The sequence below is a fragment of the Pollachius pollachius genome (genome assembly GCF_949987615.1).
Source record: "Pollachius pollachius genome assembly, chromosome: 2".
NCBI lineage: Eukaryota > Metazoa > Chordata > Actinopteri > Gadiformes > Gadidae > Pollachius > Pollachius pollachius.
In genome coordinates, this window is record NC_136935.1 from 25,875,469 (window position 1) to 26,019,647 (window position 144,179).

The 144,179-nt window shown below is 43.2% G+C and overlaps 1 protein-coding gene, 2 long non-coding RNA genes and 1 pseudogene across 4 annotated transcripts; 1 reads left to right on the forward strand and 3 right to left on the reverse strand.

Annotated features, from left to right (window-relative positions):
* Positions 1–35,193: 35,193 nt before the first annotated feature.
* On the reverse strand, positions 35,194–38,545 carry LOC307071909. The gene is made up of 3 exons (XR_013811646.1): positions 37,680–38,545; positions 37,252–37,335; positions 35,194–35,791 (listed from the first exon to the last, which is right to left on the reverse strand). It is a non-coding gene; the product is annotated as an uncharacterized lncRNA (long non-coding RNA).
* Positions 38,546–38,866: 321 nt separating this feature from the next.
* On the forward strand, positions 38,867–42,203 carry LOC307071710 (uncharacterized protein; the record flags this gene model as incomplete). Its single annotated transcript, XM_079730769.1, has 7 exons — positions 38,867–39,618; positions 39,932–40,092; positions 40,462–40,545; positions 40,798–40,871; positions 41,254–41,473; positions 41,666–41,849; positions 42,085–42,203. Exons 1-7 carry the CDS (start codon positions 39,447–39,449, stop codon positions 42,201–42,203), a joined length of 1,014 nt encoding a protein of 337 aa, XP_079586895.1. The 5' UTR covers positions 38,867–39,446.
* Positions 42,204–51,005: 8,802 nt separating this feature from the next.
* Positions 51,006–89,606, reverse strand: LOC307071971. Its single transcript, XR_013811649.1, has 6 exons — positions 89,548–89,606; positions 54,955–55,274; positions 54,687–54,836; positions 54,511–54,600; positions 54,377–54,420; positions 51,006–52,415 (listed from the first exon to the last, which is right to left on the reverse strand). It is a non-coding gene; the product is annotated as an uncharacterized lncRNA (long non-coding RNA).
* Positions 89,607–95,547: 5,941 nt separating this feature from the next.
* On the reverse strand, positions 95,548–107,080 carry LOC307071299 (annotated as a pseudogene). The gene is made up of 6 exons: positions 107,024–107,080; positions 104,245–104,373; positions 103,935–104,128; positions 103,488–103,635; positions 103,181–103,385; positions 95,548–95,687 (listed from the first exon to the last, which is right to left on the reverse strand). The product of its transcript is annotated as an uncharacterized misc_RNA (transcript).
* Positions 107,081–144,179: the final 37,099 nt, after the last annotated feature.

A 144,179-nucleotide genomic window follows, 5' to 3' on the forward strand; every position in this document is an offset into this window, starting at 1 on the left:
TAACCTCAAATAAATTGCATTCAAAATTGTGTTTATACACCTAAAAATATGAATAAAGCACCAACTGCAGTAGCGATGAGTAGGAGGAGTCAGAGGAAATTAAGGAGGCAGAACAGAAATGAGGAAGAGAGTTTCTGTGTGGATCCAGGGACAGATACAAGGGGGGCTAAGCCCGGCAGCAGTAAATCATTACAAAGCCCCCTAGCACTCGAGTTGCATGAGAAGCATAGTAGATCGCATGAGGAGAGAAGAGCACCCGACATCTCTTCAGGAAATTATCCTATTCTAGTTAAAGAACAACAGGCATTCTCTCCCCCAGTACAACAATCTCAGAGCCAATGGTCACCTACTCCACCTGTCATACATGTACACATACATAATTATGGGAACCCAAAGAATGGAAATAGGCAGAATCAGTATAAGGGACCCCAAGGACAGTATAGGTACAATCAACAGCAGGGATCCCAAGGACAACACAGAGGTCCTTTAATATGTTTTGGGTGCAAGCAGGAAGGACATATTAGAAAAAACTGTACAACTACGGACAAATCGTTCCTGGAACGTTAGGAAAGAAAAAGAAAAAGAGAAGATTTTTGGAAGTTTTAAGAGAGATAGGAAGGAATTGTTGGCCGGTTACGGTCAGGAAAAAGAGGATCGGATCGGTGACTCTGTTTGTTCTGTGTGTCGCGACAACCTTGGAGACTTTTCATCGCATCATAGCGCCATGTGATATGGATCAATACATCTTGGTACACAGAGCACTGGTGAAACACCGGGTTGGTTCAGAGGGAGAAATTGTTTGGAGAAGGGAGAGGGATTTAAAGAACGTAGAGAGGGCGGGTGCGGACCGACCCAGAGATAATAAATCAGGGGAGAGCCCTGTATTGGAGTATCAGAGTTACATGGTGATCTCGCTGGGTAAATACAGTTTCACCCAGCAAAGAGGTACTGTGAACACCCACCCCATAGAGGACTCTGTGGGAGCGCGATAGAAATGCACAGTAAAACAGACCTGACGAGGTCTAAGTACCAAAATGACAACACAAATAAAATATTTCCTTAGGGATTACGATAACAACAGACATTTTATTAAAAGTGATCGCATGATCTAGAAATAATAATCGGCAATACTTAAAATTACACTACATAAGTAAGATAAAATGTTATCCAAATTTCTAATTCATGTTATCCACAGTGAAAAATGAAAAAGTAAAAAGAAACAAAAAACAAAAATACGGGGTGTGTGTGAGCCTGTTCTCGTGTGTGTGTCAGGGCCACCGAGGTAAGGGAGAATCCTCCCCCACTCAGAGTGATGGGATACACAAGGGTGTACAAGGGTACTAAAAGCATACTTCAGATAAAACAATAAGACGACGACGAAGGGTACTTTTCTCGTCAGCGAACGATGCTAAAGTGCCTTTGCAACAGTCGGTATACGTTCTCGGAGTGAGACTGGCTTGTCAATACACACCCTACACACTCAGGAGGAGGAATGACGTCTCACACATGATAACTTAATGAATTATTTCAAATAACCCTGCCTCGTTAAATGTGTCCGTGCACATCTCTCAGAGTGACGTTATAGCCTAGGCCGACTAGCCACCAAACAGTGATAGAAAAAAAGAAAGGAATCACGTGGAATACAAAAGAAACATATTAATTACAAGTCTAAACTGTGGGAAATAGAACGATATGGTGGGCGAGAGCGTGCACTGCGCAGCCCTTCTGAAGTCGAAAAAAATCTCCAGATTGAAAAGCATTGGTTTAATATTGAATTAATTAAATATTAAAATATATATTATGTAGGCCTATATATATTTTTTTAATATAAAATGATTTAGTTCTAATATTATAAGTAGACATGTAGGCCTAGCTTTTATTAAATTATCTTTATAACAAGATGATGCTAGAGCGTGCACTGCGTAGCCTGCCCCCCCCTTCTGAAGTCGAAAAGAATCTCCCAATTGAAATGCATTGGTTTGATATTGAATTAATTGAATATTAAAATGTATATAATATGTATAAATATACAATTATTTAGTTATAATCTGTAGCTTTCATTCAATTATCGTTATAACAAGATCTGTAGCCTAATTAACCATTGAAAATCCACCTCCACCAATTTGTAAGTGTGGTTCAGGTAGACCAGAAAATATTAAACTTTTCATAATATAAAAAAAATATGTAAAAAATAAGGTTATGGGCCGAATTTGGTTAAAATTCAGCCTCTGCTGGCCCGCAACTAGATCATCTTATTTCCTCGTTACACGCTTTAATTTAATTTTATTTAAATTATTATGACCATGGAGCCTTTATTTTCTTGCCGTTATCATTACATTCTTTCTCGTTATATCGATGTGAATTCTCGAAACACAGTGGAAAAGAGAGAGCCATAGAGATGGACACTGATGCACTATATAGGCCTCTCCTATATAATGAATTTATATATATATATATTTTGAGAAACGCTCCAATCCAAAATGCATGGGTTTACATTTCGTTCTGTGTGGTTTACATATCGTTCTGTGGAGCACGGTTATTTTTATTTATTTATTTCTTTTCAGTTTTTGAGGAGGTCTGCTTCAAAAATGCAAAAATTTAAATATTGACATATATATAACTAGAGGGTGCACTTTACAATCTGTGCTAACCCCTTCCAAAGCCTCACTCTCTCTCTCCCTCTCTCTCTCTCTCTCTCTCTCTCTCTCTCTTTCATTTCGTGGAGTACGTTAATTGTCTGAGAAACGCGTGTTCTGTGGAGCACGTTCGTTTCAGTTTTTGAGGAGGTCTGCTTAAAAAAACTGAAATATTGACATATATGTAACTAGAAGGTGCATTGTACTGTCTGTGCACACTCTCTCTCTCGTCTGAAAAACGCTCCCATTCAAAATGCATTGGTTGACATTTCGCTCTGTGTAGCACGGAAACATCGGAGAAACGCTCTCATTCAGAATGCATTGGTTTACATTTCATTCTGTGTAGCACGAAAAAAGTCGGACAATGGGACACGGTTCAATAGATTAACGTTTGTGCACATGAGCACTAAATCGCGTGATACCAGGTTGTTTATTTAACCTTGGCGGTATATAGGCATGTAATGTTTTCGGTTTAGTGCATGACTTTGGGAACAGCATGGTTTCATAGCAGCTGATGGTAAACCCACCAATATCCACCTTTGGTTTTGGATATGCTGGCTTCGATTTCCCTTCCCAATAGTTGGTTTTATTTTTACAGATGGTTAAGGTTAGGCAACTCAACATTGGTTGCACGGTTGCACCAACGGCGTTGTTAGGTTTGCTCATCACTAATGCGCATGGTTTTGACCATTGCGCAAGGGAAATGAGCTATTGAGGAGAATTAGAAAACAAGGTTTTTCTTCACCATACTTGCAAACAATGATTGATAACCAACTAAATGAGTGTGAAGTATGTGCAAAAAAACAATGTAAGAAAAACAATCACTACTCCATTGGGACACATTCCCACACCTGAAGGACCATTTAGACATTTGGTCATGGACTGTGTTGACATGTTGTACATGTTAGTTATATGTCGTATAGGTTTCGCCTTTTAAGGCTATCGCTATTGGGTTTTCCCTAGGCGCGAGCCGTAGCACTGAAAAATTTGTAATCCCCGCCCACCAACAGTGTGGGCCTCAATCACGTCCGCAGTCCGCAGATATAAGCGGGCGCCGGCGGACATTTTCCTCCCATTTTCTTCCGGACGATCCTGTAGCATAATTACATGGATATCATGGGCTCAAAGACGATCCGCATCTGCAAGACATGTAACATGGGTTACATCTTGCCGTATGACGGCCATGAAGTGTGCGAGGGCTGCCTTGGGCATGAACATGACGTCTTGGCGCTCTCGCCGCTGTGCCTGTGTCGGCATTGTGCAGCGCTGCCGGTGGGCGACAGACAGCGCAGAGCCGACACTGCCGCCGTCATTGCTGAAGGTGCCAACGACTTTACTGTCCCGCTCGACGATGCGCTCTCTCTCCTCGTGAGCTCTGAGTTGGACAACTCCGACCGCGACGAGGAGGGGCCGTCCCCCCCGGCTTCGCCTTTCCGAATGGAGAGGTTGGAGCCCGGGGCAGAGCTACCGGGCATTATCGCCAGGGCAGCCGCAAACCTTGGCCTTGCGGTGCCCATGCCTCAGGCCCCCCAACGCCCGGACCAGCTGATGGCCAAGCTTACAGACAGAGCGCATCAGTGTATGATGCAGCAAGATGCTGTTATGAATAACATCGCCCTGCTGGCACATGACATCTCCACCATGGCGGCTGACCCTCATCGTCTGGCCGAACGGGCAGTCGACGTGGCGACAACCGCACGTGTCATCCTCTGCCTCTGCTCTACCGGTGCGGTAGTAGCGGCCCGGACGGCGACATGGCAGCACCTCATACAGAGGAACCTGTGGCTGCAGCAGACCCCGGGCATCCCTGAACCGATGAGGCGACAGTTACTGGAGTGCCCCAGATGGGGCACAACAGACATCCGGGCCCTGTCTGTCATCGATGGTGGATGAAATGCAGGCTGCTTCCGAGGAGGCAGAGAAATTCTGGAGACACGTCTCCCGCCCTCCGCCTCCACCCCAGCACCAGCGCTGCACTCCAGGCTCCCGTCGCCACCATAGGCCTCTGACAGCCACTGTCACGGCGCCGCCATCAGCTTCAAGCAAAAAAAGGGATTTCCACAGTCCCGAAGTTGAGAGGAGATGCAGGGATTCTATTCCACTTATTTCCTGGTACCCAAGAAAACAGGAGGGCTGAGACCGATTCTCGATCTAGCCCTATTCAACAAATGCATCGCGGAGAGGCCGTTTCACATGTTTACAATCAGACGAGTGTTACAGTGTGTGAAACTGGGCGACTGGTTCACCTCAATAGATTTGAGGGACGCATACTTCCACGTCACAGTGATCCACAGGATCACTGTGGAACACAGGAAATGCGTTTCTCATTTCAGGGGTCAGACTACCTGTACAACTGTCTCCCGTTCGGCTATTCTCTAGCCCCAAAAACGTTTTCCAAGTGTGGGGAGATGGCTCTCCAGCCGCTGCACCAACAGGAATGAGAGTACTGTTCTACTTGGACGAGTTGCTTTTGCTGGCTCGCTCCAAGGAGGAAGCATCTATTCAGACAAAAAAAAAGCTTGTAATTCACCTGTGAAATTTAGGCTTCACTATAAATAGGAAGAAAAGCTCCCCCCTCCCCTCACAGAGTGTGATGTATTTTGGGGTAGAGCTGAATTCAGCTGTAATGAGAGCACGGCTCTCACAGCAGAGGATGGAGACGCTGTGGTCTCTCCTCCGCTGCTGTTCCCCGGGCAGCTTCGTGACAGCCCTCTCTGACATGAAGCTGCTGGGCATGATGTCAGCCGCTCACACGGTGGTGCCGCTGGGGCTGCTTCACATGAGGCGGCTGCAGAGATGGTTTTCTCGCCTGGGCATCAACCCGGTGCGCCAACGGCGGCGCAAAGTGACCATTCCCCTATCAGTGGGCCCTGGTTTGAATCACTGGGGCGATCTCCGTACCCTCACGAGAGGAGTGCTGTTAGGCAGAGCAACATCACACATCTCAGTGTACACAGATGCTTCTCTGTCTGGCTGGGGAGGAAAATGCGAGTTTCACGTAGTGGACCATGTGACCATGCATATAAAAGCATTGGAGCTCCTCACTGTGTTGAAAGTAGATATGGAGCGAGTTTGGGAAGGCGGAAGTCGACCTATTCGCCACACAAGAGAACAAACAGTGCGAGCACTGGTTCTCTTGCAGCGCGAAGGACAATCCCCCGCTCGGGGTGGATGTGTTCGCTCACAGGCCGTGGCCGAACACAGTCCTGTACGCTTTCCCACCCGTCCCTCTGATTCCCCAAGTCTTGGACCGAGTCCAAGAGGAGCGGCTGTCTATGATTCTCATAGCACTGCAACGCACAAGTGCACCGTGGTTTCCCTGCCTCCAGCGTCTGCTCTCGGGGCCGCAGAGGGAACTCCAGCGGCGAGACGCCCTCTCACAGACAGGGGGAGCAATCATAGACTACCCAGAGATCGGCCAGTGCTTGTGGACCTGGCCGCTGAACGCGAGCGCCTAGAGGGTCACGGCCTCTCCCAGGAGGTCATCGGACCATCCAGGGTGCCAGAGCTGACTCCACCCGAGCGTGTAACTCGACTAAATGGGCGGCTTTCCAGCAATGGTGCACGGAGAGGGGTTGTGATCCCATCAGACTGCCCTTTGCCGCATGTGCTCGCTTTCCTCCAGACACTGATGGAAAGAGGGCTGGCTTTTAGCACGGTTAAAACGTATGCGGCTGCTGTTTTATCATGCCATGAAGGTTTCGGGGATAAGACTGTTTTTAGTCACCCCTTAATGAAGCGCTTCCTAAAAGGTGTGAGGAGAGAGAGACCCGTGACGCGCTCTCTCACTCCACAATGGGATTAAACACTGGTGCTGCGCACACTAGTTAAAGCCCCATTTGAGCCTCTTGACCGGATGCCCCTCAAGTTTGTGTCAGCCAAGACAGCTTTGCTGCTCGCCCTGACGTCAGCTAAGAGAGTGAGCGACCTGTCTGCACTCTCTGTAGCCCCTTCATGTCTTGGAATACAAGGAGACGGCAGTTCGGCCATATTACGTCCGAACCCGGCTTTTACACGGGTATTACTAGCTCGTTCAGATCGAGAGTAATAACACTCAATGGTTTCTCTCTCCCTCCTCATCAATCTGAGGAGGAAGCAACAGCCCATCTCTTGTGCCCCGTACACGCACTTGCCTGTTATGTGAAGCGCAAGGAGGCCCTGCGTAAATCTCAACAGTTATTTGTGCATTACAGAGAACATTCCCAAGGCCTCCCCCTGATGAAACAACGGCTGTCACATTGGCTTTGTGAAGCTATCACACAGGCTTATGTGTCAGCGGGGGCAGAGCCACCTGAGACTATCAGAGCTCACTCGACCAGAGGAATATCGTCCTCTGTCGCTCTGCAAAGAGGGATGCCCATGGAGGATATCTGCACAGTAGCCTCCAGGGCTTCTCCATGCTCTTTTTTTAGGTTTTACCTAAGAGACATGTCGCGCCTCTCTGTGACACACTCAGTACTGGGTGCTTTGTCAGAGTGAGTGTGATTGTGTGACTATTCCCCTCGCATATTAACAGAATTTAATGTGGAGTCAAATATTCAAGCCGAGAGCTCTTGTGTCTTATCAGACACATTAGAGCTGCTCGTTGATGATGTGCCATTAGACGCATGACGTATGTTATGCTACGTCTGACGCATGATACTGGCGCGTATGTAACTGTGTATGTGGTACTGAACGGGACCATTGAGGCATAGACTACATGGTGCTACGCCTTTTAACCCAATAGCGATAGCCTTAAAAGGCGAAGCCTATACGATATAGAACGCTAGTTACGTGTTGTAAGTCTAGATTCTTTGAGTATAGGCGCAGCCTTTTAAGTGGTCGGCCTCATTGACCTTTAAATAGCTGAAGAAAAGCTGTTTATTGGGAGCAGAACGTCCGCCGGCGCCCGCTTATATGTGCGGACTGCGGACGTGATAGAGGCCCACGCTGTTGGTGGGTGGGGATTACAATTTTTTCAGTGGTACGGCCTAGGGTAAACCCAATATCGATTGCCTTAAAAGGCTGCGCCTATACTCATAGAATCTGGAGTCAAAATATATGTAACTAACGATTATTGCCGTACGCGGACTCCCGCCGACCTCCTGAGCTGAGCTCCCGGACTACCGCCGGGAGTACGCAAACGGCAACAATACCTTTTTCCTCCATGTCGCGGTTCAATCTGTGCTTCAGATTTCTTTGGAAGTATCTGAGACGTTAGAGAACCCGACACAGTCGGTAAGATTCATAATATCATCTGGAGGCGCACACAGCTTTTGGCCATGATATTATATTATATATAGATATCTATATTCCGGAGTCTTCTAGAATATCTTATAGAGCCCGAGCAGGATACAACGGGGTGAGACAACAACTCCGGGGTCTGGAGGGGGTCCGCATTGGGATCCTCTATCCGGCCCGGCTGCGCATCACACATAATAACCAGGAGCGGATCTTCACAACGCCAGAGGAAGCCCAGACTTACATCAACAAAAACTTTCCTGCACGTGAGACCACATCCAATAAGTAACTGCTGAGCTCCCCCTATGGAGTGTTGTTATACTGCATATCTGACATCCATTGAGTCGGTCTTTAGTTAGTAATTCTTTTTTACTTTTTCAAATGCTGCCCTAGTGCCATAATTGTTTCATAAGCCATGTTCTGTGGGTCCTGGTGTATAGTTAGGAGTTACCCAACTATATCCATGTTAGGGTTTAGCCTTATGGTAGGTAAGGTTAGTGCGACCTTGGAGTTCAGATCAGGTCAGCAAGGGGAACCAAGGTCATATTGTTTATGTTTGTGTGTCTTATGTTTTGGGAAGCAAATCAAACTTATTTGTACACTCCACTCTAATTTTTCTGTTATGGTAGGGTCCTGTATCCCATCTGTTATTACCCAATTGGCTAGGGAACAATATCTGATAACAATACATCAAGACAATGGCTAAGACAACAGCCTTAGGTTCAGTCAGATTTATGAGTTGGAATATTAAAGGGATACAACATCCTATTAAACGAAACAGGGTTTTCACATACCTAAAATCACTGGGTTCAGATATTATGTTTCTTCAAGAGACCCACCTTCGGGCTAACCCTAACCCTAACACTAAGCTAAAAAAGGGCTGGATCGATCAGATATTCCACTCTAACTATGGAGATAGGTCTAGGGGTGCAGCAATATTAATAAGGAAAGGTGTTCCGTTCGTGCCAGGCAGTGTAACACCAGATAATAATGGCCGGTTTGTCATTGTGACAGGGAATTTATTTGGCAATTTAGTCGCACTGGTTAACCTCTATGGCCCCAATTGGGACGACCCTCAGTTTTTCTCTTGCCTCATAGGTAAACTCCCTGATCTTAACTCACATTTGCTAATATTAGGGGGAGATTTCAACTGTATGCTACAGCCAACACTAGACAAGTCTAGCCACAGACAAAGCAAATCTGTGTCCAAATCGAGTGCACTAATTTTGTCGATTATGGAGTCGTACAAATTATTTGACCCGTGGAGACACTCCAATCCCACTGCTAGACAGTTTTCATTTTTCTCGCCAGTCCATCTTTCATATTCACGAATAGATTTTTATTTGATTGATCACAGGACCATCTCTCTGGTAACTAACTGCCAGTATCACGCAATAGGGATTTCCGACCACAGTCCTGTCCAATTACACATGTCATTTCCAAACAATCCCAGACCTCAGCGTTCATGGCAACTTGACCCACTTTTATTAACAAATAAGTCATTTCAAAAACTAATTTCTAACGAAATTGACCTTTACCTTGAGATCAACAGCACCCCTGGAATGTCATATGCTACTATATGGGAGTCACTCAAGGCCTACCTCAGAGGACAGATCATTTCATATGCAGCTCATAGAAAAAGAGAACGGACCAAGCGTCTTATGATTTCACACCTGATCTTTATAAAGAACGGCTATTGTTGAAAACAGAATATGACAACCTCTCCATAAAACAGACAGAACGGTTGCTACTTAAAACAAAGCAATCATATTATGAACATGGCGAAAAGGCAGGAAAATTACTATGTCATCAACTTAGACAGGCAGCAGCGCGTAGTGCAATTCCTGAAATCCGTGTTTCACCAGGCTCAACCTCCACACATCCCCAGATCATACATGACCAATTTAAGGCATACTATGAAGAACTCTACACATCGCAATCCTCCATGAACGCAGCCGAAACCCAAGCCTTTCTAGATGGCCTAGAATTACCAAATATTAGTACAGAAGACCAAGCCTCCCTCGATGCCCCTATAACAACTATAGAAATATCACAGGCAATAAGTTCTATGCAGAGTGGGAAAGCACCCGGACCTGACGGGTTTCCTATAGAGTTCTACAAGTTATTCTCACACAAGCTGGTACCTATTCTGAACTCTCTGTTCAAGGAAATCATCTCAGTAGGGAAACTACCTCTAACCATGACTCAGGCAACTATATCGGTCCTACTGAAAAAAGACAAAGATCCCTTGGAGTGTGGTTCCTATCGCCCTATTAGCCTGTTATGCTGTGATTACAAAATCCTCACTAAGGTGCTGGCACGTCGCTTAGAGACGGTGATACCTAACATCATTGATCCCGATCAAACAGGCTTTATACCGGGGAGGCAGTCATTCTATAACATGCGACGGCTGTTCAATATTCTCAACTCTTCTCACTCAGCCCGTCAGCCGGAGGTTCTGCTCTCCCTTGACGCGGAGAAGGCCTTCGACCGTGTTGAGTGGAATTACCTGTTCATGGTGTTGGATGGGTTTGGGTTCGGTACGTCTCTCATTTCATGGATTAAAATATGGTATACCTCGCCAACAGCTTCAGTACGCACTAACCAGATCAGGTCCAGCCCGTTCATGCTGCGAAGAGGAACTCGACAGGGCTGCTGCCTCTCACCATTTCTATGTGACTTAGCCATTGAACCTCTTGCTGTAGCGCTGAGGATACAACAGGATATTCCAGGTATTGTTAGGAGCCAGGTAATACATAAAGTTTTGCTATATGCAGACGACCTTCTGCTCTACATTTCCAACCCAGCAGAATCGATCCCTAAGCTCATAGACGTATTACATCAATTTGGAAAACTATCTGGCTACAGACTAAACTTCTCAAAGAGTTCACATTTTCCTATTAATCAACTGGCAATTTCCATTAATTATAGTAATCTTCCCTTTAAATTGGAGCACAAGTCCTTCACTTATTTGGGCATAAGGGTTACACGACAATACAAAGACCTATACGAGTGTAATTTTAAACTGTTGCTGGAGCGCACCAAACAGGATTTCCAAAGATGGTCTGCACTCCCTGTTACACTGGCAGGCCGAGTAAACACAGTAAAGATGACAATTCTGCCTCGATTCTTATATTTATTTCAGATGATCCCCATCATATTAACCAAGTCCTGGTTCAAAGTGTTGAATAGCACTATTACCTCCTTTATTTGGAACAACTCCATTCCACAATGCCTAAAGGGGCAGGAGGACTGGGTCTGCCAAATTTTTGATTTTATTACTGGTCAGCTAACATTTCCAAGCTGAATCATTGGATTTCTACCCACGAAAACAAAGTAGGGCTAGCATGGGCTTCTATGGAACTTAATTCCAATTCTCCACTCTCACCCATATCTATCCTGAGTGGCCCCTTACCTGTCAGCGTAAGTCTTCAAGGTTTGAGCCCAGTTGTCAAAAACACTCTTAAAATATGATTCCAATTCAGGAAACATTTTCATTTCAGTCAGGCAATTACTTTGCTCCCGCTAGCAAACAACCATTTGTTTCCTCCATCTCAGATTGACACTGCCTTTCAAGTGTGGCATAGGAATGGTTTAGTGTTTTTTGGTGACCTCTTTGTTGAAGGCACATTTGCTTCATTTAATATGCTACAAAAAGATCACAACCTTCCCAACAATCACTTTTTCAGGTACTTACAGGTACGTAGTTTTGCCAGGAAACACTTCCCATTTCCCTCCTTACCACCTAAAATGCAACCGATATCATACTGGACCTGGACCCTATGTTGGAAAAAAGGGTGTCTAAATTTACAAAACAGTACTAGGCATTAGCCCCCCTCAGTGGGACAATGCCAGACTGGCATGGGAAGAGGACCTAGGTGTTGCACTGTCTGACGAGACATGGCAATGTAGCTTAAAACGCATACATACCACCTCTTTATGCTTAAAACACGGTCTTATTCAATTTAAAATTGTGCATCGGTTGCATTATTCACCAGAGAAACTGGCCAAAATATATCCTGGCACCAATCCTGTGTGTCCGAGGTGTGGCCACAGTTCAGCTAAATTAGGTCATATGTTTTGGTCTTGCAATTCGCTTAATAACTTCTGGGTCAGGGTCTTTGAAGCAATCTCCTCCATTTGTGACAGAACAGTGAATCCCGATCCAACAGTTGCTATTTTCGGGGTATTCCCATCAGAAGAACAATTTGCTGTCCCCCAGGTAAATGCTGTAGCATTTGTAACACTACTAGCCCGGAGGCAAGTTATTTTGCTCTGGAAGTCTGTAACACCCCCCTCGTTTAGACACTGGGTCAAAGAGGTACTCTCTGTGATCCCATTAGAGGAGTTAAGATATAACCGGAGTAATTTACGGGACAGATACATTAAAACCTGGGCCCCCTTTATAGAATTTGTTGAAAATGTATCCTTCACATGATGTAATTCTTTACATATCAATGTACTGCCAACTGGATCTACTGATGTATGTCATGATGATATATGTGGTATAACGTTACAGGATATTCCCATTTTGAGCATTGTAAAGTGATATACAGGAAACGTTTGTAACTATGTTTTGTGTACCTACCTCTACTGTTTGTTTGTTTTTGTTTGTTTGTTTTGTTTTGTGTTATGTTTTTTTTGGTTGTTTTTCTTTTCTTGAGCCTTGGTGGGTGGGATGGGATGGGTTTGTGTTATATTGTATCTTTGTCATTCTTTGTTTTGCAAATTGAAAATCTATAAATAAAGTACTTAAAAAAAAAAAAAGATGGGATAAACATAATTGCACTTAAAACAACCAGACCACAAATGGTTCCTCGGATCCTCCATCCGAGCCTCTGAACGGGATACCGTCGTCTGGGTCTGGTGTCCATGTTGATTGATGTCGATTCTGGCCGCGTCTCTCCCCTGGCCAGAGAAAGTGGGCCTGGATCTGACGTGATTGTGTTTGTGAGGGTGAGTTACCAGCACTTCACCCTGTTTCAGTGTTTGGGTGACGGCCTAGGGGGTTGGGTCGGAAATGACCGTTGGCGTGAGCGGTGGTACGCGTCTGCAGTGGCTGGCGTGGATCCAGGTGGCCCTCTCAGCTACCTTGACAGCCGATGATGTGATCAAAAGGACTTGGAATGGTCCCAACCACCTTGGTAAGTTCCAGGTCCGTCTTCGATAATCCTTCACCACAATCCAATCGCCTGGTTGTAGATTGTGGAGTTGCCCTTCCTTGGACAGCAGTAATGCCTCCTTCACCTGTGTACGGAGGGATTGCAAAGTCCGAGAGAGGTTAATGCAGTAATCAATCATGTCATGATGGAAAAATTCTGTGTTCAAGTTGCTGTTGTGTGGTGCACCTGTCCCCATCGGCATCGGCCGTCCCATTAGGACTTCATAAGGGGACAGACCTACCTTTACTCTCGTGCGTCCCCTTATGGCAAGTAGGACCAGTGGCAAAACCTTTAGCCATGACATACCTGTATCCGCAGTTGCTTTGGCCAGTTTGTTCTTTAGAGTACCATTCTCCCTCTCCACTGCCCCACCACTCTGAGGGTGGTACGCACAATGGTTGCGGAGGTCAATTCCTACATACTTGGACAACTGCTGGATGGCTTGGTTCACAAAATGTGAACCATTGTCACTGGACAATTTCTTTGGGATTCCCCACTTTGGGATGATTTCTGTGATCAAGGCTTTGGCCACGGCCGCAGAGTCGGCCGCTTTGGTGGGGAATACCTCAACCCATTTGGAAAACATGTCAACTATCACCAAACAATACTTCTTTCCCTCACATGGTGTTAATTCTACAAAATCCATCATCAGATGATCAAATGGTAGTGATGGTGGTGGGTGGTTAATGGGTGTTACTTTCTGTCCTCTTCATATCTTGTTGGTGATGCACACCATACATTTGGCACAAAAACTTTGGGCATAGTTTGAAAATCCTTGTGTATACCAGTGCTGGTCAATGCTATCTACCATTCCCCCCTTTGACACGTGGTCTCTACCATGTGTCATATTAGCATAGATAGGGAACAAACATTTAGGTAAGCATGGGCACCCGTTAGGGCCATACCACAACCCAAAGCGGTATATTGCACCAGCTGATTTCCACAACTGACGCTCTGCGGGTAAGGCTCTGGTCTGAGCCTTTGCCAGTTCTTCGATCGCAACTGTGGCCGTCAGTTGTGTCATCTGCAAAGTGGAGGCAAGCAGGGCTTTGGCAGCTGTTTTAGCACCCTCGTCTGCCAGAGCGTTTCCTCTGGATATCAAGTCCTTAGCCCTTGTCTGTGCTTCACATCGACAAACAGAGATGGCAGTGGGTAAGAGGATACCATCCAGTGGATTAGCAACCAATTGTGAATGGTTATTCCGTTGGCCCGTGGATGTGAGGAAGCCTCGCATTTTCCATAGTGTGCCAAAATCATGAACAACACCAAAAGCATACCTACTATCAGTGTAAATGGTAAACCGTTTACCTTGTGAAAGAATACATGCTCTGGTCAGGGTGAACAGCTCAGCCGCCTGGGCTGAAAGGTTAGATGGTAACCTTGCTGATTCCACCACGCAGTCCTGCGTGGCAACGGCGTAGCCCACTTCACTAACTCCTGTGATCACATTCTTCCGGCTAGAACCATCGACATACAGAACATCATTCCCCGGTGGGAGTGGGGTGTCTGTCAGATCCACGCATGGTGTGCACAACTCGTTAATGGTGGCCACACATTCGTGAGGTTCCCCATCTTCAGGGGTGGGCAGCAAGGTGGCTGGGTTTAATACAGTACATCTTTTCAAAGTAATGTTAGGCATCGCAAGCAACACGTTGTGGTATGACAAGAATCGTGATGCAGTTAGATGCGATGTACTTTGGGTTAACAAAATAGATGAAACCTCATGGGGTACAAGCAAAGTTAATGGCATGTAACCCACCAGCCCCCTGCTGGCGGCAACCGCCATTGCCGCTGCTGCCACTGCCTTCAAACAGCGTGGTAGACCCGCCGCCACCGGGTCTAATTTAGATGAGTAATAGGCGATGGGGCGCATCTTGCCCCCATGTTCCTGCAACAGTACTGATGTCATGTATCCATTTCGCTCCCCCACAGTCTGTGTGAAGGGGCGCTTGTGGTCCGGCAACCCTAAAGTGGGAGGAGCCATAAGGGCCTTCTTAAGGTTTCCAAAAGCAATGTCTGCCTCTGGGGTCCATGTCACGAGGTCAGTCGGTGTCAGTCCATGTCTGTGCGTGATGTCTTGGAGTGGTTGTGTCAGATTTGCATAATCGAGTATCCACTGTCTACAGTAGCCTGTTGTTCCTAGGAAGCCCATCATTTGTCTCTTTGTGATGTGTTTTGGCATGTTTTGGATTGCCTTTATCCTATCCTCGCTAAGGGAACTGCCGTTCGGCGAGATGATGTGGCCCAGGAATGTTACCTTTTGCAATACAAACGGTAGTTTAGCTATACTGGCCTTGTGGCCCTGACTGGCTAAAAACTGTAGTAATACAATAGTTTCCTGTTCGCACACGTCGGAGTTAGGGGAACAAATTAGGAGGTCGTCTACGTATTGAATCAACGTACTCCCCCCCGGTAAAATTAAATGAGCCAAATTGTCGTGCAGCGCTGCAGAAAAAATGGCCGGTGATTCACAATACCCTTGGGGCATCCTAGTCCATGTATATGGTTTACCATTAAACTGAAAAGCAAACCAAAATTGGCTTGCTGGATCCACCGGTATGCTAAAGAACGCGTTTGCTAAGTCGACCACTGAAAACGATTTGCTATTTCCAGGTACCTGTGTTAATAGTGTGTGAGGATCAGGAACAATGGGTGTTCTAGGATGCACTGCATCGTTTACCTTCTTTAAATCTTGCACAAACCGCCATGCGGTAGGTTGCCCTTCAACTGGTGCTTTCTTCACTGGGAATATTGGGGTACAGCATGGTGAATACGGACACGGGATTATAACACCGGCTTCCAACAATGAGTTGAAAACAGGTGTTATACCATCAATCGCCTCTTGGCGCAGCCTGTATTTGGGTTGTTTTGGTCTGTATGTTGATTTGGGAGTCACCAATTAGGGGCTCCACATTTCGTATGCAGCCCACATCGTACTTGCTTTTAGCCCACAGGGTGGGTGGGACCTCAGCCAATCGTGGGTCATCCACCGTCATCTGTGGGATCAAGCACTCTGGTGACTCCCCCGTAACACCTCGCATTCTTTGTACTGAGTGTCGGGTTTCGAATGCTGCACCCCATGCTCTGTGTCTCAGACCTGTTGCGGGTGAGAAATATTGTCCCTCAGGACCATGCGGGTCTGGTATCCAATCACATGCTCCCCCCCCTTTCACTGCCCATGGGCCCAATTCAGCCCATGTCATGTCGGGGGTTTTTGCAAGGGACACGTGTGGTGCTGAGCCTGGGATTCTATAGAATCCCTTCACTTCTTCATTAGAAGCTACGGTTAACATGCAGAACTTCTCATTCCAAAGCAACCACTGCCCCATCAACACAGTTGTTTCACAATCGTCTTTGTACCACAGTTCCTCAACCTCCGCTAATTGTCCATCATAAGACATTATGGCAGTACAATGCAAATCATCTGTGGGCATGTATTGTATTTCTGGCTGGTTCTGCATGCATTGGTGTGCGTTTGTTATCAGTATGTCAGCTATTGCTCCCGGTCCATCTCGCAGCAAGTCCCATGAATAAAAGTATCCTGGTGCACGTGAAACACATGAGTATGCTTGGATCATGGGGCTTGCCTTGGAGGTAACCGTGAGGCCTGTGTCGGTGCAAATGACACTCAGCCCCAGGCGACACATTAAATCTCTCCCCAACAGGTTTGTCGGACATTGGTCTGATAGAAGGAACGAATGTTTGAGTTGTTTATCGCCATCTCGTACGGGGAGTGGGACCGTGAATTCTTTCCGTAAAGGGTTGTCCGCCCGCCCCAACCAATCGTACAATGCGACCACTCAGTTTTGTTACATATTTCCATTCTTTGGAGGACAATACTGAATGTATTGCCCCTGAATCAACTAGGAATGTTGTGCCTTTACCATTTACAACTATGCTTGTCTGTGGGAGCTGATCAGGTCGCGTAAGGCTGGTGAGAACCATACAACAATCATTTGGATGTGGTGTTTGTGAGCGTTTTGACGCTGAGCCTACCAGTTCGGGTGTTTGTTGTGTTTGTGTTATGGTGCTCATACCTCCTCCTTGGACCTGGCCTGCTCCTGCGTCCCATCAATGCGAATGCCCCCATTCACCTTTGCCTCTTGGATGATTTACAGTCACTTCACGGGAAGGTGCGAGCTCCCAGCCGGCCGCCTCACCGTTTTCCTCGTTTTTGACGGGACAGTCTTTTAACCAATGATCCTTGGAGCCACAATAAAAACAGTCCCGGTTGATGAATCCACGGGACGTTCTCCTATTAGGCCGGTCGTTTCTTTGGTCTTTGTTACGACGGGGGGGCCTAGGATTCTCAAGGGCCCCAAGTTGGGCGAGGTGAAGTTTCTTGGTCACCTCTTTGTCTTTCTTCTGCCCGAGCATTTCTTTCTTCATGAAGAGGTTTTCTGCGTGGATGGCGTGACTTATAATCAAATCAAGCCTGGCGGTACGTCATCCAATGCAGTGTGTCTGTATGAATTCCGATATCTCGTTGGTCAACGCGTCCAGTAGGGCGGCGGTGAGGTTTTCTTCGTACGGAGTTTGAACTACTCGGTCGGTTGGTACAGGCATTCCACCATGGATTTTGAACACCTTTTCAACACGGTCCACCAGGTCAGCCACCTTCTCGCCTGTTTTTGTTTGACCTGGCGGATAGCGGACCAGTCTCTAACCATGGGGAACGCCCCCCTGGCCCGTTCGCACAGTCCCTACACCAGCCGGCGGTATACGGACCCTTGATCCCAATTGAACATTAAATCAGCTTCGTCTCTCCCAGGCATGTCGCCTTGAATGCGACCCCACCTTAGGGTCAGTCTGTACATACAGAGTTGGCGCACTCCGCTGATGGATGCCTTGTGTTGTTGGACCAACTCAAGAACGGATGCGGCGAAGGCAGCCCCTCCCACTGTAGATGGGTCTGGGAGACATTCCGCTATGTCCTTAATGTCACTGGGTCTCCATGCCCGGAAAACGTATGCCGGACTGCCATCCTGGGGGTTCAGTACTTCGATCATGGGGAATAGTCCACCCCCTCCGTCCCCCTGTTGAAGAGTCGGGGAGAACGCCATTCCCTGGTTTTTCAAGCGGCTGGCGATGGGTTCCCACTTGGTCGGTGTGGCCGTCGCCGGCTGGAATGATCGTTGAGCTTTCCCCCGGCTACAAGTTGCAGGCCTATCTCTTGTCGTGCTGCCTGTGGGTGCTTCCTCCTCTTCCCTGAGTTCAGGGTAGAGATTGTCCCGTGGGGCGGCGTCCTGGGTGTTGTCATACGGTGGAGGTGAAGGGGGATTCGCATGCGGTCCGCCGCTGCAGTCCAGGTCTCGGTCTACATCTCGGGTGACATTGAGATTAAAAATCCCTACACTCTCTACGCTCTCTGTCCCCGGCTGATTTTTTTTTCTATCCTGGCCCTCTCTTTCCCACATTTAAATGCACACCAACATAGTTTGAAACTTTTCTTTTTCTTCTCTGACTCCAACAACCGTCTCTAACTCTTTTAACCGTTTTAAGCTAAAACTCCCCATCTCAGGAAAGCCCAGTTTAAACCAATATTTTAAACCCTCCAGAGCCGCTTCACCATGTTTCTCCAACATTACCTTTGCGGGTCTGGTTATTTCTGTTTTTCCCGATCTATTACCAATGTTTTAGATCCGTACACACTATTATTATTTAACGAATTATCTAATATCCCCGTAACCTCCTTGTTACTACACACATATAACTATTTATTAACGAATGTATACCTATTATTACTATTTGTTTATATGTGACCCCAACAGCGCTTAACGGGTTTCCCTTTACCGTTTTGACAGACCCTAGCTGCCCTTTCTGTTACATATATAACCATATATATATTGACGGAACCGGAGTTGCTTTACCGTATGTTCCTATAACAGAGTTCCTCGAACGTGGCTGATCGTTCGGATATACATTCCCAAAACAGTATATACCGTTCCCATAACGGATTTCCTGTAGCTTAAACAAGTATTGTGATCTCACCTGCTCGAATTCTTTTTTCCTCTGGATACCGTACTAAAGAACCCCTAGTTTATCCCCCACAGGAACCCCCTCCTTAACCCCATTAGTCTGGTTACAGGCACCTGGAGGCGAGGTAGAGCTTTGGGACCGCCTCGGACCTGTCTTGGAGCGATATTTCATAGAATCTTCAGGTTAGGTATCCCGGACGAGCCCCCAAATTGTCGTGGCAATTTCTCTATCAGATATGGCGTCTAAGACAGGTGAGATATTTAGATGCAAAAAGCACACAATACTTGTAGGCAATTGCTGGTCACATATATATGTAATAAAAGTATTAACAAAGATACATCTCAATATGCATCAACAAATAATAAAACAGGCATACAATAATAATAATCTGAGGCCTCAGATGGGAGTTCGCCCTGCGTTTTACTTCATTCTCTAAAGGTACGCTAGGAGAAGTCCACCGAGTGTTCCAAGTAATGAGTTCTTATTCACTTGGGTTGGTTTCTGGAGGAGGGTCTGTCCTCCAATAAACCAAAAGGCTAAGCTTTACCAGATGGTAATCTCTACAATCGAAGCTCCCCAGGATGCCATTGAAGGGGTTCGCGGCCGTGCCATGTAACCTTTTGCTTCCTCAACGCTAGCCAGGGGGTCAAGGAACAGGCCCACACATCAAAGGATTGCATGGAAACAGATCACATCATAAAGAAGACATAGGAAGAGGCAGGCAATAAAATGCATCACACAAAACTCAAAGGTTCACACTTTAGATGACCCACAAGGAGTATAGAAGGCAGGCAATGTATACATATATATATCACACAAAATAGTAACAAAACTTAAGTTCATAGATAGACAAAAGAAAACAATACAACATGTAGATTTTCCATCACAGTTGCCAGATTGGACGGTTTTACCACCCTATTGGGCTACTTTTAACAACATAAGATTTTGGTGCATGCGCATATCATAACACATTTGAAGACAGAAACAATTAACACATTAAAACTGTATTGATAAGAAACGACTGTACATTAGAGTGAAACGTTGAAATTATGATCAATAGCCTAATAATGACATTAAGTAAAAATACATGGTGACTTGTTCAAGTCTTGAAAAAGTTTGGGACTTGGACTTGGGCTCGACTTGCCTTTCCCAGTTTTGACTTGGGACTCGACTCGGACTTGACTGCTAAGACTTGGGACTTACTTGGGACTTGCCAAACAGTGACTTTGTCCCATCTCTGGTGTGCGTGTGTGTGTGTGTGTGTGAATACACACACTGTAACGCAAGTGTTGTACACTTCTTTGTTATCTGGATAATTATGTTGGTGTTTTGCCGCATAACACGCAACACAATAAGGCAAGCTTGCATAAAGCTTGCATTTGGTGAAAAGACTAGACTGCGTCGGGTTCTCTGACGTCCCTGGTATTTCCACAACGAGACTCACACCTGGATGACAGCATCGAAAGAGGTAAAAACCATTATAAGTCGGGGCATGTGTAGATTTGCAGTTATGTTGATGGGGAGATTGTCAGTTTTGTCCACGCCAGTCACAGGGAGCGTGACGTCACATACGAGACGTGTAGTCTTTCTCATTGTGTTTTCTCTACAGCCTTTAACTGAACAATTGCACAATAAACGGTCAAACTCTTGGCATGAAAAATTATCATTTGAATCCACAAACAACATATGTGTAATCCAGGGCATATAAAGACTGGGATCAGAAAATAATAAATTTACCATTCTAATTTTCCTTGCCCAGAGGTCCCATGAGGGGTCTACCGGAAGGGGCGTACTTACGAGCTCTATAGCCTACCGTCTGGAGGCGCACACAGATGTTGGTTGTTAAAATATATATTATATGATAGGCCTATAGATATCTATGTATAATATGTAGGGCTGTCAAATTAACACGTTAATTTCGATTAATTAATCACAGAAAAATTATCATTATTATTTATTTATTTTTCAAATTTTGTTTTTTGCCACATACAGTATTCAAGAAAAGGTGTTGAAGCAAAAACAAAGTATTGTTTATTTTTTGCCTGAAATGCATTGCATCTTGAGTGAGATGGAAATGTTATTAATTTGCTCTTCAAATGCACTGAATGTTAATGAAAGACATGTTTTAAATAGGAGAGACATCGAACTTTAAAGTATATTATGTCTATTATTCATTGAATCACTCATCTGCCATAATTTATATGAATTAAATTATTTTGAAATACTTTCTCTGTAAAATGTGAGTATGCAAGCCTGTAATTAATTAGATACATTTTTTTAAGCTTGACTGCCCTCATATGATATTATGATGATATAGAGCTCCAGGACTCCCACCGGAGCACCCGAGGTTTCTAGAATATTTACAGAACACGGCCAAAAACTGTGTGCGCCTCGCCATTTCGATAAATCCACTGTAAACAGTAGCGCATGGTACCGTGGCTGCAAGCTGCACAGAGCCACACCCCCACCCTCCACCTTGACCCGCCTTTAAAAAACAGCACGTTTGTGGAAAGCTCATTGAGGGACTGGCTCGTAGTGGCTGTAAATTGCACCAAGGCTGAATTTCTTGAACGTCTTCAAGTACTGTATTAGGGGCCCACTAACACCTATAAAAAAGCATCCATAAAGTAACATGCCATGGGATCTTTTAACATTTGTTTCTTACAGGGGACGTCCAATCAGCGCGCTGCATTTCGCGTCGTTACTACCGTCAGAATATTCTGAACTGCGTTGTCGAAAGGTGATGTGAATTTGATCAAGGTAAACACTGAAATATCATTGGAATTACATTGTTATCAAGATGTTTATGTTTCAAATGGCTGGGCTTTATTCTGAGTTTGTCAATGTTGGTAACGTTGACTTTTTATACCATGCTTTGTGAAAAAACAGGTGCCTGTTTCTAGCAGTGTGAAGGCATACCTGGCTTATTTCATGCTACAGCACCATTCTTTGGTCGATATGCCTTTTTCACCATTAGTTAAAATGTATAGCTGTTGCATTTGTGGGGTATCCGTTCATTCTCAAAATAAAAAAAATATTTTCAAGTGTGTTGCAATTGTTTGCAAGCTGTTTTTTTCTCGGTATGCTGCATTTAAGTCCCATTTCTATTGTCACCCTAATGGCACGTCGTCGGCGGTGCACGATGTGGCTTTAGCAACATTAAAATGCACAGTTTCACCATGTGAAACCCAATGTGACGGTGTCAAACAGTTGGTTCATCACTTGAAGCAACACATTGTAGAGGGACGTCCTGTGAGTTGCCCAGTGAGAGGATGCAAAACTGTGTTCTCTGTGAAATCTTCATTTACTTCCCATTTGTCCAGAAAACACAGACAATGTTCTGCAAACATGATTTGTGGCACATTGCAAGATAAAAATCCGGAGTGTCCTTCTACAAGTGAGCAAAGCATCACTTACTGTACCATAGAAGCGACCTCCTGTGTCGGATGCTGAAGACACTATTGGGGACATGTCTAATTTCAGTGACTTGTATCTGAGAAATGTCTGCATGTTTTATACAAAATTGCAAGGACAAAATCTTGCACCAGCATCTACTATTCAGAAGATTGTTGAAGAGATTCAAAATATACACAAGTTGGGACAGACATATACTTTTAACAGATTAAAGCTTGTTCTGAAAGAGTTGTCAGTATCCCATGAGGACATTTAAAAAATCTGTGATAAGGTGAAGGAATCTGACTTGTTCTCAGCTTGCCACACAGGACCTATGAGAACAGCATACTCTAGAGCTCGGTGCTTTAAAAAGATGTTTAAATATGTTGAGCCTAAACGGGTGTTTTTAGGCAGAGATGAGAACATGACTGAAAGATTTGCATATTATGTACCTGTGTTGGATGCTTTGAAGAGTATGCCAGAATCAGATTTTTGGCAGGGGCTTATATCAGAAGATCCAAATGATGTTACCAATCCAGATGTTCTCTGTGACAGATGTGATGGTCAGGTGATCAAATCCAACACCTTTTTCCAGGAAAACCAAACTTGTCTTAAGCTGGTATTATAACAGGACGCATTTGAGGTTGTGAACCCTTTGGGTTCTGCCAAAAAAAAGCACAACATTTTGGCTGTGTACTTCTCACTACTTAATGTGCCCTCCCTGATCACATGCAGCTGGTTTTGCTGTGTAGGGAGAAGGACTTTAAAGAATTTGGCCATGCCACAATTTTCTCAGAGTTGCTGGCTGACTTGAAAGTACTGGAGGATGACGGGATAACAATGGCAGATGAAACTGTTGTTAAAGGAACTATTTACTGCATTGCTGGAGACAACCTACTACTGTCTCATTTCTCGAACTCAATTTCAGGGTGAGGATTCAACTTTATGTGGACCAGAGCGCAGCCCGGGAAATTACATCTCTGCAGTTGATCAGTTAGAGACTGAAAATGTGCCAGTAGTTCATGGAATAAAGTTCTGGTCAGCCTTTAATTCTTTGAAACAATTTGATGTTTGTCTGCCTGGTTTGCACCCATGTCTTGGCCATGACATCTTTGAGGGTGTCCTCTCTTATGATGTGGCACTTTACCTGAGGTATTTCATCAAAAAAAAGAAATGGTTCACATACCCTATTTTGAACAGGGGCATTAAGCAGTTCAAGTATATGACCACAGATGCCTCCTCAAAGCCATGTGAGGTCAGTCCTATAACACAAAAACATTCTGGTCATGCTATACAGAACTGGAATTTTTTAAGACTGTTGCCTCTAATTATTGGAGACCGAGTACAATATCCTCAAGATTAGGTGTGGCAATTAACTCTACAACTGAAAGACATAGTTGACCTGATTTGCGCTCAGAAAATTTCCAAGCCTCAGGTTACTTACCTGGATGCTATCATTCAAAAATATTTAGATGTCAGGAAAACCCTGTTTCCTAATACCAACTTGAGACCAAAGCATCATTATCTACGACACTATCCAGGTCTTGATTCTGAAATTTGGCCAACTGATCAGATTATGGACTATGCGCTTTGAAAGCAAACATAGTTACTTTAAAAGATGTGCAAGGCAATCAAAGAATTACAAAAATCTGTGCCTCTCACTTTCAGAATGACATCAGATGTTTCAGGCATATCTTTCGGCTGGGTCATTGAGTCCTCCAGCCATGCAAATAAAGGACAGCTCGCCATTTTACCCCGAGCTTTACAGTCACCTCGTTAAAAATGCAGTCTTACAATTTCACTTCATTACTATAAATACAAAGATTCCTGTAGATAATATAATGGGATAACATATAAGAAGAGCCAATTTGTCGTCACCAGGAATGATGACTCGTTGGAGTTTGGTGAACTCATCCTCAACGTAGTGAAAGATGATTCTGCACATCATTTTCTTATGAGAATATATTCAGCAGAATTTCTCCCTCCCTACCACATGTACTTAGTGAAAAACAACAGTGGAAGATTGCAATGCTTACACATTAAGTAACTGATTGACATGTGGCGTTAACATCTTACATGAAAAATGGATAACAGATAGTTCCATTGAAGCACAGCATATTGTTAGAGTAAATGCTTGGATGTCAGTAGGCCAAAAGAAAAATGCTATGTTTGTATCTGGCAGATATGGCGGAATCACAGACTGAGACAGTTCGCAGTGCCATTACTGCAGTGTTACCGGATCTTCCTGTTGCAGTACTCGATACAGTGGAATATGCCTTAAACTCACTCAGTGCAGAAACCACAGATTATCTGCGGTTCATTAAAGAAGCAGACTTGCTACCAGTGTTGAAGCCAATTCAAGCCAGAAAACGTGTTGTTGCCTGGGCCCAGAGCAGTAAGTGTAATCAAATTCACACTGTTCCATAACATTTAACAATTTATGTAACAAACTATGTAGAAATGTAACAATGAATTTCATTTTCAGTAGAGCAGCATAATATCATTCAGAGTTAAAAAGGCAAATCTCATTTGTTCTTTTGTTACAGACTCCACCAACTCAAACTTTGGCATGTCCCTCTCCAGTTTCTTCCTGCTCTTCTCCACCCTCTGCCTCTATCTCACCAGCGTCATCCACAGCCACCTCATCCATAGCGGGCTGTTCCACTTTGATGCCGGACTGGGTAGAAAATTTCCAAATACCATGGCAGAAGCTCCCTGAAGAGTTATTGCAGAGTTTGGAAAGGAAGAGAAGACCTAGACCGCGACTACGGCGAGAGATGGTGAGGATTGTGGTTTCTGAAATGATGACGATGTGTAACAATCCAACCAAACAAAACACTACTGAGATAGGCAAAAGAATGGTGAGCCGGTATCCAGAATCTCTTCGAGATGTTATCGAAGGTGATGTTATCGGATCTGGATATCATTCAATGTTCAAGCAACTACAGTCGCGAGTTGAAAATGTTGAAAGACCTAACACACCAAAGATAACAAAATGCAAAGCAGCATGAGATGAGTATGACACAGAAGAAATTCCTGTTGAAAAAAGAGCAAGGGTCCAAGACACATATGGCTGTGTATACTGGGAGCCAAAATACTTGCCGCTCTCTGAAACTGTGGAGAGTCAGCAAGAGCAAAAAGAATAGATGAAGATGTCTGAAGAGATGAGCTACAATACAGACAATTTGAAAAAGTTAGTTCAGTCCACCTGTTATACCCAGCGTAAAGACATCAACAGAGGCAAAAGCATCGATATACTCAGTCAAGAGTGGCCCTTTTTGTTCAACGAAGCTGGTATGACTGCGCACTTCCAAGAGATCACTGGTGTTGGTCTGATGGAGTCCTTTGCTGCCAATGTGGACAAAAAGGGGGGGCGCCTTTTAAACTTCCTCAAAACTGATGCAAAAAAAAACAAAAAACAAGTCCTTGATGCGCTTATCAAGTTCAAGACTATGAAATCCCAGTTGGATGGTTGCGTCGAAGACCTCATACGGATGGTACTTCTGTTACTGGCTCATTTTGGCGAGAAAGAAGAGAACCTGTTCCATTATGTGGAGGAGACATGCCTGGCCAAAGAGGTTCAGACGGAGAACTTGCCGGAAACACCCTGCATTATTGTATGTGGTAAGTAAATAGGAAGGCTGAACGTGTAACCAAACCCGCTGCCTTAGTATAGCTATGTTCTGACGTTGAGTTCTATAATTGGCTTATGTTTTGAGGTGTAGGTTATGTTGCCGCTAATTCAACAAAATACATAGAAGCACTTGTCATTGAATTTTTTTTATTTTCATTGTTAATCTTTTCAGGGTCCTCTTGCTTTGCTGCTGGGACATTCATGTTGAGCATTGACCAAAAGATTTTCAACGACCACATCACTTCCTTCATGTTTGCCCTCTGCCTGTTGTTTGGCAGTTACCACTGCTTTAACATTCACTACCCAGTGGAACTACGGTCAACACTAGAGTTCCTCCAAAGGTAAAATTCTTGTTATAATATCACTAATTATTTATACATTTCCTTTAATTTTTTCCCTCAAATGCTGTCATTTATTATTACAATTTTCTTTTTCTTTGTAAAGGTGTTTCTTCTCAATAAATCCGGAGTGTGGCACCAAAGTCGAGTGGAACAAAAAGAGAAGAAAGAAAGTACTGTCAGTCAATCCAAGAGTCCTCATTCTCATTGCAGACCTTGCAGACCACGAGTGGATATAGACACACTACTTACTCTTACTGTACGTTCACATCAGAAGCGAATTGCGCTGCCAAGACGCTTTGGTCGCTGATAAAGTATCACTACGAATATTTCTGTTCGCTTTTGTCGCTCAAGTCGCCCATGACGTACAATTAAATTTTGCAGATGCATTTAAAGGAGCCGTATGCTTTTAGTACAGACAGCCATATCAAAGAGTGAACTTCCATACACTTTGGCCATATTGCAGAGACGAGTTTAGACAAGTTTTGCTTGTTGGATATAGTGCTTCGACAGCAAGTAGGACAGTGATTCCCCTCCAATATATATATATAAAAAAAACTCCTAAAATGTAATTACAACCGAGAACAAAAAAACGTTGCATGCTGTAGTAGGCTAGTTGAAATATGTTTCACTGATCTGCATCTGCAAATCATGATCTGCACTCATTCGTCGCACACTGAAACAACTTGACATTGGCGCACATGGCTAATTTGCATACACGCACAGGACTGGCTGGCTCCGCAAGGCAAATAATGGAACATATTTACCTATCCATCTAGGCCTATCTGTCTATCTATCTATCTATCAACGCATGTCTAGTTTCAATGTGATGTATTTTGTGTATGTTCAGTAAGACTTGTCTCCCTTGTTCTGTGCGGTCTTGTAGGCTACTGTCCTGTGTGAGCCGAATCACCTAAATGAATTCCCGATGATTTGTGTCGTTTGGTATTAATAAAGACTTGACTAGGCTATCTAACTACCTAGACTATTTAACTAAAAATGATTCACCTCAGGCTCCGTGAATAGTGGGGAATAGCAGGAATAGAGGGATAAAAGACAAGAGATATATCCCTTTTCATTTATCCCTCGTCTTGTCGATTAGTTTGTGTATGTGACGATTTCAAAAACGTGTTTTGTTTAAAGCATGACTACACGCGATTGGTTGGTTAGATTGGTGGTATGGAGAGCAAATGAAAATGATTCCCGCTTAAATACGAACGTTCTAGATCGCAAATATTTCTATAAATACTCCCGCTTATCATCACTTGGTATCAAAATCACTATGGATGTGCAAGATATCGTCGCTAATGGTGCTGCTGCTTTCCTGTACCTCCGAAGACCCCAGAGGAGGAAGAGGAGGATTTGGGTCCACGAGATCCTTCAAGGTCGTCTTCAGCACGGTGAGTTCCATCAGCTGGTGCAGGAGCTGAGATTGGACAAGGGCCGGTTCCAGCACTACTTCAGGCTGGACAGGGAGCAGTTTGACAGCTTGCTGTCGAAGATTGGGCCGCTGATCACCAGGCAGCATGCCAACTTCCGCTGCCCGATTCCACCCGCGGAGCATGTTGCCATTTGCCTGCGGTTCCTGGCCACGGGGGATTCCTACCGTACAATTGCCTACAGCTACCGTGTGGGCATTAGTACTGTGGCATACATCATTAACCAGGTCACCAGGTTAATTTGGGATGCCTTGGTACAGGAGTACATGCCAGTGCCCACCTAAGATGATTGGAGGAGCATTGCGGAGGGCTTTCGTGAGAGGTGGGCCTTCCCTACTGCCTTGGATTAATCGACTCATGGTCCCTATACTACAACTATAAGGGAACCTACTCCATCGTGCTCCTGGCAGTGGTTGATTCACAGTACTGCTTTCGTGTGGTGGATGTGGGCAGCTACGGGAGGACCAGTGATGGTGGTGTCCTGGCCAATTCCATCTTTTGCCAGGCTCTGCGGGCTGGCACACTTGGCATACCAGAGGATGCTATGCTACCAGGTGCTGATCATTTGGGACCGCAGCCGTTTGTCTTCGGGGCAGATGAGGTCTTTCCGCTGCGCCGTGACCGTCATGCGGCCTTTTCTGGGGACCCACCTCTATGGCAGCCGCAGGGCTTTCAACTTCAGGTTGTCCCATGTTAGGCTGATCGTTGAGAATACCTTTGGTATTCTCACCTCCCAGTGGCGTATGTACCAAGGAGTAATTGGGGTCAGCCCTAGCAATGTGGATGCCTGTGTGAAAGCGACCTGTATCCTGCACAACATCATCAGGAAAACCACCAGGCCAACAACATGACCACGACCACGACCAGGACCATCTGCAGGACCATCTGCAAACCGTGAAGCTGCTGGCCTGCAGCCTATTCACCAAGTAGGAGGCAACAACGCCACACGGGAGGCCCTCCGTGCCAGGGAGGCGTATGTCTCCTACTTCTTCAATGAGGGAGCTGTTGGCTGGCAACCTGGTGGTTGAGCATTCATTTAAAATGGCTCTTTTAAGAGCCACCCAAATACAATATAAAGCATGACTTTAATTTCTGCATTAAATAAAACATTATGTGGTAGCTATCCTATATGTTTGATCATCTCACCTGTGTATACATAACTCCCAGTGATGCCACAGTCAATGCAATACTCCCCCAAGTGGCTAAAATAACTAAACTAATCTAAAGGGTGAACATAGATGGCTCCTACACACTACATTGCATACTACATTATAAACCATGGTAGTTGCAGTCATTTAATATGTCCTCAAAGCATAGGCCTACATTTTGCAATAACATTGTAGATTTTAAAATAACAAACACAACAGCTATAGTTTATGGAAATATTGTATTGTATTGAACAAGTCAGCAAATGCTGATAAAAGTGCACATTTTGAGAGAACTTAACAACAAACAAACCTGTGTACATGTCAAAGAGTGAAAGAGAACATCAGATCATCACAATATTGTAAAATGGAAAAGTTTGTGTGTGTGTGTGTGTGTGTGTTTGTGTTTGTGTGTGTGTGTGTGTGTGTGTGTGTGTGTGTGTGTGTGTGTGTGTGTGTTTGTATATATAAATGGCATGTGAGGGAGGGAGAACAGGGTGCAGCTGACAGCACTGCAAGGGTAATAAGTTAACTAACACCCCTCACAATGTTGTCAGCTGCACCCCGTTCCCCTCACCCCATGGGTCAACCTCACGACACTTTGCCTCATACACCATCCTGTACATTTGGAATTTAAGATCCTGTCTAGTTTCATGTGAGAGCATTTTAAAATCCTCTTGGAGGCTTTGAAAGAATAGTGATTCAGAGTCCTCTGAAGGACGACTCTGACCCACTACTCGATTACTAACACCCTCTATGGCTGTGATGAGCCTCTCGTCCACATCAAGGCTGCGAGTCTGGCCTCTGCCTCGTCCTGTCTTCGTCCTGCTGTGTCCTGCTGCCTGCTCCTTGGCCTGTGGTGTTATCTGGTCAGCGGCCTGTGCTCTCCCTGGTGCCTCCTGGTCCTCGACCGGTGCTCTCCCTGGTGCTGCCTGGTCCTCGACCGGTGCTCTCCCTGGTTCTGCCTGCTCTGTGTCCTCGCTCTCACTGTCACTCACTGGCCCTGGTTCTGCCATATTGGTCTGGCTTTTTTTGGTCTTCCATAAATGGGTCTATAAAGGCCATTATGCGGGCATATTTCCATGGCTTCCCTCCACCTGCCCCTGCACCACTCCTCCTCCTTTCCTTTTCCTTTTTTTTTATTCTTTCTGTAAGTGTCCCTGAGACCCTTCCATTTTTTGTTGCACTCATTAACTATTGAACACAAAACAGAATACACAGCTGTCATTATCACTGTCACTGACAGCGATATATTGTTTCACTTCTTATGACAAATGAACTTATTTTAAGTCACTTTGGATAAAAGCGTCTGCTAAATGGTAATTTGTCAGCTGTCTAACCTCAATTAAACTGCATTGAAGTGACACGTTTGTTCTGGCATTATTCATTTGCATTATTATTGCATTATTATGCTTGCATTATTCCTTTGCACAACGTATTATTCCTTCGGTGGCGTCCTTGGAGACGGAGGCGCGCACAGACGCAGCGGCTCACAGCTCTCCCTACTTGTGCCTTTTTTTTTTCCGTGTTGTACGTTTGTTTACTTTCTCTACTGAGCACTACAGTCGTTTAGACTTACTGAATATCGGTTTGTAAAGCAAACCTTTACAAGCGCCCATCAATTTATCAATTTATCACATTTATCTCTTCGGTTTTTCCGGTAAATCGGTTGCAAATTGGTTGCCATGGCGGCGCACAGCGTTTACTTTCTCTACTGAACACTACAGTCATCTGGACTTACTGGATATCGGTTTCCAGCTGAAGATGACTATCTCCAGTGACTTTCATCGCACTCATAACATTCCTGACGAGATAGTGAGACCAGCGGGATCTCCGTGGATTGTTATCAGGTCTGGCAGGCGACGCAGACGGCGACGCAAGAGAAAACAAAGACGGGGCTGCAGGGCTGGGCTACTGGCCAGGCTTAGGAAACAGCCTCTCAAACCTCCGCTGCCGAGCCTCTACCTTACAAACGTTAGATCCCTGGTAAACAAAACAGACGATTTGGAAATACAGCTGGCTGGAAATCGCTATGTCCGCGAATGCTGCGTGCTCATCATCACAGAGACATGGCTACATACACAAGTCCCTGATACCACGGTGCAGCTGGCAGGCCGCACGCTACACAGATGGGATAGGAACAGTGACTCCGGAAAGAGCAGAGGAGGAGGGCTCTGTAGCTACGTGAATGAAGGTTGGTGTAACAACAGCACTATTCTGGACAGACACTGTTCTCCTGACCTGGAGTTCATGTCGGTGAGATGCAGACCATTCTTTCTACCTAGAGAACTAGCTGCTGTTGTCGTCACTGCAGTCTACATACCACCGGACGCTAATGTAAACATGGCTCTCTCTCTGCTGCATAATGCCATCAATAACCACCAGCGCGCCCACCCCAATGGCGCCCACATTATTGCAGGGGACTTCAATAAAGCAAATCTCAAGACTGTTCTACCAAAATTCTATCAATTTGTAAAATGCCCAACAAGAGGGGAAAACACTCTAGATCATGTGTATGCAAACATCAAGCGTGCATACAGAGCTGTACGCCTCCCCCACCGGGGCCGGTCAGACCACTTCTCCCTGCTCCTCACCCCCGCATACACCCCCCTCTGTCGACAAACAAAGCCCACAAAGAAGACCATTACCACCTGGGCTGAGGATGCCCTCCCCCGACTGCAGGACTGCTTTGAACAAACACAGTGGAAAGCCTTCTACCATGAAGACCTGGCTACATTCGTAGACACAGTACTGTCTTACATCAAGTACTGCATTAGGAATGTCACTGTGGAAAAGTGCATCCGGGTGTTCCCAAACCAGAAACCATGGATGACAAGCCAGGTCCGCACGCTCCTCCGGGCCCGTGACTCATCCTTCAGATCAGGTGACAGAGCATTGTACAGCGCCGCTCGCGCCGACCTGAGGAGAGTGATTAGGTGGGCCAAAGTAGAATACAAGAGGAGGATAGAGGAACAGCTCAACAACCCCCGGCAGGTGTGGCAGAGCATACAGACCATCACCAATTACAGAGGCTGTGCTGTGACACCCGGGGACTCAGATGCGGCATTGGCAGAGGAGCTGAACAGCTTCTTTGCCCGCTTTGAGTCTCAAACACAGCACTCAACCACATCACTCCAACCACCACTACAACCCCCATCAACCTCCAGCACCCCCCCACTCACTCTTGAGGTACAGGACGTGAGGCGGGTGCTCAGAGCAGTTAACCCCAGGAAGGCTGCAGGCCCAGATGGAATACCAGGGAAGGTGCTCAAGACATGTGCCAACCAGCTATCACAGGTCTTCACTGACATTTTCAACCAGTCTCTGGAACAAGCCGTTATCCCATCCTGCTTGAAATCTGCCACAATCATCCCAATCCCTAAAAAGTCACCCACTACCACCCATGTGAAATTTTACCATGGTATACCCTGGTATACCATGGTACATAACTTACTGTATCATGGTATATCATGGTACATTGCTCGATGCCATCGTGTACCATGGTACATGAGTATAATGTTCCATGGTAAAGCATGGTACATCGCTAAGTACCATGGCACTTAGGCTTAATGTACCACAGTATGCCATATAGTATTTTGGAAATGTAAAATATTCAAAACAAATCGGATGCTGCCAGTTTCGACACCATTTTGTGTATGACATGTTACATCGAAGGGAATACACTTCACTTGGAAATAATCTGCGTGGATTTACTTTACAAAATAGATATTGAAACCAAGAGTTTCTTGAATAAAACAATCTGAAGATCTAGATCTATATGTCAGAAAGTCGATATAAGTTCTGATAATATATCACGCATGATGTAGAATGTTTGTCAAAATTAAACTAGCCCAGCAAGAGTCCCTGCCAAAGTCAGTACCCCTCGCCACTACAAAGTCCTCTATTGTCCTGGGCCCCCTTCTCTATCCCTTGTACCTTTCATAATGCACAATATCATGTTACATGGAACTTTTACTATGAATGTATTTTCTTAAACAGCACAACGGTACATGTGTAATAACATCAATACACAAGCATATCCAATTATAAATGATTCATTATCTTTCAAAAAGGAATATACTTTTGGAGACACAGCAAATCACATTTTATGAAGATGTACAATTGATCATTGATGTATTTATTTAAACAGCATCAACGTTCATTTGTGATAACTTATAGATACCAACATGTCATCCACTTATGTATGCTTCATGTACGATTAAAATCAGTGTACTTTAAGAGACAAGTCATATGAAGGACATGAACATTATAAAATAGTCGTGCACAATACGTTTGGCTTCACATTCCTCATTAGAAATTCTCTTTTACACTTTTGCAAATTGCAATGTAGTGGAAGCAAACATTTGGCACGGTAAGAACAAAACACAATCCATAATAGAAATGACATTTTAAATGTTAAACCGTTTACTCCTGTACACCATTTGTTGAATCATATGTTAATAAAATAAGCAACATGAGTTAAAAACTTACTCTGAAGTTTACTAACATAAAGTTTTGTCAATTTGACCGAAAACTCTCGATAGAATAACTATATATGAACGAATGAGCAGTGTAGATTATCACAAAGAAACTTATTTTTAGTCCATTTCAAATGCAGGCATTTTTACAACGTGAACACGGTTAGCATGTTCCACAAGAGTACACTTGGCCTTCACTTCCCTTGAGGTGCACACCATCAAACGTCCAGTGTTCTCAACCTGAACAAGGAACTTTGACACATTGACATTGATATCACCGTCATAGACGACAAATTAGTTTTGCGTCGGAGACAACTCATAATAATATATAAGCAACTCTGAGCATGAACAATCTTGTTCGCATTGACAGACTTTGGATAAGACTACAAAAGAAGCTATCAACCCATATGTTCCTTCTGTTGCAATTACAGAATTGTTTCTGTTGTAGCCAGCTGCGTAGCCTTGGGTTGTCAGTAACATTTTCCATACAACACAACGTTTGAATATTCGACAAGGAATATTGTGCAGATAATCGTTTAATGGGAATCTATTTTCCAGTGCAACTCTTTCACACGCAGATAACTGCCTGTAATTACATTTCCCCAACATCACTATGTGTCTGGCAATGACAGTTCCTGCCTTCGTCAGATAATCCAAACCGGTTAATCTACAAAAAAGCTCACGGACTGGTCTTGGTGCGTCCTCAAACACTGCAGTTCCTGAACGAATTAACCTCTGCTGGGCAAAGAAGTACTTGAAAATCTGACAAGGTACCGCCTGCGTGCCATTGAACAAATGAAGTAACTTACCATTTGCATCTTCATTTACAAATGCAGAGTTGGCCCACAACGACCCCCAGTCCCTCACACTCTGTGCCAGATGCACAAGCAAATGAGAGTTATATGAGCAGTGTTCGATGCCATACAGTTGAGGAATCTGTGCCACAAACTGGACCAGACACAGTTCTGCACAGTTGACCTGATCCTGCGTTGTCACGGAGGAGAGAAGAATATGTAATGCAAATGCAAGTAGCATCCAATGTTTGTAAAACCTCCTGGGTAGAAAGTCTTTCATAACAACTGGGGAATACAACAACAGAATCGCTCTCCATTCAGTGGCTTTCCAAAAGGCTCTCTCAGAAAGCGGTCTTGGGTTTCGCCTGACTTCACTTGGGGGCTTGATCTCACATAGGGCACTGTCAATCTGTCTCATTTGGTCTGGGAGTAGGTGATATTCTTCGGCACTATACTTGCCATCAAGCCACAGGTTGGTAAACTGTCTAACGACTCCTAGACATACAGAATGCATGTAATCTGGTACAAATCCTTTGACAAAGTCAAAGGAAGGTAACAGAAACAAAGGACCCGCCCCTTTGACACCCATCTGAGCTTCGCCGCTCTCAGTTGCTCTTTCGGCTAACTCAACTGTGCTCGCCATGGATCTTAACGGTACTATATCAGCTTGTACAGGATACACCCTGGTGTGCCCCTTTCCCTTGTCAACAACTTCACCTTCATGGCAACAAAAGCCACATCCATATTTTCCGTTAAACTGTTTAAAGTTTTGAATCATGGCCCGCGCCACAGCATCACAGACACAAACTAGTGCATGCACTCTACTATTCCTCTGCAGGCCAGTACTATCGATCCGAGCTACACCATTCTCATGTAAACTCTGGAGCTCAGCAATGAACGGAGCGAAATAGGTGTCGACCCGGGGTTTGTGCCGCCCAAACCACAAACTATGCAACATAATTGATTTGCCTCTTTCGTCCAGTGACAGCTCGTTTATTGTGCAGAGTATTGGCCAAAGAGAATACTGCGAAGATTTGAAAACGGGAACGCCGTCACAATTGAAAGATATGGTGACATTGTCCGGATTGTCGATAAAATCACCCTGATCTTGGTATAGCTTTCCTGTGTTTATGTCTCCTACACTCTCATCATGTCGAAAGTGGCCCCGCAGTGCCGACTGTGGCAAGATGTTTTTGAGCTGATCGGCTAAAGGCATCACCAGAAATTAACTTGCAGATTTGAGAAGTTCCTCCTTGTGCCAATGCTTCAGGCAAGTTTCACAATGGTAGTCTGGTCCTTTGCCGATGTATACTACACAGTCCGTGCAATAGAAATGCAACTCTGCCTTGTCGGACAGATTGAAGAAAGCTTTGTCCAAGTACCACTTGCTTGAGGGAACACATCCTGGAATGACGGTATTAAACAAATCGAGAAGGTCTTTCATGGCAACACCAGATAATCCGTGCCTTAGGCACAACCCCATCAGCATCGCTAGCAGTTGTCCCTTTGAAACATCAGCTCCTTCAAAGACAGGGTTGTTGTTGTCAAAGTGCTTTTCATCAAACAGCTTCTCCTGAAAAAACATCAACAAATATTGCACTTTAATAGGTATTATGCTGATAATTGTCATTTATCCAATACTTGCTACACAACAAATCATTGTTATCCCATATACAGATCATAACAATTTGCATTATAGATATTGTTAAGAAGTGTTAAACAATTATACAATTATATAATTGCACAACAGTTACAAAGATCAATCACCAAAAATTATAACCATTTAGGTCAGGGCTGAAAGGTGCTGCAGTTGGTGGGGGTCTGTTGAATCAATGCCATGCCTTTGTTGCGAATTTGCATAGGGGAACTAGCGGAATGATAAGAAGTAGCACGGCATATGGGAACTAGCATAATGGTAGGAAGAAATACAACGGCAGGGGGCGCGTGGGTGAGATTGCGTAGTAAACATCTGCCAGGAGAGGAAAGAAGCAAGTTTGGGAGAAGATTTAGAGGATTCGAGTATTTATCGCCAGTATATTAATGAATAGTTTATGTATCTTTTTTTTTTTATGTAGCAAGTTTCCCCAGTAGTTCGAAGGATAATGATGAGCATTTTTGCCCTATTTTAAAGTGTATTAATACAGTTTCTTTCATTTCAGTTGCGCTCATTGGTCAGTTTAGGGGTAGCGTCACTCGGATGTGGGTATCAAAGGCCCTACATCAAGCCAGAAAGCCAGTTGGAGTTGGGGGGACAGCGCAGCATCAGCGCACCTCGAACACTCTCTCAGCGCAACGTTTGCGCACCTCTCTCCCCTTAGCGCAGCATCCGCACACCTCTTTAGTAACCTTCTCCTCTTAGCGCAGCATCAGCGCACCTCTTTACTCTTTTCTTTGAGTCTTTGCTATTTTCTTTTATAAGTATTTGTGCAGTATCAGGAAGGTAAAATGTGGGAATAAGCTTGTCTTGGAGGTCTAGGTCAGAGAGCTGTATTTTGGAGGTATATTTAGAGGAATCAGCAGTGGTATGTAAAGAATTAGCTTGGGGATAAGAGGAATACTGTAATAGATTTATGTGACCAGCAATTAGGCAACTAGAGGATATATTGAATGTAAAGAGAGACTTGAGGCAGCATGTACAGTGATATTTCAGTTTGTGACCATGGTGGTTCTTTGAATTATAGTTATCAGTATATTTACCAAGAGGCTGATGCCATATATATTTCAATTGTATTGGTAGTTTGATCATACATTTGTATGGGGTGGCAGCACAGGCGCAGTAAATCCGTGGAGGGGGGGGGGGGGGGTAGGGGCCCCACACCGTATACTGTGTTTAGTTTACGGTGTGGGCCCCAGAGCAGTGTGTAATTACAACATACACCCTTGGCACGCTACAGTTTTCGTGGCAGCGATACGATTTGGCCACTTACACCCTCGGCACGCTACACCTTGATATGGTTCTCTAAGTAAAACTAAAAAGTCACCCGTTTTTACACACTACTTGTTATAACAGACAAGTTATATATATAAACTAACCTGACGAAAGCCAGGCTGTCCATGTTCGTGGCCATCCCCTGCTATATATTGCTCTGCGCCGTCATATTCTTCTTGTTGAGCATTCTGGAAATGAAATATCAGGATTAGTATTAATGCAAGGTTCCATGGCTATATTGGCTTGGTCATTATTTTCTATCCGGCTTATGAACACTGCTGCTTTGAAGAGGATTCACATCTTGTTAACATAATCATTATCGCTTATGTCTCACCAAAGTTGAAGAATAGCCTTATTCTGCATTCTTCTTTTCTCTCTCAGCTCCTTTTCTTATCGCTTATCAAACTTATTCCAGTATTGTTTTAGGTGAAATGTTCTTTTTACTTAACTTTAACATTGTACACAGTTCCATTAATTGTTGATATATCGCATAGGTCATCATTAAAAAATATGGAAAATAATGTAGGCCTACCATATGCTGTAGTAGATCACTGTCACATGTGTTGCCTCCATGTTCATCCATATTTCCAACTTCCATTTGTAATCCCCTTTCTGGGCCAGAGCCAGCAGAGACATCTTCAGATGAATCACTGATGTCACTAGAAAGACAATATATAAAAATATACATAAAGGGAAAATTAATGTAAATATTTGTGCGTCAGTTACACAGTAACTGACCATATGGTACCATGTTGACACTTATATTATACCTATAAAACATGTCACATAAGACGCATACAAATGTTTGACATAGAAAATAATGATTTATATAATTAAATGAAATAATATTTTTTAAAGAGAGAATGAGTTATTGCTTATACACTGATTATTTTACTGCCTCGATATACTAAATATAGAGTACCATAAATAAAAAAGGACGTGTGTGTCATAAACTAATAATTCAACACCATGCAGTTCAATTCAGCCAATTATAAATTGACCCAATGCACCATAGATTAATAAAAATCACTATATTGCATCAATATTAAACAAAGAATATACAGACTGAACATTAAGATATGTAAAATGAACATTCATAAAAATGGAATTCAGATCATAAAATGACTAATTGTATCCAGAATGTTTAGATTTGAATACGTTTTTCTTTAACTAAGTTATTTAAGTATCACATGGAAGATTTTACTTACAAGGTTTATTTCTTACACTGTAAAATATATTAAATCTCATGTAACAGTGTTATTTTTGACTTTTGACCCTGATTGTGATTTACCCGTTCATGCCTGTATAAATATAAGCACATAACTTATATTATGCAATAAATTACCAGCCCTGCCGTGGTTATATAAGCCATTTTGTAGCCAAATGGGTGAAACTTGTGTGGACAATTATGGCTGTGTTATGTAACTTAATATTACTATACCATCAACATTTGCACATTACAGCATTGCATTTACCTTCTAACATATGATAACACATCTACTCATGGAGCCAACATTACAGAACGTTTTGCCAAAATAACATTTCTAAAATCACACTGTAGGTGAAAAATTGCTGCATGAGCAGCTTAAGCCTTAAACAGTTAAAAAGTTGCTCAGGTAATAAATGGCATCAGGTGTAAGTTACACCGATCCACTTATACTTACTCTATTTGACATTGTACAACTTGTTCTTGTTCTGAAAGTTCTTGTTCTGAAATCTCTGATGCAGACGCAGGCGGCAACCCTTGTAATTCATCTTCAGACTCTGACGATGACGTCGGTTCCGTCCTCGCCGACTTCGGAAGCTTTCGATATAACTCAGTAGTCCGAGGAATATCTTGTGATTCGTCAGATAAATATCGCTTATAAGATGGCGGAATCTTTCTCCCACGATCCATTTCTCGATCCCACTCTTAAAAACAACTACAGATAGGTCGCCATTGCTCTTTCATCTCAATCAACTTGACGCAATCCTCGTTCTGGATCGCACTCCAGTTTCCGGTCGCAGGTGTGCGCATGTGCGATAAAATCTGGTACAATGCGGAATATTGAATATCAAATGCTTATTTTTCGCGCTTGGACCATTACTCACAGAGCTATTGAGTGTAGTCAGTTTGCAAATTGCATATTCATTTTTGCATGATCCTGTTGGACCGCTAATTATCACGTGAGTCCGAGTTTTAGGACCTACCGCTTATCCGGAGTGGAGCTTTTTAAATATTGTGGCGGCCTTTCGCAGCGGAGCACTAACGGTCGCGGTTCGAAGTAGTCTGACTTGAAGAACTATCAATATTAACACGATGGTAATGTTAGCTGTTTTTGCCTTTGATGATTTTTCTGTCGACATTGGTGAGCTCTCCTGGATTGAGGGAGAATTTGACGAGCAGAATGAAGCACAAGAATATGTCGTGCGATGGAGGGAACGAAATGGAAAAGTTAAACTTTGTTCGGCCAAAATAATGGCAACCGGAGGTAAGACTGACAATTACATAAAATCATGTTCTATTTGGACCTATAGTAACTTATAACAGTACCGTATATAGGCATACTTAATTATATCAGTTAGATGTAGGCCTATCTATTAATTTACTGCAGTGTGCTCGTGCAGTAATTTCCGTAAATAATTTACACCTATGCATGCATATATATATATATGCATCTACTAGGCCTATCGCCTAGATCTAGTTCTCATGCAGCTAAGCTTGTTGCAACTTTATTAAATGGAAGTTAATTATGTCTTATATGCATTATCTGATGTTCTTTCTATTTAATCCCGATTTAATAGAGGATAGGAGAGAACTGGTCGAAGTGAGGAAGAAAGCGGAGTTAGGCCTTCTGGATGTGGCAGTCACACCTACATCTAAATGTGGAAAAGGCCAAAGGCGAAAAATTCCAAATTCAAAGAACGTGCCATCTGAGGATGGAAATGATGAGCATGTGGCCGAGGTAATGAGGTATCCATGGAATCTTCTTATGCAGATTTTAATTAACATTTTTAAATATGTATTGTAGTTCATTCTGCATTTAATATACAATTTAGTATGTTGATTTAATATTCCAAACATTATTAAAAGTATATAGCTTTAATAATTGTCGACCAAATTTTTTTTTTAACTAATCTGAACAAAATGGTCAAATAGCCTCATAGTTATCTTATATCTTATTATTACTTCTGATAAAAGCTTATTTATCTATCCTTTTTATCAGTGTTTTGGTATCCTTTATCTTAATAACAATCTTATAAGAAGCTATTTAAATGCTGGTGCATATGCAATAATGGCTATTATATATGTTAATTACTTTTTTTTATTGCAGCCGAAGACCAAGTCAAAACGCAAGCAGGCATCAACTGCACAAAGTGCCAGCAAAAGTATTTTGCAGAAGTACAAAAATGCACAAGTGAGATTTCTCATTATGTTAGGCTGAGCTATTCTGAGGGAATATGGTGAACATTTGGAATTAACATACAAGTGGTCCTATGTATAAATACATGAATAACTGTTTATTGTAGATCATTTATTCTCAGAGGCATATACATATATATCAATATTTCTTGAGATATGGTTCATGAAAACCTGTTTTATTTATTGCAAACATTTTCAATCACTTAGTTTTGACTGGGCTTTTGCAAATGAAATTCATGTCTTTCAGTTGGATATTGACAACTCTGCCATAACGCCAACTGAGACCCCATCTGGCTCAACTGAGACTCCTTGTGGCAAAAGGTAAATGGAAATTAAGACCTGCTAATTAAAGGTTACTTGATGCCATGCACCTACTGAAATATCTATTATTTAATGTAGGGTGACTCCTTGAATGCTACAAACATAATATATGCATTACCATAATAATTTAAGTAATTTTCTCTCAGAAAAGGAACTAATTATTGTGGTCTAATCTGGTTCATACCATAGCACATATATCAGTAGTATGGGTTTCCTTTCATATGGTGCTGGATACATCCAGTTTTTATCATGATTGTCAAGTGCATGGAATTTGATTGAATGGTTATTTGACCAACCAGACATGGATATTAGCAAGGGTAACAGATTTATTGTATATCATCACGAAATAAGTAAATAATGCAAAATTAATTTACGTATGCAGATGTGCTGAAGCAGTACGACAAATGCAGGCAATGGTGAATGAAATGAGAGGCATCAGACAAGAGATTCTGGGCATAAGAGCAGAGATGCTAGTGAGATCGGCAGCGCCCTCAGTGGAGCAGGCACGAAGGTGTCAACCGCCTATTGTGGCCAATACGGCCAAACCATCAACACCATTGGATGTAACCAATGAAGATGAATCTGCCTCAAATGATTCTGTGGTACGTATTTAACTTTTTTTCTTGTGTGGCTATGTTTATGAATAATAATACTCATCTTCTAGCTGCAGGACTTGTATTGTATACATACACTTATATATAAGTGTATCTACTATGTGTTGACATAATCTTGTCGTTGTTCCATAAATGGTCATATGTTGGGAAGGAAACCAAATCATGGAGACTTTTTTTCAGATCATCTCTCAATCTGTGAAATCGAGATCTTCACGGACCTCGGCACCAAAATTTGTGAATGACCTCATGCACGGGATTTACTCAACGGAATATATGGCGACACACAGCGTGTCGGGGTTATCCTCAACGAAGGCAGCCAACGTCAAGGCGGCACTGCCTCGTGAGCATGTCATGGAAATTATTGGTAATTAGCAATTGCCTTTCTTACCTATTTTTGCTAACCTTATGACATATTTTATCTGTAGTAACATTGATATCCCAAACATGCTATTTGTGTTGGTGGTACTCTCGCATGTGATCTGTGACTAGTATATATAAATACATGAACCACCAAAATGGTTGCGTTAATTAATCCTTGCATTCAGTTGTCAATGTCTACAAGGGGCAGTGTTACTGAATCTTTGTTTTTTTATGCACAGCTGAAGCACGCAAGGTCTTCCCCGAGGCAGCGGAAGCTGACATCAGGCGCTTCATGAGGGAAAAATTGTCGAATGCAGCCAAAATTCTGCGGCGTAAAGAGAAGTCTGATCGGACTTAATGCTATATATGGAGATTTTAATCATTTTACTACATTTATATATCAACAGCTAAGCCAGTGAGTTCAAACAGGACACAACATGTACATCTGTGATAGTCTTGATACTGCAACTGTACTTGATAGAATATCATGTTTATGTTAATGCACCAGTTCATGTGTGGTTTGTTTTTTGTTTTAAATATTGCACGGTTGTGAATATATTTGGTCATATAGGGAGGAACTTATAAATTCATGTAGCTTATCTTTTTTGTAGAAAATGGATAACCTTTGCGTCATTGGTTGAGGTTATATGTATTTTTTATTCTGGTCCTCTTGAGTTGTAATATAATTAAATAAAACGATTCATTGTATCTAAGCATTTGTGTTTTTTACGTAAAGCCTAGCTTATACATAACCAAAGTCGTGCAGGAAAATATGGTATTGTTTTGACTGACACATTTCATAATTTTCAGATTATCTAAGTTCTGTGATGCTGTTGCCAAGCATATGATACAGAGCCAACCTGACAGCTACCACTCCTTGTACAATGGTATGGCACACTTACTATGATACATTTACTATGGTAAACTTTGGCAAAATGTAAGGTATCATGGTAAGGTACCATGGTAATTACCATAGTAAATGTACCATGACAAGGTACCATGGTAAATGTACCATGGTAAAATGTACCATGGTAATTACCATAGTAAATGTACCATGGTAATTACCATAGTAAAAGTACCATGACAAGGTACCATGGTAAAATGTACCATGGTAAATTTGTCAAAAATCCCATGGTATACCATGGTATACCAAGGTACAATTACCATGGTACACTTACCATGGTACATTTACCATGGTACCTTACCATCGTACATTTACCATGGTACTTGTCAAAAATCCCATGGTACAAAATGTACCATAGTTTACCATGGTACATTTACCATGGTAAACTTTCATATGGGCAGCCTCAATGACTTCCGCCCCGTAGCACTCACCCCATTCATCACCAACTGCTTTGAGAAACTGGTTTTGAGACACATCAAAGCCTGTCTCCCCCCCACCCTGGACACACACCAGTTTGCATACCGGACTAACAGATCCACCGACGACGCAATAGCAATCGCTCTCCACTCAGCGCTGAGTCACCTGGAGAAAAGGGGGAGCTACGTCAGGATGCTCGTCATTGACTTCAGCTCAGCTTTTAACACTATAATACCATACATTCTGATCCAAGTTAATCAACCTAGGGCTCCCACCACCCACCTGCTCCTGGATAAAAGACTTTCTGGTCAACCGACCCCAGCAGGTGAAACTGGGTCCTCACCTCTCCTCCTCCCGCACTCTCAGCACTGGCTCTCCCCACGGCTGTTTGCTGAGCTCACTACTCTACTCCCTCTACACATCCGACTGCAGTCCCACCCACCCAGAGAACATTATTGTCAAATTCGCTGTTGACACAACGGTGGTGGGCCTTATAACAGGGGGAAACGAGGCAGCCTACAGAGATGAGGTCCTGAAACTTGGTGAGTGGTGTGTATCTAACAACCTGGCACTGAGCATCACCAAGACCAAGGAACTCATCCTGGACTTCCGATGGAACAGAGCCGCCCCTGCCACCCTGTACATCAACGGTGAAGGTGTAGAGCGAGTGCAGTCCTTCAAATTCCTCGGAGTCCACATCTCTGCTGATCACTCCTGATCAGCACCTCAGCGCTGGTCAAGAAGGCCCAGCAGCGGCTACACTTTCTGAGGGTGCTCAGGAGGGAGCATCTAAACACACAGCTGCTGGTGATCTTCTACCGTTCCACCATTGAGAGCCTGCTGACCTACGCTGTGTCAGTGTGGCACTCCAGCTGCACGGAGGCCGACAGGAAGAGGGTGGCAAACGTTGCGCAAAAATCATTTGCTGCCCTCTGCCTTCCTTAAGCACCATCTACGGCTCCCGCTGTCTCAGCAGGGCCAGAGGCATCCTGAAGGACACCACCCACCCCGGCTACCATCTCTTCTGTTGCCTTCTGGCAGGCGCTTCAGGTCCATATATGCCAGAACGAATAGACTCAGGAACAGCTTTTTTCCCAAAGCTGTCACCATACTGAACTCAGATCTGCACTGATGTTTGTTATCTGTTTGTGGTCTTTACTCTGTATTTAAGTTTTACTGTGTATTTAACGTTTTATTTACTTTTATTATATATTTATTTTGTATATTGTTGTATATTATAGATTCGATATCTATGCACTTTTAAGGAGCTGCTCATCGCATTTCGTTGTACTTGTATAATGACAATAAAGCTTTCTATTCTATTCTCTGCACAACGTATGTATTTTCGAGTTACAGCCGCGATTCATTTTTTTGTCGACATTCTGTACTTTCAGTAGGAACCAAAAAAGTAGGTACCAGTAGGTGTTCGGTGTTCCCTGGGATCCACGCAAGCAAAGAGCGTCTACATTCCGATTGTCAGTGTTTTGCCGCCGAAATGCGTCATAGTAATTTGCATTAAGTTCAGCCGTCTTTAACTTGTTTTGGACGCTTTGGTCACTCACCTTTTGCCGCTGGTAGCGTTTGACGCTTGTGTCGCTTTGGTCGCTCTTGCCCATAGGAAGTGCATGAGTTCCGGTGATTTGGCAGCTCAATTCGCCTCTGATGTGAACGCACAGTAATCCTTAAGGAACTTGATATTTAAGTTTATTTTGTTTTCATTAATCTTTTCAGGGTCCTATTGCTTTGCTGCTGGGACATTAATGTTGAGCATTAGAGGTGTTGACGGCAAGTTCTCCGTTTTGGGACAATGTGTTTTGCAGATATTTTGTAATTTATTTTATTTTTATTATTTTTATTTTTTTTTGTAAGTTATTTTTTCCACTTAGAATTCATGCTGCTGCAAGTTCTCCTTGATATTGGAATGTTGTGCTGTTTCTGCATTTTAGTGAGGACATTAAGGGTGAGTGTTTCCACACAGGTTTTCTATCTCACACATTTTCAGCTGCTTTTAAAAACGCCTGGCTCTCTAGAATCCACCGGCTCTGAGACTGTTATCAGGGCGGTGTGAAACAGGCTCTAGGCTTGGGTTGGTTCCCTGTTTTTTATAAAAAAAAAACCCAGCTTTAACTACGGTTTAACTACATTAAACAACTTAGGTATTTTGTTGATGAGCCTAAGAACGAAATAAGTGCCAGACTATGTGCTCTATTCAGAATGTACCTCTGGCCATGCTGCAGAAAGGAGAGCAGAGGATTGTCATTTGTTGTAATTTGTAAGATCTGTTTTGATCATTAAAATATTTTGTACAACTTTACTTTGTTTATTCCATGGGTTTTTAAAGTAACATAATGTCATTGAGGTTTGATGAAAACTAGCACTAGGATGTTTATTTTTTTAATATACATTTTTTATTTTTGGAATTTATACCAAATGTTACGTATTTTAAGCACAAACCCCCACATAGCCACAAGGAAGCAGGATCGAACACATAAGCTGCATTACCTCCACATAGCCACAAGAAAGCATGATCGAACACATAAGCTGCAATTACTATACATAGCCATAAGGGGAGCAGGACCAACATACAAGCTGTAATAACTACTCCAGCCACAGATGGCAGCACCTTTAGACAGGTGAGGAAGCCGGAGCAACTACGTCACATAGGCCACGCCTACTTGATACAACCGCGGAGCGGGATTGAGATCAGGCCAGAAACCCATGGCAGCCCCGTCGGCAGCCCGTGGCTGGAAGGCAGGTCAGTCGTGGGTCGCTCCACGTGCGTGTTCAACACAATTCCCCTCCTTTTGCTTCATAGCTACCATCCAGAAATACTTTAACAAATATAGTGAGTTAAAAGCGATTCGGTTTAGACTACTTTATTCAGGAACACAGCACAAGAAGGTAGTGTTTTACATTACAAACAGTTAATTGCCCAGTAAAACTCTTTTATTTAATGGTAAAGCTTTTATTCATGATATTTGGAGAAATTATAAAGAATCAAGTAGTATTTTATATTCAAAATAACCTTTTATTTCATGGAGAAAATCTTTAGTTATACAGTATTTTCATGTTAATGGAAGAAAAAGTTATGCAGTATATATTACGGTATAGTTCTGTCAACCACAATTGCCATTTTCTTTTTTTTACAGAATAAAGTAGTATTTTATGTTCAAACAGACTCTTTATTTCACAATAAAATACAGTTTCATTTCTGGGAGAAAACTTTTAGTTATACTGTAATTTCATGTTAAATAAATGACAAAACACTGATTTATTTATATGGTAGAATATGGAAAAAATCTCCAACCTTTACCGTAAAATCAACAGTACTAATCCTTTTATTGTAATGGACGCAACAGTACAGCCGTTCTCAGTGGCGTTTCTACATTAGGGGCAGGTGGGGCAGTGGCCCACCAGACCCACGAGATGGCGCTGTTGAGCAGAAGGCTCAATCCATTCCTACTTCGTGGCAAACTATATATATATTTATATGCAAAGTAGCGTACATATTTGTGTGAATAAACTTGACTCACAAGCATTATTGCCTTGTTTTGGAGTAATTTGATTCGTGTGTTCTACTGCCTGTGTGCTTGCTTGAATGAACGTTATGTCTATATTTCCGTTTCCTGTTTCCGGAGGGGCAAAGACCCACGCTGCCCCACCGTTACCATAGAAACACCAATGAGCGCGAACCACACCGGCCAAAGTTAACATTGAGGCTAGGGGCAATTTCAAATTTGCCCCTAGACGTTAACTGCGTAATCTACGTATTCTACGTAATGTAGACTGGGATAATGCGAAAACCGCGAGAACTCTACCCCGAGACTAAGCAAAAAAAACATACAGTGAGAGTGAGATCAGAAGTTACAGGAGACTTACAGAAGAGTTTGCTATCGGTAGATTTTACACAATTTTGAAAGAGTTTTTTAATTAATGAATAACGTAGATTATTTGCTGAGGGTGCAATTCAGCACATTGCCGCAGGAAGAAAAATTAGAAATAAAACGTTTGGGACCACACAGACCAGACGACTTCATTCTGAACCAGCCTGGTGAGAAAACGAACCGAAATTTCAAGATGGAGTGGTTTGAAAGAAAGACATGGCTAACTGCGAGCACAACAAAAAGAGCACTGTTTTGCTTTCCATGCCTTCTTTTTGGAAATACCACTAACGCAGACTCAGTTTGGACCACTGATGGCTTTAAAGACCTGAAGCATCTGGCGGAAAGAATGGTAAAGCATGAAAGTAGCAAAGCTCATATCAATTGCGCCATGAAATTGGGACTATTGGGACGGGTCAACATCATGGCACAGCTGGACAGTGCTTATCAGCGGAGCATTTTAGAGCACAACAAGCAGGCGGAGGAAAACCGATATGTACTGGGGAGACTGATATCGTGCCTAAAGCTGTGTGGGAAGTGTGAACTGGGTCTGCGTGGTCACGATGAGTCAGCCGACTCTGTAAACCCAGTCATTTTTAGGTGCATTTTTGAAACGATGTGCGAGGGCGACACCAGGCTGAGACGTCACTACGATTCGGAGCCTACGTTCAAGGGGACATCAAGCACCATTCAGAACGAACTCCTGGATTGCATGTTTGAGGTCTACAGGTGTGAGGTGGCCAAGCAATTGCGGGACACCCAGTTTGTAGCTGTCCAGGCGGATGAGACCACTGATGCCTCATGCAAATCGCAAATGGTCATAGTCCTGAGATACATGGTGGACAGCAGCGTCACAGAGCGGTGTCTTGAGTTCATTGAAGTGAAGGACAAAACTGCCATTGGCCTTTCTACTGCTATGAAACATGTCCTCAACCCACTGGGACTGACTGACAAGCTCATAGCCCAAACCTATGACGGGGCAGCGGTTATGCGTGGCAGTGTAGGCGGCGTGCAAGTACTTATTAAGGAAAGCTACAAAAACGCAATATTTGTACATTGCTACGCACACCAGCTGAACCTAACTCTGCAGCAAGTATGTGCATCCAGGATCAGTGAGCTGAAGGTGTTCTTTGCTGATCTGTCTGGATTTGCCACGTTCTTCTCCACCTCACCGAAAAGAATGGCTGCTCTGGCAGAGACATCGGACATGCGGATCCCGCGGCCACCCGGCACCCGATGGAATTTTAAAAGCGGGACCGTGAATGTGGTATGGGAAACTCGCGAAGATATACTGGAGTGTCTGGATAACATTCGCACTAAACCAGGATGGGACAAGGTGTCCATCAGCGAGGCATTCGGCCTCTCCTTTCACCTGCGGGACCGTACGTTTCTCCAGCTGCTGGAGTTCTTTGCCAGAGTTATGCCAGAAGTGGATGTTTTGTATGGCATACTACAGAAAAGAGAGATTGATGCATCTGGGGTGAATCGTGCAGTGGAGAATTTCAAAGTGCACGTGAAAGAAATCAGAGAGAAAGCAGATGAGATTGGTAACCAAGCCAGTGAGGAGCCGGGCACATCAAAGCGCAGGAAAACAAATACGCCTGCCGTGATGAAGGAGGCCTGTGACACGATGATTGCGCAAGTGGAGGACCGGTTCTCACAGAGTGACCATCTTATTGCCGCACAACTGGTGGACTGCACACTGTTCCCAAAGTTTGTTAAGTCATTCCCGGAGGCCCAACTCGCCTGTGCTATCAAGCTCTGTTCCACAGCTCTGATGAACGAGGGGAAGCTGCAAACTGAGCTAACTCTTTTTTACGGACACACTGAGCTGCACACAGGGAAATCTGCACTGTTGCTGTTCAAGGCCATTCACGACGACAACAACCTGCAAGAGGCCTTGTCTGAAACCTGCACTCTACTCAGCATCATCATCACAACCCCCATGACGTCTGCGGAGTCTGAGAGGAACTTTTCAACGCTGAAAAGGATAAAGACTTTCACTAGGAACACGATGGGACAGAAGAGACTGAACGCCCTCTCCATGCTTTCTATTGAAAACACCTTCATTAATGGACTGCTGGATTTTAACGACAAAGTAATCGAGAGGTTTGCTCAATCAAAGAACCGTCCAGCCAACTTCCTTTTGAATTCTACGTTTAAATTTTTTTTTTTGAGCTGAAGGAGATCGTCTTTTTTGTTTAATAAATTATGGAAGTTATTGAAGCTATGTGTCCGTCTAATTGTTGTACTTTAATGCTATATTATAGTGCGTACCATGTTGGCGCTCTGAGATTCTTTGGAACGAATAGTGCGTTTAAAATATAATGCAATATTATTATTATTATTATTATAGGCAACATCTTTGTGTTTTAATGAGCGCTAAAGCATGTGAAATGTATTTGAAATAGGATGTCTGCTCCCTGCTGGCACTCAAATTGCAGCCCATAGTATACCTGACTGGTCTATATACGTAGGCCTACTGTTATAATAATCAGCTACCTCTATTTTTGTGACGTAATATGACGTCATATAAATTTGCCCCACCAGAAATTTCAGGCTAAAATCGCCACTGGCCGTTCTTATTACGGTAACATTCTGGCAACCGCAGCTGCCATTTTCTCTTTTTTTTAAAGAATGAAGTAGTATTTTATATTCAAACAGACAGTTTATTTCACAGTAAAATACAGTTTTATTTCTTGGAGAAAACCTTCAGTTATATTCTAATATGTTAAATTAAAAAATTACCAACCTTTACCGTATAATCAGCAGTACTAATATTCTTTTACCGTAATTGAAGAAAATGTTCTACCGTATTTATTACGGTAGAATTCTAGCAACCAGAGCTGCCAGTTTATTACCGTTATTTTCTTACCATTATCATTACATCCTTTCTCGTTATATCGATATGAATTCTCGAAACACAGTGGAAAAGACAGAGAGGGAGCCATAGAGAGGGACACTGATGCACTGCGGAGCCAAGTAACTGATGGGCTTAAGAGGGCCTCTCCTATATAATGAATATATATATATATATATACATATTATATATATATATAGGGTTAACATCAGAGAAACGCTTCCATTCAGAATGCATTGGTTTACATTTCGTTCTGTGGAGCATGGTTATTTTTATTTATTTTTAGTTTTTGAGAAGGTCTGCTTCAAAAATGCATGAATGGAAATATTGACCTATATATAACTAGAGGGTGCACTGTACTATCTGCGCACACCCCTTCTGAAGCCCCCCCCCCCCCCCCCCCCCCCTCTCTCTCTCTCCCTCTCTCTCTCTCTCTTGTTTCGTTTTGTGGAGCACTTTAATTGTCTGAGAAACGCGCGTTCTGTGGAGCACGTTCGTTTCAGTTTTTGAGGAGGTCTGCTTAAAAAATCGGAAATATTGACATACATATAACTAGAGGGTGCACTGTACTATCTGCGCACACCCGTTCTGAAGCCTCCCTCTCTCTCTCTCTCTCGTTTTGTTTTGCGGAGCACTTTAATTGTCTGAGAAACGCGCGGTCTGTGGAGCACGTTTGTTTCAGTTTTTGAGGAGGTCTGCTTAAAAAATCGGAAATATTGACATATACATAACTAGAGGATGCACTGTACTGTCTGCGCACTGTCTCTCTCTCATCTGAAAAACGCCCCCATTCAAAATGCATTGGTTTACATTTCGTTAAACCACAAATCTGATAAACCACACTGGTTAATATTCTATGTTGGGAACACCACACCTATAAACTCTAATACGATACACTACGGTACTATAATCAGTTAATACTTTGATACATTCATTACTTTGTCTACAACTGTTTTTGGACAAATATGTTAGCAAAGATAGAAAGACCACACAAAGAATAAGGTGCTACCTCGCTTGAGACAGTATTGTCGTGGCAATTTCTCTATCAGATATTGCGTCTAAGACAGGTGAGAAATTTAGATGCAAAAAGCACACAATACTTGTAGGCAATTGCTGGTCACATATATTTGTAATAAAAGTATGAACAAAGATACATCTCAATATGCATCAACAAATAATAAAACAGGCATACAATACAATAATCTGAGGCCTCAGATGGGAGTTCGCCCTGCGTCTTACTTCATTCTCTAAAGGTACGCCAGGAGATGTCCCCCGAGTGTTCCAAGTTATGAGTTCTTATTCACTTTGGTTGGTTTCTGGAGGAGGGTCTGTCCCCCAATAAACCAAAAGGCTTTGTATTACCAGATGGTAATCTCTACAATCGAAGCTGCCCAGGATGCCATTAAATGGGTTCGCGGCCGTGCCATGTAACCTTTTGTTTCCTCAACGCTAGCCAGGGGGTCAAGGAACAGGCTCACACATCAAAGGATTGCATGGAAACAGATCACATCATAAACAAGACATAGGAAGAGGAAGGCAATAAAATGCATCACACGAAACTCAAAGGTTCACACTTTAGATGACCCCCAATGAGTATAGAAGGCAGGCAATGTATACATATATATATATATCACACAAAATAGTAACAAAACTTAAGTTCATAAATAGACAAAAGAAAACAATACAACATGTGGATTTTCCATCACAGTATATTGATCGAAAATTATTACTGCTTCACAAGTAGACAATTTCATATCTATCACACGCACACTGCATGCGCTCACACAGACAAACAACTTCTCCTGAACACCACACTGCATATCAAATTTTACTCTAACTTTTAACTTTGCCATTCTAAAGCAAGTGCGTTCAGAAATCCTGAGAACTGCCCTTCAAATATACAGACTTTATGAACAAACTACAAACCCTCATCTCAAGACAATATTATAACAGAGAGAAGGAAAAATGAGGAAATATGGCAGCAATAATGCAAAATGTTTAGTTTATGAATATATAAGAAAGACACCGTTTTGCTTAGGTTGATTATGTCAAATAATGAAGTACAGGTCACCAAGTCAAGTATATTTGCTACAACAGGATATATGTGAGAAATAATAAAAACAGAATGCAGCAAAACGTACAACTAGAGAACACCGGGTTCTGATTGGTTCACAAAAGATAATGGCTTTTCCCCAAACTGTTGAATATATAAATCTGATAAGCTCATAGTGACTCAAATGGTTTTCTGACTGTGAAGCTAATACCTGTTCACCTTCCAGTAAAGTTTACTTAACATTACATTTCTGATAATCAAACATGCATTTTTCAATTACCTCACAAGCATCTTTGGGTGTGATTGGTTTTCACTTTATAATGGTTTGTGAAGGCACTATTAGCATACAGATCTTCTTGGAGTTCCTTAATAGTTGAAGACTTCCCCTTCCCTGCGGGAGGATCTCTCTGCCTCCACTCAATGTCCTCTTTGTAGTTCACATACAGAGGCGAAACCTTGAGTGGCAAACCGGGAAAGAAGAAGATTCCATTTATTTATTTCTCTAAAACAGAGCAACATAAACTAATACACTTTGTCACAAGATGAACCATATCAAAGAGTTCATTCTGAATCACAACTCGTTGCTATCTAACCTTTACCGATCGGTGGACGAACCAATTTAAAGGAAAGCTTAGGTTACTTACACCTGGACCCTATATTATTTTATCAACCCAAATATTTTAGATAATACTAAGCTAAACTTGCTGTAGTCCAACACAACAAACTCTCCTCTAACCAACCCTCACTCACATTTCCAAAATTATTTTCCTGCAAAAACTGAAATTTCTGAGGGAGATGGACACTTCTCCTTCAGTGTGACAGGGCACTATTACCCCAAATAATTTGTTATGAATGCATCATTTCCGCCCGTTTTTTAAGAGTAATTACAACAGACACAGAGATACAAATGTTTGAGCATTGGTCATGTTGAGTACATTAGATGGATTGAAGGGTATTAAGAGTAATTATAACACAGAAACAAATGTTTGAGCATTGGTCATTTTGGGTCTAGTAGATGTAAGGGTTCCACACGTAGATGCAATGCTTTTTAGGATAATTTTTAAAATAATAATAATGTCAGAGCTGCCCTGAAAAGCTTTCCAGTAGATGGTAAGGCCTCAGATCTGTAAACCCTCTCCAAGGTCATCGGTACCGTGCGTCTGATCAACCCCTGACCAATTTCACCCCTGATCGCCGGGAGCGGCCAAATGTGGTGTAATCACCCAGATTATCCAGTTGTTGTGTTCTAAGAAGGATTGGTGGCTGTCATGAAAGGTATTAACAGTCTGACTGTCCTACCCAAGCAACTTCTGTTCGGCCCTGTTCCTATTCCAGCCTGACCGCCCTACCCCAGCCTGACCGCCCTACCCCCGCGACCGGCACAACTCAGCGACCGCCCTACCCCAGCGACCGGCCTACCCCAGCGACCGCCCTACCTCAGCGACCGCCCTACCCCAGCGACCGTCCTACCCCAGCCTGACTGCCCTACCTCAGCGACGGTCCTACCCCAGCGACCGTCCTACCCCAGCCTGACCGCCCTACCCCAGCCTGACAGACCTATCCCAGCAACCACCCTACCCCAGCGACTGTCCTACCCCAGCGACTGCCCTACCTCAGCAACGGCCCTACCCCAGCGACCGTCCTACCCCAGCCTGACCGTCCTACCCCAGCCTGACCGCCCTACCCCAGCCTGACAGCCCTACTCCAGCCTGACCGTCCTACCCCCAGAACTCCCTACCCCTGGTCGCTATAATTACGCATAGGATTGCTGCGTGACACAACTCGCCCCCTTCGTTGATTGTTTTACTCCCTGTCCTTATATTTCTCGTGTCTCTGATTTTCACCCACTCACTTTAATTGTTTTCAGCTGTCCCTCATTAATAGTCTTTGCCTTCTCTCTGCCGGATTGTTTGCCTGATTTCCAAATGATTATCCGTGTGCCAACCTATCCGCTAGTAAAGACCATTCTATTTACCAAGACTTCGGCCTTCCGGGTGCTTTTGAGTCATATTTCCCCCGCTGCTCACCCAGCCATTACACTGCATGGATGTCAGTGGCTTTTGGATCCACGGTCCGAGTCGCTCCAACTGGAAAGTATTTATTTTGCAAAGTATCTGAACCGTCTCCTGTCTTTGGTCTTAAAATACATGTTTCATTTAGATCTTTCTACTCTGATTCAAACTGTGCAAACTTCTGGTGACTTCAATGGCTGTGCTAAACCTAACGGCAAAAAAAATGTTAAATCAAATAAACCGACTAAATGCACATTTTGGACCTTGGACCAAAGTACAGAGTAGACAGACACATATACCTGCATTGGCCTTCACCTTGTGTTTATGGTTCAACTTTAAAGTCTTACTCGTACTACTTCTACCACCACATTGGATGATCATTTTATAGTAATAATAAGAAAAACCTCTGGAGTATCTTCATCCACACGTTTCTTCCTCTCAGTGGTTCCTGTTGAACATGTTGAAAACATTAGTAATGCAACTGGCAGCGTGTGCTGGAATTTGATTCATATTGTGTGTGTGTGTGTGTGTGTCTTACTTGATGGTTTCCTGTTTCTACACTTTATGAAAATCAGCAGGCACAGGGCAACCATGACAACGATTCCGACGAACAAACATGGTAGAAAAACTGAACAGAAAAGGAAGAAGAAATAATGATAACTCTTTGTTCTGTTGATATTGTATGTTTTAATTTGAAGACAAAAGTAGACTCACTACTAGTTGATGCTATGGCCTTTCCACCGAGTTGTGTCCCATCTGAGAATGGGAAGTTGGTAGATGGATTCTGGTGTGTGGTAAAGACATCTGGAGTAACAGTAGGAGCTGGTTTTGTGGCGGTAGGCCTACTAGTTGTAGTGATAACCGCTAGAAACATGCCGACAAACAATGGAGGAGTTCAAACATTTATGCAGTCTGGAAATCTAAGTTATCAACTATCTTAACAAAATATTTTGGCTTCTTAGAAACCAATTGTTCAACTCACCTTCTGTAACAGTAAGATCAAACGTTTTATATGAATCAATGCCAGACTCCTTCACTCCACAAACATATGTTCCACTGTCCTCCATCTGGAGATCGGTGAAGGTGATAGTTAACTGACTTCCTGTGTTGTTCAGGTGTATCCTGTCCCTTTGGGCCGTTTGTTGAGACCGGGCCCGAATGAGGATGTTTTCACACGGATCACGACACAGGTACTTGTCACTTGACTGTATATCAGTCCAGAACCAAACATTCCAACCCGAGCACTGGATTGTAATGCTGTTTCCAACTTGGCCTTTGTGACTCTCCATCCCCAAATGGAAGCTACACATGGAGTTCAATACAGAATGAAAAAGCACACTATAATGAATTGTAATCTATAATGTGGGCTGCATTATAGGCTATTACATTTTTTTTCCATCTTTTTTACACTAGACTATAATTTGCTGAAATTACGCCTAAATTACAACTAGAGAAATAGCTACGACACTCCCGTTGACCATAAGAGTAAGACTTCAGTACCATACCTGAGCACCAGGGAGTGTAAGAATGGTGCTAAATAACACAGTCTACAGGTTATGGTGAATGCACCATTATTTGCTCGTACACAATGTGATGTGAGCCCTTAGAATACAGGACATGACGAGCAGCTGGCAGCACAGGTCATCGTCCTGGATTCTTCAGTTTAAGGGTTTAAAAACAACAGGAGTTTAAGAGAAAGGGAATTGCTTCAGAAAAAGAAGCAAGCAGAAATGTAAGTATCCCTTAAATCTTAATTGTCCAATCATCGTTAGTGGTTGACTCAAATAATTTTGAGTCAGTATTTGCAATTGTGGGTTTTAAAAAAATCAGTCTTGTGCATAAAAATGTAGCGACCCTGAAAGACGGGGGTTCTGGGTGCGCGGGGTCTCTCTGCCAACCAAAGGAATGCATGAAATGTTTACCATCTGTGCGCTTGTGGTTGGTGGAGCAGCGGGGGGGGGGGGGGAGGTTATGTTTTGTTCCCTGAATGTAAACCTTGATGGAGGTAGTTACTTTGAGATACCAATCTAAGACACTGGTTCTGAATATGTACAGTTTGGTGGTTTAATATACCGTGTATTCGACATTGGCGTCCGTCTGGTACGTGAGACCTGAGCATTATTAATTCAAACAGGTTGTATAGGCTGCTGTGGGCCAGATTGGGAAGCAGAAAAGAGAGCAGAAAATAAAAGTTGATCTGCCGTGGAGAAGGATTGCATTCACGCACCAGGGGAGGGACTTAGCTATATGCAATTGACAGGCAAACTGGATTCCACAAAACTGTCAGAGGAGACTTGCCCTGATTGGTCAGAAATGAGATGGGAGCAGTCTAAAAGCTCAATTGTCTTATCCAGCACACACAGTCAACTATAAACAGATATTCTTACATTTCATGCACGAATACCTTACGAACAAATTACACTCAAATAGCTGCTTTTGGATCACAGAGCTCTAGCCTAGACCATATTGTAATAGACCTAGATAAATTGGAAGAGACTTACACAAGCTATTAACCATTTCTAAGAGAAAATAATAATAATTATATTATATGTTGGATTTAATGAGAGATCTACAACTTAAAACGTATATGCACTCTGAAAAGTGAAAAAGAAAATAAATCTCTAATGCATGTGCATGTTTACTTTATATTCACTATCAGTAAGTTATCTTTAAGTGTAAGTGAACCCATCAAACTCTATGAGACTTTGTAGTTTAAGTGTTCTTGTAAGAAGGGGGGCATGTTACTAGTGATTTGTTATTCATGAACGATTCGCACAAAAGATAACAAATCTTTTGTGGGCTCCGGGTGCATACGATCGGTATCTGTGAGTGGATGATTCATTCTGTTCTTGCTTCTTCACATGCTCATCCCTTTATAGGGACGTCTATGTGGTGTTTAAAAGCCTATTCTAAAGTAGATGCTGAGACACATTGTTTCTTCATGAGCCAAAATAAACCTAATTATGGTGAATGATTATGAAGAGGAGAATGTTGTGGAGAATGTCTTCACTGTGTTACCGTATATCACCCAGTATCTGCGCAAACGCATTATACTACAATATAAGATACAAATTACTTTGATGTGCAAATGAACGATCTGACTCGAGATCTTCGGATCTTCGGATCTCGTTCATTTGAATGAACGAGATCGGCTGATCCAAATCTGAAAAAAATATCCAAACTTTGCATCTCTATGGGCCCTATTTTAACGGTCTGGAACGCAAGTGAGAAGCGCCAAACGCAAGTAGCTTTGTGGGTGGTTCTATGGCAATGTTGCTTTTTTACCGGCAGATACATTACTCTTGCGCCCGGTGCAAATCTAAAAAGGGTTGGTCTGAAGTAGCCTAATTACCCGTAGGTGTGGTTTGGGCGTAACGTGCAATAAACCAATGAGAGTGCCATCTCCCTTACCCTTAAAGAGACATGAGCGCATTTGAATCTGACGAGTTTAAATTTTGACAGCGCGGTTGCAGTCTCCGATGAGACAGATGCATGACCAGATGAATTTCAAACTTCAAATGGCTCAGTTTATGGCCAAATAATATTGCCTAATTCACACATGGAATAGCGTTTTCTTCCACAACTTCAGAAATACTTAGTCCTCAAATAGATTTTGGCAAAGAAAACTTAACACACATATGATATGCAGTAACTGTGGTTCTTTTTAATGATATACGCAATACATTGACAAACATTGTTTCTTACCAGTATTGTATGCATTATCGTTATCGATTTGTGTTCCTAATATGCATCCCGGTATCACGCGATTTCGTTCTCAGGCGCACAAACGTTAATCTATTGAATCGTGTCCCAGAGCACGATTGTCTGACTTTTTTCGTGCTACACAGAACGAAATGTAAACCAATGCATTTTGAATGGGAGCGTTTTTCAGACGAGAGAGAGAGTGTGCGTAGACAGTACAGTGCACCCTCTAGTTATATATATGTCAATATTTCAGATTTTTTAAGCAGACCTCCTCAAAAACTGAAATGAACATGCTCCACAGAGCGCACGTTTCTCAGACAATTAACGTGCTCCACGAAATGAAACGAGAGAGAGAGAAAGAGAGAGAGGGAGGCTTCAGAAGGGGTGTGCAGAGATAGTACAGTGCACCCTCTAGTTATATATGCATATGTCAATATTTTCGATTTTTTTAAGCAGACCTCCTGAAAAACTGAAACAAACGTGCTCCAAAGAACGCGCGTTTCTCAGACAATTGACGTGCTCAACAAAACTAAACGAGAGAGAGAAAGAGAGAGGGAGAGAAAGAGAGAGAGATGGAGAGAGAGGCTTCAGAAGGGGTGTGCCCAGATAGTACAGTGCACCCTCTAGTTATATATTTGTCTACATTTTTGCATTTCTGTAGCTGACCTCCTCAAAAACTGAAAATAAATAAATAAATAAATAAAAATAACCGTGCTCAGAACGAAATGTAAACCAATGCATTCTGAACGGGAGCGTTTCTCAGATGTTTTCGTGCTAAACAGAACTAAATATAAACCAATGCATTTTGAATGGGATTGATTACTGTCTGCGCACACTCTCTCTCGATGAGAGAGAGTGTGCGTGTAACCCCTCTTGCACCTACGTCTTTAAGCTAGTGTGTTTATAAAACCAAGAGGCAGGGGTCATAATCTATTTTAGATTCGATGAGGAGATTGGTTGTTATCTTTCCTGGTATACTGTAAGGATATACCTGTAATATCCACCCCAAATAACTCACACGACAACCGACTGCCGATTTAGTTTGAAGAAAATATATATATTGAAACCAAAACTTATGGAGTCAGTATTCCACAATGCAGATATCACTAGAAATATGATGGAAGGAAGAACAAAATACTGCTAATGCACGAAAGAGTTCTGGTGAGCCACAAGTGGTTTTCTTAAATGACATTGTACCAAAAAAACCTCTGAGATCTCAGGAAAAATAAATAATAAAAAATTATATAAATAAAATACTAAAAATTTGAGTCCACCCCGGGAGTCCTACCACCCCAATGGATGTCAGATGAGGCAATCCAGGAAGAGTATTGCAGGATGGAATGGCAATGTGAATGATGATACCCTGGCAGAAGATGGAAAGCAACCAGGATGGAGATATGGACAGATGACGGTCCTTTGAAGGGCTCCACAAAAAAAACCAGCCGAAATATCAATCAATAGTTCAACAGAGTTCTACACGATGTCCACAGCTTCTCAATCATCTCAATGTTTATCAATATTTACTTTCTATTTCAGTTATCAACTTTCTGACTCAGTTTTATCAAGGTACAGCTATGTTGTTTCTCCAACATCCACACGAACTGCGTAGCAGGCAAGAGGAAGAACAAAAAACTCATGTGCGAGTAAGATGATGACTCGTAGCGTTTTTTCTTCACAACTAAAAGAGTGTATTGACTGCGCCTCTGCTGCCACCCTGTGACCAAATTCGGAATAGGTTATTTCTTTAAAAAACAAAATTTAACAACAAATCACATGGAATGCAGCTTAATTTTCCAAAATAATGGAGGTAATATCCTGGAAGATTTACAACCTGGGTTACACCCTCCCCCTCTTAACTGCATGAGTCCCTTCATGCAACTAAACTCTGGAAGGAACTTGATAGTGGTTGCTGGATACTGGGGAAAGGATATCTTGCAGGCTTTCAATTAAGGAGCAAATGGCAAGAATCAGGGGTTTTCCCAGCTCATCATAAGTAAACTTATGTGGCTGGTGTCTCTCCCTGTGAGAACGCCTGGGCTCACTTAATCTGCTCTCAGGAATGACATTCAAATCCTCTTCAGGTTCTTGAGAGACAATGTCATGATGCTGGTTAGGCAGAGTTGTGTCATTGTCCTTACGATTGGCTGAGACATTTCGGTTCCTTTCCTCTTCACGTGACATGTCACACTCTGGGATGTCTACGACGACATGATCCCTTGACTGAGGAAAAGGCTGATCCACGTCACTACTTGTCTCAATCAGTAACTCGGGGGGTTTAACTGATTGGTCAGAAGTCATCCGGTTAGATGTGAGTGAATGCTGTGTACTAAACTCAGGAGCCTCAGGGTTCAGTGGGATTAGGGGTTGTCTTTGCAGTGTACTTTCTAATTCCTGTACATAAGGGCCCCATGTAGCGAACTGTGGGGGTCCTTCAAAGAGATAAGTTTCCTCCTCTTCATCTGTCAAAGTGCCTTCTGAATTATCATTTTCCGTCTGCAGATCTCTTCTCTTACCGCTTCTCAAAGGCATTTTCTTTGCTTTGTCTAGCCGGGGCCCCTGCTCTGGAGTTTTCTCAACAGGCAGAAACCCACAAGGCAATAACAAGTCTCTGTGAAGGGTACGGTGTGGACCACTGCCTCTCTCTGGCTTGACAACATACACAGGGCCACCATCAATTCGCTTCACAACAATATGGATGGATTTTTCCCACTTGTCTGCCAATTTATGTTTCCCTCGAATGTTGACATTCCTGATTAGGACGCGGTCCCCTTCAACCAACTCAGCAGCTCTGACTTTAGCATCAAATCGCAGCTTGTTTCTCTTTCCAGCCTTTTTAGAGTTTTCCGCAGCCAGAGTGTAGCTCTCCTGGAGACGCTGGCGCAAGTTCTGAACATTTTCTGAATGGGTTTTATGGGTCTCATTTGGATTGTCGATGCCCAGGATGAGATCAACTGGGAGGGTTGGCTGCCTGCCGAACATCAACTCATATGGTGAATATCCTGTTGTATCATTTCTCGTACAATTGTACGCATGTACAAGGGGTTTGACGAAATCTCTCCAGTGTTGTTTGTCTTTGTCCTCTAGGGTTCCGAGCATGCTTAACAGGGTCCTGTTAAAGCGCTCAACCGGATTTCCCTGGGGGTGATACGGTGTAGTACGCACCTTTTCTGCTCCAATCAGCGAACACAGCTCTCTGATTGTGCGTGACTCAAAAATCCTTCCCTGATCACTGTGAAGGCAACTTGGGAAGCCGTAGTGGACAAGGAAATTCTCCCACAGAGCCTTGGCGACAGTCCTAGCCTTTTGATCCTTTGTTGGCACTGCCACCGCAAACTTTGTGAAATGATCAGTGATGACCAAAATGTTCCTGGTGTCATGGCTGTCAGGTTCAAGGGACAGATAGTCCATGCAGACCAATTCTAATGGGTAAGTTGTTCTGATGTTCACCATTGGTGCTGCTTTCTGTGGTTGGGCTTTTCTCCTGAAACATCTCTCGCAGGTTTGGCATTTCTTTTCGATGGATTCTTTCATTCTCGGCCAATAAAATCTGGCTCGAGCAGGACTTTGCACACGCTCAGCTCCGAGATGACCAACTTCATCATGTAAGCCTTGCAGAGCTCTGTCTTTATGCTGCTCAGGCAACACAAGCTGATGGATCATGTCTCCTCGATCAAAGCACCGTCTGTAAAGGATTCCTTCCCTGAGCTCGAGCTTGTTCCACTCTCTGAGTAGCAACTTGACTTCAGGCTGCTCATCACTCAGGGTCTTGAAGCTGGGCTTCTGTGCACTTTCCACCAGTTTAATTACCCTGTTAATTGATTGATCCTGACTCTGTGCTTCACGCCAACCTTCTCTGGTCATCCCAGGTAAGGTGGTTTGGCCTTGGCCGGCAAACAGATCTGGGACTGAGGAAGCATCTACTGCAAGAGACTCTGCAAGAACAGGGAGTTGTGAGGAAACAGAGTGATGTTGACATACTGCAGATATTACAGCAGCTGGGATCTCTCGTTTCTCCCCCTCTAAGATTCGTTGTGTCATTTCACTTATCCTTTCCTTCTCCTGCAGGAAATCCTCATCCTCCCGAGATGCGTCCTGTGGCCGTCGGGACAGACCATCCGCATCACCGTTAGAATTTCCTGCTCGATACTTGATGTTAAATCTGAAGGTTGAAAGGGCCGCCAACCAGCGGTGTCCAGCGGCGTCGAGCTTAGCAGAGGTGAGGACATAGGTGAGCGGATTATTATCTGTCAGAACAGTGAAATCAGTGCCGTAGAGGAAATCATGGAACTTTTCACAGATGGCCCACTTCAAGGCTAGATATTCTAGTTTATGCGTTGGGTAATTTCTCTCGCTCATTGATAAGCCTCTGCTGGCATAGGCTATTACGCAGAGCTTTTCATCTTGCTCCTGATAAAGAGCAGCTCCCAGCCCCTCACCGCAAGCGTCTGTGTGTAACACATATGGGAGCTTGGAATCTGCGAAAGCAAGAACGGGAGCAGACGTTAGCTTGTCAATCAATGTTCTGAAAGCAGATTCACATTCAGGCGTCCACTCTGCATCGAAGGGGGCTCAAGGATTTACAAAGTTCTTTGTACTGTCTCTTTTATAGACCTTGCCTCTCTTTTTGGGTGGATGGTACCCAACAGTGAGAGAGTTGAGGGGTTTGGCGATCTTAGAATAGCCCTCCACAAAACGCCTATAATATCCCGAGAAGCCTAGGAAACTCTCCTCTCTGTTCCCAGGACGGGGCCAATCTCTGAGTGCAGATACTTTGTCTGGGTCAGTATGGACTCCTTGAGCATCTACCACGTGGCCAAGGTATTTTACAGATGACTTAAAAAACGGACACTTCTCGGGAGACAATTTCAGACCATAGTCTCTGAGACGACGTAGCACCCTCATGAGTCTCTCCTCATGCTCTTCAAGGGTCTCGGAAAAGACAATGAGGTCATCTAAAAATACAAGAACCTCGCTCAAGTGCAGGTCTCCTACACACTTTTCCATAAGGCGTTGGAAGGTGCTAGGAGCGTTGGTCACACCTTGCGGCATACGATTGAACTCGTAGAAAGCTAGGGGACATGTGAATGCGGTCTTATGCTTATCTACCTCTGCCATCGCTACCTGGTAGTAGCCGGACTTGAGGTCCATTACTGAGAACCACCTTGCACCACTCAGGGCTGAGAATATCTCCTCAATGTTGGGAAGGGCATATGCATCTTTTATAGTGCGGTTGTTCAGCTTCCTAAAATCAATACATAGTCTGATTTTCCCATTTTTTTTCTTCAGTACTACCACTGGTGATGCAAACGGACTCTCGGACTCTCTTATTATTCCAGCATCCAAGAGCTCCCTGAGGTGCTGCTTTACAGCTTCCCTATCACTGGGGTGTATCGGCCTTGATCGCTCTTTGAAAGGTGTCTGGTCATGCAACCGAATATGGTGTTTCACACCAGTTGTGTGACCAAAGGAGAGCTCGTCAACTGCAAAGACCTCTGGGACGGAGTTCAGCTTGACTGTAATACGTCGTTTACACTCCTCAGACATGGGTGCATCATCGAGATTGAATGCAAGCTCCTCGCTTGGTGTCTGAGAGTTGGTGGGCACAGACTGATGGGGGTTTAGGGGCTTTACACTCTGAGCAGCAGATACTTCGCCAATGACACACTTTGGAGGTAGAGTAATACTGTGATCTGTTGTATTTCTGAGAATAACAGGGATCTTGCTTGAAGCTTTACAGTTGATATTCACAAGTGCACACTCAAGAAACAAACCACCAGGAAGGGAAAAAGACTCCGGGGGCTCAAGAATGAAAGAGTTGTGTGGATTTCCGTTACCCACTCTGACATCTCCAAACACACACAACTTGTGCCTTGCTGGAACGGTGATGGGTTTTTTCCCATGCAACTTGACAGGACAGGTTTTGGTTTCATTTTCATGCAGTTGAGCAACATGGTGGAGGAGTAATGCAAAACTGTCTGACCTCCTCAGGAATGTTGGCCTGTCATGATCTATGCCACATTGGTAGAGCTGCAGCAAAACATTTGTGCCTACCAACACTGGTATTCTGCTATTGAATTGGCACTCTGGGACAATGAGGGCTAGAGCAGTTAACTGTTCCTCCATGCCGGTGACACTGCTAGGAAAAGTCAGGAGAACTTCCACATAGCCCTGATAGGGCACAGGCTGACCCCCGGCCCCTTCAACCTCAAGCAATTGACTGATGGGCTTAATGGGGAGGGAAGCCAGGTGTCTGGAATGGAAAGTCTCTGAAATAGTCGTGACCTGAGATCCGGTATCAAGGATAGATTCACATCGTACATCTCCCACGTAGACTGTAGAGACACAGCGGGGGCCCACAAGCCCAAGAGGTAAGGTGTGATTGAGACCATCGCAGCTTTCAGGGCTTTTGGCTCTTGGCTCCTCTTTAACATTGTGGGTCATTACTCTGGGACTTATCTGATTGATGTCCTCAGCTCCTGGTCGTCCCGAAGCAGGAGCCTCTACAAGTTTAAAGATACCTTGCGGGCTGCCTGCTGGGCCCAGAATGTGCCGCGTTTGTCTCTGAGCTCTTCATTCTTTTTGCGGACAAGGTCAGGGTTGGGGCTGTTAGTACAGTTTGCTGCTATGTGGCCGGTTTCCCCACACTTAAAGCAGAACCATGGTCTCGGTGGAGTGGCAGTTCGGGATGTCGAATCAGGATTTGTGACAAAGGCTGCTAAATGTTCACTTTGTAAGGGTGATTCTTTTCTTGTAGAACTACTTGGCACCTCTTCACGTGTGAGCGTAATTCTCTCTTTGTGTACAAGTTGTGCCACTTGTTTCCGGAGTTCAGCTACTTCCTTTTCAAGTTTAGAACTTGCATCATGCTTCTTAGGATTTGTGGTAGCAGGTTCCTCGTCGAATACTGGCATGCTCAAGACTGAGTGAACATGTGTTTCAGCCTTAGTGCTTCCCAGATGTTTTTTCATCCGGTCCATCTTGGCTGCACGCTGGTCCTCTTCTGTTCTCAAAAGCAACAATAGTTCAGGGAAAGATGGGGGATTGGGTTTTCGATGCTCAAGTTGAAGGCCGATGATTAAGCTCTGGTCCCAGCACCCTCTACAGAATTGCCTGAGTAAGTACTTGTTGGACTCTGTGACTGAAACCCCCCCCTCTAAAGATGGCTTTGGTGAGAAGGGTTTGGAGACGGTTCAAGTAAACAGAGGGCTTCTCCCCAGCATTCTGGTTGGAGCCCAAAAAGGTTGCAAATAGCTCTTCACCATCCTCTACCACGCCAAATGCTGATTCGAGCTGAGTGAGGTAAGCCTCAGGGGTTGCATTTGTTCCAAGCGGCTTGACAATATCAGCAGCTGGGCTGAGCAGGCTCTTTAGTATTCTTCTCACCTTTTGAGAGTCAGACAATGAAGCATTATTACAGAGAAGGTCTACCTGAATGCGCCAGGCATCATAATCAGCTTCCCAATTTGGCTTTGGTAGTCGCCCTGAGAAGGTTTTCACTCTGCTTTGGCTGTAGCTGGATGGCGTTGTGTCATTACGAATGAAATGTTCAACAATGACTTTCTGAACTTGAGGTGGATTTATTGTGCCCTCGTCAAAGAAAGTGGGAGCTTTGGGAGCATTGGGAGGGAGAGTACTGGCAACCAGATTGGGTGGGTTTAGCTCTGGTATGTCACCACTAGCTGTTTGGCCATGCTGATCTAAAGCCTCAAAATGGGTATTGGGACTCTGTTGGGGGGCAGATCAGGCTGGACATGTTGCAAATCATGCTGAAGCATATCCCAAAAGCCAGCTTTGCTTTTCCCGGCAAGAGTGCTCAGTTCAGCCATACATCGCCGGGCTAATTCCCTCCCTAGGTCCTCTTGACACACCTCACGAATGCCTCTCACATGCCAGGTGAGAGTGGGATCATAAGGGCTTGGTAGGTTGCCAAGGTTGGCAGGATTGAGTCTTGATATTGTTTGTTCCGATGAGTACTGTATAAGGGTTCGACCTTTTGGCTTGTCTGGTTTATCAGGGACCCTGACAATTTTTTCAATGTCCCCATTTACTTCAAAAAAATCATTTATCTCTTTATCAGTGCATGGTTCATCTATTCCTGTTACATAAAGGCAACTAGGCCCATGCAAGTCGAATTGGTTGCAAAGATCCATTTTATACTGACTGTTTGTTCAGTTAAATGTATTCTGTTTTTAACAGCGTTTTTTACAACTACACAACCATAAATTCAGTTTGAGCGCATATTGGTTTGTTAAATTATGTCTGCAAAATATTTGGGGTGGAAACTATTTTAATCTACACCAATCTCCTGGCTAGCTCGCCACTTTTGTAACCCCTCTTGCACCTAAGTCTTTAAGCTAGTGTGTTTATAAAACCAAGAGGCAGGGGTCATTATCTATTTTAGATTCGATGAGGAGATTGGTTGTTATCTTTCCTGGTATACTGTAAGGATATACCTGTAATATCCACCCCAAATAACTCACACGACAACCGACTGGCGATTTAGTTTGAAGAAAATATATATATTGAAACCAAAACTTATGGAGTCAGTATTCCACAATGCAGATATCACTAGAAATATGATGGAATGAAGAACAAAATACTGCTAATGCACGAAAGTACCACACTTCTAGTAATAGTAATAAACAATTTAGTATGATAACACAGTAATATAGTTAAATTCACAAAGAACCTTAAACCTTCAATATCTTTTTTCTTTGAGTTCTGGTGAGCCACAAGTGGTTTTCTTAAATGAAATTGTACCAAAAAAAGCTCTGAGATCTCAGGAAAAAGAAATAATAAAAAATTATATAAAAAACATAATAGAAATTTGAGTCCACCCCGGGAGTCCTACCACCCCAATGGATGTCAGATGAGGCAATCCAGGATGAGTATTGCAGGATGGAATGGCAATGTGAATGATGATCCCCTGGCAGAAGATGGAAAGCAACCAGGATGGAGATATGGACAGATGATGGTCCTTTGAAGGGCTCCACAAAAAAAACCAGCCGGAGTATCAATCAATACTTCAACAGAGTTCTACACGATGTCCACAGCTTCTCAATCGTCTCAATGTTTATCAATATTTACTTTCTATTTCAGTTATCAACTTTCTGACTCAGTTTTATCAAGGTACAGCTATGTTGTTTCTCCAACATCCACACGAACTGCGTAGCAGGCAAGAGGAAGAACAAAAAACTCATGTGCGAGTAAGATGATGACTCGTAGCGTTTTTTCTTCGCAACTAAAAGAGTGTATTGACTGCGCCTCTGCTGCCACCTTGTGACCAAATTGGGAATAGGTTATTTCTTTAAAAAACAAAATTTAACAACAAATCACATGGAATGCAGCTTAATTTTCCAAAATAATGGAGGTAATATCCTGGAAGATTTACTACCTGGGTTACATGCGCAGACAGTACAGTGCACCCTCTAGTTATATATATGTCAATATTTCCGATTTTTTAAGCAGACCTCCTCAAAAACTGAAATGAACGTGCTCCACAGAACGCGCGTCTCTCAGACAATTAACGTGCTCCACAAAACGAAACGAGAGAAAGAGAGAGAGAGAAAGAGAGAGAGAGAGAGAGAGAGGCTTCAGAAGGGGGGTGCGCGGATAGTACAATTGCACCCTCTAGTTATGTGTCAATATTTCCAATTTTTACGCAGACCTCCTCAAAAACGGAAACGAACGTGCTCCACAGAACGCGCGTTTCTCTGACAATTAACGCGCTCCACAAAACGAAACGAGAGAGAGAAAAAGAGAGGGAGAGAGAGAGGCTTCAGAAGGGGTGTGCACAGATAGTAGAGTGCACCTTGTAGTTATATATGTGTATTTCAATTTTTTCGATTTTTTTTAAGCAGACGTCCTGCAAAACTGAAACGAACGTGCTCCACAGAACGCGCGTTTCTCAGACAATTAACGTGCTCCACAAAACAAAACGAGAGAGAGAAAGAGAGAGAGAGAGAGAGGCTTCAGAAGGGGTGTGCGCAGGTAGTACAGTGCACCCTCTAGTTATATATATGTCCATATTTCTGATTTTTTTAAGCAGACCTCCTCAAAACCTGAATCGAACGTGCTCCACAGAACGCACGTTTCTCAGACAAGAAAAGTACTCAAGAAAACAAAACGAGAGAGAGAGAGAGGGAGAGAGAGGCTTCAGAAGGGTTGTGCAGAGATAGTACAGTGCACCCTCTAGTTGTATATGTACATGTCAATATTTTCGACCTCCTGAAAACTGAAACGAACGTGCTCCACAGAACGCGCGTTTCTCTGACAATTGACGTGCTCCACATAACGAAAAGAGAGAGAGAAAGAGAGAGAGGGAGAGAGAGAGGCTTCAGAAGGGGTGTGCGCAGGTAGTACAGTGCACCCTCTAGTTATATATATGTCCATATTTCTGATTTTTTTAAGCAGACCTCCTCAAAACCTGAATCGAACGTGCTCCACAGAACGCGCGTTTCTCAGACAATTAACGTGCTCCACAAAACGAAACGAGAGAGAGAAAGAGAGAGAGAGAGAGAGGCTTCAGAAGGGGTGTGCGCAGGTAGTACAGTGCACCCTCTAGTTATATATATGTCCATATTTCTGATTTTTTTAAGCAGACCTCCTCAAAACCTGAATCGAACGTGCTCCACAGAACTCACGTTTCTCAGACAATAAAAGTACTCAAGAAAACAAAACGAGAGAGAGAGAGAGGGAGAGAGGCTTCAGAAGGGTTGTGCAGAGATAGTACAGTGCACCCTCTTGTTGTATATGTACATGTCAATATTTTCGACCTCCTGAAAACTGAAACGAACGTGCTCCACAGAACGCGCGTTTCTCTGACAATTGACGTGCTCCACATAACGAAAAGAGAGAGAGAAAGAGAGAGAGGGAGAGAGAGAGGCTTCAGAAGGGGTGTGCGCAGAAAGTACAGTGCACCCTCTAGCTATATTTACGTCAATATTTCCATTTTTGCATTTTTGAAGCAGACCTCCTCAAAAACTGAAAATAAATGAATAAATAAAAATAACGTGCTCCAAAGAACAAAATGTAAACCAATGCATTCCGAACGGGAGCGTTTCTCTGATGTTTTCGTGCTAAACAGAACTAAATATAAACCAATGCATTTTGAATGGGATCGTTTTTCAGACGAGAGAGAGTATGCACAGTGCAGTCAATATTTCCAATTTTCTAAGCAGACCTCCTCAAAAACTGAAATGAACGTGCTCCACAGAACGCTTGTTTCTCAGACAATTAACGTGCTACGCAAAACGAAACGAGAGAAAGAGAGATAGGGAGAGAGAGAGAAAGAGGCTTCAGAAGGGGGGTGCCCAGATAGTACAGTGCACCCTCTAGTTATATGTCAATATTTCTGATTTTTTAAGCAGACCTCCTCAAAAACTGAAACGAACGTGCTCCACAGACTGCCCGTTTCTGAGACAATTAACGTGCTCCACAAAACTAAACGAGAGAGAGAGAAAGAGAGAGGGAGCGAGAGAGAGAGACAGAGAGAAGCTTCAGAAGGGGTGTGCGCAGAAAGTACAGTGCACCCTCTAGTTATATATATGTCAATATTTCTCCTGGTTGAAGGCCTAATGGCCAAGTTTCTATCACTTGTCAACTAATTTAGATTAATTTCTAGGTACGGCTTGTTGCCAATGCGTTTCAATGGAGCATTTGATGATGTTGTGTGAGCCTTTCCTGTAGGGCTGGAGCCAACAAGTTGATCATCGTTTGTGTCCTTTGAGACCCCCTTTGATATAAAAGAGACCCCAGGTCTATAGCTTACTTGTAAATGTCCTTGACTCAGTCACCTATTGCATCACTTCCTTTAGGGCTTCGGCCTCCTAATTGATCACTGTAGTATAATTGAGTGCCCTCTTTCATATGTATGATACCACCACCATTGTGGACAGTAGGGGTGCCTTTATACCTCTCACACATATTTAATTAATTGTTTCAAATAACCCTGCCTCGTAAAAATCAATGAGCTTGGTGTTTTGCTTTCAAGAATAGGCTATAGGCTGTGTCACTATAAAATCTGTCCATGCGCGTCTCTCAGAGTAACGCAAGAAGCCAGCAGAGAGCGATTTAAGAAAAAACGAGGCAAGTTCATTTAAAAAGTAACTTATTAATTACAAGTCTAAACTGCGGAAAATAGAAACATATTGCAAGGTGCCTTTTGAAGGAAACCTTTGAATATCTGTCTATTTCCTAACCAGCGGACCCTAGTTCACGTGACGCTGAGTCATGTGACGTTGACGCAGGCCAATTGAAAAGAAGGCAAAAAAAACGTAGGCATGTCACATGTTTAAAGCCGTTATTGTATTTAATTAATTAAATATTAAAATATATACTATTTATATATATATATAAATATACAATTATTTAGTTATAATATTATAAGTAGACCGTAGCTTTTATGCCTTTATCGTTATAACAAGATCTGTATCTGACCATTGACCAGCCTTTAGGAATTTCATATTGACGGTACGGCACTATAACCCTATTCTCGTACACCCATCTTGAATTGACTAGACCATTCTTGTTTGCTTCGAGGAAGTCTGGTGGTCTCCGTATATAATAAATAAATAAATATCCTAAAAACTATCCAATATGAAAGATGCTCACAGCGTCTATTAGAGCCGTAGTTGGGTTAATACAGGGGTGAATGGGCTGCAGGAGTACCCGCTCTGAACGTCAAACATCGCCGGGGATGGCATAACATTGTAGTGAATTGAACCCCCTCTCCGTCTGCAGACGACGCCGAAACCTTTCCCGTCAGCGACCGATGCTAAAGTGCCCTTGCCAACAGTCGGTATTTGAGTTTGAGTATAGTTCTTGGAGTGAGAATGTGTTAATTATTTCAAATAACCCTGCCTCGTCATTAATTGTGTCCGTGCACATCTCTCAGAGTGACGTTATAGCCTACTAGCCACCAGACATTGATAAAAAAAAGAAAAGAGTCACGTTGATTACAAGAGAAACATATTAATTACAAGTCCAACTGTGACATAGAACGATATGGGGGGCGAGATAGAGAGTGCACTGCGCCGCCCTTCCGAAGTCGAAAACAATATCCCGATTGAAATGCATTGGCTTAATATTGAATTAATTAAAGATTAAAATATATATATATAAATAAATATATATGCATATATATATTTATATAATTCATTTATTTTTTTAAATATAAAATTATTTAGTTATAATATCATAAGTAGACCTGTAGCTTTTATTCAATTATCGTAATAACAAGATCTGTATGCTAGAGCTTGCACTGCGGAGCCCGCCCCCCCTTCTGAAGTCGAAAATAATGTCCCGATTGAAATGCATTGGTTTAATATTGAATTAATTAAATATTAAAATATATATTATATATATAAATATACAACTATTTAGTTGTAATATGTAGCTTTTATTCAATTATCATTGAATGATGAAGATCCGTAGCCTATCTGACCGTTACACATATAAAAATACACATCCACCAATGCGTAAGTGTGGTTCAGGTATACCAGACAATATTAAAATATTCATAATATAAAAACGATGTAAAAAATAAGGTTACGGGCCGAATTTGATTAAAATCCAGCCTCTGCTGGCCCACAAATAGATCGTCTCATTTCCTCGTTACACGCTTTAATTTAAATATATTTAAATTATTATGACCATGGACCCTTTATTTTCTTGCCGTTATCATTACATCCTTTCTCATTATATAGATATAAATTCTCGAAACACAGTGGAAAAGAGAGAGAGCGAGCAATAGAGAGGGACACTGATGCACTGCGGAGCCAAGTAACTGAGGGCCTCTCCGTATATTATGAATATATATATACAGTGGCGTTTCTACATTAGGGGCAGGTGGGGCAGTGCCCCACCAGACCCACGAGATGGCGCTGTTGAGCAGAAAGCTCAATCCATTCCTACTTTGTGGCAAACTATATGCAAAGTAGCGTACATATTTGTGTGAATAAACTTGACTCACAAGCATTATTGCCTTGTTTTGGAGTAATTTGATTTGTGTGTTCTACTGCCTGTGTGCTTACTTGAATGAACGTTATGTCTATATTTCCGTTTCCTGTTTCCGCTGCCCCACCGTTACCATAGAAACACCAATGAGCGCGAACCACACCGGCCAAAGTTAACATTGAGGCTAGGGGCAGTTTCAAACTTGCCCCTAGACGTTAACTGCGTAATCTACGTATTCTACGTAATGTAGACTGGGATAATGCGAAACCCGCGAGAACTCTACCCCGAGACTAAGCAAAAAAAACATACAGTGAGAGTGAGATCAGGAGTTACAGGAGACTTACAGAAGAGTTCGCTATCGGTAGATTTTACACAATTTTGAAAGAGTTTTTTAATGAATGAATAACAATGAAAAACGTAGATTTTTTGCTGGGGGTGCAATTCAGCACATTGCCGCAGGAAGAAAAATTAGAAATAAAACGTTTGGGACCACACAGACCAGACGACTTCATTCTGAACCAGCCTGGTGAGAAAACGAACCGAAATTTCAAGATGGAGTGGTTTGAAAGAAAGACATGGCTAACTGCGAGCATGTTACATATTTTAAACACATAAGCTGTAATTACTATACATAGCCACAGGGGGTAGAACACATAAGCTGTAATTACTATACATAGCCACAAGGGGCAGGACACATAAGCTGCAATAACTATTTCAGCCATAGAGGGCAGCACCTTTAGAAAGGTGAGAATAGCGAAACCGGTGCGTTTGTTAGGCCACGCATACTCAGTATAAAAGCAAGAATTGAAGCCCGAGGAATTTGAGAAACATCCGGCAAGCCATAGAGAGATAGGTAGAGAGGATTGCTGTTTGTCGCTCCGCACATGCGTAATACAATTCCCCTCCTTCTGCTTCGTAGTTACCATACCGAAATACTTAAGTAAATAAAGTGAGTTCAAAGCGATCCTGATTAGACTACTTTCCTTGAAGAAGAACGCAACAAGCACAACAAAAAGAGCACTGTTTTGCTTTCCATGGCTTCTTTTTGGAAATACCACTAACGCAGACTCAGTTTGGACCACTGATGGCTTTAAAGACCTGAAGCATCTGGCGGAAAGAACGGTAAAGCATGAAAGTAGCAAAGCTCATATCAATTGCGCCATGAAATTGGGACTATTGGGACGGGTCAACATCATGGCACAGCTGGACAGTGCTTATCAGCGGAGCATTTTAGAGCACAACAAGCAGGCGGAGGAAAACCGATATGTACTGGGGAGACTGATATCGTGCCTTAAGCTGTGTGGGAAGTGTGAACTGGGTCTGCGTGGTCACGATGAGTCAGCCGACTCTGTAAACCCAGGCATTTTTAGGTGCATTTTTGAAACGATGTGCGAGGGCGACACCAGGCTGAGACGTCACTACGATTCGGAGCCTACGTTCAAGGGGACATCAAGCACCATTCAGAACGAACTGCTGGATTGCATGTTTGAGGTCTACAGGTGTGAGGTGGCCAAGCAATTGCGGGACACCCAGTTTGTAGCTGTCCAGGCGGATGAGACCAATAATGCCTCATGCAAATCGCAAATGGTCATAGTCCTGAGATACATGGTGGACAGCAACGTCACAGAGCGGTGTCTTGAGTTCATTGAAGTGAAGGACAAAACTGCCATTGGCCTTTCTACTGCTTTGAAACATGTCCTCGACCCACTGGGACTGACTGACAAGCTCATAGCCCAAACCTATGACGGGGCAGCGGTTATGCGTGGCAGTGTAGGCGGCGTGCAAGTACTTATTAAGGAAGGCTACAAAAACGCAATATTTGTACATTGCTACGCACACCAGCTGAACCTAACTCTGCAGCAAGTATGTGCATCCAGGATCAGTGAGCTGAAGGTGTTCTTTGCTGATCAGTCTGGATTTGCCACGTTCTTCTCCACCTCACCGAAAAGAATGGCTGCTCTGGCAGAGACATCGGACAGGCGGATCCCGCGGCCACCCGGCACCCGATGGAATTTTAAAAGCAGGACCGTGAATGTGGTATGGGAAACTCGCGAAGATATACTGGAGTGTCTGGATAACATTCGCACTAAACCGGGATGGGACAAGGTGTCCATCAGCGAGGCATTCGGCCTCTCCATTCACCTGCGGGACCGTACGTTTCTCCAGCTGCTGGAGTTCCTTGCCAGAGTTATGCCAGAAGTGGATGTTTTGTATGGCATACTACAGAAAAGAGAGATTGACGCATCTGGGGTGAATCGTGCAGTGGAGAATTTCAAAGTGCACGTGAAAGAAATCAGAGAGAAAGCAGATGAGATTGGTAACCACGCCAGTGAGGAGCCGGGCACATCAAAGCGCAGGAAAACAAATACGCCTGCCGTGATGAAGGAGGCCTGTGATACGATGATTGCGCAAGTGGAGGACCGGTTCTCACAGAGTGACCATCTTATTGCCGCACAACTGGTGGACTGCACACTGTTCCCAAAGTTTGTTAAGTCATTCCCGGAGGCTCAACTCGCCTGTGCTATCAAGCTCTGGCCCACAGCTCTGATGAACGAGGGGAAGCTGCAAACTGAGCTGACTCTTTTTTACGAACACACTGAGCTGCACACAGGGAAATCTGCACTGTTGCTGTTCAAGGCCATTCACGATGACAACAACCTGCAAGAGGCCTTGTCTGAAACCTGCACTCTACTCAGCATCATCATCACAACCCCCATGACGTCTGCGGAGTCTGAGAGGAACTTTTCAACGCTGAAAAGGATAAAGACTTTCACTAGGAACACGATGGGACAGAAGAGACTGAACGCCCTCTCCATGCTTTCTATTGAAAACACCTTCATTAATGGACTGCTGGATTTTAACGACAAAGTAATCGAGAGGTTTGCTCAAGCAAAGAACCGTCGAGCCAACTTCCTTTTTATGTGATCGGCATTGGTGAGTCAAAACCTTTTTTTTTTTTTTTTTGAGCTGAAGGAGATCGTCTTTTTTGTTTAATAAATTATGGAAGTTATTGAAGCTAGTACTTTAATGCTATATTATAGTGCGTACCATGTTGGCGCTCTGAGATTCTTTGGAACGAATAGTGCGTTTAAAATATAATGCAATATTATTATTATTATTATTATTATAGGCAACATCTTTGTGTCGTACTGAGCGCTAAAGCATGTGAAATGTATTTGAAATAGGATGGATATACCTGACTGGTCTATATACGTAGGCCTACTGTTATAATAATCAGCTACCTCTATTTTTGTGACGTAATATGACGTCATATAAATTTGCCCCACCAGAAATTTCAGGATAAAATCGCCACTGTATATATATATATATATATATATATATATATATACAGTGGCGGACTCAGAGTGTTTGAAGGGCAGGGGAGAAAAAATAAAAGGGCCACATTCTTGCTCTAGAGGGCACATCGTCATAATTTATTGTATGAAGGGGCACCAGAGGGCACCCATTCATTTTTCACATGTAAAGGGCAGCCAACGAGGCACTTTCTCTCGTATTCACCACTCTTGAGGGCACTTTTTCAACCATGGAGGCACCAGGGGGGGCGGTCGCCCCCCTGCCCCCCCCCTGAGTCCGCCACTGTATATATATATATATATATATATATATATATACCTGTGTATATTCTGAGAAACGCTCCAATCCAAAATGCATGGGTTTACATTTCGGTCTGTGCAGTACGAATAACGTCGGAACACGATTCAATAGATTACTTTCTGTGAGCTTGAGAACTAAATGTTTTTGAGGTGGTCTGCTGTAAAAAACTTATCCCTAGTACACTACATTTACCCTTTGATGCATTTATTGTTTTGACACAAACATAAATAGAGGGTACATTGTGCTATCTGCGCACACCCCTTCTGAAGTCTCTCTCTCTCTCTCTCTCTCTCTCTCTCTCCCTCCTTCTCTGTCTTTCTCTCTCGCTCTCGTTTCGTTCTGTTGAGCATGATAATTGTCTGAGAAACACGCGTTATGTGGAGTACATTTGTTTCAGTTTTTGAGGAGGTCTGCTTAAAAAATCGGAAATTCAATTCAATTCAAATTCAGTTCAATTCAAAGTGTTTATTGTCATATGCAGAATAACAAACATGTTCTCAGTCATACAATGAAATTCTTCCTTTGTTTTCCACAGACTGAATGCCAAGAAAGAAATATAAAAAATATGCAATATACAATGTACAAATAAAATAGAAAAACAATATAGAATATACAATTTACAAGATAAATAGAAGAGCAGAAACTAGATGAAATAATAAATTTAAGTTAAAATAAAATAAAATAAAACGAATGGTGCAAATCCAAGAAAGTGGGCCATAGTGCATGAGCAAAATATAAACAGTGGCGGCAGTCTGAGGTAGAAAAGTAACAATAACAACAGACTCATATCTGTTGTTAAAGAGTCTGAGGGCAGTGGGGAAGAAAGAGTTTACCTTTAATCTGGTTGTTTTGGACTTCATACTTCTGTACAAATATTGACATATATATAACTAGAGGGTGTACTGTCTGCGCACACTCTATCTCTCTCTCTCTCTCGTCTGAAAAACGATCCCATTCAAAATGCATTGGTTTACATTTAGTTCTGTTTAGCACGAAAACATTGGAGAAACGCTCCCGTTGAGAATGCATTGGTTTACATATGTTCTGTGGAACATGGTTATTTTTATTTATTCATTTATTTTCAGTTTTTGAGGAGGTCTGCTTCAAAAATGCAAAAATGGAAATATTGACATACATATGACTAGAGGTCGCACTGTACTATCTGTGCACACCCCTTCTGAAGCCTCTCTCTCTCTCTCTCTCTCTCTCTCTCTCTCTCTCTCTCTCTCTCTCTCTCTCTCTCTCTCTCTCGTTTTGTTTTGTGGAGCACGTCAATTGTCTGAGAAACGTGTTCTGTGGAGCACGTTTGTTTCAGTTTTTGAGGAGGTCTGCTTAAAAATCGGAAATATTGACATATATACTGTGTAACTAGAGAGTGCACTGTACTGTCTGCACACTCTCTCTCTTGTCTGAAAAGTGCTCCCATTCAAAATGCATTGGTTTACATTTCGTTCTGTGTAGCACGAAAAAAGTCACACAGTCGTGCTCTGGGACACGATTCAATAGATTAAGGTTTGTGCGCATGAGTATGAAATCGCATGATACCGGGACTGTATTGTGCGTTAAGTGTCTAGTTTGCGTGTGTTTAAACAGATGGACGCACACACGCGCGCCCGCATTCATTAATTATTTTACATATACACACACGCGCACCCGCATTCATTCATTATTTTTAACACTCACTCGCGGTCTAACAATGTCTTCTCATGATCAAATACTCATCAATCCTAAAAGTTATGGGCTTGTACACGATGTCTGTGTCAAGAAAATATGTGTTTTCTCTACGGTGTTTGCAGATGCATTTATGTAAAAGTACAACTTATTTCCGCTGTATCAGCTGTTCTTTCCCAAATAATTCATCAAGAATGTGTGGCTAGGTAGATGAGAGAAGCAAAGTGTATGCGCGAGGTTCACAAGCAACATTATGCATGCACCCTTAAAATAGCATCTGAACAACGCACCACTGACTTTAAACCAGGTATTTCCTGGTTTGTGGCGGAATTGTTTTCTGAAACTGCAAAATAGCACCAGGGAACGTTTTCGCCAGAACACGCCTCCTCCTTTCGCCAAACCACCCCTTGGGGCGCAAGATCATTCCATAACTGACGCTCTGCGCCAGTTGCAAATTAGCAACGACACATGCGTCAGTGTAGAAAGTCAATTGCGCTGGATGCAAGATAGGGCCCAAGATGTTACCCATGCTTATAACCCACAGCAACTTTGTAATACTTTTTTAGTGCTGTCTTTGTGTATACGTGATATGAGCAATGTTGTACATAAAATGCTTCACACACCGTGGCGTTCTGCTAGAAGTTTCAGAGAAAAATAACCCTCTCATGGATCAATATCACCCACTGCCCAGGCAGCTACTTTAGGTGCTCCATGGGCTATCTCGGTTTAATGTTATATGTATTCCTTATAGTAAAACAAGTACTGTTTTGTTACAAGAACGGTGCGTGTTGAAGTTCTAACGAAATCCTGCCCATCTGAAGACTTTCTCCCCCACTCTTTTAAATTGTTAACAATGTGTAAAACATGTCAAAAAGAATAAAGAATATTTTTTATTTAAAAATATTTCCCAAGAAATCTGAATTAGTATGTTCAACTTCAGAGCTTACACTTATTCATTTAGAAATATTCCATCTTGACATAGTTAATGTGGAATTGTTCTGAGTCAAACCACCCCAAATTACCTGTACCAAATGCCACCTAGCATCAAGTCCACACACCCTTATACAAGCCTAGCCTCTTGGATCAGCACTTTTCCAGTTCCATGGGAGAAGATGCCGGTTATACTCTCACAGGCCTTAGATTAGGAACAGAGACCAAGCCCCAACAGAGCTGCTTCAATGGAGATAGCCAGGCTAGTCCATCTCAGTATCCTGCTGCCTTTGCTGGTAAGAATGCAGATGGTAAGCAGTGAGGCTGCGGTTATCCCCCACTCAAACAGCTCAAAGAGTCAAACAACGTCAGCAGAGGCAATGTCCGGAGCAAAATCTGAGAAAACAGTGGTGCTGATGCTGCCATCAAGAGGGGGAGATCTGAACTGGATAGTTATCCTAGTATGAGTTTCAACCGGTGTTACGTCCCCCTGGTAACTCTTACCATGGCGGTCAGGGAAGGCGTCCTTCCCCTGTGTGGTGGGGAGGCGCTGTTTTCCCACTTGGGCCATTTGGCTCTTCCCTTTTTGCAGCAGGTGCACCTGATTGACCTGATTGGCCTGATTGGCCTATAAATGGAGGAAGACATCCAGCCTTTCGGTCTCTCGCCGCCTGGGTCACAGCAGCTGCTGCTGCCAAGCCCTTTTCTTCTTTATTTTGTTTTTTGTTGCACATTCTCACTACACCGGTCCATAACACACTACACATAGTTAAGATGCTATCTACACTGATACTTAATTTCCTTGTTAGGGCCTATATTTTGAATAAATATACAGAAACTTGTTCATTGCGTGTCTCCCAATTTGTTATGTCATGCTTGAGCCATGCGGTCATAACAACCGGCAACTCAAATCTCAACCAGATGGAAAAAAAAGAATCATTGGAAAGAAAAAAAAACTGTGGTCAACTGTCTTCAGGTCAGCCGGACCTCAAGCTATGGAGATGACAGATCTAGATGAATTTATGATAGTGACTTGTAATTACTAGAGGCCCACCCTTAAGGGAGATTGGAGAGCAGTGGCCAGACATTTTTACTAAAAGGCCTCTGCACTCCCTTCCACAAGCTTGCATGTATTGATGTAGAACCAAGCCTCAGTAAAGCTCTCCCCCCAAAAAGAAGGACCATTTGGATATTTTTCAAAGCCAGACAACAAGGAGATTGAGCATCTGCTCCTTCAGTGTGATAGCACAGAGTTGAATGACCTCCTTTATTGATGAAGTACTTACAAGAGGAGAGGACTCAATCTTCATCTTGGCTGGTCTAATATTCTTTAACATTTTACACATTCACTCTCAACTTTAAACACAACTTTAATGAAATTTGTTTATTTAAAAAAAGGTTAATGTTCAGTTCACCCAAATCACATAAACATTTTTTACCCATATTGGGATTTAGCCATTCAGGTACTGTACTTGTGAAATTTAAGAATTTGCAAAAATGCTTTGAGCCCCACAAACTAACTTCCATTCACTTCCACTGTTTTGGGTTGGTAGCAGGGTCTCGGGGACATCTAGTCTAGTTTCAGGGCTGAAGATCTCAAAACCTTGCTTTATCACGCAAAACTATGAGTCCCTTGAGGGGTATGTGAGAAAAAATATATTTTTGTAATCTCGGTCAACTAGCCCTTTAAATGTGAATTACTATCAATTAAAAATGTTATCTTCTGCCAATATGTCAGTTGCAATGGGGAGGACCATCCACACCAAGGCTAATAATGTTTAGAAAGATAATTATTTTCTTTCATATTGTACATTTTTTTCTAAAAGTGTACGTATCATTGTTCTGGTATTCTGTACTTTTACTAGCTACTAGTTAGCCTGAAAATGGTTTGTCTGTTTTAGGAAATAGGTTGATGTCTGCAACACAGTGAATGCCAGCATGAAGAAGTCACTCTACAAGCCTGAGCAGCTGCATGAAGTCACTTTATGTCTTGCCTAGAGTATCAGGAGTCAGCATCCACCACAGATAATTCATAGATACTTTACACCAAAAAACATTTATGAATGAAAACGAATTAATATATATAATATATACCATATTGTAGCTGGTTACTGTACTAAAAAGTGCATTTTTTTCTGTAAAAAGATTCTTTGTGAGGATCAATCCAGATCTGAGTTCCAAATGCACAGCCAAACTAGATAAGAGCAACGAAGGAAGTGCTGTGAAGACAAAGTGGAAGACCTCCCGGATCACAACCTACCTCCAGCAGCTCACTGAGTTTGATTGGAGGATCTCAAACTAGGTAAAAATCTCCTTAATTTTTTATACTTTTGTTTCCTTTGCCTTCTATCTTGCCAGCTCAGCCTCTACTGGCCTTTTAATACGACGTTAAATGGACCACCAGGTATGATTGTGATAAGCCATTTCAAGCCTTGAGATCAGGCATAGGAGGGTAATAGATAGATAATAGAGGGAGATGTAGAAACAGCTTGTAATGGCTTATCGTACTCACTGGTGGTAAATAGGGGCCCTTCGGTGAGTATTTATATATGGCTTGGGCTTCCTTTTCTGTGCCTCATGTTACTGCCTCTCTTTATAAATGACAGAAAAACATATGTATATTGTAGTTTAAGTGTAGTTTGTTTGTATAAGATAGTTTCGAGTTTGTCAGTACCAACTTTGTCCACCAGAAAACAACATGTTAGAACATGTGGTTTGCTATGCTGATAACTGTAATAACGTTGGCTACAACTATTGACTTCTAAAACTGCTGCAGTTTGATCGATTTCATGGTACTGTTCAATCCGTATATTTTCTTGTGGTGATGTGAGCCCTTGCAAACGGTACTGTGGTAACAATAACTAGTATCACCCACCTTATTAATGTTACAATGACCATTGGTTCTACTACAACTACAGCACTACCACTACCATGAGTGCTAGGGCCCACGTGTTCCCCTTTGTTCTCCAGCTGACTGACTGTGATGAACAGCGGTGATGTTCCCGGGAGAGATGGAAGGTTCCATACATCGACACAACTAGTGCCAACTTAAGTCACATTCTTTGTTCTAGGATATTGTAGACTTACATTTGTTAGTCTAAACAGAGATAGTTCATTGTGTTATGTAATTATAAGTGATGTTTTGCCTCAACATTTTATAATCTTCGATGAATGTTTGCCATCACGTCCCCAGGTGGTCAGTAATGGGGGCTCAGCGTGAATCAGCCCCCAATGGAGCGCAGTAGAACCAGAGCGGCGTGCAGTAGAACTAGAGCGGCGTGCAGTAGAACTAGAGCGGCGTGCAGTAGAACTAGAGCGGGGGTGCACCATAAAACTAGAGTGGCGGTGCGCAGTAGAACCAGAGCGGCGCTCAGCTGAGCCAGAGCGGTGCACAGTAGAGGAGCCTTGAGCGTTTGACGGTGGTTCCTACTGTTTGAATGACCCTGTGTTTATGAACTTGATCTATAAAACACTTTGATACTCCAGTACAATTTTTAACCGTTAACCTTCGTTCAAACATTTAACAAATCAATACACTTGTATCTCCAATAATATATAAACTGAATATCGATATAATTTATACTTTTTTTAGAATCACAATTAAACTTAATTTAACTCAATTTAATTACATACCGTCTTCGTATATCATCAGTTGGTCTCAAAGACTTACGTTGAGGCTAGACCATGAATACGTTCTAGCAGTGTTGCCAGATTGGACGGTTTGTCTGTGGGGACCCCCGTTTATATGGCTAGAGGCTAGATGCTTGATACATATGCGGTTTACCCCCGGTAGAAGCTAAATGCTAACAACAATGCTTGCACTATATTTTTCACTCGATGCTCAGTGTTGACAGATTCGGCCATTGGGCTACTATATCCATGGTAGGCTGGAAAAATGTGCTTACAATCTGGTCTGGTTTGGAAAAAAACTGGCAGGATTATTATCATTATTTTACAAACATGAATCAATACCAATAGACGTGAGGTTGACCTTTCAATTTGACCCAATAACGTACAAACATACTAAATAACGTATTGATGGGTGGGAGTGTAGGGGGTTTAGGGGTGGAGGAGGTCATAGAGGTGTCGGGGGGCCAGAGCATGAAGGGACTTGTATGTGAGTAATATAATTTTGAATTTAATGCAGAACTTGACTGGTAACCAGTGGAGCTGCATCAGGGTTGGGGTGATGTGCTGCCAGGGCTTAATGCCAGTTAAGATGCCAGTCGTGCAATGTTCTTCAGGTGGTAGAATGCAGATCTGGTTGCGTTCTTAATGTGGGACTGGAATGATAGGGGGGGTCCAGGATGACAGACAGGTTGCGGACTACGGGTGATGGGGTGATGGAGCAGCCATCCACTTCCAGGAGTAGATTTTGAGGGTTGTTTTATTTTACTTCATGTACCAAACATGCAATTTCTGTGGCTGTGTCCCTGCACACTGAGCTAATAATTAGGTTGTTTTTTTGGTAGATTGAGCGGTTTTTAGTCTATAGTTGGGCTTGGAATTGCCAAACTGTCAACACATGCTATCTACACGAACGATATGCCATATGAAAGCCTGGACTCAAAGGAGTGCAACGGTATGAGCCTCATCATTTTATAAGCTAATTTCGATTAACTGGATGTGAAGGAATAAGGTCAATGACATACCTTTCCAAGTTACTACCACCACACACACACACACACACACACACACACACACACACACACACACACACACACACACACACACACACACACACACACACACACACACACACACACAAACAATCAGAACAGCTCAGCTATTCTCAAATTTATTCAAACTTGATCACATTAGCTATTTGTTTAAATCTTTCCTTCATTTGTTTCCCACCATTGTTATAATATATATATACAGGGTGCGATTTGCCGGTGGGGATGGTGGGGATTATCCCCCCTCTGGTTTACACGTCCTACCCTCTGCTGAATTATTTTTATCCTCGGTGGGGATAAAAATTATCCCCCCCACCCAAAGTATTTTCACCATTACATCGTAATAATTAACAACCAAAATACACAGGGTCCGTCTTCATTTTGAAACATTTTAAAATGTTTCTCAAAATTATCCCCCCCTCTGGTTTTTTCACAAATCGCACCCTGTATATATATATATATATAAAATGGTGTGCATGTTCACATTGTTTACTCCATTTAGACTATTAAAATCCCTTCACTTGATTTAAGCGTCTTTTTTTTCTTTACGCCCTAAGCTATGTGGTTTTACTAAAACTTATTTTCAACCTCACTTTGCACTACAGCACACACCGCATTCACTACTACAATTAGCTTTCCTCTTAAATTGAATGCAAATGATGAAATTAACATTCCTGTCGTCATATTGTGGAAACTTACATTTAGAAAAACAAGGAGATAGCTCACCTTAGACAGTATTATATTGATTGAAGATGAATACTCAGTACACTCCTATCTGCTACTGTGGCCTTTATGAGCCAGAGATTTTAAAGTGAAATCACTTAGTTCCTGTATAGCAGGGCTATTCAATTGGACCTGGCCCGCGAAGGAATATTTACTGGCCCTTTTATTGGAAACCTATAGGATTTATTTTTTTTCTGATTGCTGGCCTTATAGTGGCCGATATGAGCTGCCCTCTCTCATCTCTGCGCAGCAGAGGGTAGACTTTCTCCGCAAGGCGCACGGCCATAACAATCCTCACCGCGCGCTCCCACTAAGCTCTTCTTCATGTTGTTTTGCATTGCTCCTCTCAACCAGGTATTTCCTGGTTTGGGGCGGAATTGTTTTCTGAACAATTCCTCCGCTCCCCTCTTCGAAGTTTGCGCCTAATGTTGTTTTGATGATCGTTTTGCCTGGTTGAATCAACACAATGTCGCTTTCTACTCTGAAAAAACGAAAAGTTGACTCAGAAAACCGACAATTCAATAGCGAATGGACACAGAAGTATTTGTTTGTATTTACCACTGGGAAGCCTGTGTGTTTACTCTGCAGCGAGTTTATATCGGTGAGTAAAGAATATAACGTGAGAAGGCATTTTAAGACAAATCATGCTAACTTCGACACCACTTTCCCACTGGGCTCTGATGCTCGCCGCCAGAAGACTTTGGGGCTAACTTCATGCTATGAACAGAGACGCCAAACCCTGTTTCGGGCTTGTTCAGAACAAAAGAGAGCTATATCAGCATCAATACGAGTCGCCTGGATATTAGGCAAAAAGAAAAGGCTGTTTACAGATGCTGAGACCGTCAAAGAGTGTATGCTTGTGTTACGGGTCCCGTGAACCGGGCCGCGTAGCAGGGTGTAAATGGTGCTCTTTCAGTGTTGTACCGTCCTGAAATACATATAACAAACAGAGACACGGGCACATCACTTCCTTCCTCTCCGACAGCACGTGGAAAGAGTAGATTTATTGTACAGTTCACACTTGAACACAATTTGAGATCTACTCAATCTTCATTAATCCACTATACATATTCTCATATATGCACTCTTCACATAACACAATATTATTTAGTATTTTCTTAGGTTTAAACCTTGCCACAAAACAGTTTACTGTGTTTCCTCTTCCCTGCAAACCCGGAGCAAACAGACACACAAATCACAACTCTCAACAATGATAAAAACATGAACTTTAACCAAATGTACAGGAAGCCACACATTCGCGCTGACGCAACAAACACACACGCATTCGTACCGACGCGACAAACACACACTCGCATTCAGACACGGACGAGGACATGAGCACGCGCCGCTACCGCGCCGCTGCCGGGCCACTGCCGTTAGCAGTCAACGTCGGCACACACACAGGTCCCGACACGCACACACAAACTCTCTCAACACCAACACACACTCGAGGACACCACCACACCAACACATCAACACACGAAACTCAAAAGCACCGATACCAACCTGAAATACATATAACAAACAGAGACACGGGCACATCACTTCCTTCCTCTCCGACAGCACGTGGAAAGAGGACGACCGCAACGCAACCCACTCCGTCGCAAACTTTCGGTCGGCAACCGGCGCCCGCCTCATACTGCCCCCTGCTGCTCGTAACGCTAAATTACTACTGTGCTCGCAACACCATGAACCGGTTTTCCAACCTCAATTCATTCAAATATATTTGAAATCAATGTGATCTCTCATGGGCATCACACTTGCATCAATCGATGAGGTGGTTACAGATGAGAAAACCCGAAACAGCGTGATTGATTCAATCAAGAAAATTCCCATCTCTGACACAACATCAAGGACAGTAGAAACCCTTTCTTCGGACGTTTTTGAGACTCTTTTGGACAAACTCAAAAAAGCGGAGGTGATGTCGCTAGCTGGTTAAGGACGGTGCGCTGGCGATGTCGGGCAGGACACGGGGACTGTCCGCTAGGTTGGCAGATGTGGCGCCACAGCTGAGATCGCTGGATTGTCCTGTCCACCAAAGCCTCCTGTGTGCAAAACTAAGTGGTGAGTTAAAAGAGACCATGGACTCTGTCATGGCAATTATTACCTTAATTTGTTCTACGTCCAGCTTACAGCACCGCCTTTTCCGCCAGCTGTTGTCAGCCATGTCAGCTCAATACACTGATTTGCCCATCCACAATGACATTAGATGGCTTAGCAAAGGGAATGCATTGAAACGATTTTGTGAACTTAAGGAAGAGATCCTGGCGTTTCTCCGTAATTCAAAGCAGAAAAAAGCTGACACTTTTCTGTGTCTAATGGAAAATACAGAGTTTCACGCAGTCGTTTGCTTTTTGAGCAACGTCTTTCACCACCTAAACCTACTCAATACGGAGCTGCAGGGCAGAGATAAAACAGTCGTGCTTTTCAAAAAAGGCTGCCACTTTTTTCTGCTGATCTATGTTCCGGAAAAATTCTCAATTTCCCAGCATTGCGCACTGCAGGTCTACAAACCACTGAGGCAACAACGGGATTTATAAATGCATTGAAAACCAACTTTGCAGCGAGGTTTGAAAATTTCAATATCCCCACTGAAGTGATGAGATTTGTGAACGACCCCTTTTGTGTGGACGTTGTGGGGGAGTTTGCAGTGAAAACAAAGGAGCTGTCTGTGTCATTGAACGAGGCGTGTTTACAACTTGAACTCATTGACATTCAGTCATCAGCTGACCTGCGACAGTCATTACAGCTGGCAGGTTCAGAAAAGTTCTGGACTCACGAAGTCAGCCACCAGAAATTCCGTAATTCAAGGCGTCTTGCACTTTTTGTCCTCACTATTTTTGGATCAATTTAGACATGCAAATCCTCATTCTCACACATGAATGCCATTAAAACTAGTAATCGCGCATCCCTCACTGCCGAGCACCTGTACCACTGTATGCGTATTGCCTTGACGTCATATACTCCCGATTTCACTGCTCTTGCTAAATCAAACAAATGCCATTTCTCTCATTAGATGGCACATTTGACCAAGAGGATCACTGCATGCCAGTTACACTAACAGTCAGCCTATGTTTATTAAATAAGGATTGTTTTTGATAAGACTGTTGCACTTTGAGTAATCTATTACTACGTATTTTGATAAGCTGTTGCATTCTTGAGTAGATCTATTACTATGTATTTTTATAAGCTGTTGCACTCTTGAGTAAATCTATTAGGCCTACTATGTATTTTGATAAGCTGTTAATACTATCTGTATTTTGATAAGCTGTTGCACTCTTAGTATACCTAGGTCTACCTGTATTTTGATAAGCTGTTGCACTCTGAGTAAATCTTTTACTATGTATTTTGATAAGCTGTGGCACTCTTAGTATACCAAGGTCTACCTGTATTTTGATAAGCTGTTGCACTCTTGAGTTAACCTATAACTATGTATTTTGATGAGCTGTTACAGAGTTAACCTATTGTCTTTTCCTGAACTGATAAGACTGTTAAACACTAACAGGCAGCCTATGACGTTAATCAAATAGGGATTGTTTTCTGATAAGCTGTTGAACTGTATTTGATAAAATAAAGAAATTATATGCACTCCTATGTTGTTGTAGTGCTTTACAGTATATATAACTATTGATGGGATGCTCATCAATTTTAGGCATTTTTTTCTGGCCCCTCATTTTGGATAATTTCCACCAACCGGCCCCCATTCAGCTAATTGAATAGCCCTGCTGTATAGCAACCTCCCTCATGACAAACAGACACATACACACACACACACACACACACACACACACACACACACACATTATCTCTCACATCAGCAAAAGTGGTTGTTCGTTCAAAACAGGAAACACAAAGTCAGAATGTAGTCCCCTACATCCCGAGCCACCTCTTACATCCTGTGTTTGACTTTATTTTAAGCCATAAAGTGGTTTTCTGTCTTTGTTTTGAGTTTCATGACACATAGAACCAGAGCGCTGCACAGAAGAGCAGCCTTGTGCGTGTGACCGTGGTTCCTGCATGCATTTCAACGAGCAAGGCTTTGCGTGTGTACTTGCTGGGGCCACTGTTTTATAGATCTAGCCTATTTGATTAATTAGGTGAGTGCTGCATGCAGCGCTCAACTCTTGGTCTTCTTAGGTTTTATTCTTCCTTTCTTTCTTTCCTTATTATTCTCTACAAACTTTGGGACCTATCTCCTTCCACAATTGTTGCCCTAGAGACTGCATTCAAATTTTAAAATGTCCAGATTATCTTGGTATTAGTATCGCGCTTCCTTTCCGATTTTTTAGTCTTTTAAACTTTTCAAGATATTCAATTTTTTTTTTTTTTTTACAATGGAAGACATTTTCTGAGACTTCAACTACTTCAGACTTCGTAACTTGGTCCATTTTTAACGGTTAACCTTTGTTCAAACATTTAAGGACTCCTGTTGACCATCCCAGTAGCGGTGGCATTGAGCATAAAGAGCTTTCAAAGTTTATACTAAACTAAAAACTATTTGTGCATTTCCTTGACCAAGGCCAGACGTGGACGCACCCTTCTGTCAATAGAAAAGGAAGTTACGTCCGAGATGAAAAAAAAAGGATTTATACTTTAGTTTGAGGCCAAGAAGGCAAGAAAAGTGACCCCACTAAGTAAATTCACTAAATGCATGGTGAGTCCCCCTCATGTGTTTAAGTAACAGCAGGGCGCACACTTGTGTTCTACTGCTTTCTCTATGCTTGCTATTCTTGCCTTTATAATGATATAATATTATGCGGTGTACTGACTGAATGACCCTGTGTTTGGAAACTTGATCAATAAAACACTTTGATACTCCAGTACAATTTTTAACTGATAACCTTTGTTCAAACATTTAACAAATCAATACACTTGAATCTCCAATAATATGAAAACTGAATTTCAATACAATTTATACTTTTTTCAGAATCACAGTTTAACAGTTTAAATACATACCGTCTTCATATATTTTCAGTTGGTCTCATTGACTTACGTTGAGGCTAGACTGTGAAGACGTTCTAGCAGTGTGGCCAGAATGGGCGGTTTGTCTGTGGGCACCCAGTTTATATGGCTAGAGGCTAGGTGCTTGCTATATATCTGGTGTACCCCCGGTAGAAGCTAAATGCTAACAACAATGCTTGCACTGTATTTTTCACGCAATGCTCAGTTTTGACATATTGTGCCATTGGGATACTATATTCATGGTAGGCTGGAAAAATGTGCATACAATTTGGGCTGGTTTGGAAAAAAAAGGCAGGATTATTATAATTATTTTTACAAACATCAATCAATACCAATAGACGTGAGGTTGACCCTTCGATTTGACCTAATAACAGACTAACATACTAAATAACGTATTGAGGGTAGGGAGATGGGCACCTGTCCAATAGTAATTAGGGGAGAGGATGGGCCAGCAGACCTGTCACTCAAACCTCTCTGCCATTTGTAAGGAGATTCATGATGTATTAGTCGAGCAGGCTGTTGACTGTACATAGTTCTCCGGTTTATGTTCATTAGCTTTCTTTTCAAGTTTAAGTTCTACATACATGTAAGATCATTTTATGCATGACTATTTTGAGGGTTGTTATATTTTAGTTCATGTACCAAACATACATTTTCTGTGGCTGTGTCCCTGCACACGGAGCTAATAATAAGGTTGCGGTTAGGTGTGTACTTGTGTATTTGCCGTGGCAAAAGTACATGATTAATCGGTTTTCTGGCAATATACGATTTGAGCGTTTTTTTGGTTGATTGGGCGGATTTTAGTCTATAGTTGGGCTGGAAATTGCCAATTGCCGATCTGGCAACACATGCTATCTACACGACATGAGCTAATGAGCTCATTTTGATTAACTTGATGTGAAGGAGTAAGGTCAATCACTTACCTTTTCAAGTTATTACCACCACGCACGCACGCACGCACGCACGTACGCACAATCAGAACAGCGTAGCTATTGTCAAATTTAATTCAAACTTGATCACATTTGTTTAACTCTTCACTTATTTGTTTTCCATCATTCCATTTTTTTTAAATGGTGTGCATGTTTACATTGTTTACTCCATTTAGACTCTAAAATCCCTTCACTTGATTTATACGCCATTCAACATTTCTTTACATCTTAAACTCTGTGGCTTTACTAAAACATATTTTCAACCTCACTTTGCAGTACAGCACAAACCACATTTACTACTACAATTAGCTTTCCTCGCAAATTGAATGCAAATGATGAAATGAACAATCCTGGCATCATATTGTGGAAACTTAAATTTAGAAAAACAAATACAAGAAGATTGCTCACCTTAGACGGTATTATATTGATTGAAGATGAATACTCCTATCTACTACTGTGACCTTTATGAGTCTGACATTTGAAAGTGAAACCACTTAGTTCCTGTATAGTAACCTCCCTCATGAAAAACAAACACATACAGACACACCTTAACTCTCACATCAAGTATGTGCTGTTGTGTTGGACAACACTTCTCAACAGCTTGAGTTGTTATTCTTCCTTCTTTTGCATAATTAAAACAGTACTACCAGTGTTGACTTCTCCCTCAAACAGATAAATATCGATAAGAAAAACTAATTGTGTGTCAGAGTTCACTATAGTTCAATATAAGAGGTGCATGGTTAGTCTAACGTTAGAAGAACTGCCCTAACTTTGATGTTCTGTAATACCAATAAAAAAGCCACAGCTAATATTACCAAGCTAACATTAGCATCGCATAGCGGTCTAGTTCGATTCTCAGTAAGACAGTTAGATTGTCAGTAAGACAATCTAACTACTAAATAATAATAACTTTGTTATTTTAAACCTAGGCACTATGTTGACATATTTTGATATGACCCTGACAATTTTGGGTCAAATGCATGTTATGTCCTATAACTGCTTTCGCCACTGACAGAGACTCAGATTATTATTTTAATTGTCTGAAAATATTACCTACAGGTAATATCAGATATCGTGTAACAATCATAATTATCATTTGTTCTTACTGTGTTAAACAACAGCACTGTTTTGTAGGGGACGGTTCTTCGTCCACCATGACATTCTACTAGGCACTTAAGGTTGCAGTTTTCTATAGATTTCTGAAATAGCTCAGATATCGGTGCAAATTCGTTAGTCTGTCTTCTATCCCTACTTTGCCTTGAGGAAGCTGTGATGAGTGCTATTGAGGTGAATGAGCCTCTTTTGTTCTGCTATTCAACCCTCTCCCCATCCCATCCGATGCTCATCTATCAGTCATTAATCTAGGTGGACACGCCAACTTGTAATGTCAGAAGAAGCAGATTTTTACAACGGCTTGTAACAGCTAATCACACTCACTCCTGGTGGTATAATATGTCACCTTTAAAAACAGAAATCACAAAGTCACTCCTACATCCAGAGCCACCTCTTACATCCTGTGTTTCAGTTCATTCAAAACCATGAAGTGGTTTCCTGTCTTTGTTTTGAGTTTCATGACACACTTCAGAGAGAGCGGCAGAGGAATTGATAAGACAAGCGTGGCAAGTAGAAAACAAAGTGGTTTGCCGCTAACATAACGCAGCAGAAATAACCAAAGCTTGAAATGGAAATCTTGTAAGAGATGCTCTGAAGGTGTTTAAGCCCACAGTGGACAAAGTGAAGGCCATGGTGGAATTATTCTATAAGCGCACTATGTCCAGAGAGAAGCAGAAGGCTACTCCACTCTGAATTGGTATTCCTGACCGGAGGCCCGAAGAAGAATGTGCTACGAGGTGGAACTCAACATTGCATATGCTGAAATAGGTTCTGGAGTCCAAGGGTGAAGTAATCTCTACCCTGGCCTGGATCAATGCACCTGTTGATCTCTGAGCCCAGAGCGAAGTGAGGGAGACTGTTTCGGGTACCCTTTCAGCCGGCCACAGTGGAGATCAGTGCAGATAGGTACAGTGTACAATTATCGCATTATTTATCATAATATAATTGCTAATGCTGTCATTTAAACGTGTTATTAACGGCGTTAGCACAAACCAATTTTAACGGTGTGAATTTTTTTAGCGCACGATTAACACTCTTTTGGCTTGGCAAACGTAGTTTTTTCACCTGATGTCTAGCAAACTTGTTGGGGCAAGCCGCAGCCAAAGGCTAATGTAAAGTTGTGAGTGGATGGCGAGCGCGAGACTCCGACATGGACGCCAACATGATTCTTAATGGAAAGTTTACATTTAAAAAGTTGCCAAATAGTTCCATTGACAAGAACAAAGTGATATGTGTGTTTTGTCGTTGTGAACTGAGCTATCGTCGCAGCACGTCCAGTCTGAAATACCACTTAATGGCCAAGCGGCGAATGCGAATTCTCCTTCTCCGCCCCCTCGTCAAAGCCAGGTGTAACACTTGTATCACTTAGAACTAGAAAATTACGCTACTGGGCCAGTCATAGGTTCGTGGGGAGTGGTGAAATCAAACATAGAAATTAAAGACTGGAGACAGGGTTTCAAAAAACCTGACCTGCACAACAGGCCATACATAAAATAAATAACACAGTTCACCGATCACTGATAGAAATTCTCTCTCGCTTTTTGGCTATGGCGGAGGAATGCTATTTCTCTCGCCGCAGACTGTTATTACCATGGTAACATAAAACTAACTGACAACAGACACTCGACCATATAATAATTCACAAACATAAAACAATAGAGATCAAAAATTGTTTCCCTTTGTAACATAAAACATATATAACATAAAGTCATGCATAAAACAACGTAAATATATTCCAAACTGAGTTGACTTAGTTGTGACGGTTTATATCACTGTACCATCATTCAACCCGGTGTACCAGTACTCATAAATTATGTCAAAACTCACCAAAACAGTCTTTAGCATTCGTTTTCTCGATAGACGCGAGGCTGTTGTGTAAACAGACTCTCGATTTGAGATTAAAAACGATAAAAAAAAACAAACGAACGAAACCAAACAAACAAAACCAATAATAATATAATATAAATTATACCGTTTAGTTTATATATTAATTATACAGTTTTACGAGCAAGGTATGTTTTATCAGTCTGTTTTCTGGGAATAATTGACACAAGCAGAAACCAGAAAACAAGCCGTTTTTTCGTTTTGTCAAAAAAACGAAAATCAAAAGTTCAGCTCGTTTATTCGTTTTTTGGTTCTGTCAAAAAAACGAAAATCAAAAGTTCAGCTCGTTTATTCATTTTTGGTCCGTGTATCTTTTGGTCATTGGAATTTTCCTTCATGAATGGGAATTAAAAAACGAAAAACGACTGGTTTATTTGATTTTCATTTTGAAACACAAAAACAAAAATTTAATTACGCTGAATTTTTCTTTTATTTTCATTTTCTATTTCATACATCAAAAATAAATTCACTAGTCAGCAGGAATGAAAAAACCAACCAAAAACAACCATTTATTCATATTCTCGCACCGTAAGCTGTCATTTAGGCTACAACAAAGCGCGAATGAGCAAAATGTCTTTGGAGCCGTACTCAGAAATGATTTTGGACATAAATTTGATGGGATTGCCCGAGGGACATCTGGAGTTGGAGGTGGCAAAAGCCATATCCGAGGTATGAAAGACTATCTGATCTTTTCTTATTTGATGTGTGTGTGCGTGGGAAAAGAAGTGAATTCTTGTCCCCACATTGACATCCTTTATCGTCACTATATAGCCTGATCTACACAACAGTAAACAGATTCCGTATGCCACCCCCATTTTACGTAGCCTATTCTCCCAATGACCAAACATATCGGCATGATTTTGGAATGTTAAAATCATGTTTGTTTATTTCTAGACGGGACCAACATTTGGCAGAAAAATGATGAAGGGGTATCTCGCCATTAAAGGGGTTCATGCTGCTGAGACACGAATAGGATCAGTGCTCAGAACTATGCACCAACCTTACCATGAAGCAAGACGCCAGGTAGGTTATTACACTTGGCAAATTCAAGATGATTCAGGTAGCGCCGTGGTCACTTCCATGACAACCACACACATTTGTTTTCAACTTGAGAAATTAATTCATGGATCAGCGGATTATTATAGCCTAGGTGTTATGTGTGTATTTGTGTAAACAGAGACGTTGGTGTAAACCAGGGGTCAGCTGCAGGGGCGCGTCTCTGTGGCCGTAGTAGGTTACAATAACAAATGCTTTTATTTTGAAAATAGAAATATGTTGTCTTCCGTTAGTGTAGCTTTAGAGTTAAGTTGCTACAAAAGAATATTATGGTTGCTACAGTAGGTAATAAATGTAGCCTATTATTTTCCTCCTCGTCCTTTTATGTCGCCGATGTTGTTTTTCTTCCTTGTAACAGTGTTAAGGCTACTGTTTTATGACCAGTAGCCTTTTTTTAAGAAAGTGAGAAGTGGGAGGGGCGAGGCTTTTTTTTGCTGGTTGCCATGGGGAATCATCTTTGTTCCATTGATGAGGGCTTTTCATCTCCCAGCAGCACTACACTAACCCATGCACAAGCATCCAAACAACAGCAATAGGAAGGCAATCTACTGTAAGGGGTAGGCCAAAAGAAAGTAATAAGATTCAATTATAATGGGAATAATATTGTACTCCTGAAGTGTCAAGGGTGCCATAGTTATCAGCCCATTTAGAGTATAGGACTATGTTGTTGAGGATGGCGTTGTAGGAAATGTTTCTATGGAATTGTTACATTATTTTCGTGTCTTCTTTTAGGGTGCCCGCAATCTCAACCCCATACCATACCAAGCAGACTACATGGGACAGAAGATTCATATGGACCAGAATGAAAAGTTAGCGATGTATGGGGTCACACATGCTGTAGCCATTGATGGCTGCAGCAAAAAGGTTGTTGGTCATTCCACAATGCCCATAAAAAACAACCTAGTCATCTATGAAGATGTTTTCAGGTAATAGCCTGTAATTTGTGGACACTTAAAGCAGTGTTCTGTCATTTATGCAAGACAGTGGTTGCTGGCCAATATATCAATATCGTATCAAGATTGTGATATGACACGATGTGTGATTTTGGACGTCCTACTTGAAAGGAAAGGCTGCATATACTAATCCCATATAAATGACAAACTCTTCATTTAAACTGGCATTGAAATAGTATCCTACATGTACACAAGTGTGACAAAATGCTGACTGCTTAACATTTACTTTGTTATGACTGAATCATATTTTACAGAGAATAACTGATTTGGAATGGCTACATTTGAAAAGCTTTGCACAAATTAAAATCAAGATTTTCATCCAATAGGCCTGCAGTAGTTGCTAATGGGATGTGGGACCAGGTGCGCGTGGATCATGGAAAGGAATTCTATTTGACACTCTTCATGCAGGAGCTGCTGTCATCTCATCGCTATGATCAGGAGAGAAGACCTTACCTACAAACTCCATCCACAAGGGTACAGTTCAGTAGTTTCTGTGTGGGTGAGTGGGTGTCCCAAAAAGATCCCACAGGAGCTGTTGCCTCATTCAGTTGAAGCAGCAGACCTCTACAGACAACAGCTGGGGTCCTCACTGACACCACAATCTACCTTTGGAGTAGATCCATTTGCCACAGAACAAGACAAAGTACTGGCTGAGAATCAGTTTGCAGACACATATTCTGACATTTCTGAATTGTTCTCTCGAGCAGTCAACAATGATTTTACACCATACAAAGAGGCACTTCTCTTTCTTATAAACACAACTCGGCGCAATGTGTAAAAACAACATTTGCTGTATTAGAACTCAAAGAATGTAAACAAGTAGAACAACTGGTAGCAGTGAACTCTGACTCAATCTTTCATAATTAAAACTCAAATATCTGCCTGTTTGAGTAAATTACTCATCTTCTTCAAAAAGTGACCTGAGAACAGAAAATACCTCAGACAGGCCATTAACTTCAAACATGCTGTTTCCTTCAGCATTTCCCCTGCATTTTGCGCAACTGTCTGAGGTCTCCTGCCACTGTTCCAGGCAAGTCTTGCAGCCAATGATGCTTTGGCAACACTGTGTGAACACCGGCTCCCCGATGAACTCTAAAAAACAAAATGAGAAAAACTAGTCATTTTCTGCAAGTGTTTCCCCAGTAAAATATTCTTGGTGTATTGGATGAGCGTTATATTTTTACACAACTTTGATGATTATAAAAAATGTCTGAAATATTACAAAAAATGAAGTGGCTGGCATACAGCTGACGTTGGTTAGATAATGTAAAAAAATGAATGTTTATTTGTAAATCTTACATTGTGGCACACACCATATAAAATAGATCCATTGGATACTTACTCAAGCAAATAACACAGGAGAACCCCTGCTTAATGGTTTGCAGCTGGGAACGAGTCAGGGTCACTCTTTGAGCTGCAGCCAGACTGGTGAGCTCCCTGATTGCTGACGTGACATCCGGGAGACTCTGAGATGCAAGTACGAGGTCTTCAATTTTCTCTGTGACCTCTGTAATGCCTCCAACATCTTCATCTTTTCGGCTGCTACACAGGGATAAAACAAAACACACAGGCTAGATTATGTACTGGATGTGGTGAACAGGATTGGTGGTGGTGGGGTGGAAGCTTAACCTTTGGTTTGAAAGTTTAGAAAAGAGCCTAAAAAATAATAATCATAAGTATTGGACTTATGAATGTAGCTTTGCCAGGTCAGGGCTGCAATTTAGGAAATGTATTTATTAGGAAAAAGACACAAATCAGTAAAATTGGTAAGGGGTGAAAAATTCCATTCCTGAATTTGGAAATATGAGGTCGACATGCTTTCATTCTTTAAGGGGGGAGTTGGTTCCTTAGCGGCAGACAGAGTATTAGTATGTGGGAATGCCAAATAATCCTTTGTATGTTGTATACAGAAGCAGCAATGGCAAAATTGTCTGAAAAGTCATGTAATGATAAGTCTAACAGAAAAAACAAAACAACAAAAAAAGGAACACATACATTACAGTGTAAATGAGATGACCTTACCTCATTCTCCTTCTTTTGGTGCCCTGCAGCTCTCTGAAGTCCTTTTCTGGAACAGCAAGAATGTTTCTTGAGTTTTGTTTCCAGTAAGGCGACCCTTGGAGCAGGAGTGGAAACCAGGAAAAACTATTACAACTGAAGTGGTTCACTCATTTGTAATAAAAAAAGCATAGACTCAATACAGAGAAACACAACAATAATTTATGTTACCCACCTGTTGTTCCCTCTGACTCCACAATGGCGTTGCCCTGCGCATCAGTCAATATTAAGGGCTCCTGACTTCCAACGGCATCCTGTACTTTTGTGGCAATCCCCTGAAGAGAAGCCTCGCACTCTAAAAACCTCACCACCACCATTCTGCTAGGATTCAGCTTCCCACTAACCACCTCAGCAAGGAACACTGACCTGGAAGAATATCAGATTTTTTTCTCACTGGAGGAACAGCACAGGAGGGCCAAGCAGAAACAAATGACAAGTCAACAGACGATACAATGAAGACAAAGGGAAAACACAGGGTTTAAACACACAGGGGAAAACGAGGGGTAATCAAAACAGGTGAGACACATTAAAAAATCACAAGAGGCGGGGAAACTTCCACACAGAGGGAAGAGACAGACTTCAAAATAAAACATGAAACTCCCACAAAAGGAACACGCCAGACATGACAAGACAGGGAATAACATCACACAAGACAAACAGGAGACGCACGGACACAAACCATGACACCTAGCAATGCTTAATGGTCTTATGTAGGAACTGATAGTAATAGTAACAAGTTCAATATTTCCTTTGAAATGTAGTGGTAGAAGTATAGAAGCCAATTAAAATACTCAGTACTTAAATACAATTATTTAGTTACTCTCCACCACTTTGTATATCAACAAGAACTAGATAATAGAGTCTACAAATGAGACAAAGAATGGCTAATGGAGTGGATATAAGAATGAGAATAATTGTTGAGAACAATTTGTCAGGCAGCTCATATATTAGAAGAAGTATTAAAAGCATTTAAAAGCTTGATGGCTGTTGGTATAAGGATCTTCTGTATTTATTTATCTGGCATTGAAGAGAGAGCCATCCACCATTAGCTACAGGTGTTATGGAGTGGATGTTCTGAGTTGTTAAGAATGGCCTTTGATATCTTCAGTGTGCATCTCCCCCACATTGAGGATGTTAAAGGCCATTCATAACAACTCAGAACATCCACACCATAGGCTATATGACCCCATAATCAGATCTCAACTAGCTTGTGTGCAATAAAATCTATTGTATATCTTTTTTCTGGTTTCATAATCATTGAATATGTGACTTTAAAGTTACCTCTGAAATGCTTTGGCTCTGGGGAGGGCTGAGGCAACCCGCTGTGAACCAACTGTACTGGTAGGTGTTCGTGTGAAGGTAAAGCGTTGCCCCGTCGTTGTTGTTGCCCCGACATCGTCTTCGCCGTGGACTTCGTAGTGACCTCTTGGACTGAGGTCTATGGAGTTGAAGACGCCGGATGATTCTCCGGGAAATATAGCCACATTTGTGTCGTCTGTTATGTACAGACTGTGACTTGAGACCTAAAAAATACACAAGTCAAATAACAGCTAATGTTAGTGTTATTAACGTTAGCGTTTTCAAAACATAATTATTCAATCTAATGTTAGGCTACTGTGAGGATACTTCTCCAAACGCTGTCCAAATCACATTAATTCAAAATTTGAAGAAAAAATGAAAGCTAGAATGGCGCACAGTAGCTAGGCTAGGCTACAGTAGCATGCAGATCTATAGGTAACCCGATTTTATTTTTTATTTTATTTTTTTACCTGAAAGATCCGACTAAGTTTATCAGCAGTCATGTCTTCATCGCGAAGACAAACTCTCTTGCTCTTTCTGAACACAACATACTGGTCCATCCTCTTCGAAGTCTCCGTCGTCATTAGCCTACTCTCCTTGTCTCAGACAGTCCTGACCATGCGCTCTTGCCTGAGAATATGAATAAATGGTTGTTTTTGGTTGGTTTTTTCGTTCCTGCTGACTAGTGAATTTATTTTTGATATATGAAATAGAAAATGAAAATAAAAGAAAAAATCAGCGTAATTAAATTTTTGTATTTGTGTTTCAAAACGAAAATCAAATAAACCAGTCGTTTTTCGTTTTTTAATTCCCATTCATGAAGGAAAATTCCAATGACCAAAAGATACATGGACCTTTTACGAGCAAGGTATGTTTTATGGTCCGTGTACTTTGCGGCCAATGGATTTTCGTTTTGAAATGAGAAAACCAAAATCGGGAAACGAGCTGTTTCCCGATTACCATATAGAGATAGGAAAACAAAAATCCGAAAATGACCCATTTTCCGAATTTTGTTTTGATAATAGAAAACGGAAAACGGTAAAACGACCAGTTATCTGATTTTCTTTGATGTGCTTAAACATGGACATCGGGAATTAAAATACTGCGTGGAAATCTTCTTTCTCAATTTTGCGAAGATTTTGTGTTGTGACCCGGAAGTTGCTCTCACAAGCTTAACCGTTACATTTAATTAAGCAAGGAATGGAAATGGAGAGCTTCATATTGTTTCGCGGACCCAAACGGCTGACTATGAAGCAAGAGGACATGTCTGCAGACAAAATTTGCAGGATTTTTCAGGTGATGTTACTTTTCAACTTATAATTGACACTTTTATCCATTGCAAAAAAAATGCTCACACAGTTCACAGCGCCTTAGCTTGGTGGCATGTCATTCTGCGACAGGTAGAATGAGTTAATGTTAGCATAGCCGCGGCTATTTTTTGAGCGCAAAATAGTTTTTTGACTTCCCACATGCAATTTTACAAACGGTAACATTAACATTTTGATTTTAACATTAACTCATTTGTTGGAGAGACTAGTGATGTACTAGTAGTGGTAACAATAATAGTTGACATGACATAACTGTTTAGGGATGTTCTCTCAACTAGATTGATTAGTTAGCATAGTTCGCTAAATATCTAACTGCCAGGGCTGGCAAATATCTAGCCACTCCTTCATCCACGATGCCGTGTGAAAGACGTTGTTGTCACTTGTCAGTCACAGGACACATGGTGCTAAAGAAGCCGTCAGCTTTACTGTCAGGGAATGTGAACAAGGTAGTTTGCCACACCAGCTGGCGAAAGGAAGACTAGATTGTGTCATGGTGTGGTCAATGGTTGTTTGACAATAAAGAGACATTTTCAACCATCCACTAAAACAATGGCTAAGAAGCCCAAATCATTTCTGTTTGATTTGAAAAGATAAGAAACATTTGTATTCAACCAAACAATAGCTAAAAATCCCGAATTCTTTTTGGGATGATGATATATTAATGTTCCATATGGAAAAGCAAAGAGAACTGCTAAAGACTTGGCGCTCTGAGATTCTTCCGAACAAACTAATGAAGAGTGCGTTACAAATAAAATTATTATTATAATTATTATTAAAGAACTGCTGAGTTGCAGCACCATTGTTTTAGTTTTTCATTAATGAAAAAAGAAAACATGTTAAATGTATATATCCGTCTTTTGTCATGATTAATATACAGAGAAAATCGGTAATATGTGATAAATCATGATTAATCCACAGATTAATCCACACTTTTTTTTTTAATCATTTCACAGCCCTAATATATATATATATATGAATTGTTTTAAGTATGTTGACCTGTGATGTATATTTGTTATGGAAACACGGGATTAGCATTAGTCTTTGTACTATTTAATTACAATGTTTTTTAATCCTTTATGGTATTTTTCATTTAATTCTATTAAACAGGTCAGTTGCAGCAGTCTTTATATCACGGACGACTCCAACACGGCAATATTTCCAGAGCCAGCAGGCCATTTTTCAATAATTAATCTAACTAATCGCAGTTATGAGGTCCACGGCGATGCAGAGCACCTTCCACCCGCTGCTGGTGCTCCTGCTTTTGGGTTCATGTGCCGACCCTCACCGGCTTCTGCTTCTGCCACATCTTTTTCTGCGTCTGGTTTTTCCACTGAAACACCACCACCACGAGCTGGATGTCCACGAGCTAGTGGAGCTAGCTTGTTCCAGGGAAGATCATTCCAAAGGTTACTTGTTAAATATGTAACTGATCTCTGCTGCTAAAATCTCGTCCTATAATATATAAATATCATTTTAGGCCCATAGGTGTGATTTTAAGACGGTCTGATTTATCCCCAGGTCAATCCATCTGGCAGAAATTGTTAATGAGAAACTCAGTCCTTCCAGGACAGTAGTTGTGTGCTTTTTGGAAGCTGAGGCCTGCGTTGAACGAATTTCGGCCAAAGTTCAAGATGCCGTGGGCTCTGATGAGCCTATTATCTTGACGGACACCCAAGGAAACGAAATAATGGACTCTGAGGGCACAAGAAGTAAGTTGTATGATCAGAAACTTGCTTCTAATTTGTGGTTTCTAATAAACCTTAATGTTGATTTTAAAGGAGTCATTGATTGCAAAAAACAAATTTACCTTGTCACAGTTGATTAACGACAGTTCAGTGGGTAAAATGTACATACAATGAACCCTTAAAGTCCATTGACACTTCTTTCATATGCAAATCTCACAATTAAAAACCGGTAGGTATGTAAAGCAGGATTTGCTAAGAAGATGTAGCTGAAAAGGTGCTGTTCTGACCCTTTGTTCATTAAAACCGCAAGCTGTAGTATTATGTTGTTGCTAACGTATCCTCCCTGTTTCTATTATCGGTAGATGTGATGGTTTAGTTTATTGGCAATGTGGCTAATGTTATTTCATGTCCCTGACTGTGTTTCATTCAAATAAATAACACATGTTTGTTTACAGCCCAACCAATGTTACATACCCTATTCGGTGACCGTAAGGAACCGTGTGAAATACCCCCAAAAAGTCAATGACCCCTTTTAAAAACAGAAGTAAAGTTAATGTTTTCTGACTTCTTAGGTTCCCAGTTCTGGAAACAGAACTCAAGAAAAATATATGCTGTGCCTGAAAGTGACTTTGTGGAGTTTCAGAATTGGAGAAGAGCTAAAACAAGGTAATACAACATTTGATCTGTAGGCAAATTCATATGAACTAAAACTTCCTGAAGGAAATACCAGTGTAATGCAAAAGTTAAGAAAGGAAAAAGAAAAGAAAGTAGAGTGGAAGAATAATTATTATTTTAACTTAATTTGGTCTGCTTTTTTGAGTGATGATCATGAATGAAGTCATTATGATTCAATTATATGACAACAATGTCTCATAGGTTGACGCTTTTACAGAGTAAAATAAAGATTTATAAAATATTCAGAAAGATATTCAAACATTTGTTCATATGCACCATTTGAAAAAAATCTTTAATCCTCTTTTCTGTTCATACATTTAAGTCGAAGGGATGGAGATTCAAGCCTGCAGGAGGTCCTTGGACGTGTTGACCAGCTGAAGCAAGCCGCTGGGAGTCTCCAAGAGGTCACTAATTCAATCAACCAGCTGTCTCAGCTGGCCAAGTCTCAAAAGGAGGAGATCATGGCAAATGTCGGTTTGCAGCCCTTAAAGGAAGCCTTTGCATGTCTTGTGTGTAAAGGTACGTGTAAGATATGTAACAGTAGGCCATTCTACAGTACAAAACATAGCCGCCTGCCACCCTCAAGCGCTGCGCTGACCAGCTGTCACGGGTGTTCATCGCCATCTTCAACATTCACTCGGCGATAGAACACACTTCTGATTGCTTAGTTAATTTCCTTCTATATTGCAACTAACAATTAAATGTTATTTTCTGCATCAATTTATAATATATATTTTTTTAACCTTGCAGCTGTAATGGCAGATCCCATGTTCGCCACATGCTGTGGATCGATAATTGGATGTCGTACCTGTGTGGAGCTGTGGTTAGTCACATCAGACCACTGCTTGAAATGCAGGGCAGGAGACTTTGAAAATAAAATACATGAAGTGAAGGGTCTCTCTGCTGCCTTGTCAGTTTTCAAGGAGAGAATAATTGAATAGATTTGATTTGATAGATAATTGTTTGTTATTGTTTGTTATGTTTACATTACTGGAACTACCTCAGTTTGTTTGTTGGATGTTATTATGGGTACATGACCAGAAAGATGTTGTTTGTTGTAATGTTTATATTGTGTGTGACCGTTTTAAAAAAGAAGAAAAAAAAGACAACTTCCACTTTATCATTGTTGTAATAAAATGTTATTTTTGGTATACTGCTTCTTCATTGACCATTGCAGGTCACTGTGTAACAGGTCGCACATGTCTTGAGGTGATATCAATCAGAGACCTCACTGCATTTTTAAAAGGGCCATAGTTATGGTTAACCACATTTTGGTAGAGGGATAGCAAATCAAAGAGAGAACCAAACTCAGTTTCAGTCCATTGTTGGGCTTCTTCAGAGGGGAAAGGATCACTTCCAAAAATGGATTCTCTTTTCAAGGCTGATCCCATTTCCTGCTGATACAGGTCAGCTGCAACTGCACCGACTGGCAGAAGGTCCTCAGAAAGTTTTGCAGGACACCCTTCTTTAGCCAGTTCGTTTGGAATTCCCCTTCCTGCAAGACAGTAAAGTGAGTAGTGAGATTAAAGGGGTTACACTTGTGGGGAGGTAATCATTTTGCCAATGATGTTTTGACTTGTAATTTTAGTTGTCTTTCACAGCATATTGGAGTTGACAATAATGACTAAGCTTCATTCAGATGGGGGTCATTCCTACAAAATTCACCCAATGTAAATGCCCTCAAATTAAAGATGAATGTCTGTGCTTTGAGCATGTATTCATTTACATTCAACTCCAAACCTGTAGAAGTCATCTAAAATAGCAAGAACATGGTCAATGTCCAAAAAACTTGATTCTAACTAATAACATGTTTTACTAATTGAATCTGCCCCTCTACAGTAAGTACTGGATTTGCAGTGTTGCAATTTGAGCTACACATTTGTGAATCCATTTCAGATTGAACTCTATAATAGAACATCAAAATTAATTTACACTGCTTTATTAGCAAGTTATGCCTGTAATACAGCCAGTAAAATGAAATTAATCATACCTGGGATCCTGTGTGCATTCCATGCCTGTACGACATTTGTGATGCCAATCCTAGCCAGCTGGCATGTCAGGTTTGACACACAATACCTGGATGTGTTGTCCTCCATGTCCAGTTCCTCCTGGTCCACCAGCTGTACCAGAGCTGTCTTCAAAGGGTAGTTGACTCAAGCATTCACCTCCGACCACATTCTCTCTATCACATGGTTCTGTGCAGGTTATAAGGATAGTGTCAGTCTGCCTGCCCTCATTAGAAATACGCCTCAATGGCAAGAAACCAGGATTCATTTTTAACAACACATTTATTTTACCCTTGTAGAAGGTGTCTGAAGGTAGGGCTGCCTTTGAGTATTGTGTCGATGTTCTGCCAGTTTTTCCTGGATGAATAAAGCCAGATATAATTCTTTCCCACAGTCAACTCTGACCTGGTCCCATAGTCCATAGGAAAGAACAGCAGGCCTGAAGATAAATCACTGACAAACATAAAATATACATAAACAGCATCAGTCTCTTAGCCATGGCCAGCTAAAGTGACAATTACATTTTTTTGTCAAAATTGGAATGATATCAATAATAGTAAAACTGGAAAATGAACTAAGAAACTGGAAGAGGGAAAAAGTTTTTTGTTTTTTCCAAATTAATTATTTCCATATTACAAATCTAGGTTTTAACCTTTTTTAATGTACTTGTTCAAGTCTGGGTCCTCCTAAGGAGACAACTTTGGGTTCCACCTTACAAAGTCTGTGAAGTTAATTTACCGGTACACTTCCTCATAAATCACGATATTGTTCTTTATTGGCATGGTGGAGTGACCGACCACCTTCTTGCTGAAACCATCGATAGCCATAACATGAGTCACTCCAAACATAACAAGCTTCTCATTCTGATCTACATGCAGCTTGTGACCCATGTATTCTGCATTGTAGGGTATGGGGTTCAGATTCCGGGCACCCTAAAATATAAGAATTACATTATAATAAAAACTCAATAATCTTTCATTCGTATGATTAGAATCTCAACACGTATGTTCTATTGAAATGTAGAAAACACAATGCTATTTGACCTTACCTGCTGTCTTGCAATGTGGTAGGGTTGATGAATACTTCTCAACACATTGCCCACTCTGCCTTCAGAAGCTTTAACCCCTTTTGCGGATAGACATCCAGTCATCATTTTTCGACCAAAAGACGATCCAGTCTGGGGGGGGGGGGGGGGGGTAGGTATGATGTTTGGCATACATAATATATATACATATTATAAAACAATTGGGTTCTATCGAGTTATAAAGCTGCTTCTGATTGGACGAGAGACGTTCCATGAGTTGGAATATCCCAGGACATCCCAACTCGGACTTTCACAGCTAATAATAAATCACTCTGCGATGACATTCTAAAGCGCGTTGATGATAACTGTTAGTTCTTGTAATTCCAAACCAAGACGTTGACTGGAACTATTTTTTGTTGCGGAGAAACAATGGTGAAATTAACAATTTTTAAATCAATAACTTCGTGTTGAAATGTTAATTGGTTGAATATAAAATTGTTTTATAAAAGCAATATTGTGGCGAGCAGCACGGGAAGGACGAGACGGGAGCCCAGGTTGAACAATTATGCAGTTCCGTGCCCCATACACCGCACGACTACGGACTGCCTTTATTAACGAACCGAACGTAACAGAAACACGGGACAGCTGACCAACACACACAACACTCTCACTAATGGTCCCGATCACACTACACATCACACAACAATGGAACAACACACAATTAACACACATCATCCCGAGAAATTAGCCCCAACAACAGAACAAATTAACAAAACCCCCTTTGTCAACTGACTACCCCAACTCCCAGAATCCCCGCGGCTCCGGAACATGGCGCCCACAACCGTGGTCGCCACACAGCCCCCACCTTAGGGGTCAGACGTCCCGTCGACCCCAACACCCAACACATAGTCCCGAATTTTCAGGGGGTAGGCGCCGCCGCCTTGGCCCCTGCCAGCGGCGGCCCCGTTGCGGCGCAGCCTTCCTCCCTGGTTGGGACGCCCGTCTCCAACAGTCCCTATTAGTCCTGGGGGTGTGGTCGGGGACCACCGCCATCGGGGCCCCCACCAGTTCCTGCGGTAGGGCGGCGCTGGAGCGCCGTCCGTTCACCCCATCCTCCGCCGCTCTCCGACGCCTGGCCCTCCGACGGCCACGCCGGCGCCCGCAATCCTTGACCCACCGACACTGCTCCGGCTCGAGGTCCGGTTTCCTGGGTTTCCGGACCCGGTCCTTGTCCTGCCCGGACTGGAATGCCACTGTGCCACGGGAGAGGGCTGTCCCAGCCGCGTCCTCCCGGGCACCACAGCGGCGGCAGCAGTACTTGGCCGGACCACACTGGTCCTGGCAATCATCCTCCGTGGACAGCTGCAGGCTGGGTTGGTCGCAAAACTCCCGCTCTGCCCGTTCCGCCACGTCGGAACGGGTCTTTTCCCAAACTGTTTTGGTTTTCTCATTTCAAAACGAAAATCCATTGGCCGCAAAGTACACGGACTTTTTATCAGTCTGTTTTCTGGGAATAATTGACACAAGCAGAAACCAGAAAACAAGCCGTTTTTTCGTTTTTTTGTTTTGTCAAAAAAACGAAAATCAAAAGTTCAGCTCGTTTATTCGTTTTTTGGTTCTGTCAAAAAAACGAAAATCAAAAGTTCAGCTCGTTTATTCATTTTTGGTTCTTACTTAACAAAACGAATTTCCCTCTCAATATCTTCCGTCGGTGGGCGGGTCCTCTGTTTGGCTAGTGTGCTTCGTTGCCCTGTGCTCTTCAAAATAAAAGTTCTTCCGTTTGATAATGTCGACAAAAATATTACTGTATTATAGACACTAACAGACACAGAGGACCCCATCACCCACAGTGAAGACTGACAGGGCTTCAAATAACAATAATAGTATTCATAATCATTTGAAAATGAGAACTTTGAAAAATTAGAAAAGTTATGATGACTTCAGTGCAGTTGGCATGAAGTTATTACATGAAGAGTAGACCCGAGGGCTTTACTACGACGGAGGCTCAACATATCCAGGCTCTGTGTTCATAATCCGGCTCAACAAAACCTAAAGGCCCGGTCAGAGTTAACTGGTATGACGACGGTGGTCATTGTCCGGCTCTGAGCTTTGCGCTCTACACGCGTTCACGTCAAAGGAGCTGCGATCGCTGGCTGCTGATTCACAGCCTGAGAGCCATGATGTAGGTGTACACCTAGAGTGTGCATATATTTCTTGATATGTAGCCCCTACGATAACCTTTCCCTCGAAATAGCCTCACCCAATCGCACCACTGAACTTGGCCATAGGCTCGGCCAATCAATGACTTGCATGCAGGTGCCCTGGCGAATGGGAGGAGAGGAGAGGGCGGGACAAGAGAAGGTCGGCGGGAAACACGGAGAGGTAGACGGTGGTTGGGCGCGGTGCCATGGCGGACGGAGATTTCGAGATAATAGATCAGTTAAAGAACAGTTTAGCTCTTAGTTATTGCGTGTGCGACATGTTTTAATCTGAGCTACGGAACCTTTACGGCTTGAGTGGCGAGTGGAAGACTCCACGCCATCAGTGCTGAAGATTCATCCGGTGTTAACCAGTAAAGTTCGCATAGTGCGAGGCAACCGTCCTTGCTAGGTAGTGCAGTTTGTTTATTCAGCTATATTACTAGCCCGTCGCCAACGTTGGAAGCCTTGACGCCAGAGAACGAAGAGCCAACCAGTTCACTGCAGCCCGGGACGTATCTGTGGCTCATCTCACCTGCTCTCTCCCTCCACCTCCCTCTCCGAAGCCATTGACACACGGTGCGTTGGGTGAGTAAATAGGCCACCCTGCCACCCAGGACTCTACCATTCTCCACGGACAGCAACGCGCTCTCGATGGACATGTTCAATTGGTGAACGGTCGGCACATACGTGACGTGGACAATCCGAACCAAAAGGAACATTGAACTAAGAGTGGACATTGAGTGTGGTTATGTGTATTGTACAAAAACGTTTCTGAAGTTATTATTATATGTTACTATTGTGTGAATTGTATTAATGCTGTTGCTATTTACATGTGAGGTTCATCTGTAGTGTATGGTATTAGAGGTACCTGCTGATAGTGTTGATTGAAAGTGGTATTGAGCCACTCTGGTGAAGTGGATGTTGTTGATATAAGATTTTGGACGTTATATGGTGGTTACATACATTTGATTTATACATTTATTATTTTTTTCATTTTATTTTATTACTTTCCTATTTTATCTAATATCAGAAGACTAGTACTTAGTGTAATAAATAACCACTCGTTTTTCAACTGTTACACTATTGCTTTTATTTTTCCATCTTCTCTGAAGTAGGGGCGTCTCATCCTCTGTCCATAAAGTAAAGTGGTTAGGGGGAATACAGGGTAAGACACACCGATACCTTCTGATATTCCGTCCTTTAGGTCTTCACCGTGACAGGTTAAAATCCTAAAGCCTAAGCTATTGTATTTCAACTGAGCAGGTAGAGCAGACACGAGACTAATAGGTCTGGGGGTTAGGGACCTAGATCCTTTAACTTCCAGCCATTCAGGGAAGAGTGATTTACCCCTACAAAGCGGACGTAGGTCCCGTCCGCTACATTTGGCGTCATGAACAGGATCAATTTCTTGTAGCTTTGCATTTTTTTTAGTTTATGCCTCATCATGGCAGAGATAGAAGAGATAAGGAAGCAATTTGCGGATCTCCAGAAAACAGTTACAGCTCAGACGGCTAGGCTGGGGGAACAAGCGGCACTTCTTGATCAGGCCAGACAAGATCAGAGGGAGGCTCTGTCAATGGCAAAGACTGTTATCGAACAGCAGGCCAAGATCCCCGCATCCTTGTATATTCCAAGAGAGAGAAAATGTTCAGATTTCACTGGTAGCCCAGCCCAAGGTGAACCATGCGTTGAGTGGATAGCATCCATGAAGTCTAGTTTCAAGATAGCCAGAGTCCCGGAAGAAGATAAAATCGAGTTGCTCAAACAACACCTCAAGGCGGAAGCAAAACTGACGGTTCGATTTCTGTTAAGGGAAGGAAATACTGATGTTACAAAAGTCTTTGATGTTCTGGAGAAAACATATGGCGACAGGGTCCCCGTTGGTGCTCGCCTTAGAGAGTTTTATGACAGGAAGCAAGGGCCAGGTGAAAAGATACGTGCATATGCTTATGATCTTCAGGAAAAACTGCATAAGCTAAAACGGCGAGACCCGGAGCGTATTCAAGATCCTGACAAAATGCTGAAAGAACAATTTGTACTTGGGCTAAGAGATGACTTCTTACGGCGTGAAACAAAGAGACAGGAGAAAGCGCAACCAGCTCTGGCCTTTCTTGACCTGATGAATGCGGCCATCACGTGGTCTGAAGAAGAAGAAACCCCCGAAGCTGCAGCCAGAGGCCCAGTGCAAGGAGCGGTTCATGCAACAGCTGCTGAAGAAGTATCTTCTCCACTGACCTTGACATCACTCCACGAAGCTATCCAAAGTCTTGCTGCCCGCCAGGAGGAGCTCTTCAAAACAGTTCATGGCAGGGAGCAGGCTGCAATGCCTACTAGACCTGCTAGACCACCTCTAAGAGACGACGAAGGGCGACTCATTTGCTATTCTTGCAATCAACCTGGTCACACGAGCCGCATGTGTCGGCAGGGTAAACCAGCAGAATATAGGGTAAAGATGGCAGCCGTTGCTACGACAGAGGGCCAAGCCGAAGGCGACACACAAGGCCCTAGTGTTTGGATTAGTGTAGTAGTATTTTAGGGATGAACGTAATCGGAGAGCTCAAGGGCTTCCTGACTGGTTTCAAGGGTATTAAGAAGCTGGACCGAGTTACTCCACAGCCCGGCCACGCCAGTCTACGGCGTATACTGGCCACCATGGAAGAAGAGGAACGGGGTGTGGGTCCAAACGGATGATTGGGGTTCGTAAAAGTTGCAGGGAAGCGGGCTGCAACCATCCCCCCGTTCAGTGAAAAGGTGATCGAAGGTCGCTGTAGGATATCACCCAGAGTAACAAGCAAAGTGCTGGGTGAGGCATCTGCCAGTGCCGGTCTCGCTTGCGGTCTACTGGTGGCCAATGTTCTGGCCCAGGCTACGAAGGGGAAGGTCCCAGTGCGCATGCTCAACTCAAGTGACAAGGCCATCACATTGTTCCCAAGATGCAGAGTGGCAGAGTTGAGTAAACCCACTGTGATCGTACCAAGGGAAGTAGTGTCCGTAGAGGAGGTGAATGGAGAAGTGTACGTGAGGAAGGTCAGCCGTGGAGAGGTCAAGTCGGTAGAGGGGGACGGACTACTGTCTGTTCCGGTACACGCCAATCTCGAGGGTCTGACGCCACCTCAGGTGCAGAAGTTGGACAACCTTCTAAAGAAACACCGGGATGTGTTTTCAGAGCATAAAAGTGATTTTGGGAACACCACCACGGTGACCCACCGTATTGAGACTGGAGATGCAAGGCCAATTAAGCAAAGGCACCGGCGTATACCTCCTCACATATTTCAAGAGTTTAAGAGACATGTGAAGGACCTGGTTGCACAGGGGGTACTCAAAGAAAGCTGCAGCCCGTGGGCCTCCCCTGCTGTAATCGTCATTAAGCCAGACAAATCCATACGGTTCTGTTGTGATTACAGTAAGCTAAACGGTGTCACATTGAAGGACGCCTACCCGCTCCCAAGGGTTGAGGAGTCATTGGATGCCCTTGGAAAGGCGAAGCTCTTCTCATCGCTAGATTTGACAGCAGGCTATTTTCAGGTGGCTGTTCATGAAGATGATCAGGAGAAAACGGTTGTTACCACCCCATTTGGTTTATACCAGTGGAAAAGAATGCCATTTGGTCTGTGCAACGCCCCTGCCACATTTCAGAGGCTAATGGAGGTACTCCTAGGCGATCTGGTATTTGACGTGTTACTGATATACCTGGATGATATCCTGGTCTTTTCCCGCGATTTCGATAGCCACTGTGAGAAACTGGATCTAGTATTCAGTCGTCTGAAGGAACATGGGCTTAAGCTAAAACCGAGCAAGTGCTCCCTGTTAAAGTCAGAGGTCAAATTCTTGGGCCATATTGTTTCTGCGGAGGGTGTTCAAGTAGACATGGAAAAGGTCAAAGCACTCCGTGATTGGCTGGTGCCCAGGAGTACAAAAGATGTGCGGCAAGTGGTAGGGTTCATGTCTTACTACAGGCGTTTCGTCCCGAACTTTGCCCAGCTAGCAAAGCCGTTACATTCTCTGATGGGAAAGAGCAAGAAGGAGGGTGGAGGCCAGTCTGTTCCCTTTGTGTGGAGTAGAGAGTGTCAAGTGGCTTTTGATAAGCTAAGGGAACACCTTATGTCATCTCCGGTGCTTGAGTACCCTGACTTTTCACTCCCTTTCACCCTTTCCACTGATGGGAGCCTTATTGGGTTGGGGGCAGTGCTCAGCCAGCGGCAAGTGGGGGTGGAGCGCGTTGTCGCCTTTGCTAGTCGAGGCCTCCGGGGTTCAGAGCGAAATGACAAGAACTATAGTGCATTTAAGCTCGAGTTACTAGCCCTTAAATGGGGAATGACAGAAAAATTCAGCGACTTCTTAATGTACTCTCGATTTGTTGTAGTGACTGATCATAATCCTCTGTGCTATCTTGAGACAGCTAACCTCGGGGCGGTTGAGCAGAGGTGGGTCGCCCAGTTAGCCGAGTATGATTTTGAAGTGCATTATAAGCCGGGGAGGGACTACTGAGCAGGTAGAGCAGACACAAGACTAATAGGTCTGGGGGTTAGGGACCTAGATCCTCTAACTTCCAGCCATTCAGGGTGATTTACCCCTACCAAGCGGACGTAGGTCCCGTCCGCTACAATGAGGAATACAAGTGATCGCAACACATTTCTGACAGCTGAATATTGCGCATCTGTTGAACTTCATCCATTTACAGTAAACAAATTATTTTTTCTTGTTGAAAGATATTTTATATTGTTTTCATATTATTATTTACTGACTGATTACAGAATGCGAGTGTGTGTTACATTGAAAGCGAGGCTGGGTGTGCCTATGAATATAGGGTATAGTGAGTTTTTTAAGGTGCTGTACAAGCAAATCATATTGTCTTCACTGTACAGTGACAAAGAGTGTTGAGTATTCTACTTCATTCAATATTGAATAGGCTACTGTAGCCTACACTATATGCTCTTTGCTCATGGCAGTTGTGACTGTAATTTAACATGTCAGCAGGCAAGCTTCACTCATTCCAGGATGTATTATGCTTTGTCCTATAGCCTACTTGGAACATGTTTTGAAATGGATCTATATTAGCCTATAGAAATTTGCTCATAACAGGCCAGCTGGAATACAAAGCAAACTCTCTCTCAAATGCACATCCCAGGACAAAACACAAATAATGCTGTAATGTTATAATATACATCTTCAAATGCGCAATAATGAGTCATTCAGAGACTTATCAAATGTTTTATTGGCTCCCAGAATGCAGGTCTGTTAGTGACTCCCAGTATCTCTAAAAACAGACTGGGAAGAATAGCCTTCAGTTACTGGGCTCCTTTACTGTGGAACCAGCTCTCTCCATGGGTCAGAGAGGCACCCCCCCCCCCCCCCCCCCCCCCCCCCATGAAATTGCCTTGCCTTGCCTTCCTCTGCTTCTGTGGAAATCCTACTTCCCATGCATGAAAAATCACCAAACTAATTGGGTTCTTGATCTTTGTTGTCATAGGAAATGGTGCAGATGGTAATTGTCATTATTGAAATTAAATGTTACATTTTGTTTTTACTCTTTTGAAATGACAGAATCATATCGTTGAAAGGATGTGGCCAGATGTTAATAACAGGGTAAACTACCCTCTGAAAAGGGCTCTCATCCACCTTGTAGACCAGGAGGAACTCAACATGGAGGACAACTTGACACAGTATTGTGTGTCCACGCTTACCTGTCAGGTGGCTCAGATTGGACTTGACCGGATGGTGCCGTCCTGGAATGCACACAGGATCCAAGGTTACCACGTTTTTTTCTGTATAACCCTATAAGACCATAAAAGTATACTGAATACTTGTATCTTTTTACTAACAGCTCACTTGAATAAACTTTTTTTCAAGGGCTTCCAAGGGTTACGCACTGAGGTGGATTGATATGCATGATGGTAATATGTTAATTACCCAAACGTGATTTTATGTTTTGATTTGCTTATTTTAGGCAAGGGCATCCCAGAACAACTGGCTCTGGGTGGATGCCCAAAGAAAGCGCCAGCAGATTGTCTCCCAGAGGCTGTGTCAATGTTTGGGAGAAACCTATTCTTCACAGCTGAAAACCAGACAGCAGCTGAACATGAATTTGCACAGCAGTACAGCGACATTTCTGAACTCTATAACAACACTGTCAACTATGAACCAACCGGTTTCCAAAATGGACTTAGGGATCTTATTGACATTGTGAGAAGACATGTGCAGCCTGATCTGTCGTATCGCGGAAGCTAAGCAGGGTCTGGCCTGGAGCTTCCTGTATGTTAGTTGAGAAGGTTTTTTTTTAATGTTTTTATGATGTTTTAATGTTGCATTGTTAATGTGTTGGACAGCTTAGATGTTTTTATATGTTTTGTTAACTTGATTCCTCTCCCACTCTGTTTAAGTAAAAGTGTGCTACTGCTGCAAAATCTCTCTTTGCTTTTGTTTTTTTCTTTTCTTTAATGTGTTTGGAAATTACTTTTAATGGTGTTAACTAAATGGCCTAAACACATCAAATGTGTATATACCCTATACCGTTTGACTATAAGACTTCTATAAGAATCTCATCTGTGCAACAATTCATGTAGTCAGTCAATGATCAAACTAGTAGCATGAATATGAATTACAGTCCAAGCGGGTTAGGCAAGGCAAGGCAAGGCAATTTTATTTGTATAGCCTGTTTTTTTTTTTACAAACAGTTGGTCTCAAAGGGCTTTACATAGCATGAGCATCATAACAGCATCCTCTTCCCTTAAACCCTCACATCCACTGAGTAAAAACTCCCAGGAATACCCTTTTAACGGGGGAAAAACTGCAGTTGGTGCAGAGGGATGGAGCTGTGAAGAATCTGTGGAAACACAGAGAGACTGCAAGACGCCATGGCCAAACTACAAGTTGCGAAATGTGAGGGGGGGGGGGGGGGGGGACCCATGGAGGGAGCTTGTTCCACAGTAAAGGAGCCCAGTAACTGAAGGCTCTACTTCCCAGTCTGTGAGATACTGGGAGTCACTAACAGACCTGCAAGTCTCTGAATGACTCAATATTGCGCATTTAAAAATGTATATTATTACATTACAGCATTATTTGTGTTTTTTCCTGGGATGACAATAAAAGACTTCCATGAATGTGCATTTGAGAGAGAGTTTGCTTTGTATTCCAGACGGCCTGTTATGAGCAAATTTCGATAGGCTACTATAGATCCATTTCAAAACATGTTCCAAGTAGGCTATAGGACAAAGCATAATACATCCTGGAATGAGTGAAGCTTGCCTGCTGACATGTTAAAATGACAGTCACAACTGCCATGAGCAAAGAGCAAAACCATTTGTTTATAGTGTAGGCTACAGTAGCCTATTCAATATTGAATGAAGTAGGTTACTGTACACTCTTTGTCACTGTACAGAGTAGACAATATGATTTGCTTGTACAGCACCTTAAAAAACTCACTGTAGCCTATATTCATAGGCACACCCAGCCTCGCTTTCAATATAACACACACTCGCATTCTGTAATCGCCATCAGTAAATAATAATATGAAAACAATATAAAATATCTTTCAACAAGAAAAAATAATTTGTTTACTGTAAATGGATAAAGGTCAACAGATGCGCAATGTTCAGCTGTCAGAAATGTGTTGTGATCACTTGTATTCCTCATAGCTCTCACGCTGTGAGGAAATCAGCTGACCGCGATCGCAACTCCTTTGATGTGAACGCGCACAGCTCAAAGCCAGAAAACAGTCCGATAAAACGTACCTTGCTCTTTTACCGTCAGGTGGGTCCGTGTACTTTGCGGCCAATGGATTTTCAAAACGAAAATCCATTGGCCGCAAAGTACACGGACCCAGGTGCCTCTGATTTTGTATCTGAATCATTTAACGGTTCTTCAAGCTCCTGTCTGCTACAGAAAGGTGTCTTAAAGGGGCAGTGACATTTTTAAAGGGATGGTACATGTTAAATTGTAAATGTATGTATTATAAAATAAGTTGTTATCTATTTTTATGTATATACTATTTAATATATAATATTGAAGACTCAATTTGAGCAATGGGTTACACAGGCGACAATGGATAACTTCAGACAGAAGCCCATGGATACCACAACTAAGAACAAAGTTACTGCAGCCATTGCCAAATGGGGGGCCACTGCATGTAGGCCTGGTAACTTTGTTGAGGACGAGGGCCTGGTTGATATAATTCGCATCGCATCCAACGACTGGAAAAACGAATTGCCTTCGAGAGCCACTATTACAAGCCACGCACAGAATTTGCACGAAACGGAGAAGGCTGGTACAGCAGGCGTTGGGGACGACGCTCACTGGTGATTACTGTACGTCCGTCAGGAATCACAACTACCTTGGGGTAACAGCCCATTACTTTGACCAACAGAAGGAACTTCAGTCGCGTGCTTTGACTGTCATGAAGACAGAAGTGTTGTGTTCTTTAGAAAAGGTATTCGAATCAGGCTCGCTTTTGACTCACTTTATTTGTTAAAGTTTTGGTAGGGTACCTATGAAGCTATAGGAGGGGAATTGTATATTCACGGGTGGAGATCCAACCGGCCGACCAATAACATGGGCTACCGTGTGTTTCTGCCCTCTCTAGGGCGCGCGCCTGCTCCTATAAAAAGTAGGCGTGGCCTATATGACATAGTACATTCTCTGGTGGCTATTGGTGCGTTTTATTATCCATCCGTCTCGGAGGTCCGAGGACGTTGCCTAGCGACACTCATGAACACGCCCCTTTTCCTCGGACGGCGAACTTGCTTCCTCGGATGAACTCAGAGGAGGCCGAGCAAGGATTCTGAGACAGAATTCAAGATGGCTGCGCCCGGTGTGACTTGAAGTATGAACTGTTTTCATTGTGTTTGGACCGCTTTGGTGGTTTAAATGGCAATTTCAATCACTCGTATTACTGCAATAACAGCTTCCCGGGTGGCGTCCATGTTTTTCTCCAACGACCGAGCGAAACATAATAAAACGATTGAAGGGTGAGCGTGACGTCACATCCGAGGTCCGATTCGGTTCGCAGAGAATACTAAAGCGCACCATATGACCTGAGAGCCTGCCTCCGGCTTCCTCATATGTGTTATGATGCTGCCATTTTGTGGCCATGAGCAGTTATTGCAGCTTATTTGTTACGTCCTGCTTCTCTTGTGGCTATGTCCAGTTATTACATCTTATATGTTTGGTCCTGCTCCCTTGTGGATGTGTGCAATTCTTACAGCTTACGTGCTTATTTTCATGACAGAAGAGAGGCACTTCGCTGACGCTGTTGCAGAGCACTTTATGCAAATAGCTAGGGAGTGGGACATTGAACACAAAGCTGTCTCACTGACCACAGATAGTGCACGCAACATGATTGCAGCGGCCAGGCAGCTCCCCTTTGAGCACATGCCGTGCATCGCACACAGTGTGCACCGAGCCGTCACGGTTTCTCTAAACAACAGCCCATTTGACAGCGCATTGGCAAATGCAGAAAAGTTGTGGGATACTTTAAGCACAGCCCAGCAAACGAAGCGGAGCTCGAGCAGCAACAAGTCAAAAATCATCAGAAGAAAGAGTCATTCGCACAGGAAGTGGCAACCAGATGGAATAGTACCCTGGAAATGATCAAGCGTGTTCAGCGTAATGCTGAACCTCTGAGAGATGCACTGGCCCTGCACACAACCAACGTCGCCATGCCAACCGCTACTGAGCTGGAGAAACTGAAGAAGATCGAGGCTCTGCTGGAGCACTGCAGGTAATTAATTGTGTATCCGTGTTGTGTGTATATTTGTTAGATTGTTTAACCATCAAAGTAGGTCTGTGTCACAACAGTTACGTAAATTGTGTGTGTGTGTTTGTGAGAGAGAGAGAGAGAGAGAGAGAGAGAGAGAGAGAGAGAGAGAGAGAGTGGTGGGTGAGTGAGTGAGAGAACTGTGTTAATTACAGTAGGCCTAACTAGTTCCCCACTAAAGTGCTTCTCTTTATTAATGCAGGTATGTGTCTGAACTTCTGGGAGGAGAGCAGTTTGTGTCTTGCTCAGTTGTGCTGCCAGCACTGTGTCACCTGTCGAGAGTGATGGAAGTCACTGAAGACGACCCAGCTTACATGATCAAGTTCAAGGGAACCTGAGCAAACCTGAAAGGGTTGAGGTGTGGGGTACGGTCTGCGCCTTGCTCCAGAAGATGGAAAGGGAGAGGCCTGCACAGCCAAATAACCAAGCCACGCCTGAGCCTCCTACGAAGAAACCAAATCTCATGCTTGTACACGAGTCTTCGTCTGATGAAGAGGAGGACTATATTGAATAATGTCAGGAGCGCTACAAGGCGGAGCCTCTAACTGGTAGGGATCACTGACCCCAGGAATGGTGGTCCACACATGAAGGGGCTCACACTGAAATTGCCGGCCTTGCACGCAAGTACTTGGCAACACCGGCCACATCAGTACCGTGTGAAAGGTTGTTTTCACTGTCTGGGCATGTTGTGAAAAAAAAGCGGGCTTCCTTGTTGTCTGAAAACGTCAACAGGCTGGTCTATTTGAGCAATTGGCTCAAAACAAAGAAGTGAATAAGAAGCAGTAGCCTGACTGCTATGTTCAAAGCAGTATGTTCGAAAGTATTGAGCCATGGTTTAATTGCACTATAGGCTGATTCCTAGTTTACCTTTGCACTTTGTAATTTTTTTTGTATCTTTGCCCTGTTTTGATCCCTTAGAAAAGGGCTGTTGAAGAGGCTGTTAATGTGAAGTATTTGTCTCACCCTTTTATTGAGGGACAGTGTTACATTTGTGTTAACTTTCATTGTGTGAGAGATTATTTGCTCCAAGTTTGAATGTTAGTGTGAAAATGATCACTACAGTATATGCCAATGTTGTTCTCAATAAAAAAACATTTGCAGATGCACTTCTCCATATTGATAAGAGCATTAAAATTAGAAAAATGTATGGGACAAAGATATCAAGGGATATTTAGAATAGAAAAAAATGTGCAATTGCGAGTTAACTATGACATTAATGCGATTAATCGTGATTAAATATTTGAATTGCTTGACAGCACTAATAATTGCATATTAGAGGTGAATGGCATAGTCCATACACAAGCATCATTTTCAGAGTTTGTGTTTTCTCTGTTTTCAGCCTTCAGAAACCCCTGTGCAAGGGTCTGCCGATCACAGCCCACCACCCGACAGAAGGAACAGCAGCCAATGGAAAAGGGACCGAGTTGGTGTGTTCTCTGTTCAGCGATGGCTAGAAGGTTCAGTATAACGCTGTTACCTCAGAAAACACCGTACTGGACTGCAGGTTCAGAAAGTTGTTCTTTAATTACAACAGAGCTGTTGAGGAGCCCTTCAAAGTAACTGCCGCAGCAGCAAGATGCAGCCCCAGCAGCCAACTGGCTCGAACGGCAGGGGGGCAGGTCAGAGGAGAGGAGCAGGGGCACTGGAAGTGGAGCCACAAACGTTGGCCGTTTGGAGGCTCTTCGATGGAAGATGGTGAATAGGTGGCACTCTTCCCTCTGGCCTTAACGTCAATCCCAATGCCCCAGTGCAGTGACGGGGACACTGTGCTGTGGAAAACGCCGTCCTTCGGAGTAGCTATGTGTCATAATTAAATTATCGTTAGACTCTCTACTCATAGACGACGCCGCAATAGATCCTCTGCTCGGCGTCGCAACCCATCCAATCTATGCCATTTACCGACCCTCGCCATCACTGACCTTGAAGTGATGGGAGGACTCTGGAATTGCCAGTCAGCGGTCAAAAAGGCAGACTATTTCGGCCTACGCGTCCCTCAATACCCTCCATTTTCTGGCCCTGACAGAGACGTGGATCACTCCAGAGAACTCTGCCACTCCTGCTGCCCTTTCCACTGTTTACTCTTTCTCACACACCCCTAGACCTTCGGGGCGAGGAGGAGGGACCGGACTCCTCATCTCTCCGTTGTGGACCTATCAGGTCCTTCCACTAGAACACTTGGCCAGATCTGCATTTGAACTCCACGCTGTCACTGTCACCCTTCCTATTAATCTCTTCATTGTGGTAATCTACCGTCCCCCTGGTCCCCTTCGTGACTTCTATGACGAAATGGATGCCCTTCTCAGCTGCTTTCCTGAAAATGGCACACCACTCGTTATACTTGGCGACTTTAACATCCTGCCAGAGAAGTTGCACTCACCTGAAATAACCAACTTTTTTGCCACCTTTGACTTAACACTATCCCCTTCTCCTCCCACACACAGGGCAGGGAACCAGCTTGACCTGATATTCACAAGGTCCTGTGGCACCTCTGCTCTCTCTGTTACCCCACTCCTCTCCCCCCCTCCTTTCTAGTCCCCACATTGTCACCACCTGCCGCAACCTCAACACTCTCTCTCCCTCTACGTTTGCCTCAACTGTTTTGTCTTCACTACCTTCTTTTGAACAATTCTCTCAACTATCCACAGAGGAATCCTCTGACACCCTGCTATCCTCCTTCTCCTCCTCTTTGGACGCCCTCTGTCCCTTCCATTCCAGACCGGCACGATCTTCACCCCCCCCTCCTTGGCTGTCTGAATCTCTGCGGACCCATAGAGCAGAGTTGCGGGCAGCTGAGAGGAAATGGAAGAAATCAGACTGTCCTAATGATCTATCTCACTATCTCCTTCTCTCAGGTTTCACCTCCACTGGGTCAACAGCCAAATCTGCCTTCTACCGGAACAAAATTAACTCCCCCACCTCAAACCCCAGGAAACTGTTTTCCTTGTTCTCTTCCCTCCTCAACCCTCCCTCCCCTCCTCTTCCTTCCTGCCTCACTGCTGATGACTTTGTTACCTTCTTTACCCAGAAAGTAAAGGACATTAGCTCCTCTTTTATCACTGCAACCATCCTCCCTCCCCCGACCCCCACCTCTGTCTTTACCCAATTCATCCCTCTCACCTCAGACGAGGTCAACAGAATTATAACATCTAACCATGCCACCACCTGCCCCCTTGACACTATCCCTTCCTCCCTGCTCCAGGCTGTGTCAAACGACATCCTGCCATTTCTAACCACACTTATTAACTCCTCCCTCACTTCTGGCATTGTTCCAAGGTCTTTCAAGACTGCAGGAATAAAGCCTCTCCTCAAAAAACCAACGCTTGATACCACTGACATCCAGAATTACAGACCGGTATCTCTTCTTTCATTCCTCTCTAAAACATTGGAACGTGCCGTCGCTAACCAACTGTCCTCCTATCTCTCATCTAGCAACCTGCTTGACCCTCACCAGTCAGGCTTCAAAAAAGCACACTCCACTGAGACGGCTCTCCTCGCGGTGACTGAGTCCCTCCGGGCGGCCAGAGCCTCGTCCCTCTCATCGGTTCTCATTCTCCTTGACTTGTCTGCAGCATTTGACACTGTCAACCACCAGATCCTCCTTGCCACTCTCGCCGAGCTTGGCATAGCTGAATCTGCCCATTCCTGGTTCACGTCCTACCTGATGAATCGCACTTATCAGGTAACATGGAATGGCTCCTTGTCCAAACCTTGTACGCTTGATACAGGTGTCCCTCAAGGCTCGGTACTGGGGCCTCTTCTGTTCTCCCTCTACACCAGATCTCTGGGCTCTGTAATTACATCCCACGGCTTTTCCTATCACTGCTATGCTGACGACACTCAGCTATTTCTCTCCTTTCCCTCATCTGACAAAGCCCTGATTGCAACACGCATATCTGAATGTCTGGCAGAAGTCAGCACCTGGACAACTGCCCATCACCTGAGGCTTAACCTCAACAAGACTGAGCTCCTCCTAATACCAGGGAAAGATTGCCCACACATGGACTTACTGGTCACTGTTGAGAACATCACTGTATCTCCTTCTCCAACTGCCAAAAACCTTGGTGTAGTGTTGGACAATCAGTTATGCTGCACCGCAAACATCACTGCGGTGGCCCGATCCTGCAGATTTGCACTTTACAACATCCACAGGATCCGGCCCTTCCTCACAAGGGAAGCAGCTCAGCTTCTTGTCCAATCACTGGTCATCTCCCGCCTCGACTACTGCAACTCGCTCCTGGCTGGACTCCCTGCCTCTGCGATTAAACCCTTGCAGCGCATCCAGAATGCGGCAGCGCGCCTCGTGTTCAACCTACCAAAGTTCTCACATGTAACCCCCCTCTTCCGAGACCTCCACTGGCTCCCTGTAATAGCTCGCGTCAGATTCAAGATGATGGTACTGGCATACAAGGCAGTCGATGGAACTGCCCCTGCCTACCTCCAAGCATTAGTAAAGCCACACACCCCAGCTCAATCCCTCCGTTCAACTACCTCAGCTGGACGTCTGGTACCGCCATCGCTAAGAGCAAGCAAAGGTCGATCAGTAAAGTCACAACTTTTCTCTGTTTTGGGACCTCAGTGGTGGAACGAGCTCCCTACCGATGTCAGGACCGCAGAGTCGCTCACCAGCTTCCGCAAAAGACTCAAAACTCACCTGTTCAGAGTTCATCTCGACTCTGCATAGAAACCAATGCACAGCCACCATTGAATGTTGTACGTCCTGGCACTTGTACATTGCACTTATTCAAGGTACTTAATTGTGTAGCACCTACAGTAGCTGCTATCGCTGCTTTTCACGGGGAATGGGTTAGCCTAGCGATTGTGATACTTGCACTTGGTTCTATGAACGTCTTTACTGTACCGACAGCGAAATATTGTTTCACTTCTTATGACAAATGTACTTATTGTAACAAATGCACTTATTGTAAGTCGCTTTGGATAAAAGCGTCTGCTAAATGCCCTAAATGTAAATGTAAATGAAAATTAGAGATTGGTTAAGCCCAATTGAATTTCACGAAAATAGCGAGTTTTCACAGCGGTATAGATTCACCAAAGAATCAGTCATATGCCTCAATGGGAAGGTTGGACCAGCTATCAAGCATCAAAGTGAGAGGAACTTTGCTGTGCCACCACTTCAACAGCTTTTAATAGCTTTGCGTTATGCTACAGGCTGTTTTCAGAGCAGAGCAGAGTTTGGCAGGGATCTTTTTGGAGTTCATAAGTCAACAGTCTGCAGGATTGTCAGCAGAGTGTCGAAGGCAATTGCAAGATTGAAGGGTCAGTATATACGTTTTGAACCGAGGAGAGAGACAACAGCTGGATTCTATAGGAGAGTAGGTTTTCCGGTAGTAATTGGGGCTATTAACTGCACCCACTTTCCCATTACCAATCCAGGTGGTGAGAATGGGGAACTGTTTCGGAATCGAAAGGGCTACTGCTTGATTAATGTCCAGGTTGTGTGCAATGACCAGGCCAGGATCACACACGTTGTTGCACGATGGCCAGGATCCACACATGACAGTCATATTTTTAACTACAGTCAACTTTTTGCTCTGCTAGAATAAGGGGACATCCATGGACACCTAGTGGGTGACAATAGCTACGCATGTCGCCCATACCCGATAACTCCTCTTTTGAACCCTCAGACCCAGGCAGAGAAAAATCACTACTACTCCCACATTCAAACTAGAGGAATAATAGAGAGAGTATTTGGTGTGTGGAAGCGGAGATTTCCATGTATACAAGAGGGACTCCGCACAAAAGTGGACACTTCCCTGACCGTCATTGTTGCAGTAGCTGTGCTGTATAACTTTGGGAAGAGAGTAGGAGACGAGCTACCAGAGGTCGATGAGGACCCACTTCAGAAAGACCTGGACCTCTTTCTGTAGCAAACTGACTTCTTTTTTTAAATGAGCATTTTCAATGTCAAGCATGCATCTTTTTGTCTCCAATGTAAGAAGTTCCTGGTGACAGCCACGCTTAGAGCACTTTTCAGCAGGGGCATTCACTGGTGATGCTGCTTCTGCTTTCAGGTTTCCATCATCCGGCTCCTCTGGCTCTATGAGGTCGACCACAATGAAAGTCTCATCTTAACAAACAAAAACACAGAAACATGAAACAAATTAATAGAAGGATACCCAAAGATATAGGCTATATGCCAGACAAAGACAAACGTTACTATTTTAACGATATCATTGCTGCGAATAATGGCGTTGGACAGAGGGGGGTGACATATTATTGTAACCTGCTAATGTTATTAATAATATTGTAAAACGGTTACAAAATGTAGGTAGTGAGCTATTGTTACTAGTTGACGTTACTTACTTTCAGTTTCTGTCGCTGTATTCCGCTCTACTGCACTGCCATCGTCATATGGGTAAGGGAGGGGGGAAATCTGCTGCGGGATCATATCAATGATTTTCTTTGATAGAGGGTCCGTAATCATTGGTGGTGGTCCTCCGCCAGTTTTAAACACCCCCCTCCTCTCTTCTGCTGCATCTTTTTTTGCCTCTGCCTTTAATTTTTTCATCAGGCTTTCAGTTGCGTCTTCTCCCTCGTCTCCTTAATGCCAGTTGAACCATTGAAGGCCTCCGCTAAGATGACCCAGGTCTCCTCCTCCTTGTCCAGCGTAATGCTGTCAGTCTTCTTGTCCTCAATTATAACCCTAAATTCCTCCAGCAATTCCGACAGCAACATCTTTTCAAATGTCGAAAAGTTCGATCCTCTTTGGCGTGCTATATCTTAATAAAGTTAACAAGTGTGAACTGTAACAGTTAAGGTAAAATAACGGTTAACTTTATTCAAAAAGTGAGCTCGTAAACCGTTGAACCATTGTTTTTTCACGATGTAGGCTAGAAAAAAAGAAAGACCACAATATATAATTGTGGATTATATTGTGTAATTTGTTCACATTTCGCCGGAATCAATCATGGCAGACACTGAACACAAACTAATCTAATAAAAAAAACTATTTTAATCCTTGTTTAATCTAGGTTAACTAATCCAGAGTCAAAACAAAGATGTGCAACGCCTCTCTGATTAATTATAAACCAGTTTAAGCCTAGATTTACTAACCCTAGATTAACCCTAAACCAGGATTAATTTAATCCATGTTGGTGCAACCCAGCCTCATTGTTTTATGTAGCAAACTATCTTTTATATGGTGACTTGGGTCTTATAGGTGTTATGGGCTGTGGCGAACCTAAAATGACCTATGAACAACCCCATTCCACAGGGATTCATTGGCTCTTCTATAAGGCCTGGTGCATTGAGTGATGTGATTCTTCTTTGTGAAGAAATGAAGACCTGAAAGTATAAAATATATAAATTGCTTTTTACTCATATGCTGTTTTTTATACACCCTTTGCCTTGTTGACAAACATTATAATCTGCTAAATTGCTTATCCGCTTGAAGTTTGATGTTTTGCCTCCCTATCATTTGTATCCTGTGTTCATTAATATCGATATAAACTGATTAACCCTACATAGGTCACGTTTGTTGCTTGCTTGAATAATGTATTAACCATGCAAGTGATGAAGGGGTAATATACACTCTTTAAAGCCTTCCGAGTGGGGACCAGGATAAGAGCGGGCTATACCAAGAAACATGGGTCTCCTAAGTGCAGCACGCCGTCTCAGGAACCTAAGGGCCAACCAATGATATGCACACAAATATCAAACAGGGATTTCTTGTAAACTGCCCCTGCGTATAAACTGGCTGAGATGGTTGTGAGCACATTGTGCGATATATACACTTTGTCAGAGACTAAATAATACCCTGAACTTTGAAGTCTTAAATGATTTGATTTTGTTCCCAAGGGCATTACATTGTGACAGATGCTAAGCTTCAACAGCTGAGGGTAATATTGAGGTAGAATGACAACAACTTGCCACAATATAGACCAGGCAGTGTTTATCCACTCCCATGTTTATCCCAATTTGAAAATCCCTCCCGCAACAAACATGGCCAAATCATGTAGGCTCATAATGATTATTGAATTATTTTACTGTAACAACCAAGTAATGTTGACTTGAAATGTTTGCGAACGTCAGAATTTTTGAGTTCCCTGTCAAAGATTCAACTGGAACATAGCCTGAAGTCGGAAGTCTGACTCGGAAAGGCTAGTCCACGCACCAACAGCAGTAAAAGCTGTAGTAATATAATTTTTGTCAGCACTGTCTTATTTGTGTATATTTAAATATTTTTGGTATCCATTCTGCCAGCTTTTTTATGCACAAAATGCGCTCTAATAATAGCAATATGTGGAATTGAATGACTATTTTAGCAGTTAAACTTTGGTTGACAGTGGTCGATTCTCTTCTTGATATGATTCCAAAAGAAACATAAATTGCTGCTGCACATATTGTATGGTCATATTCAGCAAAGAGACACAATATGCCAAAATAATTTGGAGATTAAGGGCCCTATTTTAACGGTCTGAAGCGCAAGTGAGAAGCGCGGAACGGAAGTAGCTTTGTGGGCGGATCTCTGGCGCTGTTCCTATTATACCACAGGATAAATTACTCTTGCGCCCAACGCAAATCTAAAATGGGCTGGTCTGAATACCCGTAGGTGTGTTTTGGGCGTAACATGCAAGAAACCAATGAGATTGCCATCTGCCATCCCCTTCAAAGTGTAATTGCGGCAAAAATTGAACCCAGGGTCTTTGTTTCGGCATGAAAGCCCATCAAATAAGCCCTCGATATACCTTTTTCATTGAAAATCGAGTATTAGAGTATGCCCGGCGCAATGTTTGGCATCTATGTTGTTGGCTTGGGGCATTGAGTTTCACTTCTAAATCAACATTTTTGAACCACAACTATTGTTAAAAATAGCACCAAACCTCTGCAGTAGCATGACTAGGGTCCCTACACAAAAATAGAAGCACAAACAAAGTTTGCAAAGCCGGAGTTTATTTAAAAACACAGTTTAACAAGCATTAACGGTAGGTCCGTGTTTACAGGAAGTCCACACAAGTCGATTGCCGAATGCGCCGGAGTTCAGTTCAAGGAGGAAAGTTTTGGAATTTATAAGTTATATAATTTATATTTAGAAATAATATATAGCAAGTGTTGACACATAAACTAAAGGACTTGCATATGGAAGTTACAGTTACAAAATATTTGTTCGCTACAATCAAGCATGCCACATTGTTGACAGAAGACGCACTGCACAAGTGATTGACGCATAGAGTGAAGGACAGCTGAAGCACCGGAGAAGACGACCTACAGCTTGAAGTCAAGAGAGAGAGATAACTCGTGTTTGTGATTTCCCCGGCTGCGGAAAACAATTGAAAAGTTACACCCCAGGAACTTTCCATAGACTGCCATCGCGGTACAATTACCGATCTCTGGAAGACCAGTGGATTATTGTTTTGAATATTGACATTGAGACGCCAATCAAGATGCTGAAGTGCTCATTTCGATAAGGACGACTTCATCATTCCTAAAAGAGCTGCTGACCCAAAGAACCCAAAGAAAGTGTCATTGAAGAAGAATGCCATTCCATGAGTGCAGCAAGTGGCTAAGGATAGACTTGAGATAAAGTGGTTTGCTTATTTGTGGTGTTATATATGTGGTTCACAATTGGTGTGGGGGAGGATGCATCAGGAAACAAAGTTATAAGTCCTAGAAGCCCTCATTTTATTCAAGAAAGTGAAAGATCATCTTATGAGTTGTCCAGGTGGGCTAACCTCGATTAATTGTGTATAAGGAGTTGTGGTGGGAATTTTCGGACCACGTCAATTGTTTTCTGTGTAAACAGTGTAGAATAAAGAATCTTCCGAACGTTTAACAATTGTGGTCATATATTTGTGTATAACGGTAAAATAACATACAACAAACAATCTTGTATATGATGATGGAAAATCTGAACTGTAAAATGCTGAAAGCTTAGTATGCAGCATTTGTCTTTCAGCAACATAAACGATAGTTATGATTTTATACCTCTAGTTCTATGATTGTAGGCTTAGCCATCTAGGCTTCGCCTTATGGGCTTGTCCGGTGCGCGTCCTCGCGCGCACTGAAAATTACTATGCCAACTATGCACCAATCAACGTGGGCACCGCCCACATTTCCCACGGCACCGTGTACATAAGGTGGTGCATTCCGCCGCTCATCCTCCACGCTATTCTTTCAGCATTTGGAGGCTACAGCAGGTGGGAAGCTGGATGGCTACGCCTACAATCATATACAGTGGGGCAAAAAAGTATTTAGTCAGCCACCAATTGTGCAAGTTCTCCCACTTAAAAAGATGAGAGAAATCCAGAAAATCACATTGTCTGATTTTTTAAGAATTTATTTGCAAATTATGGTGGAAAATAAGTATTTGGTCACCTACAAACCAGCAAGATTTCTGGCTGTCACAGACCTGTAACTTCTTCTTTAAGAGGCTCCTCTGTCCTCCACTTGTTACCTGTATTAATGGCACCTGTTTGAACTCCTTATCAGTATAAAAGACACCTGTCCACAACCTCAAACAGTCACACTCCAAACTCCACTATGGCCAAGACCAAAGAGCTGTCAAAGGACACCAGAAACACAATTGTAGACCTGCACCAGGCTGGGAAGTCTGAATCTGCAATAGGTAAGCAGCTTGGTGTGAAGAAATCAACTGTGGGAGCAATTATTAGGAAATGGAATACATACAAGACCACTGATAATCTCCCTCGATCTGGGGCTCTCACCCTGTTGGGTCAAAATGATCACAAGAACGGTGAACAAAAATCCCAGAACCACACGGGGGGACCTAGTGAATGACCTCCAGAGAGCTGGGACCAAAGTAACAAAGGCTACCATCACTAACACACTACGCCACCAGGGACTCAAATCCTGCAGTGCCAGACGTGTCCCCCTGCTAAAGCCAGTGCATGTCCAGGCCCGTTTGAAGTTTGCTAGAGAGCATTTGGATGATCCAGAACAGGATTGGGAGAATGTCATATGGTCAGATGAAACCAAAATAGAACTTTTTGGTAAAAACTCAACTCGTCGTGTTTGGAGGAGAAAGAATGCTGAGTTGCATCCAAAGAACACCATACCTACAGTGAAGCATGGGGGTGGAAACATCATGCTTTGGGGCTGTTTTTCTGCCAAGGGACCATGACGTCTGATCCGTATGACGGAAAGAATGAATGGGGCCATGTATCGTGAGATTTTGAGTGAAAACCTCCTTCCATCAGCAAGGGCACTGAAGATGAAACCTGGCTGGGTCTTTCAGCATGACAATGACCCCAAACACACCGCCCGGGCAACGAAGGAGTGACTTCGTAAGAAGCATTTCAAGGTCCTGGAGTGGCCTAGCCAGTCTCCAGATCTCAACCCCATAGAAAATCTTTGGAGGGAGTTGAAAGTCCATGTTGCCCAAAAACATCACTGCTCTAGAGGAGATCTGCATGGAGGAATGGGCCAAAATACCAGCAGCAGTGTGTGAAAACCTTGTAAAGACTTACAGAAAACGTTTGACCTCTGTCATTGCCAACAAAGGGCATGTAACAAAGTACTGAGACGACCTTTTGTTATTGACCAAATACTTATTTTCCACCATATTTTGCAAATAAATTCTTTAAAAATCAGACAATGTGATTTTCTAGATTTTGTCTCATAGCTGAGGTATACCTATGATGAAAATTACAGGCCTCTCTCATCTTTTTAAGTGGGAGAACTTGCACAATTGGTGGCTGACTAAATACTTTTTTGCCCCACTGTAACTAGAGTTATAATATCATAACTATTGTTCTATTTCATGTAGGCTATGCCATCCAGGCCATGCCTTATGGGCTAAGGCAAAGCTGCGAGCGGAGCCCGATCAATGTACTCCTGCTGGACCACAGTCAAAAAATGTAAGTCACCAGGGCACATCAGACTCAAAAAAGCAGAGGATGTGCAAAACGCAACAGCTTAATAAAAAAACTATTTCCTCCTGATCAGCAAGATGATCAAGAGAAAAAGTGAGTCTGTAAAAACTCTGGCTCCAATCCGTGCTTCATGGAATCCATGAAAAGGAAAAGAAAAACCAGAGTAATACGGTTTCCATTGGGTCCGCTACCACCGGAGGCGGAGCTATGGAGTCCAACTCGTCAACTGGCGAGCTAATAGGAACCCCTCTAGTCCGTTTTCCATTTGAAAAACGGCGGGAGAGAAATACCGGCAGTCAAATCCAACTCGCCAGCCGGCGAGAGGATATTAACGATGCCGCTTAAAAGAAGGGTTAGGAGAGTAGGAACGGACAAAGGGACCGGGGGAAGACCAAGACGCAGTCGCGCAGATGTCTTCCACTGAAACGCCTCTGAGTAGAGCCGTTGAAGCGGCCACGCCCCGTGTCGATTTAGCTTTAACGCCCAACGGTGGCACCAAGCCCTGCCGAGAGTAGGCTAAGGAAATACCCTCACATATCCAGCGAGAAAACTGCTGTTTAGAGAGAGCGCGGCCCTTGCCAGCGTCGCTGTAACACACAAACAACTGTTGTGTGGAGCGGAACGCGGCCGAGCGTTTCACATACATAGCCAGCGCCCCCATCGGGCACAGGAGATGCAACTCCGCCTCCGCCTCACTAGAATGAGGCGGGGGGTGAAAAGCCTTAAGCACAATATCTCTCGACCAGAAAGAACTGTTAATGTTCTTTTGGAGGAACGCAGGATTAGGTCTGAGCAGCGCAAAGGAGCTGTCCTCGTTAAGCAACAAGCAGCTCGGGCTGACAGACAGAGTGGTCAACTCAACAGTCTGACAATGTCGGGATGTAACCGCCACTCGTCTCGGCGAGGACTGCCGAGACGACATGAGGTCCGCCCTTAAGTTCTGGGCGCCCGCGATTTGCAGGGCTCTCAGACTGAGGAGATACTGATGAGCCCAAAGCCAGAGCTCGACTGCCTTTCGGTGGAGAGCAGAGGAGCGCACTCCCCCCTGTCTGTTTATGTACGCCGCCGCCAACACGCTGTCTGTCCTGATCAGAACGTGGTGGCCACGTACCAGGTGAAAGAAATGCAACTGCATTTTCCTCACAGTGGCGAGTTCTAACACATTTATGAATGCTGTAGGGGTCGTAAGCCACTAGCCTCCGACCGAGTGAGAGAGGTACATTGCTCCCCAACACATCAACGAGGCGTCCATGAAGACCACTACGTAGGACGTCACTCTGCCCAGGGGAACACCCCTGAGAAGGGCGGGGGGGTTTTCCCAATATCCCAGGTCTGGTGACACCGAACGGGGTATGAAGAGTACCCTGAGCTTGTGTCGCATGGGGTCCAACCGTTGGCGAGCAAACCACCGCTGGAGTCTGCGCATAAAGAGCAGACCCAGGGGAACCACGAGATGTGCTGCCGCCATCAGCCCTAACAGGCACATGGTGGACAGTACCGTCACATTTCTGCGAGCGCGAAAGCGGGAGAGTGCATCGCTATCATGGTGGCTGAGTCTAGGCAAAGCCCCAAGTAGGCTATCTGCCGGCTGGGGAGCGGGGACCTCTTTTCCCAGTTGATGGCAACACCCAGGAAAGAGAGATGGTTCATCACCGTCATGGTGTCCCTTCTTGCAGCTTCCTCTGAGTTGCTCAGAATAAGTAGGTCGTCGAGGTAGAAGAGAACCCTCTTTCCCTGATGCCTGAGCGGTCCCAACGCCGTCTCCACACACTTTGAGAAGGTGTGTGGGGCCAGGGAGTAGCCGAATGGAAAGCACTGGTACTCGTACGCCACCCCCATAAAGGCAAAACTGAGAAATTCCTGTGGGCTAGCCGAACAGGGACGTGGAAGTAAGCATCCTTGAGATCCAGGGATGTGAACCATCGCCCTCTCTCGCACATCGAAGCAGCGCTCTGATAGTGAGCCTTCTGAAGTTCCTTGCGTCAACAAATCTGTTGAACACACGAAGATCCAGAATAGGTCTCTTCTCCCCTGACTTCTTGGAAACCAGGAAGTAGCGGGAGTAAAACCCTAGGTGTGACTCGTGGGGGGGGAAGCTAGTGACGGCCCCCTTCTCTGAGAGACGGGCAACCTCTGCTGCCAGAGCCGTGCGTGCCGCTGGGTCCTGTAGCCTGGTCTCCACCAAACCCAAAAAGGGTGGGGGACGGCTCATGAACTGTATGGGATGGCCCCATCTCAGCGTGTTGTCCAACCACGATGGTAGAACGCACCGCTCTTGCCAACACGCATAGCGGTCGGAGAGTGGGCGAGCTGACAGCTGAGAAAAGCTGTCCAGGAATAACCCGTATTCCTCGGCCCCTACCGCCTCCACACTGTGTGAACCAAGGGGTGCATCCCATGAATGGGAGGGGGCTCAGCGAGCATGGTAGACGTTACAAAATCGGTCGCTGTACATACAGCGAGCTGTCTAGATGCCGCACTCATGTCCGCTGAACAGGCAGCGAGCCGTCTAGCCGCTTCACTCGTGCCCGATGAACGAGGAACTAGTTGTCTATCCGCCTCGCTAGGATCGCCGCGTTGTCCGCTAGCTGTAACCACAGCGCACAAACCTGTCTCCTCACCTTCCACAGACTGTAGGAGGGAGGTAGAGGGGATAATGTGGGGAACTAGGAGACTGGTACAAGCGTCCGTATCTACGGGCTCGCGTAACGAGTCCCCAGTCCGCCCACGAAGCTCAAAGGGACGCCGCTTATTTGAAGCAGGTGAACCAGAGGTTATGTAAACACGCCGCCCGGCCACCACCCTACAGCCACCAGGCTGAGGGGGGGAAAGAGGCACCCTAGAGGAATGCACAACAAGCGTAGGATGCAGTTGGCCTAAGGCAGTGTTTCTCAACCTTTTGTCATTCACGGTACCCTTTACATGAATGAAAAATCTCAAGGCACCCCAAACTTTCTTTCTTTCTTTTTTTTTTTTTTTAATATAGATTAACATTCAAATACATACTGTCTCTGAAGACCAACAAATGCATAACACATGTACATATGCATAACACATGCATAACAAATGCATACTACAACACGCACGCACACCCACCCACCCATCCACACACCCACCCATCCACACACCCACAGCCACTTTTTACACACTTTTTACACATTTTATATTAAACAAATCGTTTTATTATGGTTATTTATACTGGTTTTAAATTAGATAAGGGAGGTGATAACAGCAGGCCAGTGCACATTTTAACTAACTATTTACATATCAAACAAAACTTTTAATCCTAAATTACACACACACACACACACACACACACACACACACACACACACACACACACACACACACACACACACACACACACACTCTCACACACACACACACACACACACAGGAGTGTGACTTACACTCAGTGAGAGACTTGGGCCTGCGAGGAAGCACACAACCGCTCTATTCTTGCAGGAATGGATGAGAGACACACACGTAGCTCCTGGTCCACAGCTCTCAGGCGTTCTCTGTACTTGTTCTTGATGCAAGTTAAGGTCGAAAAGCTCAGTTCACACAAGTATGTCGTGGCAAAGGGTGACAGTATGTCAATGGCGCTACTTGACAATGTTGGGTATTCCTTTTCCAAAGATATCCAAAATGTATCCAATGCCATATCTTGAAATTGCATCCGTAATGTACGATCTTCTCTCATCTCTGCCAGCTGCTCCTGTGCCTGCATTGGCAGGTCTGCTGCGCTCTCCAGAGCGCACGAATTCCAAGGGTCACGGACCCAGTCAAAACCAGCAAAGGTCTCCGCTGGAAAATACTTATTAAATCTCTCGTCAAGGGTTTGCAGATGCTGAGATATAAGGCCGAAATTTTTTTTGCTGTTTGAATGTTCATTGTACAGAGGAAACATCGCAACGTTCCCCTATTTCACACAAGAGCGCCAGAGAGTGAGTTTTGACTTGAAGCCACGCAATTTGTCTGAGGAGCTCAGAAGATTTTCCTCTTTACCTTGCATTTTAGAATTAAGTTCATTGAGGTGCTTAAAGATATCAGCCAGGTATGCGAGTTTAGCGCACCATTGTGCATCTGCAATTAACTCTGCATATGCAGAATTCTCTCCTGATAGGAACACTCGGGGCTCTTCTCTTAACTCGTACAGCCTGTCCAAAACCTTTCCGCGTGAAAGCCAGCGGACAGCCGTGTGCAACAACAAGCTCTGATGCTCAGCTCCCATTTCGTTACATAGGATGGAAAAAAGACGTGACTTCAACGGCCGTGCCTTTATGAAATTAACTATGCCCACTGCCCCGTCCAGTACATCGGAAAGTTATTTTGGCAAAGTCTTTGCAACTAGTGCCTCTCTGTGAAGGAAACAATGCGTGGTGCGAACATGTTGGTTTTGCGCTCTGATCCTGCTGATGAAACCTTTGGCATTGCCGGTCATCGCAGCAGCGCCATCGGTGCAAACGCTGTTACAATTTCTCCAACTTAGACCTCCCTGTTCAAGGTACTCTGTTGTTACACGGTATATTTCCTCTCCCGTTGTGTTGTGCGGCAAACACTTGCAAAATAAAAAATTATCACGAATTCTCCTCCATCGATAAATCTCACAAATCCCAAAAGCTGAGCGTGGCCACTCACGTCTGTTGATTCATCAACTTGTAAAGAGAATTTACCACTTAGTCTGATTTTCTCTAAGACCACGTCTTCAATGTCTGCCGACATGTCATTAATGCGCCTTCCAATGGTAGAGTTCGAAAGTGGCACCTTTGCAATTTCTTTAGCTGCTTGTGGCCCTAACATTTTGTTAACAATAGCCGTACAGGCTGGCACTATCACTGATTCGGCGATCGTGTGAGGCTTTTTAGCCTTAGCTATTATTTCGGCTACCAGGTAGCTAGCCTCCAGTGCATTTTTTGAGACGTTAGCACTCTTGAACATCACCTGCTCCTGTCTGCTATGTTGACTTTTCAAACGAACAAAATAGTCCCTGCTTTGGTTGGCATGTGATGGGTGATTGGTCGTCAGATGTCTTTTCAACTTGCTGGGTACCATGGCCTGGTTGGACAATGTCATACCACATAGCAGGCACAGCGGTAGAGGGCATGACGAGTCGCCGGTGAAGATGAACCCGAAAGTGAGGTAACTGTCATCGTACTGTCTTTTCTTTTCTTTGGTCTTGCTGAAGGTCTCCTTCACTGAATGGCCACTCGAGGATGATGTTGAGGGCTCAGATTCAGATGGATCAGTCTCTGGAGCTTTTCTTTTCAAAAACCTATACATTGCTAAAATAACCGCGACACACACAACGGGCGTTGTGTTGAGTTGATATCGCGCGCTCCTGATATCGCGCGCTGTAAACAAAAGTAACCAATTTGTAGACGTCATACAGGCTGCGTCCCAAACACTGATTGCGGCTTCGGCGTTAGAAAATTAATTTTAACTATTTTCTCTGATGTGTGGCCTCAATTTACTTAACTACGTGTTAAAGCTAGAAGAAAGTTTTCAAAATTATGTATTTATTTCCATTTCATGTTATTAGCCAATGTCAGCCATGTTTTTGCGGCACCCCTGAGGAGGCCACACGGCACCCCAGGGTGCCGCGGCACCCCGGTTGAGAAACACTGGTATAGCCTATGGGATACGTGTCAGCTTGCACATAATTGTGAGCCGATACTCATTTCCGGACTTTCTGCGGCAACGGACCCACACAGTCTAGGATGACCTGTTCAAACGGTTCCGACGTGACGGGTATCGGCTGTAGCGGAGCTGGAGGAATCAGCTGATTAGGCTTTCCCGTAACTTGGCATATGTGACATGTTTTGCAGTGTCTCGCAACGTCACTCTTGAGACTGGGCCAAAAGAAATAGCGCAAAATGCGATCGGATGTTTTATTGATACCTAAATGACCTGCGAAATGGTGATCATGAGCAAGGCGTAAGATTTAATTTCGATACGGCATCGGAATGACAATCTGATTCAGCACAAGCCACTCATCCGCAGCAGAAGCCACAAGCGGCCTCCATTTTTGCAACAAGATGCCCTCACGAATAAAATAACCATAAGGCACAGACTCAATGTCTTTCTCAGAGACAGCCTCCGCCAATAGTGTAGAGAGAGAGGGATCGTTTTTTTGTCCGCACATAAGTTGTTCGCGACTGGGAGACAATTTAGAAACGCAAGGAACCGCAGATAGCGGGGCCGACTTCACAGACGTTTTACCACTAGCAGACGACATGGGATGAGCAATAAAAGTATCATAGAGATCAGAAAACTCATCACTGCATTCACGAACAGGGGTCTCTTTGGCTATTTTCGCCATGGCGCGCATAACAACAGTGGCGTGAAAAACCTCAGGGTATTTCACAGCCACATTGTCAGGACATTCACTTTTAGAAGCCGAAGTCACAACAGGATTATGGGTTACCACAGGGTTAGGAAATACCTTCCCACCTGCCAAACCATTCCCAAGCAAAAACGATACATTTGCAATAGGGAGAGAGGGACGTACGCCCACTTTTACAGTGCCCGTGACCAAGTCAGAAGAGAGTGAAATCTCATGTAGTGGCACATTCACAAATCCCATATCAAAACCCTGGACTAAGACACTCGCACCAACGTGGGACTTTTCACTGAAAGGCAGGACATTCTCCAAAATGAAACTCTGCGACGCAGCCGTGTCGCAGAGTTTAAAGTATTTTAATAGGAATGCGTGCATTAGGCTCTTCGAGCAAAGTGACAAAACCGTCCATAATAAATGGTGCAAAAGCCTGACAAATAGTCAAAGGAAGTGTCGAAACACATAAACCCAAACCAGATTCAGTCCTGGATGAAGCCGTGGAGTTAGACTTGTTTTTACGTTTTAGTAAAAAACAGTCGGGAGTTAATTGGCCACGCTTTTTACAATATCCACAGACCGGGACATAATCTTTAGGGTTAGTCACTCCTTTATGCTCCGAAGTTGGAGTGCTTGCTGCTACAGCAGGAGGAGAACCTCTTAAACTATAGATGCGGTTGCGGTTCTGCTGAAAGTTCACATGACCAGAGCTCGCGTCCCTATGCGCCAGCACGTAATCGTCAGCCAGCACCGCTGCGCTAGACGCCGTCAAATCTTTGTGCTCACTGACGAACGTGACTACACTTTTCGGGACACAGTTTTTAAAGTCCTCTAGAATTATTGTATCACAAAGGTCCTCAAATGTTGTTATATTCTGTGAGCTAAGCCAACGATCAAACAACAACTCTTTCTCCCGCATGAACTCAACGTGCGTGAGCGACTCAGGCATCTGGTAATTGTGAAACTTATGTCTGTCTGTACGCTTCAGGAACAAGTGAATAAACAAGTGAATAAATGCGTAAGACTGATTGTTTTACTTTCTCGTAATCAGCAGCATCCTCCAACGACAGGGAGGAGTAAGCCTGCTGCGCTTTTCCCACAAAAACGCACTTCAACGTCATGGACCACACATCCCGTGGCCATTTCAAAACCGTAGCGACTCAAAATGAGCAAAGAACTTGTCCACATCCTTCTCATTAAATGGTGGGACAAGTCTTATATTACGAGTGACATCAAAATTATGGCTTGAAATGCCAGATTCACGAGCTTTTAAATCCAATTCTTTTAAACGAATGGCTTGGGCGAGTTCCATATCTCGCAGTCTAAACTCATGGTCTCTCTTCTCACGCTCTCGAACCGTCTGTCTGTCTGCTTCGAGACGCGTCCTTTCTCGCTCCCATTCAATCTCCTTTTCTCGTAACTCCAATCGACGGAGCTCGAGTGCCGCTTTGGTGATCATAGGTGTGATTGGAGGATCAGGAGCAGCCGGGGGTGTTACGGGTGGCACCTTGTCTCCGAATGTCAATATACCGAGACGTCCCAAAGCTTCCGTAAGACTATCTAACAGCTCTGCTTTAGATGGACTATCCCGTACCTCTATTTTATAATGACCGGCAACTCTCACCAGATCATCGCGCGTCGCGGCAGAGAAGGCGTCGGGAGTGGGAGATTTAATAAACTCGTCTAAATCGAACAGGCCGAAAAAACAGCCAAAGAAGTAGCAGACAAAAGCAAATAGCGAGAAAAATGAAAGACAGTGCTTGTAGCCTGGCACACTGGGAAAAATTGAAATACTGGGTCAAAAACGCAATCCCCATAACGTGTCAGAAGGGTAATCAAATGCGCGGACGCAGTAAAAACGTTTCCCAAAAAAAAAGACAATTTAGATGCGCAATCCTTGGGATAAACACGCAAAACATGTTCATATCCTGGATGAGCCCCCATTTATCTTACGAACCCACATTAAAATCGTGTGAACAACATAATAACTCAAAGAAACAGATTTTCTGGAAAGAAAAAGTTTTGGTTTATTTCTTTTCCATATATCGGTTTAGTTAACAGAATGAGAGGGTTACCACAAAAACAGAAAAGAAAGCAACCGCTCCCACCATAAAATAAAAGATCCAAGATCAACAATAATACATACGGATTTGAACAAATGGGTTCTGGTTTAACAAAAGAAAAAGTGTAACCAGCCAGCGTCTGCCATGTCGAGGGTGTGAGAGAAAAAAAGAGACAGCCATCTTAGAAGTAGGCAGGTTTATATACTTGGGAGGGCCGGCCTTTTCAATTAGTCACTGCAAGGTAACGCCCAGTCTCCTCCTACCAGGAACAAGGAGGCAGGACCCGTAACACCATGGAAACTGCGGAGTGTTCAGCGCCGAGGCATCTGAAACATGCCAGGTGTCTTTCACCCGGCGCCAGGGAAGCAGGACAGGAAGCATATTGAGGCCATGAGAAGGGCCCAGGTCTTAGGGAAGCGCTCCCCAGTTGCCCTGAAAAGGGCCGTTGGTCTGTTGCCTCGCCCATGCCGCTGCCACAGGGTTCTAGAAGTTTAGAAGCCCTTTTTTTGATCAGTACAATGCTGAAAGAAAAGGGAGGATGAGCGGGGGAATGCGCCGCCTTATATACACGGTGCCGTGGGAAATGTGGGCTGTGCCCACGTTGATTGGTGCATAGTTGAAATTTTCAGTGCGCGCGAGCACGCACACGGGACAAGCCCATAAGGCGAAGCCTAGATGGCGTAGCCTACATGAAATAGAACGGATCTTGCTCTGCAGTTACCAATGGGATCAACATGTAGGCTACTTCATTCAACTCTCACAACCATTCAGCCCCCATCCCCCACCCATCTCAGCGAGATGGCCACGACCCCCCTTTTTTGACACCTTGAGGAGCTTCAATTGATAGATCGCCATTTGGTTAACCAAATGCTTTAGTAGTATTGGGGGGCAATGCTGCCCTACAATGGCAATAAAAACTCCTGGCTTTATCCAATGCATTGGACTTCTCCTTGCGACAATTGTTTCATTGTTTGTTGTATGTTATTGTACCGTTATCACACAAATATATGACCACAATTGTTAAACGTTCGGATGACTCTTCCTCCTCCACACCAATTGTGAAAAATCATATAAAACGACAAATAAGCAAATCACTTTACCTAAAGCCTATCCGTAGCCACTTGCTGAACTCGTGGAATAGTATTCTTCTTCAATGACACTTTCTTTGGGTTCTTTGGGTCAGTTGCTCTTTTAGGAATGATGAAGTCATCCTTATCGAAATGAGCACTGCAGACACAGTGAGCCTTCTGCATCAGCATCTCGATTGGCATCTCAATGTCCATATTCGAAACAATAAGCCACTGGTCTACCAGAGATCGGTCATTGTACCGCGAAGGCAGTCTATGGAAAGTTTCTGGGGTGTAACTTTTCATTTGTTTTCAGCAGCCGGGGAAAAAACAAACACAAACCATCTCTCTCTCTTGACTTCAAGCTGTAGATGGGTCGTCTTCTCCGGTGCTTGAGCTGTCCTTCACTCTATGCGTTAATCATGTGTGCAGTGCGTCTTCTGTGAACAACATGCCATATTGATTGTAGCGAACAAATATTGTGTAACTGTAACCTACATATGCAAGTCCTTTAATTTACTTGTCAACACATCCTATATATTATTTATAAATCTAAATTATATTAATCATAAATTCCAAAACTTTCCTCCTTGAACTGAACTCCGGCGCATTCGGTCACTCTATGTGTCAATCATGTGTGCAGTGCTTCTTCTATCAACAACTTGCCATGCTTGGTTGTAGCGAACAAATATTTTGTAACTGTAACTTACATATGCAAGTCCTTTAATTTACATGTCAAACCCTTGCTATATATTATTTATAAATACAAATTATATAAATTATAAATTCCAAAACTTTCCTCCTTGAACTGATCTCCGGCACATTCGGCAATCAACTTGTGTGGACTTCCTGTAAACAAGGACCTACCGGCAATGCTTAAATAAACTCCGGGTTTGCAAACTAAGTTGTTGGTGCTTCGTTTTATGTGTAGTGTTACGTATTTTAAGCACATAAGCTGCCCCACATAGCCACAGGGAAGCAGGATCGAACACACAAGCTGCATTAACTCCACATAGCCACAAGGGGAGCAGGACCAACATATAAGCTGCAATAACTACTCCAGCCACAGATGGCAGCACCTTTAGACAGGTGAGGAAGCCGGAGCCAATACGTTACATAGGCCGCGCCTACTTCACATAGGCCACGCCTACTTGATACAAACGGGGAGCGGGGGTCAGATGAGGTCAGAGACATATGGCAGACCCGTTGAGAGCCCCGGGGAAAGCCCCCCGGGGCTGTAAGATAGCTCTGCGGTATCTCTCTCCACACGTGTTAAATACAATTCCCTCCTTTTGCTTCATAGTTACCATACCGAAATACTTTAACAAATAAAGTGAGTTAAAAGCGACCCGGATTGAACTACTTTCTTCAAGAACACGAAAGTAGGGACCCTAGTCATTCTACTGCAGAGGTTTGGTGCTATTTTTAGCAATATTTGTGGTTCAAAAATGCCGATTTGGAAGCGAAACTCAATGCCCCAAGCCAATAACATGGATGCCAAACATTGCACCGGGCAAACTCTTATACTCGATTTTCAATGAAAAAGGTATCTGGAGGGCTTATTTGATGGGTTTTCATGCCAAAACAATGACCCTGGATTCAATTTACGCCGGAATTACACTTTAAGGGCCATGAGCGCATTTGAACTTGACGATTTTATATTTTGACAGCGCGTTTGCAGTCTCCGATGAGACAGATGCATGACCACATGAATTTCAAACTTCAAGTGGCTCAGTTTATGGCCAAATAATATGGCCTAATTCACACATGGAATAGCGTTTTCTTCTACAACAGGGGTCACCAACACAGTGCCCGCGGGCACCAGGGCGCCCGCATGGACCATATGAGGCGCCCGGAGGCCTGTTCGAAAAATAGCACTACTCAACATCTCTTTCCCACATTTTTTAAGTTATTGTTGATATTTATTGTGAGAAATCATTAACATTACTTAATTAATTAACATGTCTTCACATAGATGAGTATAATAATATATAATTAAAGGCAAGCTGAGCAAATTTGTTATTTCAGAAGAGTGTATCAAACTGGGTGCCAGTTTGATACACTCTTCTGTAGGGGAAGTACCCATGAAGTAGCTGTCAGGTTCAAAAAGGTTGGTGACCCCTGTTTTACAACTTCAGAAATTGAGTCGTCATGTTAATTTTGGCAAAGAAAACTTAACACACATATGATATGCGGCCCTGTGGGTCTATTTAATAATTACCGTATTCGCCGAACCAAACTTCTTGACACAGACATCGTGCACAAGCTCATAACTTTTAGGATTGATGGGAGTATTTGATTGTGAGAAAACATTGTTTTACCACGAGTGAGTGTTGAAGAAGAATGAATGAGAATGAATGAATGCTGCTGCGCGTGTGTGTGTGTGTTTAAAAGATTCACCGAGCCTGAGGTGAATAATTGTTTTAGTATATAATACACGTGAACAGTCCAAAAATAAGGGGCAGGCCCTGGACCCTGCTCCTTTGTTATTCACAACACCTCAGAGGGTCCTGGGTTGACCGGCGAACACCCAGGCCCCGTCCACACAAAGCCTATTTCTTTGTGAAACCGCATAAGTCTTGTGCGTTTCGGCCGACCGTCCAGACGGAGCCGGCCAATCCGGTGCTCGAAACCGCACATTTCTGAAACCACCCTCGGAGGTGGTTTCAAATCTATCCGGACCTATGCGGTTTCATGTTTGGATTCGTGTGGACGCCTGAAACGCAAACGATGACATCATTAGCCCCCCACCAGCTGGAGGACGTCAGAGTTGCGTTGAATTTTTTATTTATTATTTTATTTGTATTATTTTTGTAGCTTTAAATAAAGCCCCTTGATAAATTGAATTACTAATATGGGAGAAATTAACCATTACTTTTATATTAACTATGAGTATTATCAGGCCCAGTGGCGATTTTAGCCTGAAATTTCTGGTGGGGCAAATTTATATGACGTCATATTACGTCACAAAAATAGAGGTAGCTGATTATTATAACAGTAGGCCTACGTATATAGACCAGTCAGGTATACTATGGGCTGCATTTTGAGTGCCAGCAGGGAGCAAACATCCTATTTCAAATACATTTCACATGCTTTAGCGCTCAGTACGACACAAAGATGTTGCCTATAATAATAATAATAATAATATTGCATTATATTTTAAACGCACTATTCGTTCCAAAGAATCTCAGAGCGCCAACATGGTACGCACTATAATATAGCATTAAAGTAAAACAATTAGACAGACACATAGCTTCAATAACTTCCATAATTTATTAAACAAAAAAGACGATCTCCTTCAGCTCAAAAAAAAAAAAAAGGTTTTGACTCACCAATGCCGATCACTTAAAAAGGAAGTTGGCTCGACGGTTCTTTGCTTGAGCAAACCTCTCGATTACTTTGTCGTTAAAATCCAGCAGTCCATTAATAAAGGTGTTTTCAATAGAAAGCATGGAGAGGGCGTTCAGTCTCTTCTGTCCCATCGTGTTCCTAGTGAAAGTCTTTATCTTTTTCAGCATTGAAAAGTTCCTCTCAGACTCCGCAGACGTCATGGGGGTTGTGATGATGATGCTGAGTAGAGTGTAGGTTTCAGACAAGGCCTCTTGCAGGTTGTTGCCATCATGAATGGCCTTGAACAGCAGCAGTGCAGATTTCCCTGTGTGCAGCTCAGTGTGTCCGTAAAAAAGAGTCAGCTCAGTTTGCAGCTTCCCCTCGTTCATCAGAGCTGTGGGCCAGAGCTTGATAGCACAGGCGAGTTGGGCCTCCGGGAATGACTTAACAAACTTTGGGAACAGTGTGCAGTCCACCAGTTGTGCGGCAATAAGATGGTCACTCTGTGAGAACCGGTCCTTCACTTGCGCAATCATCGTATCACAGGCCTCCTTCATCACGGCAGGCGTATTTGTTTTCCTGCGCTTTGATGTGCCCGGCTCCTCACTGGCGTGGTTACCAATCTCATCTGCTTTCTCTCTGATTTCTTTCACGTGCACTTTGAAATTCTCCACTGCACGATTCACCCCAGATGCGTCAATCTCTCTTTTCTGTAGTATGCCATACAAAACATCTACGTCTGGCATAACTCTGGCAAAGAACTCCAGCAGCTGAAGAAACGTACGGTCCCGCAGGTGAATGGAGAGGCCGAATGCCTCGCTGATGGACACCTTGTCCCATCCTGGTTTAGTGCGAATGTTATCCAGACACTCCAGTATATCTTCGCGAGTTTCCCATACCACATTCACGGTCCTGCTTTTAAAATTCCATCGGGTGCCGGGTGGCCGCGGGATCCGCCTGTCCGATGTCTCTGCCAGAGCAGCCATTCTTTTCGGTGAGGTGGAGAAGAACATGGCAAATCCAGACAGATCAGCAAAGAACACCTTCAGCTCACTGATCCTGGATGCACATACTTGCTGCAGAGTTAGGTTCAGCTGGTGTACGTAACAATGTACAAATATTGCGTTTTTGTAGCTTTCCTTAATAAGTACTTGCACGCCGCCTACACTGCCACGCATAACCGCTGCCCCGTCATAGGTTTGGGCTATGAGCTTGTCAGTCAGTCCCAGTGGGTCGAGGACATGTTTCATAGCAGTAGAAAGGCCAATGGCAGTTTTGTCCTTCACTTCAATGAACTCAAGACACCGCTCTGTGACGCTGCTGTCCACCATGTATCTCAGGACTATGACCATTTGCGATTTGCATGAGGCATCAGTGGTCTCATCCGCCTGGACAGCTACAAACTGGGTGTCCCGCAATTGCTTGGCCACCTCACACCTGTAGACCTCAAACATGCAATCCAGGAGTTTGTTCTGAATGGTGCTTGATGTCCCCTTGAACGTAGGCTCCGAATCATAGTGACGTCTCAGCCTGGTGTCGCCCTCGCACATCGTTTCAAAAATGCACCTAAAAATGCCTGGGTTTACAGAGTCGGCTGACTCATCGTGACCACGCAGACCCAGTTCACACTTCCCACACAGCTTTAGGCAGGATATCAGTCTCCCCAGTACATATCGGTTTTCCTCCGCCTGCTTGTTGTGCTCTAAAATGCTCCGCTGATAAGCACTGTCCAGCTGTGCCATGATGTTGACCCGTCCCAATAGTCCCAATTTCATGGCGCAATTGATATGAGCTTTGCTACTTTCATGCTTTACCGTTCTTTCCGCCAGATGCTTCAGGTCTTTAAAGCCATCAGTGGTCCAAACTGAGTCTGCGTTAGTGGTATTTCCAAAAAGAAGGCATGGAAAGCAAAACAGTGCTCTTTTTGTTGTGCTCGCAGTTAGCCATGTCTTTCTTTCAAACCACTCCATCTTGAAATTTCGGTTCGTTTTCTCACCAGGCTGGTTCAGAATGAAGTCGTCTGGTCTGTGTGGTCCCAAACGTTTTATTTCTAATTTTTCTTCCTGCGGCAATGTGCTGAATTGCACCCTCAGCAAAAAATCTACGTTTTTCATTGTTATTCATTCATTAAAAAACTCTTTCAAAATTGTGTAAAATCTACCGATAGCAAACTCTTCTGTAAGTCTCCTGTAACTCCTGATCTCACTCTCACTGTATGTTCTTTTTGCTTAGTCTCGGGGTAGAGTTCTCGCGGGTTTCACATTATCCCAGTCTACATTACGTAGAATACGTAGATTACGCAGTTAACGTCTAGGGGCAAGTTTGAAACTGCCCCTAGCCTCAATGTTAACTTTGGCCGGTGTGGTTCGCGCTCATTGGTGTTTCTATGCTAACGGTGGGGCAGCGTGGGTCTTTGCCCCTCCGGAAACAGGAAATGGAAATATAGACATAACGTTCATTCAAGTAAGCACACAGGCAGTAGAACACACAAATCAAATTACTCCAAAACAAGGCAATAATGCTTGTGAGTCAAGTTTATTCACACAAATATGTACGCTACTTTGCGTATAGTTTGCCACGAAGTAGGAATGGATTGAGCCTTCTGCTCAACAGCGCCATCTCGTGGGTCTGGTGGGGCACTGCCCCACCTGCCCCTAATGTAGAAACGCCACTGTATATATATATTCATAATATACGGAGAGGCCCTCAGTTACTTGGCTCCGCAGTGCATCAGTGTCCCTCTCTATTGCTCGCTCTCTCTCTTTTCCACTGTGTTTCGAGAATTTATATCTATATAATGAGAAAGGATGTAATGATAACGGCAAGAAAATAAAGGGTCCATGGTCATAATAATTTAAATATATTTAAATTAAAGCGTGTAACGAGGAAATGAGACGATCTAGTTGTGGGCCAGCAGAGGCTGGATTTTAATCAAATTCGGCCCGTAACCTTATTTTTTACATCGTTTTTATATTATGAATATTTTAATATTGTCTGGTATACCTGAACCACACTTACGCATTGGTGGATGTGTATTTTTATATGTGTAACGGTCAGATAGGCTACGGATCTTGTTATAATGATAATTGAATAAAAGCTACATATTACAACTAAATAATTGTATATTTATATATATAATATATATTTTAATATTTAATTAATTAATTATTTAATTAAATATAAATTACTTAATAATTAATATTTAATTTTATTCAATATTAAACCAATGCATTTCAATCGGGACATTATTTTCGACTTCAGAAGGGGGGGCGGGCTCCGCAGTGCAAGCTCTAGCACACAGATCTTGTTATTACGATAATTGAATAAAAGCTACAGGTCTACTTATAATATTATAACTAAA